Source organism: Strix aluco, chromosome 8 (genome assembly GCF_031877795.1).
Source record: "Strix aluco isolate bStrAlu1 chromosome 8, bStrAlu1.hap1, whole genome shotgun sequence".
Taxonomy (NCBI): Eukaryota; Metazoa; Chordata; class Aves; order Strigiformes; family Strigidae; genus Strix; species Strix aluco.
In genome coordinates this window covers 18,123,678-18,267,856 of record NC_133938.1, presented here as the reverse complement: position 1 = coordinate 18,267,856, position 144,179 = coordinate 18,123,678, and the positions used below count along the sequence as shown (strand labels likewise).

The window sequence follows — 144,179 nt, the reverse complement described above, 5'->3', positions numbered from 1 at the left end:
AGAGTAGTGAATCCTGAAACAGCATAGCTGACTTTATAAGATCAGTGTGCTTCCACATATCCAGTTATTCCCTAATGCCATCTTTCCTGTGTTATCTTTTAATTAAGGCTGCATAATGCCAGTTTATAAACAAATCTCTAAGTAAGATCAAAAACTGACATATTTTAAATGTTTTTCATTCTCTAGTTTGTGGTCTCCTGGGGGTGTTATTCTAAAATGTACATCTCTGTATGAAATGACTTTTTTATTGCATTGTGTATAATGAAAAGAAATGTTTGAATATTGTTCTGTAACCTGACAATGAACAAACAAATGAAAGAACAAATGCTGGGTAGCGCAAAAGATAAGCATAGTATACAATAGGTAGATCACTGCAGAAAACATTACTATACTTGTGATTTTATTTCTCTTGTTAAAAAAAAAAAAAGACTAGAAGACAAAATCCCCAAAGCCTCGCTAGGCTAAATTTCCTCCTTCTTCTTTGAACAGACTACACAGATTTTGTTGACTAATTGAGATCAATCCCAGTTGTAAATCGCCTTGCTATCCTACAGCTTTAATTAAGCTACCAGAGGGAGTTGTTTATCAATTAACACTTGTTACAAATTATTAGTAATTATATGGACTTTGCATATATACTTCAGCCAGTAAAGACTAAACCATACTTCCCTGTGACAGAAATGAATTCAGATATAGTGTATATATTTTTCTTACAAAAAACCCAATCAGCACAAAAAATTATGGAAATCAGATTGGCACAGGAAGACCTAAAGTAATCCATGGTATTACTTTTAACTAAATGTAACAAATTTTAACATACCTTGTCCATAAATGTAGGCAGTTACACTAAGTGAATTAAGTTAGTCAAACTCTTTTTAAACAATGGTAGTGTTCTTTAATGGGTTGCATGCGTTTCCTTTTTGAGTAACAAACATCCTAAATAAGGAACATTAGGTAAAAGTTGATAATGTATTCAAACATTAAAGCTACCTATTGCTCTGTGCACTACATTCTGTGATAATTTTAATTGGCTTAATTGAGATGCACAAGTCTGATTAATGTTTAATTCCTTTATATTAAAAAAGAGAGAGTCAAGTAGTTAGACATTTCTTCAATTATGTTAGATCTTTCTAGACTTCAAAGGAATGTTACAGTAGACAGCCAGATACTGGATGAACTGATTAAAGAATAAAGACTGCTCATTATAATCTAAGAGTACAAAATTGGTTTGTGTAGCCTTTGAAAGTTGAAATTAAGAGCTGTTGAGCTAAAACTCAAGCTACAGTAATTAACCCAATTTATAGCCATCTTCACTTACCTGCTTGACTAAGATTAGGCATTTGAAATGATCCACTAGATTCACTAGCTCATTTATAATTCATTCTATGACCAATGAGATGCAATTTCACCCTACTGAAACTTTCATTTATGAGACAAAGATTTAGTGCCTCTACTTAATTTGGTTTTAATTACTTAGGATAGAACCCTCCTCATGCACATGAAGGAATAGAGACCCGTTCAAAATCTGCCATTTTTTTTCCCTTAATTTTTTGACTAAGTAGTACAAAGTAAAAGATTACAAAATCTTCTGGAATAACACAAGTGTTGCATTATAAAAAATAAATATGTAACAGTAAATTTTATATCAGTACCACAGTTGCTCTTTGCTAATACTATTTACTGTCAAGCAGAAAGGGACAGTCTGTTCCCATAGGGTGTGCGTGGATAAAGCAAAACTACTGGGCATGAAAGGGTTAACCAAACTGTAATATTAGAGAAGGGAGCAGTGAAGTTTCTTTCTTTAAAACTAGCCTGTATTGGCAGGAGTTTTAAAGTTTGTGTCTATTGGCAATAAACACTCAATCAATTAAAAGATCTTTGTCTTTTGAACATAATAACAACCCGAAAAGCAAAGGCACTGTGCTTGAACAAAGACAGAATCACCTAGGTCTCAATTATTTACTATCTGCAGTGCCTCATAAAGAGAAAGAGAAGAAAATAATCTAACAAATTTTATAATAATGAACAAACTCATGAACAGAACTACACTGCTAAATTATTCACAGAAAGTAGAATAAGAGCACTAAAAAAAAGGAGTCAAAAAAGCAAGTCAGTAGCATCTTTTGCCAAATGAAATCAACCTGTGTTACAGAGTGTATCTGATAATCATGGTAATGACTTGATCAAGACTGTTCTACAGTTGGGCTTACATGGGAGCCCTACACCCAGCAACAGTAATATGAGCTAAATGAAAGCACTCCCCTAATGAACCAACTTAAAAGTCTGCAAAACCAAAAACGGTAATAGAGGAAAAGAAGCTTTTCAAATGGAAGCAGCATGGTGGCTAAGGGCATGCCGGAATGCAGTCAAACCTTTGAATACAGTATTTTTGACAATACCTATTAAATGTAACTGAACATGAAAAGATATCAACACCTGATAGTTTCTACCTGATGAAAACTCTCAGGAGTTCTATTGACATTAGTTGGAGCAAAGTTAATTTTCATATTCCTAGAAGGTACACCCAGCTGTTTGCAGCATCTTACTAGTACTTTGTTACATTAGAGGTTTAATTGTAGAGAAATGCTGCCTTGTAATTACCTATTCATCACAGGCAAGAGGGATTTTGTTTCTTCCCCTTTTCCATATTAAAACAAAAGCTATTGCTCAGATACTGAGGTGGCCTCTTCCTGTAAAGACCCCTTTCTCTGGACTATCAGATTTACAGTTGATTAAGAAAAACTAAATGCAAGCAATTACAGCATCAAACCTGCAACCATCTATCCTGCCATTACAGATACTTACTTGAATTTGTACAGGAATGCAAGTGCCAGCTAATGTAACTCTTAAATAAAAGGCAGCTACCTTCATTTCTGGAGGAAAGTGAATCAGTACTGAGGCAGACTGACAGCCCCAAATCTCAACTACTGCCACAAAAATGCTACAGGACATGATTACTTAAAACAAGATGATCTCTACATCAGAGCTAGAAGAAAATATTTTTGACAAATTACTTCAGGTAAGTTTTCTCTAACCTCTGGAAAAAAATCAGAGGGAAAACTACTAGAACCTCATCTTGTCTGCATCAATCTATGGCAGCGTTGAACAAGGAAAACAGCACATTCAGGAACTTGCTGTTCTTGCTGGAACACTGTCCACCATACCACTGCACACTGCTTGAATCTTTGCCTGGAAAGTCTGACAGCTACCTGTTCAAGTTCCCACTGCCTGTCACAGCAATAGTGGATACCACCCAAGATACAATTCCACAGCCCAGTGTAATGATAGTATCCATCTTCTCTGGTATCAGATAAAAGGTGCTCATTTTCCCCATATGTAGAGCTCTTCTCACAAGTTAGGATAACCTGAAATTTCCTGCCCTCTACAATAACACTATCGCACCCCCTCACTAGGGAAACTATCCCTAAGCTCCCCATATCAACTGATGCTTTACAGATATAAAAGTAGTGGTCAGGTGGTAGCCTGGAACACAAAGACCTCTTTCAGGCAGTTATGCTTTAACCCTGTGTAGTTCTGCAAATGGAAGCCAGGAAGGCTCTGAAAACCTTTTCCCAGAACGCTCTTCCTACATATGCAAGGAAAATACATTTTAATGACACATTCCTATGGCATTAATAGTATCTTACTAAATTACATGACAATGGCAGGGTTTATATTTTTGCATAATACTCTTACTTCTTTGGATGGACTGCGAGAGTTAAAGTACAGTAATCCACATTCTTGCTCTGTCATCGTCCTCCACTGGCCCAATCCCTCCTTCCCTTTATGGGCCATGATCAGGCCTTCACCCTGACACCTTGCTTCAGATCTTATAAACTAAGCAGATCAAAGGTAGCAACGTTCACACAAGAGACCCGTGTCCCAGGGGACAGTGAAAGAAGTAATAGTTAATCCAGAGAAGGCAGTCATCTTTCTGCAACAATGCTGCAACTTGCCTTTTAAAAAATTTCTCATGATGTCTTTTGGACATAAAGCAGAATATAAAGATAGAAAAGATATTTACCAATTGCAATTAAGTAAAATGTTTTTATATTCCTATTCCTAAACCCTGACTGTCAGTATACCCTCTTAGAGAGATACCATCTTTCATCCTAGAGGCAGCTACATTTTATTGATGAGTGATACCCAATACAATAATTTTTAAAGAACTGGGTATCCCTTGGAAGGTAAGATACTGTTTAATATGCTCAACAGCATCTACCCTTGTTTTATCACTGCCTTATCTGCCAAATTACATTTTACAAGAACAAAAGCAGACAAACAATCCTAAACAGACACCTATCCTGTATGTTCAGCAGGTAACTGGATGTGTTTGCAGCCACAGGAACGCTCACCTGGATATATGGTAAGACAACAGCCTAGGTTACAAGTTCTGCACTCATTCACCTGCAGCAGGGAACTCTACCAGATTTCACATCTAACTGTGAAGTTTCCTTATCTGCTCAAAAATGTTCTTGAACTACACACTACCTTTGAATTTTCATCGTTGGCTGAATCTGACAAAACTCTTGGTATCATATCTCTCTCTCACTCATCTTGAGCAGATCTTGTTAGTGCAGATTAGAACTTGTTAAAGATTAATTCTTAAAGCATCCTCAAGCTTTCTTTTCCAACAAAGGAAACATCAATTACAGGCTCACACATAAACTTTGCCCCTATCTTGAATACTTGCTGCCCTTTATAAATCTTAGATTTCTTCCCCTTGTGTGTGTTCAAAGGAGAGATTTTATTGCCTCCAGGGGTTGTTAAACTGATTGCAATACCACGTATTTAGAGCAGTTCAGTGGGAATTAAGCTGGTTCAATGCTGTCAGACCTAGAATATAGCTGTCAAACAGCATTACAAGTAAAACACCCTTGATAAGAAATAATGACCAGATGTCAATCTGTTTTTTACCAGCAGCACTACAGACTTAGCTTGCCAATAAAAAATGCAATATTTTGCACATTACAGCAGCTATGCTTTTGTGATACTACATAGTAAAGGGTATTTCAGTCTTTCAATTTAGCTTATTTTCAGATGATACAATTTGATCATAAAAATGTGTCTCAAACTTACCTTGGATTCAAAGCAGCAATGAAGTCCTCTGCTTTAACCTCCTCTCTTCTGTAAAAAAAAAAAATTAAAAGAAGGCCAAACGAATGCATGCATTAAAAATTCATTAATCATATTTCCTAAATGTTAGCCACACAGAAATTAAAACATCCAATTTGGCTGCTTTATGCTGTTACAACACAAAGGTTCAAGTTTCAGATATCCATAACTTCCCACTACAATGCCACCAGTTAGGTACTGTTATTTTTCTCATTTATGGATTGTTTTTTAATGACTGCATCATGCTCAAAATTGCCTCATTTCTCATGACTTCTTTTACAGATCCAAATATTTGTCACTTATATGAAGAATTAACATGAAATAAATATTTTAATACTTAAATACTCACTATTCCTACTCCAACACTTAAACAGTACTCTAACACTTAAATAATCACGTGACAATACCACAATTACAAATGTGTATTAATTTTCAATAATGCTAAGAACTTATTGTTCCCATAAATAAGACTTTAAAACCTAAAATCAAAATGTTACCTAGACACAACTTAAGATTCATTTATCCAGATGTGATAGGGTTCAAAGTAACATGCCTGAAAACTTGGTTTAGATAAAGGAGATATTGCAAAATGTCTGCAATAATCTGGGGTCAGTTTCAGCCAGAATAAACATTTCAAGGTTTTGTCTGGGAGAGATGCAAGAGGAATGATATATGAAGGAAGAACAACGAAAATCTAATTTAATGTCCTTCAAAAAGGCATTTTAAAAGTAAGTACAGTATACAGTTCCCCAGGAGCCACTGATGAATGAACAAATAACAGTGGGAACACAAAACACAATCCAAACTCTAAAGCATGGCAAGACTAAGACTGTGGAAGCCAAATTGTGCTTTCCAGGGGATTCAAAGCAGGCACCTGTTGACAGCAGTGAAAATCCCAGCACATATGAGATAAAAATCAATGCAATATGTTTAAAACAATAGCAGTACTTTGACAGAAACTTACAAAAATAACAACAAAAAAATTTAAAAGGAATCTTAATATTGTCTCCCAATTTAAACCTGCAAAATACTTTCCATCCCTGAAATAAGCAAAGGACAGACAGCATCTTTGCGTTTACTACCTTCAAACTTACACCTGCTTTTTCCACTTTGTAAACTTTTCCCCTGCATTTTATTAATCCGGTATGAACAAAGAAGACATATTAATAGCTACCTAAGATGTAACTAAAAGAAACTTGCACACAGCTGAAAGCATGGGTTTCAAGTATGCATACAGAGGGCAAAAAGGACAAGACTGAGGAACTACCCTTAATCTGACAGCTTCAATTAGGTTGTACAAAACCTGAACATTTCAGAGCCGGTGAGCCACTGCAAGTCCTTACATACCTATGCAATTCCCTATCTTCAGTGAATCTACATGATATGAAAGTTAACTCTGAATATGGGCCAGAACATTTGAATAGAGGTTTATGGGTTTGGGACTTTTTTTGGTAGATATGTTTCAGATCATAAAGTCACAGTAAAGCATGACTCTTGCCAGTTTCAGACCCCGATCTTCCTTATCAATCGAGGGCTTTGAGCTCAAACTGTCTCTTAAACTCACTGCGTGCTCATTGTACAGTAAAAGGCAATACTAATACCAGAAAACAGTACAACATTACAATCACTCTAAAAGATAAAAATACATGTTCCAATGCATTTAATGAAGTAAATTCTACTTTCTGCATTAATGATCAACATTCATTATTAATGGCTAAAGTACTGCATGGGGTATTCCCTTCTGGATGAATTCGTAAGAATTAACTTCCACTTTTGCTTTAACACTTCTGTTCCTCTTGTGAAATGTTTACAGCTCACGCACTGATGCTGGAGGAGTAACTGATTTCAAACTCAATGCCATCATTTCATAACTCCACTTAAGGAATCACAGGAGAATAGTGTGTCACCCCTGAGTAATATGAATAATTTCACATTGTGAGATAAATAAAGCAAAGATGGGGCATTTATCCAAAAATCAATCCAGACACACATGCAAGACTCCTTTTCATTTTTTCATCCTTTATTGAAGTGGGAGGTATCTGTGTGTGACTTCATTTTGCTTCCATTTATACAATTCAGCACATAGTCTGTAATTATAGATTGTGGCTAACTAGCACAAGTTTTTCACTACTGATGTTGAAAAGCTGTCCTTCAATTGGTTTTGCAAATTATTTTCTGTATTGCAGCTACTTCACAACCAGATAAATTGTACTGCAGGCAAGGTTCTTTTAAATTTACTTGTATTTTAGTAAATATTTTTCCTTAATTGAAAATTTTATATCAGTTTTGATTCATTCAGAAAGAGCATCAACCAAAGCATCAAACTGACATAATCATTATCTAGCGTGATAAAAAACACTGCAATAAAAAATGGTTTGAACTTTACATAAAAAAATAGAACTTTGCTGCCCTCTACTTGTCAGTTTCCAGACTGTGGAAGAAGACAGAAAAATGAGAACTATGTCCAAAGTCCCAGACTTTTCACAGAATACCAAAGAGCTCAGAACTCAGGTACAATTACACAATCTGTCTTGATCAAGCAGGAAATCAAAGTCACCAATATTGTCCCCACTTACTGAGTTTAAATGAGGGAAACCTATAAAACTATTTGGAAGATACAAGAAACCCAGCCAACCAGTTCTTTTGCTTATGATTAAACATAGAATGCACAATCATTGTGGGAAGAATGATTGCTAAAGGCTTTTAATTATATTCAGCTGGAAGTCACTGTCCCCAAAATCACTCATTTAATCATCCATTACTAGGGCTACCAGCATAGCTTCCCCCAGGCCAAAGCCACTCTTTCTTTTCTGCCAAGTATTGTGTTCAGCACATGCAGGACAACAGCCACATTTCTACCTCTGCGTTCTCTCACAGTGGTACACAGACCGTTTCCTCTTACAGCCTATATTCTCACATTCATAACAGCCTATATCAAACATTCTGGGTTTTGCTCTGTTATGAAAGGCAAAAAAAACCCAGAAGGAATCAGTCTGAGCCCCTGGTTCAGTAGATTTTCTTTCTGTTGCACTAAAAAGTGATGAACATCTATGACCAAAATCACTGAAACAAAAGAAAACCTCCCTTTCCTTCTTCCATCAGATATCCAAACTGCGTTTGTGCTAAACACTTGTGACCAGAGAATCAGCACAATCATTACAGCATTCAAGTCAAACACTGTTAATTTAGATGGCAACAGTTTTAGCCCTCCTTTTTAAACCTTTTAAACCTTCATGCCCACTTAATTAAACCTTAATCCTCAGTAGCCTATCCACCTTCCCCTCTCATTGAAGTGCACTAAGACCTTCCAATGAATACCTCCCATGTCCCCAGTTCTATCAAACAGGGAGACTGACACACTGTCCTTAATACCATGATGGTTAAAAACAAACAGGATAAGCCAACATTTGCTTATATGAAATTAAAAGCTAAGCACACTTTCCACCCCCTGCCCAACTCACCTTTTGGTAACTGAAGCCATTAGTCAAAACGAGACATACATGGAATACAATGAAGGTCTACTGCACTTTAATGAAGTCCTAAAATAAGGCAATTACTCAGGCTACTTGTACCACACACTACAGCACACCAGGTCAAACATCTAGAGTACGGCATTAACTTTAAAACATAATGAAGTGTTTGAATCTAGGGAATATAAACACACAAGCAAGATCCACTTTGTTATTTCTACTATTTGAAAGCCAGTATGAAGTAAAACAAGATGTTATACCTTTTTAGACATACCCTTGATTTACTTTTCTGACAAAAGCCCTCCTTCACACAGAAGGAGAACCCATTGATGGTTGTTCCAAAATGTTTTACTCCAGTAACATTAACAATCTTTCAGATCTGACTGTTATTAAAATCAAGGAATCTGCATGGAGATAAAAAGTTATCTTTTGTTAGGGTTAACAGCAAAACTTCTGAGAAGCTTGGCAGGAAGACAGACAGCTCATGCTCTGGGCAGCTTATAAAGACATAAGAAGAGCATACGCTATTCGGAAAGCAAGAGGGAGCGAGAAGGCCTTTTCTCAGTCATGGTCTAAGTTCTACTCCCTGGCAAAGCTAACGAATCAACACTGATCATCTCAGGATTACACCAGGCTCTGCTGCCTACCACCGTAGAGGATAAAAAGCCTTCCAAGAAATTCACTTGGGATCTCATTTTATTGACCACGCTGCTGCACAAAAACTATACCAGTGGGCTCCATTATAAAGCCTTAAGACAGAGTGCCAGACAGACCTGGCAACTGAGACTTTGTTGGGGTTTTTTTTAATCTTGAGTTTGTTTTAAAGAACAACAAAACAACTCATTTTTTTGTGAAATTCCTAGAAAAAAAAAGAAAAAAGGCAAGCAAGGCTTTCAAAAGGAACTGAAAAATCAGATTAATTCCACATGCCACAAAATAACTTTTGAATGGAAACTGTGGAGATATACAAGGACTGAAACACTGAACAAGCACGTCTTTTGCTCATGGAAAATGAATTAAATTAAAGCATCTTCAACAGAAGAACACAGGTACAGAGTACGCACTTTATTTAAACAGAAGTCCTGGGGTTATTAAAGTCATGGTAGCAACAGAATATGTGATTCTGTGGTAGGCTCTCTCTTGGAATCTCAAAATACTTTCAGCTGCTTTATGAACTTTTATAACTTCCTGATCCAAGTGAGAAGTTTAACTACTACTAAATGAATTTCTACAAGACATCAGAAGTCTTTGAAGATCTAAATACAAGCAGAGAACCCTTGACCCCTATTAAGTTACTTCTAGAGCAATACTTTCCTCTCATACTACCATTTATTCAAGGTTTTTGGGTTTTGGTGTTTTCTTGTTTGTTTTGGGGTTTTGTTAAGTACCAGTACTCCCAAATAGCAGTCAAACAAAGAAACTAGAAGTACCAGAACAAAAACTCTTTGAAGTATTCCTTCCCCAACCCACTGAAGCTCTCCAAATTTAGAGGTCAATGCAAAGGACCTAACCGCTATGATTTTAAGGAAGTATTTTACCTCCACTGATAGAATCGGAGCAACCTGAAGTCTGTTCTCCTGTGAGGGGAGTATGATTTTTTTCTGACCCACTCAGAAAGGAACAAACACAGTAAGTTTTATGAACACAGTTAAGGATTTTATAGTAGTATCATCGCAACTGTAATCCATCATGCAACTTCAACAAAACTAAAAGTGTAATATTGCTAGGGAATATCACTAGAGAAACATCTTACAAACATTCTGCATTTGTATACTTCTACTGTAATGTTAAAAAAGGCTAATTAGCTTGGTTCTATGACAGTCTGCCGATAAAGTCCAAAATAATTTTACAAAATATGGACATTGACTTAAACTTAGGATAAAATAAAAATCAAGCCCCTTATAATTAGGGTTATGAAAAACAACTCCACAATAATCTTGGAAGAAAGTAGTTATGGCCAAGCTCCATTTTGAAAGACAATATGGGTCCCAGGAACTAAACAGTTGAAAATATCTTACAGGAAGTGAGCAGAGGTCTGAAATAAAAATGAAACTGCTCATTCATGCAACTTTGCATTCTTGTTTTGCATTTTGAGTGTCTTTTAGTCACTTAAAATCTCAGGCACTTTAGTTTCTGTAATATGAAAGGTACGCTGAAGTTGGATCTGTTTGGGCTTATGTGTTCAGTAATGTAATTGCATCTGGATTTAAATGCAGTCTCTACATTAAAAATACTGGGAAAAAAGTTTAAGAAAAGTTTGAGGAGCTGAAGAATGGATAACTCCTTTTGTATGCTGTTTCAAAGATTAATACTTGCCTCTCTGTTCACACTTCCACTTCCAGCAACATTTATCATTGATTCAAAGGTTGAAAAAAATAGTGAATGAACAACTGGGGGGAGGGGGAGAAGAAGTCACTGCTGTATAAAATACCCATACCACTTTGATGAGAAATTGGAGACCATAAGCAGTAAAAGAAATGTGACAGGGGAAGGAATCAGAGAGGCAGAAGAGAAAATAAGTTGATCTTGATTTACAGTACTGACATCAACCTAAGAATTAACATTTGCTTAAACACAGCTAGTATGTAGAAAGAATGATTACCACAATAGGGGTACCACTATAGTACCCTCCACAGGCTCGAGACAAAAAAGATTCTGAATAGAGTAAAAGAGGAAGTGAAAAGATAATATCCTATCAAAGATGCAGAATTTAGCTGCCTCTGATTTTGCCATGTTCCTTAAGCATACTTCCAGGGAAATTTGGTAAATATTTATGACATGGATGAGAAGTAGTAGTAAGGGCTACAGCATGCAGAAAAACATCAAGCAAAATTCACATTCTGACAGCCACAATTTCCATAAAGCAGGAAGCTGTTGGTTTCTGCTTGAAAGAATGCCTCTTCACAAGAGCAAAGCTTTCACAAAAAATCCTACTACATTTGAAACTTCCTGTGTTACCTGATATTTTACATTTGAAACATCTCATTTTGAAATGCTTGTTGACTTTTTTAAAAATCAATCTGAACCATAAAAATGTTTAGAATGTTATTAAATTAGTTTCATAAAGTCTTTGTGAACATTTTTGCAAGAAACACAAAATCAAAATCAGATTGTTTGAAAAATCTGTGAAATGGAAGCAACCTAGTTCTGTCTGCTGAAGGTTTTTCCTTATTTTGGCTATAGTTAATGTCCCAAAAATCATATTGTCATGAATATCCAGCTAAAAGGAGCCTCTTGAGAGCAGCACGGATAAAACAAATTAATGTTGACATAAAATTCATTTTAGCTAACCAACAACACATTAATTACATCATACACTTACATAAATATCGTAAACCTACTAGTGTCCATCTTCTCAACAAGCAGAGTGATTAGCTTTCATGCAAAAGTAATTAGCAAACCACCGTGCGCTGGCACAGAACCTTGCGTGCTCTGAACTGTTTTATATACATGTTCTTACATTCACTAGGACTTCGTGCTTGCCAAGTTTTGCTGCAATTAAGGAAGACTAAAAAGACAATGATTATTTTACGTTTACTTTCAGAGCTTGAAACTAATTTAGATCATCTGATAACAAAACCCACCTTAATTCAAACAGCCTACTGAAGTTTAATAATCTTTAACTCAGTACAAATTAAAGTTTATTAGGGATGAATTTATACACTTCCATATTCAATTTGGGCAACTGAATCTTTGTTTAAAATAAAAAATAGAGTCTCTGTGGACAGAGACACTTAAACTTTATCAGGATTTTCTCTCTGCCTTCCTGAATTCCCATCTGAGAAAGGATAGGCTAAAGGCCATAGATGTAGAGCCATCTTTACAAATAAGACTGAAACACAAGTCAACATGACTCTGAATTTCCCTTGGTTTGTCCTCTAAGCTAGATATTCTTGTTTCTTCTGACAGACCAGTGTCCTGTTACCTTTCTGGAGGAGCTGGAGAGAAGACTATCAGTTCTTAAAAATATGCACAAGAAACTAATGTGAAAATACACATGAAAAGTAGAATGGTTTTGTTCCATTAAGGTTCCATCTTTTCTTTATGGATTAACTTTCACAGAGCATGTATGGAATTGTATTTTTATAATATCAGAAGAACTACCAGTTTTATAAGAGTAGTGTTGATGAAGTGTCCAACACTTGATCTTATTAAAACAGGCTGGGTGCTGCTGTCAATGGAAACTTTGCCATTGGCCTCGATGCACTGGGGACTTAGCACAGAGCATACTACTTTTACCAAACATGCAACTGTTGTTTTCCGTATACTGAATATGTTTTTCCAGCAAATAGCAAATCACTAAACTTAAGCAGTTTAATCTCCTTTAAAGCTGATGCAGAAAATAAAGTTAGTCTGACAACTGTGCCAGCACTAAAACTGCTTGGATAAGCCAAGTGTAACCGAAGGCTGATAACATATGCGTAACACCTTGCATTTAAAAATAGCCCATTACACTTCATTAATCTCAAGGTTTAAAACAGATGATGGAGGTTTATGAGAAAATGAGTATCAGCTTTCAAGCAGATCCTTTCTAAATAATTTATAGTTAAAATACACGTCAATGCTGCTATACAGACATGAAAGTTGCAAAAATAATACAGTTGAAGTGAATATAGCTAGAGATTATAAGAAGATTGCAAAGGCTGTAGGATAGGGATCATCTTCTGTCTGTACTCTGAAATGCCTGCCAGGCTTTTGGGTGGTGTGCAAACACCAAGTAACATCTTCATGAAGCATGTGTAGCATAAAGGTCAATCAATCAATCACATTTGTCAAACTATGTCCTTTCCTGTTACAATGTGAATGCTGCTATTTCACAAGAGTATTTAGAAAACAGCTGTTATTTTAAAAAGTCAGTGTTGTATTCTCATAGAGTTCAATAAAAAGTCAGTAAATCCCTGGAATTAGAAAACCTATACAGCTGTCCTCCTTACCTCTTATCCATGTGACACAGAAATGCAGATTGTGACTACATTGTGCAGATCTGAGCAGTGAATGTAGCCTTACGAGATGCTTAGATTGAGTCTATTTCTTCTCACTTAAGGTTACATTATGCTAGACTTAAGGCATGCTTTATTTACATGCATTCAATCTCTAGTGGGAGTTTATATACTGTGCACTGGGTAATTCTCTAAGTGAACAACAGTCCAGCATCAAGAAGAGTTTCATGCAGAATACAAATAGAAAGCATTAGACGACTACCTCCCAGGGACAGTGAGTTCCCTGGGCTTACGTTGGGGATGAGGATTGGTCGATCTGTTCACCCTCAGGGGCTGTCTGGAATTATAGATCAGGGACCTTATTGTCATACCCCAGCTGCTGCACAAAGCCACTAGAAGAAAGGAGATTTACGAGTATTTCAGCAGCACTGAACAAGGGATACAGAAGCTATACAACTGGGAGTACAGTGGCTCTAAATCTGTAGGCATTATGCAAAAAGAAAATGCAGAGTTCGGCGTCAAGGGAGCTCTCCCAGAGCAATAGGACATCTTTGTAAATTCTCTAAAGAATAAATTTAACAGTTATTAAAGAACAACACCCTGTTATTGCAGTCACTGAACTTTACATCACAAGGAAAGATGCAAGGGATTTTCAGAAAGACATCTGTCATTTAACAGTGACAGTGACCTCAGCACTGACGAGCAATTCAAATCCCCAGTGATGGAAACAAATTAACCCCTTGGTACACGGTGGGTTGAGAACTCCAGCATTAGGACTGCTGCGCACTGTAACAGTACAGCCTACAGAATGTTTTACCTTCAGACAAGCAGTAGATGAAATGAGGTATATTTTTTAAATTATAATTGCCGCTGTACATAAAAAACACTTAGGACATTATTTAACATCATGCTATTGACAGTCTTCAAAACGGTGCAAAGTAATTTCAGTGGCAGAATTAAATCCTTCACTGAAAAATTTATAACTTAGTATTTAAGGACTGGACACACAAGTAGGAAGGCTTGTGTGCCCAGTCCTTTATATATACACCCATTTCACACAACAGTCGTGTTTTACCAAGAGGTTGTTCAGTCAGATTCAGAACTGGGACACTCCAGAGATCCTGCGTAGTCTTTTCACTAGGAACTGCTACAACATTGGCCTGCAACCTGATCTGACCTTAACTCCTATACATAGTCCTAAAGAAACCTAGGGAGAAATACAACATCTGCCTATCTGTTCTAGACACTCAGCAGATGTCTGCAGGGCAAGAAGAGGGATAGGCCATAGACATTACTCCATCCCAATGACTTTAGTAGCCCCCATGATACCTATGGAGAGTAGGACTGGACAATAAGCTCTAAGGAGTAATACTGTAAGACCTTCAGCCCTGCTTGACCCCACCTCACATTCTGTGCATTTCCACATACAGAACTAGCACAACACAAGACAAAGCATCTCTCCTTCTTGGAAGGGCACCATACTTTTTACTAGACAAGCCTTCACAACTAAGGAAGTCAACTACATCTGTCCAGTGCTGAACTCCACAAATCAATACTACCAATAATTAAACTGGAAAACTCCTTCCCTCCACAGACAACTGCACTTCTTGAACATTGACTTAGCTTCACAACACCTGAACTGACTATTCACTTTTCCCAAAGGAAAACACATAAGAGACACGTGGTGAGAAACCTATGTTTTATAAAGTTATGAGAGCTGAGGTCTCTGCCAGACTAGTTTCACCCATGGGAGGAGATGTTCCTGTAGCATCACAGATTGCTTAGTAGTCAATAAGACTGTTCCTTTCCCTGCCCCCCCCCCCCCCCTTTTTTGTTTACTATGGCATTTAACAAGTGTGTTATTTATCACTAACAAACAAAAAGTTACAGAAATAGACACAAAGGCTGAAAATAAGGGCAATGCCATATGGAGCCCCATACTATACTGTTGAAATCAGTTTCAGGCTTCTAAAATAAAATGTGGAAGAGATTGTGTAAGATTCGCCCTTGTCTGAATAATAAGTTAAAATAAATTAGCTTTCTAAAATACATATTCTAGCCCAACAAAAAGATGTTTGATCAGCAAGCAAAACACAGCTGACATTAGCTAGGTGACTACACAATCATGGTCCTCTCCAGCCCTATAAATCTTAACAGAGTATGTCACTGTACTCCAAGTAAACTGACTGCATCCTAAACAAACTGCTGATCTGATATCAGTGTCCTATCCCTCAGTAATTAGCTTCCAGATGGATGCCTTTAACACAGAGTAAAATATTCAGACAATATAAAGCACATTTAGATCTTAAGGCAACTGTAAATTGTCCCACTGCCACATGTGCAGTAACTACACACTTATCTTCACTATGTTCTGGGAAATTCAAACAGGCTCCAACATGTTTCAGTCATCTCTGTGTGAAAAGAGGAAGAGTGATTTACAGGTACTCTTGAAGGAACATTACCGATCGATGGTTTAATGATACAGCAACTTTATAGACTAATAAGAAAATAAAACGATCTGAACCACAATGTTACTAGCTGGTGATGAAGGACATCTTATCCTATGACCTTTCTGAAGTGAGAAGATTGAAGAGTATTGTACATTGACCAAGATGTTCTTTCTTAAATGGAGCACATAGACATGTGTGGCTCTCTTCCTAAGTCCATACAGCTGTTCTGCTCTTAACCTTTGACAAATGCTCACTTTAAAGTGCTTATTCACAATATATGCATTCCTTCTGCCACCATATTATCCATTCTTAGCTTTTTTGGGATCCCACAAAAGCTCCTACCGTTCTTGACTTACCTTCACAGCTTTGGGCATATAGAGAACCCTACCAACACAGACACAGTTTGGAATACACATGTTCTACAGTCCACAAGGAAGATGTATGGGGTAAAGAGGAGTGAGGATGGCAAGTCTCCATAAAAAAAACAGGCACATTTGGTGCAAAGACTCAAATGTTTGACCTGAAGGGGACCACAAAAGCAAGCAGGGTATTTATTCCTTGTTCTCCCATAGCACCTAGTATTCTTCAATCCTGAAAAAAAAACACCATACGTCTGCATACAGGCAGAACTTTGTTTTAAATCAGAATCACAGTATAGTAGGGGGTCTTGGGGTCTTGTTAAGAAGCCTTCTCTTTCATGTTTTTGCCTCAGCAGATTTTGATGCTCCAGTTCACCCTCTAGGTATTTATTCCTTTTCCTGTGGGCATCAGCTTTGAAGTACCAAAGGATGGGATGAGGAAAGCTTAGATTTGTAGAATAAGATCAGAAGCTCTTTTGTTTTAGATGTTGGACTTTAGTTTATACACATTTTTATTTATACAGAAAGGCTTATTCATTGGCTGGCTGTATTTAAAACCAGTCAAATCTGTTTAAAGACAGTTGAATTGAGCTGCAGGACTTAGTACAGTTATAGTTATTTTAAAAGCAACTACAGTATTGTAAGCCTAAAAATGTAGGAAAATTTTAGAAATTACCTTAAAAACAAATTAAACAGATACATTATTCATTTTTATACTTAACTCAGAACAAGCCTTCATTGCTAACAAACCTGATGTAAAATTTCAGCCCTCTCACGTGATTTGAGGGACTTCACTGCAGGCCAAAGACCCAAGAGGATGTGGGACTTTCCAAGCCTTTCCTTTTTTTAAGCTGGGAGGAAGCATCTAGGAGAGACCCAACTCTCTGATGGTTATGGGCACTCCTTACAATAAATTTCTCCCTAAAATCCTAAAAGTTGAGTGGGCGAGAACTTCGTTTAGTGGACGGATAACCAACTGAAGAAAAAGTCTGGATACTCTATTTTAGTGGTGCTTAAAAAGAGCAGGAGGCATTCCAACATCTCAAAAATACTGGAAGATTAGATTGGCATTTAAAGAAGAGCTTGATTTTTTTGGTAGAAGTCTGTTAGCAGAAGACAGCAAGAAAATTTATAGTTAATATTTCAGCAAGCTGAAAACTAATTTATTCTTAGCTGTAAGCAATACAGGAAAAGCCAAAACAAGAGAATCTACAGGCTCATTTCAAGATTTCAATCCTCCGCATCACATGAGAACAAGCCAGATATTACAATATTTCAGCAAGCTGAAAACTGATTTAATTTATTTTTAACTGTAAGCAATACAGGAAGCACCAAAGCAAGAGAATCTACAGGCTTATTTCAAGATTTCAATCCTTTGCGTAGCATGAAAACAAGCCAAATACTACATGCATGTGATGCTAATCATTCTACAGTTATACTGTGTAGCAAAAAATAACTGTGTATTAAAAGCCTAGTGCATTTGGGCTGCAGTACACATAACACACACATATGGTAGTTAGCAGCATGTGTACATTGCAAGGATTAGTACCCCTATGTCTTTGTACTGTACTATATATACTCCCTACCTTGCAAGTTCAACCCTAAACAAAAAACATACAAACAAAAAACCACAGAATATTTTTTCAACATTTCTCATAGCAAAAAGATTTAATTTCTAGCTCCAGAAAGAGGTAGTTAGAGCATTAAATGATTTGCATGTATTTCTTCAGCACAACTATGAACCAACACACCACTAAGCAGTGTCCTGTAAAAGATAAAAAAGGTGTTTCCAACAGAAATGAAATAACATTATTATCACTGTGAAAGTCAAATCCTTGCAATTCTTGTGCAAAATAAATCCTCACCTGAAACATTCCATGCAATCTTGGCTACTTAGATCAGGGTACCACACATTCTCTGTTGATTCCACTCAAGACACTAAAGAGTTCTACAGCTCATGCACTGGAACAGGATTAGAGCAGTATCTAGGACAGCCTTTTTTATTCCCCAACAGATGTTTTTAAACATCCTGAAATACTTAACATCACCTGATGCCACTTTTTAACAACTGTAAAATTCCTTGTCAAACATTTCAATACTGGTTCCAGGGTAGGACCTATACCCACCAGCTGTCTAAACTCCATCTAATTGCTTTTCCCTAATCAATTGACTCTCCAAGAAACACCATTAGTTACCAGTCATCATCTGGAGCGTGAACCATCAACAAATACATTTCAAGTCCAGTTTTACACCGATCTTTTGTTTAGTTAACCTGGTCTTTAGGCATGCAGGATACAACTATGCTCCCAAATTGTCTGTGGTTTTATAAACTGTATCACTCGGTATAGTCAAAATTCCAAGAAGGTTCTTGGTATTTAGCAAGAGGCATATGTTACTGCAACCAACATTTATAAACAGTCAGGAAGTTGACAGCACATAGCTAGTCTTTGGTGAATGCAAAGGAAACTGGAAAGGCCACTTAGCAGGGATGTGTAAATAAATACACCTGTATATTCCAGCAGGTACCATCATCCAGAACTGCTAGAACTGTGGTCTTTATTTCTGAGATTCTGAAACAAACAAATGCAATCCCCACTCAGTTTGGGGATGGTGGGGCAGGCCACAGTTTACCAGGAATCTGTGTCATCTGGAACCAGCAGCCATCATTCCTTCTGAAATTATACTTTGTTACTGATGTTTCATCAAATTAAATTAATTTCCTACGTTAGCTACAAAAGGGACCCAGGGACTCAATTAAAAGCTCCTTCTAAGCCTACAGAAAAGGGTAACCAGCATTTGCCCTCCCCCCCAACCTGTCATTTAAGTTTAAACTATCAACAGACTTTACAGGTGAGAACTGTCAGTATACAGAAGTAGTACGTATTTTAGATTACCAGTGAAGTTAAGAATGCTTAGAGTTCAAAGATCCTAAGGATAAAATGACTACACCAATGGAAATAAAGTACCAAGATCTTAGGTAGAACACCTTATTTTAGCTACTCAGAAGCAACTTAATTCTCTCCAACTAGTAAAGGAGCCATAGACAAAGACAAAAAACCCACCACGTGCAGAAATTTGGGCAGCATCTCAGTTCTCTTAACTACTGCAAACAAGTTCTCAGGCTAAAGCTCTCGCCAGTTTCTAGAACACTGACACAGTTCCTGTTGTCTGGGAAGAGATCAGCATCTTCCTCTTGTAGGGCAAGAGATCTACAAACAGAACACATAAATAGTTGAGTGACTAGCTTGTAAGGCAGAAGGGGAGATTACACCTTAAAAGTAATGCAAATATGAATCTTAATCTTAGCCTTGAGATGGAGAACAGAAGAATGAGTGCTTAGAGATCTAGAAAGTACTTGTTTTAAGCTTACACATCCAAAAGAGATACTGTACGAACAGCTGGAGTCTCAACAAATTTTTCAATCAACCTATGCTAAGTTTTAGTTCCAAGCTAACCCACTTAAAGGTATAACAATGCTGATTTTTTAAAATCATGCTGATTTTTTTAAATGGAAAAATATAAGCCACATAGAAAACAAAAGGTCAAGGCACCAAACTCAGTTTCCTCTTTCCTCACAATGTTGTATTTTCTACTCTCCAAGCCACACTAAAAGGCAACACATAAATGACTACAATACACAGTATTCTTCAGAGTTGACTGCTACTAGACTTTCTGGTGGACTAATATCTAAATCAAGTATTCCTCTGTAATATTTGTACACTTTCCCCAGTTCTACAACAGATCACTAAAAAACCAAATTGGTTGGCATTTGAGATTAGAAGTATTTTAATTCTATCTAACCTCTGTCCACTCTCTGCTTATACCACCTGTATACAGTGATGGCTACAAATTAACACAAAGGTCCTCCAACAGAAGTGTGCACAATTACATATATGATGAGATTTTGAAAAAATTTCCCCATAATGACCACAAGACATTGTAAAGTTACTTCTGTTAAGTTACCACATTTAGGGAAAAATTGTGCAAATTACTTAGCTGTACTTAGACATAGTTAAATCAGATATTTCCAGTTCTCATTAGTCAAAAGCTTAGTTAGAAGGAACTGTGGAAAAACACAAGTGTACTTACATACAATTTCTAAGATAGACAACAGTACACAGCATGTAAATAAACTGAAAGCATGCTTCCCCTAGGCACACTATAAAGGCTAAAGTGCTTATCTGTCCCGGTAGGTGGAGTCTGAATACATCAAAAATCAACAATAAATAACATGAGTCACCAAGATGCAACTACAAACTTTAAATAATTTCAATCATAATATCAATGAAGATTTGATTTGAAACCAATCTGGTAGTCAGCATGGGCAAATACTTTAAATACTTAACTACAGACACTTTAAACAATAACATTTCTTAAGTGTTTTATTGCTACAAACTGGTACATCTTATCACAAAAAGCTACAAGGCATATTATAACACATACTCTATTATACAGAGTGCAATGCAGTCCCCAAAACAGCCACACTCAACAGCACAGTTTTTGAAGTTAATTATTCTGTACTAAGAGGTAAATATGATAAGCTTATGCCATACAGCATTTAATATATTTACCCCACAGACCCGCCTTTCTTTTCAATTGATTAGACCAAAAATTATTATATCCAACTTTCAATACACACACCAAAAAAATAGGATGCTTAAAAAAATATACAACACAATGTTTTAATCAGCTTTAACAGTCAGTTTTCTATAAAAAGCTCAACTAAAATAGTCTTAATTTCATTTTAAACAAAATCAGAAACACAGAGGAATTATATAAACAAGTTTTCCATGGAATGGAATGCATGCATATGGTGGGGAATCTTCAACAACTTCATCGGAGACTATTAAAAAGTCTTAGCCACTTTAGAGCAGAAATAAAAAGCTGTTTTGCCCCCCTAATATATTTTCATTTTCTTGCACTTAGTTATCTTCAGTGTGGTCTAAAGTGAAGTCAGTTTGTTCTTCAGTTTCTTCTTCCTCTTCTTCTTCCTCTTCTTCCTCACCCTCAACTGGCTCATCAGCTTTGTCTTCTTCTTCCGTCTGCTGCTCCTGAGCCTGATCATTAATTTCAAAAGGATTTTCACCCTGAAGCAGATGGAAAACAAACACTTTGATATTTATTTCAAACATAAAATAATACTCATCATTTCAGTGAAAAGGGCAGCCACTAAGAAATGCTATGGCATTTCATACAGCTTTTTAATAGGGTTTGGGTTTTTTTAAAGAAAATCAAAACATATTTGATTTAAAATTAGCAACACCTCATTTTTATGCACACTGGAAACTGGGATCCCAATAAACTGTTTCAATGAAAGTAGAAATGGCATTGAGAAAAAGCCGAAGTACACTACACACAAACTTCAGTTTAACTTCAACATTCACTAAATCAAAGTTACACGGTTAAGTTTCACCATGTTTTTATTAAGAACTACAGCTGCTTCCTTTTTTCTCCCCAATCAAATCTGAATGGAGTAGTTTTGTTCTGCTTTTCCATATTTACAGTCTTTATTCACTCTGAATAATTCTATCAAAAAGGCAAACTCTTCAGTAAATAAAAAAGAAATCTAGCATTAATTACATTGACTAGCCTGAAATTCATCCATTGAATCTAGAAAAATTATCAAGCAGACTTCTCAGAAAGTATTTTAAATATGTTGGCATTCTAGTTTCATACTTTCTCTATTTCATACCATAATTCAGTACAAGACATACCTCAGCTTTCACTTGTTTAATAAACTGTAACAATATGGAGCATTAAGAGTTTCTTCACTAAAACTCCTTTCACATTCAAACATCTGACAGAGTAAATCTGATCTGAACATATGACACCAAGCACTAACTACACTAGGATAAGGATTTCAAGAATATTATTTAAAAGATGATCCAAAAGAAAAATTGAGTACTAGGCCCCTTGTCCTTTTTTTGCTTAAATATTTTTACTTGTTACATTTTTCAGGTAGGGTCTTCCAGGTGGCTTACAAATCACTGAAAAATTAGAAAGCTATAAAAACATTTAGCAAATGCCACTAAGCAAAAACTTGGCTTCACTGTTATTCTAAAATCATAAATTCAGATTTAAAGAGTAACCCAAAGAAAGCAGAATTCTTTGAGACCATGTCCAAGTCCCAGGATAATTCTATGCATGCACTTTGTAATGGCCAGCCTACAGCACTTGGATGGCAGTGTCTGTTGAGCCCAGTCAACTCATAGCCTAATCAAAGGCATAACTGCCACGTATAAACCCCATGAGTAAAAGTAGTATCTTAAAGAAGTTTAAATACTAAGTTTGGCTTTTTTAGAAGTAGATTCTCATAGGTAAAATGGTCAAGTACATAGAGAAAGCTGGTGTCATAACTTATTTGAGCCCTATGAAAATAAGAAAACTCCACATCTCAGGTAAAACTCATGCCACTTTTAGATGATCCACTATCACTTTCGAGCATCATGGGGCTACAGAATACCAAGCAGTATTTCACTGAACAGGTAAGTGTCCAACATTGAAATACCAAAAAATATTTATTAGCTCAGTAAACAGTTTCATAAAACAACATAAGGAAAAGCGAGCGCCCAAACCAATTCAATTCCAACATCAATGGAAAGCATTGTGAAATAAAAAAGACTGAGCATCCAAACCCTATTTCAATAAGGATTAGTTCAACTGCCCAAAACTATACTTATCTACTTTCCTTTTTGGACAGGAGTGCAACAGACCTCTGACAGCAAAGCTTCTAGTGCCACTTTCCTTTGGTTCAGCCAAATATTTTCAATCACATTTGGGTACAGGAACAAGAATTTCCAAAGACAGACAGAAACAAGCTAATTGCTGAGTTAAGAATATGCCACCCGGTTAGCTTCAAATACATGCTCAGACATTAAACAGAAGACAGATATATTAAAGAGTTTCACATGGCCTCACAGAGAGCATCATTTCTTAGCACAAGAAAACAAAAGGTGGCCTTTCTCTGTAAATAATTCACAAGGATATCAGAAGCCCTTTTATAAGTCTGATAAAAAAAGAAAGATTAAAATTCCTCTCATGGCTAGGCTAGGCATAATGATGAACTAGAGCTAAAGAATGCACTTCTAAACAGACTACTTTCGCACTCCTGACTGTCCCTGACTCTTGGGGACAAGCTACAGAAAATTGTTACGCTTCATTCCTGTGGAGGCAAGTATGTCGCTTCTGGCTAACCTAGCAGAACTGGATTCAGCACACTACTTCTGGCTGAACAGATCTCTATACAATAATAACACCAAAAAAAAAAATTAAGTTGCTTTCCCCAACTGTTTTTTCAGAGAAAAATGCACTTTTCAAGTTCTCAAACTAAGGAAAAAGTTACTGCCCTCAAGGGGAAGATTCTAACGACTGCGCTCTTTTCCAGTGATGTAGCATCAGAGGCATCCAGCACAGCATGCAGAGCCAATTTTGATGCTAGTTGATTTTGACAGCCACACTGGTCTCATCTTCCCAGATGGCTTTAAAAAACAAAACAAAAAAATCCAGAAAACAAGAACACAGGCATACCACTGAACTGCTGCAGAAAGACTTTATGATGCCTACAGAGCATAAAAACACAAGCAGATAAGTAGTTTATTCCCAAGAGATGCATTCTTCAGGTTCCTTGTCTCTAGAATATTTAAATCGCAGAGAAAGCTTAAGACTGTGAACTGGTATTTACAACCAAAGCTTCCTGATTCCAGAAACCACTCTCTATGTCTATTTATAACAGGTCTCTCAAACCTGACCCAAAAGGATACCAAAGTCTGCCTACCTAACTAGTAAACTTTAGAATCCCTTCACTAATACACATGATCAATCAGTCCTGGAATACAGTGATAGAAAATGTCAACCTCTATGATGCTTTTCTTGAGCAACATCCAAGCAGCTTTCCAGTACAGACATCATTCTATCTAGGAAGTTCTAACAGTCCAAAATTAGACATAGTTATGACTTCATCAAGTGACAACTTTTTGCCTGAGAAATAATATGGTCTTTTTTTCCTCCTTATAAAGAGACTTGCTACAGGTTCATAAGACTTCTAAGATGATTGTTTCAGAGTGGCCAGCAGGTGGGTTGTGGTAGATTTCCCCCTCTTTTTACAATATGGATGTAGGAGAATAAGGAGAAATTAAGAACTTTAAAAAAAACATACAAAGAGTACATTGGAAGCATAAAAGAGTAGCACACAAGGCCAACACTAGGGAAACAGAGAGCTCTTTAAAACAACGGCCAAGGTAAGAAACAATCCTTTCAAGGTTCTTTGATTAAAATATCTATGACGAAGGTATCAAACAAGAGATTAAGACAAAAAGTTCCTTGCATGCAAAGGACAGGATGCAAACAATATGCTGTTAATTTAAGCACTGAATTGGATTTTCAAATACAGGAAATTAAAAGAAATCATGGAATAACATAGTGTAAAAGATGGTCACCAGCACTATATTAGGATGATAAAGATCACATGCAAGTTTTTACAACTGGAAACCTTCAGTTTTGGTACAGTAGTTTTCTGGAAACTGAATGGAGAAGTTTCCAACAATGCTCCAAAGCAGCAGTACAGGGAACAGAAGAAGCATTTCATGACAGAAGACATGATACAGAAAATGACTGTCCTAGCAGTAGGGTCCAGTAGAAGACTGGAAGAATGATACACATGACAGAGTTATTCCAATACTAATAGGTCCAAGGAAGCTGCATTAGTAAATTAAGAAGGGCACCTTTAAGGAAGGCTATTTTCCACCATTATGATTCTTGGTACTTTCATCATCAGCTGTGGCACTAACAACTGTTGTCAAACCCTATGTGGAACTTTGTTTTTCCTTTCCATTTGTAACTCTAGTCACTGACCAGAAGCATAACAAAGATCAGAGCCTTTATAAAACACCAGGAGCACTTCTAAAGCCACATCATCTAATTTACTGAAGCTGTCTTCTGTGAAAATTGGACACTAGTTGCAAATGGCTTGAAATAAACAAAAAACCCCCAAATGACACAAGAGATTATCTTAGGCTAACTTCATATAGATCCTTCTATTTTCAGTGGACACCACAGGCACCTTTACCATGTAAAAAAAGAAAAATAAAAAAATAAGTTAACTCGGTGAAAGTTACCAGAGGTGATTTAACCTCTACACCTTTGCTACAGCTGACACATCCAAGCTTACAGAACTAGCTGAAAGATTCAAGTTCAAGTGTGCGCACTTATTTAGCATGTACAGGTAAATACTACCAAGTTTGCATTTATTTCTTAAAAAGATTTTTGCAGTGAAATTTGAAAATCTAAAACTGACTTCATAATTAAGTGGTTAAATATGAAAATATTTGAAAATGTTTACAGCCAAAAAAAATTTTCTTTCAGCTTTCACAGTGCAAACTAGAAACATGTAGTTAAAGAAAAATGGAAGTCTAGTGTTTGCAGAACAACACATTTGAGACTGTAAGTTTGTTTAAAATGAATGCATCTCTTTGCTTTCTTTCCTTTTGCACATATAGCAACCAACCTGTGGAGCCATCTCTAACTAGAGAGAAGATTAAATCAAAGGGCAAAAGAGATTTTTCCTTAAGTGTTGGGTAGAGGAATAAATCACAGATAGAATGGCATTTTACTCAAAAGAAGTGGCCAAGGTGACAAGCAATAACAACTGCTGATCTTACTCCAGATCAGAAGTTGTGATCCACTCCCTCATTTTCAGTCAAACATCAGCCAGAGCCTTCAACCTTGAGAAGTCTTATACAATGCAACACGAAGCAAATATCCTCAAAATTGATCACCTGCTGCCAGGTGTCAGGCAGCCAATCAACCCAAATTACATTAAATTGTCACCCTCCAAGCAGTTATTCAGTAGGTCCATGAGACAATCAAAATAACTCAAGCAGAATTTTTCCATACAAAATCACAATGGGGGAAGGAGGGTCCCAAATACCGGTTGTGGTAAAGAGTGGATGACTACTACTCTCAGTAGATTGTGGTTCTAGAAGGCAGCACTGACCTCATCAGAAAAAAGCCTTCCCTAATTCAACTTTATTTGGGATACACACCTCTTCTACACCACACATTAAAAGAACAAGCTTCCCAAAATGCACAGAGAAATCCAGCAGTGTAATAGAAAAGAAAAAAAATCTTTTTTGCTCATGTCAAACTGTATCCATAGGGATGCATAAATATCAGGAGTTGCTGAGCTGCAATTTTGTTCTCCTTCTGTCAAAGGCATCTGTGATGTTGATGACCTACCTTTGTGACTTGGTACAAATCTATGCAAGCCTCACAGGTCTTCCCTGCTCTGAATTTCCTCCATTCATGCTGCATATGCAGGGTAGACAACACTTTCCAAAACAATGTTGGGTTCAGGGTGGTTTTGTTTGGGGTTTTTTTGTTGTTCTATTGTTTTGGGGTTTTTTGGTTGGGGGTGGGGACAGGTATTTCCCCAAGCCAGTCTGCCCTTCATCTCAAAGCAGTCTATTTTTGGCCATAACAAGGATTTCCTCCTCTCTTGAAAGACTACAGGCACCAAATGTCTGCATCACATGCTCTGATTCATCACATGCTGTGTAATAAAACTGGACTCCTTCAGTCTACAATTGATTATACAGTTGGAAAAGGATGAGAAGGATTTGCATAACCTTCTGCATACATCTCACTGAGCAGGTGCTGCTGAAAGTGTACTAAATTCAATCCATCCCAGGAAATACCAGCGCTAAACATTCTGAAATTGTCAGTGGTCTCCTCGTGAAGACAGTCTTGTAAATTTTATCCTTCTCAGTTTTCCAACTGATCAACGGCAGATTTCCATTGCCCCTGTTACCAGTCGTCCCCCCTGAGGGGGCTGCAGGGGACAATGCACAGGCATACCAGGCCAGAAGGAACACCAGAAGAGATGGCTGCAAACACACACAGATGTGCCAGGCTGTGGTATCTGGTCATTTGCTACCTTTTCTTAACAAAGAACAGTCGTTTGAAACTGACTCACACAGCCAACCATACCTAATTTTGCAGGACATGACTAATTTGACATTTTAAATCACAATTAACTTCTGCATTGCCTTATATCTTGTCATGTTTCTGCACCACAGTATGGCTTCGTCTGAGAGTCTATTGTTTGGGCACAGACAAAATTATAAACCAGTTAAAAGCAACTGCCAGAAATAGCTAACAATTGTACTACAGAAGTTGTCACTTCACCAGCCCAGAAGAAAAAAAACTATACATTTTGCTAAAATGAATTCACATATGTTTTTCAGGCCATGTATCTGCAACACAGGCTGTCACGCCTTTTAAATTCTCCCATCATGACAGTTACTGTTGTAAGTTTTCATTTTTTGTGCTGCCATGAATCCTAGAAATTCTATGGAATAAAAGTTGCTGAATAGTGTGTGCACTGTACTTCAGTACAAAGCCACACACCGGAGCTTTTGCTTCTAAACATAAAGACTGAGTCATTTGTAATGTGTTTTGAGCTCTATGGTCAGCATTACATAAGAAGTTTAGGACACTGCTGATGCTTTCCTGAAGCTTGATTTTTTTTTTTTTTTTTTTTAATAAGAGCATCTAATTAAAAATTGACTAGATACACATCTAAATGGTAAATCAAAACCTGGTAAATCTGAAGGTGGTCATTTTTTCTGCAAATGACATTGTCTGAGACTGGCAAAACACATTAAAAGTATATTCAATCTGTGAGCTACCTAGAAGGCAGAAACAGAAGACAGAGCACTGAGGTTGAACTCCATCAGCATGGAGGAAGTTTACAGATGACTTTTTTCATTTACATCTTACCTTCACATACAGCTCATATCGTGCCTTGACTATAGGATTATTCAAGATACTGGTGGCAGTAAGAACACTCTCCCTTTTTATTTGTTCTCTGTAGGCCTAGGAAACAAATTTTACAGTGAATAATTATCACACACCTATTTGTGTGACAATTGTCACACAAATTTGAATTCATGGTCAGTTTTTGTAAGGAAAACAGTGAATGTACTGCAGCATGAAATGCTCATTCTTAGCATCTAAGTCCAAACCACATAGTAAGTTCAATTAAATTTAGTTTGTTGCTTTAGCTTGATCAAAGGATATATTCACATCTTGCTTCTATAATGAACTACAACCATGCACCTGTCTACAACCAGTTACCTGTTCTCATCTACAGATAACACGTATGCTTTTCCATCACAACCTAAGAAATTGTTGAAGATGTTCCTGCTCATTGCAGGGGCAGTGGACTAGATGACCTTTAAAGGTGCCTTCCAATCCAAACCATTCTATGATACTTCATAATCACAGAAGCTCATATATAAACAAAACATTACTTCAGCAATCTTGCTTACCATGACAACTGTGATTTTTTTCCACTCATACTACTCTTTCAACCCTTCTACCAACCTTAAAAGCATATCATTATAAATTTTAAGAGGGACCAATACCATACTCTACTGCTAATTCTAAACTGCTCTCTTCAAATTAAAAAGATAATAGCCAAGCAAAAAAGACACCAGGTTTGTTATCTTTCTGGAAGCATATGTATTATGTTTTGCAATTTGAATAACAAAATCTTTCCAACACTTAATGGCAGTAAAAAAATTCCTGTAGAATAAAAAGCCATTCTCAGGACTTAACGACTGTCAGCTATTAAGCACACCAACATTTCATTAACTGGGGGTGCTCAAGTGCTGGCTACTTCATGAGACATGATGTTTACAAAGCGTAACAAGGACATTCTAGCTTTCTAGCGAACAAGTAATACTAACAAGAACTTAGAAATTACTTGCATCAAGTACCATAATGCTTCTTACCTACTATTAGATCACGCTTGCTTTTTTTTTTTTTAAATAATATGACATATCTTACCTGTTTTCCTTTTGTGTGATCAGGAGATTTTAAGTGCTGCTGAACAGAACTGTGTAATGCAGGAACATACACACTGCAAGCACTGCAGTGAACAGTCTCAACTTTCATCATATGGTCATCAGCAGTAACCCCTGCCAAAGACGCAACAAATCATTAACACAAAATGTGTTATTCAGTGAAGTGGAAGAGGGAATTGGTTGTGTTATATGAGAAAATTAGAGCTCTCAGTTGTTAAATATGTCAAACTGAACCATAGGGGAATATTCACCCAAATTCAGGCATCAAAATTAGGCTCTCTGAACTCCAACAACTCCTGCTCTCCACAGACTATATATGAAACCTAGGCCATTATGTCTGCTCTCTGAGCTTATGATATATGAACACCTACTTGCCTAAACAGAGGGAAATAAAAGCAATACAACAATCAAACTGAACTATTTAATGTTCAAAAATGCTATTTAAAATCAACAATAACTAAATATCCTTAATACACATTTTGATACAAGAAACAAAGCTTCACCAAAACAGTTAGATTTAATTTACCCCTCATAAGAGAGACTAATTTATTTCCTTGCCTCCCCTCACCACCAGGAAGAAGCACATGAACCCAGTTCCTGTTGCAATTTTAAATATTAGCTTGTCAACAGACATTCTGATCATAAAGGCAAATAGGCCCTCCAGTACTCAAGGAAAGTACACAAAAAGAATTTGGGAGATTGTTAAGACGTTGGCTATATCCATTTTTAAGTAGCTCTTAACATTTAAATTCGAATTAAGGTAATATTTGAATACAGTTACTGCCTAATATAAAGGTACTCAAAAGATGTCCCCCCTGGCTCTAGCACATCTTTTGAAATCCCTGAAGCACAGGATAAAGTAGAAAGATATGGCACAGCAAGGCAGGGACACACAAAATGCTCTCGAAAATTGTCTGTAGGGCAGCAAGGGGAAAAAAAATTCAGGCCAAGATGCATCTTGGGTAGCCAAGAAAGTGCTCAAACTCCTTTTGTCAGCATCCCTCAACCACAGCAACTATCCCACTCTAGATTACCCAGATCCTTGTCATCTTATTTGACCATTATCACCTTGCTGCTTTATTACACACTCTCTTTCAATCTATCTGCATCCACCTGTTGCTAGTCCTCATGCATTATACAGAACAAGACTGTGGCAAAGCCCACATAATTCTGTTTGTCAGGTACCTAGCACAGTGTTATCTTACTTTCTGAGAAGGCTACCTGCGTAGCCAACATAAATAAGGTTTGTTATTTCCCACTGCTTACATTCCATACTATATCAGAAATGAAGCAAGGAATCCCAACCAGGTACAGAAAAGGTGTGAAAATTAATCATTTTAATCCAAACATTTTATCAAGTTTGAAGAAGAATGAAAGGAGAAAAGGACAAGTAGAGGTCCACAGTATCTACTTTCACATAAAAAACATTACTCACCTTCCATTATATCTTTTTCAGCAGCTTGAGCATTTTCCGTTTGGTTACTTGTCTGTTGCTTACGCATAGCTGTCTTCTTGAATTTATTCACCATGCACTCCTACAGAGAATCAGAAAAAAAAAATGTAACATTTGATGTACCATTGTTTATATTCCAATACTCAAAGTATTACTCAGAATAGCTCTGTAATAAATAGCAAGTAATTGCTCTTTCTTAAGACACTACTTTTAATTGTAAAAGTAACACCATTTTACAGACTCCGAATTTGCATCAACTTTCAGTAATACATGCTGTGCCAAAAGTCATCTGCAAAAGGAATAATGATGATAAACTAAGCATATTTTAAAGATAAATGGTAAATTATAATTACATTCTAATGTAAAAGTATTATATAGATCAAAAAACAGTTGTCTTACATGAAGAAATTCCATCACTACTTTGTCAAATTTGGTTTGCTTCTGGATATGATCCAATGTTTCCTGGTGAGCTGCACTCTCTAGATGTGACTCAATTTCTTTTTCTTCAAATGTTCGAAATTTGCAAAATGAGCACGTAAATGCCATTCTATCAAGATAAATACATTAAATAATATTACTATTAATGAAACATTCTTTCTTCTCTCCTCAAAACTATGAGGACTTGACAAACCTAATCAGAAAAGGAATGGGAAAAGCATTGTTTAAAGAAGCCTAAGTGAAAAAGAAAAAACAAAATTTCAGTATTTTACCATTACAGGTAACTGCTACAAGAACCAAATATAAATCAGGCCAGTCTGAGTAAGGAATTATCTGTGCAGAAGGTGAAAATGGTGGAAATCAGAAGCTAGCCATTTAAAAGCCACATTGTTCCGTGAGTATATCTATCAACAGCCTTCTAGTTTGTGTCACCTTTTCTAGTACTTCTCATAGTCAGGCTAGTCCACAACTTCCTAACTACAGCTAGTCAAAAGAATTAATGTAAAGCTCATCAAAATGATATAATCTTTATAAGGCAATATGGCTTCCTCTGTACAATGAGGAACAGGCACTAATGCTATGATCATGTACCATGCTGACACAGAATCGTTTTGTACAGTGCTGGCCATTAGCCCGCTTGGCTAACTGTTGTTAGTGTAGTTGTGTAACTAAGAAAAGTTACCGAACTATCTACTTATTTTTGCTATAATTTCTGCTCACCATACATATAAAACCAGAATAAAGTAAATTTCTAACAGCTTATTAAGTCAGCATAAATATATATTTAACTGAAACATACACTTCAAAGGCAGTACCATTCTAAGCTGTCTCTGCATTGGTTCATCTGTCAGGGAGAAAGGGTTAGGAAATTGTGTATTTTCTGATACAGCAGACGTCCAGTGAAACATCCACTCTTCTAAGTCACAGTATTTGGGTGCTGGGCTTTGGTTTGAGTTTGTCTGTGTTAGTTTTTTGGCTTTGTTTTGGGGACAGGGGGTTTGGGGGGTGGCAAAGCATAGGGTTTTTTTGCTCATTTCTTCATTGCATTTTATTTTCTTGAAATCAGTCCAAAGGGGCTTTCAGGAACAAAAACATATTCTTACAGAAGGATAAAGGGGAAGAAAAACACTGCACACAAGACAGCAGTTACAGCACAAACCTGTATCCATCACCGTATTTTTCACTGTTTTTTTCCCTTCTACGCCGTTGCTTCTCTCTTCTGGCCTCAATTCGCCGCTTCTCTTCTTCCTCACTTTTAACTTCTCCTTTGCCATCTTAACAGGATTTTAAAATGTTACATTCAAAAAAAGAAAACCCAACAAATAAGAAAAAGCCAAGTAAAAGTATCTGTCTTCCCTGTCTCCTCCAGAAACACCTCAAAATGCAGAGAAAGATCCTATACCAAAGTGGTTCAATGGCTTATTTAAATGCCATAGAAGTTTTGTTTTCCTCCTCTAAAGACAACAAATTTAAATATTTGCTTTCCAACAATGCAAACTTAGTAGTTAAGGGGTTACACTCTCGATTACATTTATAAAAGTGAGGAAAGTCAGAGTTAGGCCCTAGTTATTAAAGGCTTCAAGTCAGTAAACATGAAAGGGTACTGGGGGTGCATGGGGAGAAACAGATTATTTAAAACTCTCCACGGTTTTAGAGCATCATTGCTACAATCCCCTTACATAAAAAGAAACTATCTAAAGCCATTCTCTTCTGCTGAGATGGCAGTTTCCAAAGTCAAAGGTTCTCATAAAAGAGTCAAGGCAGTGTTTCATTAAGGTATGGTACCCAACCTGAACTTCAACAACTTTATTACTTTTCCCCACTAGACTCTGCCTGATTTCAAAGAAAAATGTTCCAAAGATTTTCAGCTGAAGAAATAAACCAGTGAAGGAAGAGCCAGCTGGGGGATGGGGGGGGAACAACAACAAAAAAATCCCACCACACAACAAAAACCCAACCAAGCTTTTAAAGAACAACTTCATTAAATATCACCTGAAATATAAGAGTGCAAACAAATAAATGACTAGAAATTAGCTTTGCATATTAAAGACTAAGGACATTGACTTTTTGCATAAGTGTACTTATGTTCACCTTTCCTATGTCGGCTTTAGAAGCCTATGGACAAAGGGAAACATTAGAGTATTATTCAGCGGGTAGTTTTAGAGCAGGAAAAAGAGGATCTCTTAGTTTTCTTTTGCAGTTCAACCTTAGGAGAGAGGTCAGCCTCCATGAAAACTGCATCCATCCAAACAGCAACAGAAAGGAATGTACAGCAGCATAATTTAAAAAAAAAAAAAAAAACAAACACAAAAAACCTTGCAAAAAGGTCTGTGGTTCTGAAGTGTCACTGAGTACTGAAAACATTTCCACTGACTAACAGCTTACACTTCATTACCAATTACCCCAAGGTTTTTTATTTTGTAGGAAAGTTTCAAAAATTACTCTGATGCAGAGAGGAGAAAAACTCCTATCCAAAAGTTATGTATTTTTTTAAATTCAGTATGAAAACAAAAAACAACCACCCACCCACAGAAGCAATTCCCATCATTGATCTCAGGATTTAAATTTTACTTAGTGCCTTATCCCCAACCCTGGAAACATGCAAAGGATCACTTGTTTTATTGCTGTAAAAATCATCTGGTATGACATTCTGTGGAGTGAAATGGCCTGTATCTTACCCCTCAAGCTCACAAATTCCAGTGCTCATCCTGTTACAAGCTGGGGAATAGAAACCTGAATCTACATATAAACTGGGACTCCCCAGAATGGCTCCCACTTTCCTTCAGTGCACTTATGCAAACTCTTAAAAATTAGAGAACCCACACAGTTAAAAAAAATTCCTTTTAAAATTTACTATTTCAAGAAAAGAAACTAATCAGTTGGCTGCCAATTTCCAGCACTCCTTACCACCAGATTATAATACATACGCAATAGGGCAGCACACCAGGGAAAGTAGACTAAAAATAGTTTCAGCCTTAACACTGGATTTCTTTGTGTATGTGTTTGAAATCACTACAGTTAATATACACTTTAACTGATTTTATGTAAACTAATAATTAACCTGTTTCATTAAGACTGCACATGAAATGGACCCTGTGTGCTTGAGAGCAGCTCTCCAAATTAACTAAATAAACTTTTATAGAAGTGACTCACCTAGGATTTAAGGGTGAGGTTGGTCAGATAGTAGGATATGTGTGATGAACCAGTGGGATGAGCCACACAGGATATGTTGATGAACCAGTGGGATAAACAACATTTAAGCAATGGAATGGCAGTAAGCATAGAAGTCCATTTAATTTCACAAAAATTAAAACAAGTCAAACAACAACGTACAGAGATGATCAGAAAGCAGAGAGACAATAAACACGTGAAGAACAAACAAGTGATGGGTGGACGTTACAATCTTCTCCATGGCCTGAATTTATAAACTCTTTAGAAAAAAACTCATGCTACTCAGTAACTACCAGAGGTCATACATACACGCTTACTTAATCTATTCAAAATCACACAAATACAATACCTACAATACCTTACCTGACAAAGCAAACTGACTTACCTCCAAAAGTCTGATATCCAAGATCATAAGCGTCTCTCGTAAAATCTTCATATATTACTACCGCACCACTGGTGTCCACTTCAATTTCCTAATAAAGTCAAATCCATAAATTTCATAAGAAAAAAAACCAAAGCAATGCCATTCTAAATCCAGAAAAAGACAGTGCAATTTATTTCCAATAATCTGTTACTTGCTATTTTTATCAGTGTACAAACACTTCAAGTATGCATTTCTCCTTAAGGCCTTGAAGTGTTTGTGAATTAGTTCCACAATCAAAATTGTCTTCTACACATTCTGGCTTCCGATTCAGACTTTTAAATACTTAGTTGAGAATATGTTAATACCTCCACTCAGAAAGAAGGAAAATATCATTTCAGTCCTTCAGCTTGGAACCAATATATACACACACACATATATATGCACAGTTAGCTTACTAATCACGTTCTTACATATTGTTGCAACTGATCTTTCTGTAGGTGAGAATTAACTTGTACCCCATCAGAGAACATCTGTTAACACTGGTTCTTTTTTAATCTACCCTCTCTCCTTGATGTGCATCTTATCCATTCTTCCTCACTACTGTTTAGTAATCTCCATGTCATCTTCTACTTCATTTCCCAACCCACCCAAGCAAGTCATATGTGTACAAACTCAGGCTGACTACCTATGACAACATGAGAAGTATTCATATGACAACTCTTTATGCATTACAATAGGCAGGGTCTACAAATACACTTTAAAATTCATTTTCCAGGCTATCTGCACAAGCTGTTTCTCTCACTCAAAATCAGTAAGGATTTCAGGCTGCCACTAAAATAAAGACAGTTTTACATAAAGTGAAGAAAAAAAAAATCAATATAAGTTTTTCTAAACTTAAGAGCTTAATTTTTATAACTCTAGCTTAATAATTATACACCTTAAGGTATACTGTGCAAACGTCTGAAAGAATCACAAGTATTTTCCAGTTCTGGGAATCTTTACCTCTATAGTAGAATCCTGGAAAGATGTCTTCATGTCTATAAACATAAAATGAGGAAGAAATAAATAATGCAAAAGTGCTGTCACTGTCAATTCATTTTAAGGCAATAACACATTTAGGAAAAAAATCATCTTATTATGCAGCTAGGACAGTCTACATCTACAATTTATCATATTTTAGTATTAATACTAAGTGTATAAACAGTTTTCCTTAGCAATATAAACTAAATAGCCTTCTAGAAGCAATCACCTATATCTAACTCCACAAAATAAGAAAGGCAAGACTGAAAGGACAATATAATTTTGAGATATATTTTCATACATATATTGTATTCCAATTGCATCCAATTTTCTATTAGTTGTCGCCCACTTTTAGTTTTCAACTACATGATATGGCTTAGAGCATTCTGAAACTTAAAGGTTTCAGAAAATTGTTAAGCCAACCAACAGTTTCTTCCCCCCAGTCTCAGAGACACAAGACGGGTTGATTAAAAGTACATTCTAATAGGCATTATCTACTCCACTTCTAAAGTAACTTCAATATTATGTAGTACATTGGTCCTTGGATTGTGGAAATCAGTGTGGGGGAACAGATAATAAATTAGAAGTGCTCTGTCTGAAGGTAGTTCAGAAAAGGAGAACCTACAAAAGTAGTGAAAGGAGAAGAGCTAAGAGGGAGAACTTTGAAATGCAAGTCTGGTACACCTGGATGTGTATTTTACAGATGCCATTTCATCACAACAAAGCTGGCAAGTCCAGCAACAATGTTCCCTATACAAAAGGCAGAGGAACATATTCTATACGCCCAACGCCTGAAATTTTTACAGTACTCTAAAGTTAAAGGAACAGTTCTGTAACACAGTAAACTAGAATTACAAAATCAAAAATAAAATTTTAATGTGGAAGTTTCTGCCAAGTCTGTGCATATACTTTGCAAGCTTTGAGCTAAAGTAATTTTAAATGTTTTTCAGGTGTGATTTGAAACCAAACTATATAAAAAACTGCAGATCCAAATTACTGAGAAAATTAGAAGCACAAAAAACTAAAATTTGACTGATGTACATACTGTTCGTAATATTTAATACTCAAGTTTACATTCCCTCAAAGCAAGTAATTTATTCAAACCTCATTAGTGATTTTTTTCCTACAGCTTTGCCTACAGTATCTAAATTACTAGAGTTGTAGGACATCTTTATGGAAGCTAAACAAATCAAGCACCACTAGTACTTTGCAATTTGTATTTCCAGTTTATCTATCATATATCTATCACATTTCATTACAGCCTTTCATTTACAAGAAGGAGCAATCTCTCTCTGCCTTTCATAAATTACTCTGTAAAATTTTCACTGTTTTCTCAGTTTGCCCACCATTCCCTCTCCTCTCCACCCACACCTTATCCCTTTATTTTAGCTGCACTGTAGTTGATGTACTATTTTTTATATCTGTCAAAGTATTTGGACAGCAGGGCCAAGGCTCATGCAAGGGCACATTTTAATATTTGTCAGGCATTGTCACTTAAGGCAACCTGAGATATGAAATTATTTATTTTCAGTGGTGAAAATTTCCCTCTAGGAAGTTATCATTATAAAGTCTGAATGAAACAGTCTTCAGCAGCACATATTTAAACACATCAAAATAATCAATTTCATTCAGCAAATTATCTTTGCAGTAGAAGAGCTAGAGGAGTAAATTCATAAAATCTATTGTGGAGTACTTCAAAGGTAGAAAACAAAGAACTACAAAACCGCACATACAGCCTTCTTTCTGAATATTAAACCAAAATAATTCCCAATTAATTAAAAAAATAGTGATTTTAAGTTAATTTTGGCACTCGTTACTTACTAGGTGATTTTTTCTGGCTCAGCTTCAAAATAGGTTTTGTCATTTTGGGCTTCTTGATAAATGTCCCACCAGGTTTGTTATATGGCTGTGGTATCATTTTTCTTTTTATTCCTCTTGCAGCAACTGCTGCAGGACTGGGTTTGTTATGATAGTCAACAACAATTCCAGGTCTGTGCATTCCTCCAAAGTCTCCCATATGCTGAAAATTTGTGAAATTAAGAGAAAAGTATTAGTATATGAAATCAATGAAAATAAAACAATTACTTGGTACAATAAAACTGTGAACTAAGTAAACTCTGCATTCTAGAGCAAAATGCAGGGGAAATTTAAGCTCCTGGTTTGATGTTGTGTTATGCAATGGCTTTGTGGGTGTTGTCCAGTAGAATGAATACATATGTATAAACTGTGTTTCTGCTTATTCAGAACCATTGTCCAGACAATGAACACGTCTAGCTGAGTTCTTATCTCAGCCTAACATCTTGGCTCCTCTCTTCAGATTCTCTAGATGATGAACGACTTCTCCCTCTGGGAGAAAACAGAGCTAACCAACCCAGGTTTTGACACTTCAGTGAGTAGTCAAAAATTTTTTTTTAAAAAAAAAAGCAAACTTCTTTATGCCAAATGATTAGCAGTGATTTGAAAAATAAGTAAAGGCTGCTGTCCAATGTGAAACAGCAATTAATTGAAGGAAGCTCATTCTTTCTTTATCTTTACACTGAGTTCAATACATTCAGAATTTAAAAATTGGGCCTGGAGGGAGTGATATAAAAACATGGCAGCAATAGGAATGAAAATTCAGTTGAAAGACTAAACCTTTCTATTATTTCTAAAATGCTGTACAGTCATTTGTGGACACTTGTTTATGAAAGTTACCCCTCTGACAGCATGGAATAAATGAGTGATCTGAAGAGAGATATTTTAAGTAGCTGCAATATTTTCAGAAGTTCTAACATACTTCTTAATATTAACTCACTTATTTGATTAATAAAGGGCAGAAGAGAGCCCACTGACTGGATGGGTGACTCGGATAAGCAGAAATATTTGTTTTGCCATGAGAAGAGAATTAGTATTACACTATCAAAGTTAAAAGAATGTAAAAATAACTTCAATGTTTTTGTTACGTTAAAAGAACATAAAAATAACTTCAAATACTTTGTGAAAAATATGACTTTTTTTTAACACATTTTGAATGACAGGCAGAATGTACCAAAACAGGCACTTTTCTTAATCAAAGTCCATGCACAAGATCTCCATGTTAATTTATTTAGTTGAAATAGTTATAGAACTATCTAGCATGTACATTTACACTGTACACATATAAATCTGACATGAAGTATGCACTTGGATAATTTCAGGTACTTTTTTTTTTAAACAGACAGTCTATCTATTAAAGGTGCAATGCATTTTACATATGGTAAGTAGTTTAGCCTTTACATTCTCCTTTATTACATAAAAGACTAAAAAGATAAATTTCAAGAGCAAAACAAAAAAGAAATAAGGCTACTTGGTTGTAACTGCACAAAACTTTCAGATCTAAATGAGTTCTGAAAGGATGGCATCCAAGCTTAAGAACCTAACACTTTCAGCTTCACAAGCAGAGAAACATAAAGATTAGAATCTATTTCTCATACCACGCTACACGCTAGCTAGCAGCCATGTGCAAATCTAAGCTAAAATTTGAATATGGCAACTATAGTACTCAAGAATGCTGCAAAGTAAACTTTCTGGAACAAAACCACCACACAGTTAGGCATTTAAAAGACCCAGTAAAAAAATAATCTTCCTCTACACTTCAAGCTACAAACAAGTTGTATGGTTTAATGCTAAAGAATTGCTTCCCAAAGAAATATGGCACACTTAAGAATTTTAAAAGATAAGTTACACCTAGAGGCACAGGCAGAAAAGTGTTCACTGAACTCTTCGTGCTTATAAAAAAACTTGATCAGAATTGGGATTATAAAACCAAGATAAAGAGACACCATCAACTTAAAAGTTAGTACTTCTGTCAGGATTTTTTTTAAATCCTCTTCTGGTTTTCTGTTTGTTCGGGTTTTTTTCCCCCCCCTTAACTCATTTATCATCAAGCGTTGCTTCTCCAAACTGTGATCCACTATTTTGTGTACAGTTAATCTTGCTGATTCTTGGACATACAGTTTTTACATCCTACACTGGAAAGGAATCCACTGAAAAGGAGTTAGAACATAAGTCTTCAAAACAAAATAACTACAAGTAGCAGGACTAGGCACACTATCTGGAAATTACTCTCAATTCTGTGAAAGGACTTGATTTCAAGTTGATGATGCCCCTTTAACCATGCTTTAATTTTGAAAAAGAATCACTGTAACTGCTAGCCACCCACCTTTGCCATTTCCTCCCCGTCACCCTTCCAATACACAAGTCAGAGTAAGAATTAAGCTTAAAAGAAGACTTGATGTTTGATAAAGCATGTGTTCAACATATTAAAGAATTAGCTAAAACTTTTACCATTACAGGAAACAAAAACTACTCTAGCATTCACAACCTGGGTTTTATTTTTTGCTTATACATTGCACCTTTAACCTACTCAAAACTTCAAAAGACTTTGAATTAAACTTTTACAATATTCAAGAATTTCCCCACCAGCAGCAAAGATGCTAGTGTTTACAAGGAAAAATGCAAGTCCTTTTAATCCCTTTTAGACCAAACCTATTACTTTTATCTTCACCTTTCAAACAAAAGGAGAGATTTAACAAACCTTATCAACTAGTCTTCTATTACTCATTACTTTCAACAGAAAGAGGGACTGGGTTCTACTTGAAGAAGCTTCAAGGGGGTAAACAACATTGTCAACCATGATAGTTTGCTTGGACAAAAAACCCACACTGTACTGAACAGTGCATTCATTTTAAAGCAGTGGTCTTGAAAGGGTTTAAAAGAGTGTCTAGTGAAAAGAATCTGAAAAGATTCTGTACTTACTCCTCGGCCTCGGCCTCTGCCTGTTGATGGTCCTCCAAAAGCATCATAGTTTCTGCTTCCAAATCCACTTTCAGGATAAGCAGGCGTTCCTCTCCCCCGAGAGCCTACAGGTGCAGGCTTCATATGGGGTGAAGAAAAACTGCTGTAGGAAGAGTAACTCTCTCTTCCTCTGTCCTCCATAAACCCAGGCCTCAATTTTGAACGGGAGTAAGGTGCTTCCCAGCTAGACCCGCCCTGGTTTCTACCTCCGAAAGAGTCAAGGCTATTCCGGTAGGAGTTGTCAAATCGACCACCATAACTACCTCCGAAGCGGCTTTGTTCGGGTTCATTATAACCATAGCCAGATCTGTACAGATCTCGCCCACCCAGAGAAGACCCGGAGTCGTAAGACTCATAAGGTCCAAACCTGGAAAAGTTGCACAGTGAGGAGAAAAAAAAGTAAGCTTACTAATGTTATACATTTCAAAAGACAAGTTATCAGGTGACATTTATCAACTAAAATCAATTTATTACTAAACTGGTCTGTACAGTTGTGTTATTGTTTAATCTTGATTAGGGCTGGGCAAGTCACACTATGACCAGATAGAAAGCTATCTGAGCCATTTTTGCTACAAACAATTCTAAAGTTCAGTATGCCTGAACTTTGTTTACTTAAAATTTTCGGCAACATTTATTTATTAAAACATTATTAGAGCCCAGCCCTAGTCTCACGAACATCATCACCTGCAGACATTCATAAGCTTGTCAAACTACCCTTTCTTCAAAATCATGCCCTCATAGTCTAACAGTTAAACAGCAGTTAAAAGGTGGCTTAGTTCTGAACTGAGGAAAAAAATAGTAAAAAAAATTTTAGTGGTACAGATGTGAGTCTTAAACACTCAACAGTTCTAATTTTAAACGTAAAATACACATGCTCTTCCATTCATATTTGTATTTTTTGGAAATTTTCTTCCCTGTAAAATTCAGTCTCCCAATCAAAGAGTTCATGACCTTCAGTGTATCCATCTTTCACCTGCAGACCATTAAGTCTAGCAACTCAGGATTTTGAAACTCTACTCAATGCATGCACAGTGGACACAAACAGTCCTTGGAATTTCAGAGTAGAGTAACCAGAAGCTGAAATCTTTAGTTATATACCAAGAGTTTGCTTTGCCTGGGGGTGGGGGGGGATGTGTGTTAGGATAGAAATCAACAATATTTGTAACCACTTGGAAGGGAAACACATTAGTGTCCCTGTAGGGTTATAATAGGGTGATTCAGCAGGAGTTGGGAAAGACAACCCCTTGATTGATAAAATATAAACTAGAACAGACTCAAACTACTAACTGTATCTACAGTAAGTAAATGCCTTCATTTTAAAATAGTCTCAGAAGACCTAAAGCTACACAGAAAATGACACTCTCTACAGAAAGAGCCCATGCACAATATTAACGTTACATGGCAAGAGACATTTCGGTGTTCAAGTAGTCATTCAACCTCAATCATATGCAGATTACTATATGGTAGGTACAGCTCATTCCTGAATCTCTGCTCAGACTTTTAAGTGAATCTTAACATTTATCATTAAACAAATTATACTTAAATAAAATGTTTAACAGAACCATGCAGCAAAACACAACACTTTTCCAGCCTTCCTACTTAGTACTGTCCCTGCCCAGTGGCACCACAGCGACTACAGCAAGAATCATACAGTAGTCTGGCTACAGCCAGACAAGAATTCAAGGGCGCACACAAGAAAACCATCAGATATCTAAGTTTTCTTCACATTTTATTTCCTCCAAGATAGAATCACTGCTCTGAAAAGCATGCTTCTTTGAATACGATATTAAGACCTTAATCAAATCAGCTGCTCCCTACTGTTTTTATCTGAAAGAGCAAGAGTAACAGTATCCTAGCATTAAATACACAACTTAAGACCACTGCATCAGAATTTTTATTTTTAGACCAATCCATCTTACAAAGCAGCCCAGAACATGCACACAGTTTTGAGTGTAATCAGTACCTGCCAATGAAATAATCTGGACATGACTTTCAAATTCAATACCAAGATCATTTGAGCACTGCACATTCAAACCAAAGAACACACACCCTAAATGTTCCTTGAAAACGGAATGTTGATAGATTCAGTCTAAGGCACTAAACCAGTTAGGTCTAGTCTGCTATGGCAGAAATGGTATGTCAGGCCAATCAGCTACAAATTGCTAGCCATTACTGAAAAATAAAACTTTTTCCATTTTCATTCAAAGACGCATTGTTTCACTGTCAAACTTTTCCACAAAAAAGCTGATTATTACAAGAATCTAGCTCTTACAGTTTAGTATTTGCCAGTATTTATCAAACATGAAGACTCAGAACGGAAGTGTTCATACAAAATCATAACAACATGCCTCAGGAACACTTAAGTTAGAAGACAGAATGATTTAAACTTAAATTGGATTTGATCAAATCTTGGGACAACTGAAGGATTATTTTACCTGTTACCACCACCACCACCTCCTCCGCCTCCACCTCCATGACTCTCCATCCCATAAGATTGGTTAAGGTAAGAGTCCATGGATCGTGGGCCACCATAGCCTCCATGCCCATAATCACGGTCCATGTCTAAAAAAAGAGCAGAAAAATGTTTATAAAGAAAGCAAGCAAGAAGTCTTATTAATTAATCTAGTTTAAATTCTTAAGTAAAAGGTTTACTCTTTCCCACAGAGCTCACAAACAAAATACAAAACTGCCAGTTGCAAACCAATTTTGACACTGTGCTTAGGGAAGCCATGTGTCTTTGTCATCATTTGAGCACCTCTTAACTGAAATCAAGTTCATATTTTTTCCCAGTAGTGGGTAACTCAGCATTATTGTTTCATCAGCTGGAATTCAGACGCAAGTTAAATTAAGAGAATTAAATGGAGAAGCCCTACATAGAACATGTCAGAAGTTAGCGGAGAATTAAGACTACTTCCCACCCTTTAACAATACACACAGCTCACGGGCATTCGCCTTCTCTATCCAACACCCTAAGAAACCTTCACTCACACTGACAGAGACTCTGGGCCAAGGTTACAAACTGTCACACTGCAGTGCAGACTCTGTATATAAGCTACAAACAAAAGAATTTTCTCCCATCTAGCACAAACAAAAATCCACCCAAATCACCACCAAGTTGCAGTTCACTAGCTGCACTAAGATACTGGTATTTCATAGCTGAACTGATGCCACTTCATGACATCTTTATATATTGTAACGAAGTCTGGCAAAAGAACCAACATCCTCCTCAACACTGGAAGTCCTATGTAAACGTTCTGGTTAAATAACCACTCCAATTCAAAGCACTAAAACAGTGTCGTAGATCTGCATAACGAGTATGATCCACTGCCTTCCTGTAACGTTCTCAATTTGCACTTCACTGGCATTCTAGTGACCAAAACTGCTTCCCTGTACCAACCAACACTAACTTCTGGATAATACAGAGAAAGTCAGGGAAGTCAAGCCTCACAGAAAAGGTAAAGCAGAGAAGAAAAACAGTGAACACAGGAAGGATAAAAACAAAAACCAAGACTTGCCCACTCTGACAAGAGTATTTTATACATTTCAAAATCTCCAAGTGTAAACCATTGACTTTTCCAGAAGGTAACAGGACCATAGGCTTACTTGAAGTCTTAAGTTTTCCTGTTCAAAGAAACATAGTAATTCTCTATGCATATCATTCCAGGAAAATAACTGTAGCGATGAAAAAATATATATCATTTCCTGTTTGTACCTGCTTCTTGTTAGCACCAGGCAGCCACTGTCATTTACTTTCTCACATCTGTAAACAAGAATTCTGCAAATGGTATTGAGCTGACTGTATCACTTTTACACAGATGTTCTTAGCCTGCCTGAATAGACTCGAACAAATTAAGATCTCCTCCTGATTTTTTTTTCTTCTAATGATCATAGGTACTTTCTAAAAAATTAAAAGTGATACTTCTGAATCAAAAAAACTTTGAACATGGAAGTCACACTGCACCTTTCCGTATTTCAAGCATGCAATAAAGATTCTGTAGCAAAGCACAAAAAAACCTTCTCAAAATACTAATCATGTAGCACCACACAGCATCAACTTAAACTGCAAAAAGTTACTCTTTAAAGCAATGGCAGAGCCTTCCAATTGCAGCATCTAATATTCCTCTCTGGTGTGACTGAATGATCTATCACCTAATCCAATGGAGTACCCTCAAGACTGCCTACATAAAGATGCAAAAAGAGTAAGGTAGTCAATAAAATAAATTCAGTTTCACAGAAATTAAGGTTACATGATCCCAGATACAAAAAGGAGGTTTTTTTGATACAGTATATTATTCAAAAGACACTGACATTCTGAAAACTGAAATATCTGACCAGAAAGCACCCAATAATTTACCTTAGTTTCACCTGCTCCCTATTATTTACAAACTCTGAGATGGCACAAAAATAATTCGGTTAAGACTTGAAGAGGTGAATCAAATCATTCAACAAGGAAGAACACAACATACTGCAAGATCTCTGCCACTGCAATCTAATTCTATTACAGTGTAGTAATTAGTGACCAGTGTTGTCCATATACCAGAAGTTCGCTAGTGAAAAAAACACAAAAACATTCACACTCAGAAGAACTCTTCCAGAAAATGTTTGAAGCATACTTTAGAAATAAATTTTTAGTCTAAAATTTTTAGCATGAAAGGAAATACTAAAATGTTTTACAAGCACAGGATAACTTCTGACAACCACTTTTGCTCAACGCTGTCCTTACTCATCCACAGTTCATGTCATCTCACATCAGCAGTCTTGCTGTAGAACTATGCCAGTCCCTAAATCCTCAAATCACTGCCTTTAAGACATGACCATCTCCTCCCTAACAGTGAACAACTTACTCATCCTTTCCAGACTCACTGCACTGCATTTACCTGTATTATAATACACTCACGTTTGAAAAGGTTTAACAGGAGATACAAAAGGTACAAGAAAGTGAAGAGGGATGATCACTTGCATGATTTTCTTCTACCAAGAAACTGGAGGTAGCAAATGAAACTGAAAAATAACAAGCTAAAAAAATTAATTTGATCCTTTCTCACAAAGCAGATACTTAAGTCCTAGAACTGCTCTGTGACAAGAAGTTACTAGAAATTTGCATGGATTTAAGAAAAAAAGTGGATAAATCCACTGACAAGAAATTAAAAGGATGTTAAACACAAAGACTACGTCTCTGGTTCAGAAAGGTCCCAAGCTGCAAACCAGTGAAGGCATATAAATATACCAAAGCAGTACTTGTACTATTCCTTCCACATCCCCAAATGGACAGTGACATACAGGATACTGGTGAGGTGAGGTGGGAGAGACATATCTTTGACCTGATCTAATGAAGGTGATTTTATGATCTCCTTCCAACCATTTCATTAACTGTTCCAGACTGCTGAGCTATCATTCCAACCACTGGCCTCCTGGTTCAGTCATTCTGTCAGCTGCAAACTTTATTGAAGATTTATAGATTTTACACTTCATGCCCAGAGCTTGACAAAGATACTGCATTCAAATTAAGAAGTGCAGTACTTCTTCAGGCATTAAGCTTTTCTTTACTCTGAAAGTCTGTTCTCCAGATAGGCTTTATCCTAAAAAGGGGGAAAATGTACAAGAAGACAGTCAATACTCACTTAGGTGAACAAAAATAAAACTATTTCAATTTTTGAATGTAGTAGCTCAATAATAATCACTCGCACAGCTTTAATTATTACAATCTCAAGGCAAATAGCTTACTAGTTGACAAACCTCACAAGCACAGATATCAAAATCCATTCGCACTGGCCTCTTTCACACTTTTGATTCTTCTACTAACTAAAGCAAGACAGATGGACATGAAGCATTAAAAAAGCTGTATCTGCACAGATCAATTTTCTCTGCCTGTAACTTGCTCCCCATTCACTGTTACATTAGCTTTTGCTGTCACTACCAGTGGAGATAGGCAGAAGTTGCCTGTTTGCGCAAACTATTCTGACTGATTGCAAAACTGGTTTCACATAGTAAGAGAACACATGCTTAAGCACTAGAGAAAAAACACCAGGAATTGCAGTGTCTCAAACTGAGAATTTGGAAGTGTAGTACTTCATTTAAGTTTAAATAGTAACTTTATCAAAGAAACCTTTGAAGAAATATTGTATCTGTGTATCTATGAATACTAGAGAGTGAAAGAGAGGAGGGAAAAAAAAAAAAGTGGTTCATATTTGCTCCTAAAGTTTAAAAACGAAGGAGTAAGTATCTGCACTGATAAAGGCACTGACAAAGTATCTGAAACAGAGTTTGTTGAACAAATAGATCAGGTCTTGGTATTTGCAGCCCCTTGTATAAATACAGTGTGGATGAATGAGCTGTTGAACTGAAGTACAGAAATAGAATTGCAAAGAACAATCTCACTTTTCATTTCTAGATCATATTTAAAAGTCTACTGGTGCAGGGGAGAGGGAAGAGGAGTTACGTCAAAGGGAAAAAAAAGATATATTACCTCTAAAATAAAAAAGAATGGGACACTGAAAGACAAGTTCCATTTACAAATTAAAATGTTAATGTATATGTATTCCTTCGGATTTTAAAAAAAGGCCATTATCTGGTGGAAAGATCGTTTAAAATAGCTGCAAAATAAATCTTAATAGTGAAGAAAAATCAAATTTTCCTTAGGAAAATAACTAGGAAGTTAAACACGTAGTAGATAAGACTCGGAATCCCTTGGTACAAAGGACTCTGATTTTAAGCTTTTTCTTTTGAATAGAGAACACCGAAATTGTATTCACAGCACAAAGAAACAATTTTCATTAGTGTTCTCCCTATGGAGCACATTAAAAGGCTAGGAAGATGAGAAAGAAGAAAGATCTTGCAGTAATAAATAATAAATTTAAAAAAACTTCAGTAAAATAAAAATAACTTTTAAGCAATAAAAAACCAGAAGTACTGGTTTGAAACAAGTTAAATTTCCCTATATTTTAAATTCATAATCCATAATGACTACAACAAGTTTAAGGATCCATTGTGCAATACTAAACAACATTCTCTCCAGGCACATTACATTTTTCATAACACTATGCCTCCTTTAAGATCACAACCTTGAAGTTTTAACACATCATTAAGTCCCATGCAAAACAAGGAACCAATCCAACAATGTAGATGAATTTTAGGAATAGCAGCAAAAGCCATTTCTCCTTGCAGATTAAAAGCACAAGTTACAGTAATCAAAATATTAACATGAATAGTCAGTAATATTTCTATTAACATTAACAGAATTTATTCCACAAGCCATGTCGTCTCTGTCTCAAACCGAGTAGCAGCAAGGGACAATGGTGGAATTACAGCGGTCATCAGCCATCCAACGAAAAGTGCTTCACACTGGCTAAAAGTTTCCAACAGGAAGAACCTTGCCAAGAACTCAAATGAAAACCGGGCAAAGATGAAAACTCTCTACATCCATCCTCTATCGCCATCTACTGGACCCCTAAAAAAATAGCCTTTAGCCCACTGTACAGAATCGGGGTAAGACAAAGATTTATGCGTGCCTTATTAATGTATTTACTTACTGTACTTACTGTATATATAATGTACTTACTGTACATACAATGCATAAACATTAATGTTAAATGTTTCAAGCTGCATACATCATAATTAAACTTAATTATGAATAATAAAAAGCTGAATTATCACAATGAAAACTATTATTACAGAGGTACATGAAAGGAACAATCTAATTGTACAACATACATTTGATTGGTTACTTCCCACAGGATAAGCCTGGATTCACTTTAATACCACTGTCATCAAATCTCAGAAAAGCAGGTTCTAGTTAATGGCTACAGAGAAATTTCCAACAAAATACTTAAACTGCCACTTAAGAAAAACCTTTTCTACTAAAAATCTAGAGGACATTTAATTAGAAATCAATACAGAAGATTAAAAAAACAGGGCCATAACTTTAACTATTTTACTATGGAGAAAGATAAATGCAAAACAGTATCATTGGCAAAAAAGCTAAGACTCAAGGAATGTATCATAAAAATGATCATACTGCAATCAAAGGTGTGTCTGGATTATTGTTATTTGCATGTAACAGCCAGGAAGAGTATCAAGAGATCCAACAACAAACACTTATTTGATGACATCTGTAAATGAAGCCTGGGTACAGTTTATGGTAAAGTTTTTATACTAACATTCTTTTAGTACTTGCTTATGTGCTGGCAAGAGATGTCAAATAATTTCTTGAGTCTTACTAAACTCATAATCTTAATAATCTTACAAAAATACATGCATTCTTTTTTGTTGTATCTATGAGGTATTTTTGGTAGCGTAAAAATAAGAGCTAGCTTTTGCTGTATCACATTTACTTTATATGCTTTCTATATTCCTTCCCAAACTGTTAAATTAAACTTTAAAGTAAACTTAAAAAAAAAAGAAAAAAATCAAGTATGTCCAGGTTCTGTTTTTTCCGTGTCTGTACAAGAGGGGGAAACATCCTCTTTCTGTTCAATCGAGGTAGTAAGAATCAAAGACAGTAGTCCATAAGAAAACAAAATACTGATTTATGCAAAAAAGCATCATCATAAGAAAAGTCTGTATTCCCCCCCCATCCCCACTCCTTGATCTCACAATTTTGATTTGGAACGTGCAGGAGTTCATGTTGACATGCCCAAGATGAAAATCAAGTCTCGCTCCCAGCCAGTTATAACTCCTCCAGAAAAACAACATGTGCAGTCAAACCATGTTACGTACTTTTAATAACCCGTTTGATTTTTTGCTTTTGTCAACACTGACTGTTCAGCCCCAACGCTTTTTACAGGTTAGACGTATTTATAGCTCATACCTGAGACTGACCCACTGGGCATGTTCACACCACAATGCATGGGGGTATCTGGGAATCTCCAATCTCTGTCTTCAGCTGGAGAGGATGGGTCAGTGAGAATGACTTAGTGCTTAGCAAAAGCTGGAGGGGAGAGACAGGGAGCCGCAACAAGAGGCGGCTCTCTCTCCTGTCGGATCTCCAGTCTCCTGACACGACCCCCTCACGGAGCTCGCCCCGAGCTCCCCCCGTCTCTGCCCGCGCCGCCCCCGCCCACCGCCTCCCCCTCGCCCCCCGCTCGCCCCGCGCCCCAGGGCGCCTCGCCCCGCGGAGGGCCGCCCCCGCCCGCGCCGCCCGCCCGCCCGCACCGCCCCCCGGGAGGGCCCTCCTCCCGCGCAGCCCTCCCGCCGCCGGCCGCCGCCGCAGCTCCCCCAACCCGGGAGGGGCGGCGAGGAGGAGGACGAGGAGGTGGATGAGGGGGGACTCCGTCCTGCGCGGAACAAAGCGGCCGCTGCCATTTTGAGACACGGCCGGGCCGCGCGGCGGCAGCGGTGGCGGCGGCCGGGCCCTACCCTTGCTCTGGGGGTGCGCCCTCACCTTCCCCGTAGTCCATGGCGGCGGCGGGCCCTGCTCTCCCAGACGGCTGATGGCCGCGGCAACCCGGCGACGACTCCGGCTTCTCTCAATGGCGCCTTCCACCACGGCGAGGAGGGACCTGCGCGCGGCAGCGCGGCCACGGCGCACGGCGATTGGCCCGGGCGCCGCGTCACGTGAGCAGGCCGACCTGCAAAGAGAAGCGGCCCGGGACCGGCGGCGACGCCGCATGAGGCGCTGGCGCGGAGCCCCCGGATCGGCTGGGTCATGAGGGAGGCTGCGCGGCGGCCATGTTGGGCCCTGGCAGCCGCCATTTTGCGTTCTGGCGTTACGCTCTCTCAGGCTTGAAGCAGCTCCAGGATTAGTAGTGGCGAAACATCCGCATCTCTGCCCTCCCATACCCCCCCCTCCATGGGCCCCGGTGAAGTGGCCGCTGCAGAAAACACACCCCTCGGTGCACCAAAATCTATTCTTATGCAGAGCTAGAAGCCAGGCAGGGCCTGGTGGGAGGGAGCCATAGGTGGCTTCCCTGCAGCTCCACAGCCCCGGGCGTGAGGAGGCCCTGCCAGCTTCCAACGGGGGCTGCTGCATTGTGCAAGCCAAATGGTTTTGCAAAATAAAACGCTTATTTAAGCAATGCCACCCCTGTAATGCCGCCTTCAATGAACCTAATGTACTAATGCTGATTTATATCTCAATCCCAAAACAACGTATTTCAGCACCTATAACAGGCTGCATTGAAACACAGGTAAACACAGACTTTCATTTTAAGTTAGTTGTAAGATAACAGTGTGCTCCTCTATGCAGCCAAAGATTTGAGGAAGAAACAGACTTTGCCCCAGACACATCATTGTGCAAAAAAAACCCCCAAAGTCCTGTGTGAAGAGAGTATTTCGTTCCTTACAGTTTCTTAATGTTTTATATAACCCTGAAAGAAACAAAAAGGGGGGGGGGGAAGCATGTGAGGGAGATGGCGATAAGCACATCTGGTACAGAAAACCTGGGAAAACGTCTCTGAGGACAAGCTGTGCGTGAAGTTTCAGGTTGTAAGGGTGGGCACAGCCACTATCTCCTGGGGTTTGATTTTGTCGAGGAAAAAGGGCTCCTTTCGGTCTCGAGTGGCTGACAGGATGTCATCAAAAACTTCCAATTTCTTCCCATCTGAAAATTAATAAAAACCCCATTGAAGGAAAAGAAGATTTGACTCACCCAGGTCCAGAGTCCAAGTTTTGTATTAAACTAAAACCTAAGTCCGGCAGAGCAGTCAGGCAGTTTCCCTCCCCGAGCTCTGGATGGCAGCAGATGCGAATGTACTTGCACCTCAGACGGGCTCCAGCGAGTGCTGCACGGCAGCCGGCAGTTTTCCCTGATGAGCTGTCCTGCGGTAGCTCTCAGCTCCCTCCTCTCCCCAGCATCGCAGGAGAAATACATGCAGAGAAAATGGTTATTCCCCGCCAAAGGGAATCTTTCCTTCGGCTTCACCCTGACTTCTCAGCTAGAGATACATTATGCTTGGGCAGAGCAGTGATTTCAAGGTCCAAATAGCCCTCGTACGAACTTGTTTGTGCACCCATCCCTTCACATGTGCACCCTGGTGCAGACCAGACGTTTCTTGCATAGAACATAAGATTTATATAATAAGCATTCTCCTATACGTTCAGGGCTGTGTGCCTCACGTTTGCAACATAGCGGCCTCTTTTCTGCAGCCTTTTTTGCACTGCTCAATCTGGTCGTAGTCTTGTGCTGGTGACAAGAACAAGGAGCAGCATCACGCTGCCCTGCAGATGGGAGCAGGCCAGCCTGTGGGCTGTTACAGTCTGAGGGGCTCCTGCTGGAAGGCACCCACTGCCAGTGCCACTGGGCCTGCCCGCCACTTCACCACAACCTGGCACAGATGTTGACTCTTCTCAAGAAAAAAACATATTTGAAATTTTTTCCCGTGCAAGGAAATGCATGGGCACAGCTCTATGCATTTTGCTGCATGCAAAATAAAAAATGAGAGGAATTAAAAAATAGCACATATGTGCACAGAATCCAAAAGCTATCCTAGGTAACAATGCAATGCAAATGTGGTGGGAATAAACTGATTTTCCCAGGTGGCCTGAAACATGCAGCAGTCAAAACTATAAAGTATCATCTCTGCTTGAGGACTCAATGCCTGCTGCAGGATGAGTTGCTGAGGAATGCACTAAGTGGATTCTCACCCCTTTCCAATGCATCTGGCTGGGCCAGATGAGATGGGTAATGAAAATGTTATTGAGTAAGCAGCTCTGAAGGGAGGAAATCATGCAGAATAGATAGATTTGTGATCACTGCAGGAATAGCTGGCTAATGGTTATTCAAAATAAATACAAAGATCCAGAAAACCTGATTCATCTGAATCAGCTGCCCCTAAGACTATCAAAGGTGAATGTTTTAGCTGTTGCCCTGGTGCAAAACTTCTGAATCAGCTACTCCTAAGACTATCAAAGGTAAATGATTTAGCTGTTTCTCTGGTGCAAAACCTACCGAGGGATTCAATAAATTAAATTCTCTTGTAGGCTATGCAACCTAAGGGGACTATTGCATAAAGGAGAACAAGATTTATGATGAGCTGTCTGAGAGGGAAACACTGAGATTGAACAGGACACTGTTAAAATTATATAGGATTATTATGAGATGTTTGGGAAAAAGGCCAAAGACATGGAAGGGAGGAACAAAGGTAGGTCAGGGAAGAACAAAAAAGATAGAGGTGGATTTGAGAAACGGAATAAAAAGAACTGTGTGCATGTAAGCAGGCTGCTGGTCAATGTTTGTGTGGCTGAGCCCTGTGACTGATTGCTACTGTCTGTCCTACTTCTTTCTAAATTCTGTTTTTAACTCTTTTCCATGTGATTGTGTTCTCTGTTCTGTGTCTGTGCATGTGATCTGCTCATGAACTCCAAGCCAGACTAGTTGGTTAGTCGAACGAGCAGTCTGGGAGACCCTTGAAGGGGGTTTTCCCTGAGCACGCATCCTTAGAACCAGGATTGGGCTATGCACGCTGCCTGCATGTGTGGTGTGGGTCTCCGTAAAGATGCAGACTGAGAATGGGCAGAAGTAGGACTAAGGCACCTAACACTCCCCATTTGTAGGATAAAGGACTTGATGCGAAAAGGTCATCTTTTTTGTGAATCTCTCCACTATTCTCTTAAAGCATATTTGTTCTGTGACTAATCCATCAGCATATTTACTCATTAGAGCATACTAGACTACCAAGAGTCACAGGGTTAAGCCTCTATATTTTGTCATATTAAAAATCTGACTTCAAAAGGTTAGAAGCAGCCCCTGAAGAAACCAATGATAGTTGAAATCAGTAGAGATTCATACAGACTTCAGGAAGTTCTGAATTGGGCCCATGCACATCATGGCATTTGTACACAACCCCCAGTGTTATTATGAGAATTACCGCTATCCTGTGTGTTGTTTCACAATCTGAGGAAGTTATTGACAACAGAGGTGGTTGTTATGGGGACAGCAGTCTGTCAAAGAAAAGAAAATACGTGACAAAGAGAACATCCGGTTATGAAAAATTTGTTCTTATCCCAGCAAGCACTTCAGGCGCCAGACAGAAGAGAAGGTGCTTTCACATGCAGCCTTGCAAACAAACAGGTATATTTGGGCTTTTAAAGTTACTGTCCCAGAACCAGAACCTCAGGGAGAAGAAACTGGATCTGGGGGCAGACCAAGGCTACAGCAGGTATAACACACAATTTTTTGGATTCAATACAAACAGGTCAGCAAAAGCGTATTATTTTAGACTTAATTATGATCAATGGGCCACTGTTGGGTTCAGGATTTTTAAAACAAAGGCTCCTTCTTTCCTCCCTGCAGGACTCCAAAAAGGAAAAAATCTAAGCTAAGCAAAGCAAAACAAAATGGAGACATAAGAAGAGAAAGGGAACAGACCAGTATTGTACTTCATTCATTCTCGATGGTCCAAAACATGAATGTTTCAGTTCAGCGTAGAATCTCCCTGTGCAATCCCGTTCTGCTCTTGAATTCATGTTCTGCTGCTTCCTTAGTTTTCTTCGTTCTTTTTAAAACTCTTCAGGGCAGTACAGGGATAAAAGAACAATCAGTGATTTCTCTGAGCACACACAGCAGCACGTTTATTGTGAAATACAGCTCTTCTGTAGTTCAGTACTGTAACTACCCACACCCTCTCCTCCTCTTTCCAAGTGCTGTATTTTCTTCTACCCTTTTATTTAAAGCATCGTCTCAAACCTGAAGAAATTCTGTAAAATTACTATCAATTGCTGACAACTGTGGTTAGCAACCAGGTACTAGCAATTGTGGAGGCCTAATGCTAACAAATCCTCTGTATTTCATTGCAGTGGAGTTGATCTAAATCTCATTGACAATAAGGGTGGGGGTGTCTTCTGGCCTTTGATGGAAGCTCTGTCTCTTAACTGTTTAGAGCAGGTGTGATTGACATGTTTAAATCTACAGGAGCACATCTCTCCAACAGTGCATCTCTCCAGTGCCGTTAAAACAGCATTCACAGCAGTGGAATATATTTTTAAAAATTTTTAACATACCCCTCCACTGACACTTGCCATTTTCAAGAGGTGGCTTTCTTTGCATTTTAGGACAATGGGGAGTGGGGCAGGAATATGAAAATTGCATTGATTCTTTCTAGAACATGAAATCTAATTCCCTTTGTTTCTTCTTAGATATTAACATAGAAGCAGATCTTTCATCTGAGCCTCACAGAAGAACCATGGTAACCATCCAGAGCCACGCTGATTTCAGTGGGCTCTTATGTCTGTCATCACAGCATAAATCAGAGCCATAATATGGTATTTCCAAAGCTGAAATATTATGGCCTCTGTATGTATATATTGTACAACAGAAGCATAAAAAATGCTCTAAAATTCAGCAGGAAGGAGTGGAAACATCCTATTGCAGAAACATACTAATCTTGTTACCCTGTCCTACTAGAAAAAAAAACACTTAATTATGATGACCACTTAAAAATTATTAAATGTCAACCGAACTTAAACTTCTTCATGTAGCTCCTTTACAGGAAAGACCAGAAGCTTTCAAATGTGCCATAGCACAGACCTGCTGGAGCTCACATGCTTCTATAGCCCTGCTGGAGCCCCATTGCTATCCCACAAGCAGCAGTGGACGCTTGCCAGAAAAAGTTATTGCTATAACTTTTGGGTCACAGTGAAACACAGAAGTGAGGGTAGCAGAACCCATTTCAGGATTTGGTTTGATTTTTGGCATGATTTCCAACTGCTGGTTGGTTGGGAATAGAGAAAGAATATCAGCTTCACTATCACACAGCCCTAGAGGAAAAAGGATCTGTGCAGAGGAAGTTATTAGTAACTGGCAAATATCAGTGAAGTGCCTTACTTTTCTTGCATGCAAATACTTATGAGCAATTATGCTTATTGCTTTTTAGATTTACAATTTACTTTTACTTTACACTTCTTGGAGGCCAGCTCTAGTTATTATCTAATCATGCAGGAAAGTGCTGCTGGAGATGTGTAGGACTCTGGCTGAGCTCTTTGCCCTGTAGCCTCCACACTGGGCGAGTCAGACATGTGTTAGGTGCCCTAAGCAAAGACAGAACTGGACTTGTCATTGCTCATTGCCCTTTTACTGTCAGTCAGACCACCAATGTCCTGCAGCACTTCTTTCAGTTGCTTATTACTTGCCTGTTTGGTCCCATGTTAGAGATGTCTGTGCCATACCCCCTGCCTAACCTTCCCTGTCCTTCCAAAAAAAAAAAAAAAAGGCAAGCCAAACAACACATAACTAACACAAACATATTCATTACCAATATGTTTCAACCCTTCTGTATGGATACTTATGTATCAGAAAGGGCACAAACCCAGTTCCCTCACAAGAAACTTTGCATTTAAGTAGATGTTACGCACATGCCCTCTTACAGAGTAGCTGAAATAGCAATGTGCCATTCACAGCAAGGGCTTATTCACACTGTTTTCCTAGAAAGCTTGGCCAGTGCATATGCATTTGAAACACTTTTTAGGTAGAAGCAGCATGTATGAGAAACTGTGAGATTCCAAGATAAAAAACTTGAAGATAAATAACACTTGCAGCACACAGCAGCAGTCAGACAACTTATCTCAGAGTATAAAGCCACATTTATATACATGCCCCTTTAAAATAAAAGTCACCATTAACTAGGATACCGTTACTGTGACTGAAGACAAGAATGCCTGTGTGGCGGATGAAAGTATTGACACAGTAATGATTTAGTAAGAAATCTAGGTTTATTAATGACTAACAGCAATTTATTATTACAAAATAATTTAGGAATGCTGAAAGAAAGAAAAGCGACTTATTCACAGATTCTAAAATGACAAGATTCACACTAACTTACCTGATGGTACCTTAATTTATACATATATACATGCGCATACACAAAATGGACATACACATACACAGAAACAAAGGTGTTTGGATTCAGCAGAATGAACACAAAACAGACAAACACACACAGAAACAAGGGTACGTACCCACACACACACACAGAGAAAGAACGGGTGAAAGAGAAGCTAGCTCAAAGAAAATTTCCTTCTCGAGTTTAGAGCAAATACTCACAATGCCTCGGCATTCCTCAACGGGTGATAATTGAGACTCGAGCGGGTGGACTTCGCTCTCGCCTTCCGTCTGGAGCAGATGACACCTTAAGGGTTTGGTACCCGAGAGGTGTCCCAGCTCAGGGACAGGCCCACTGCGATCCAGAAGAGCTCAAAGGGTCTCCCTGGTGGTCGCAGTTTATACGGTCCAAGATAATTGACTTTTGTCAAATACCTTCTGGTGCCTTCCAGCAGTTACACAAGAATTTGATGAATGTGCAACTCTGTTATTGTTCCCATTTGACCACATCCAGGGCACAGGTATGCCAGGCCATTAGGAGATGATGGACCGTTATAACCGTTTCTGAGCAATTGGGAGGGGCAGGAGCCAGGCTCTCGTTAATGTTATCAGTCCTTATCTCCACAGATTGGTGTATAGCTTGGGGGATGTGGGTGGAATCGCAGGTAGCACCAAGCAGCCCAACAAAGAGGGGCGAGGAGGGGTAAGAATTGCACCACCACAGCCTGACAAGAGAGATGTGAAAAAGCATGTCATCTTCTAGGGAAAAAATAACTAACTGGGTGATTTTTTTCATACAGCTCAAGTGGCTGAGGACTTCTAAGGCCAAAGATCTCAGTCTTTAGTCCTCCCTGTGACTATGGTTTGTATAGACAAATCCATGGTCTTGCTACAGAAAGAAAAAGAGAAGCGTGAAGAGGAGAGCCCCAGATGGGAAAGGGCCTACACCAGGCAATCCACCATGAAGGGGGCTCTTCAGAAACAGGAAACTCATCCCTGCCACAGGAGCAAAAGAAAACACACAGCAGGCTGTGTCTACTCTGACGTCTGGCCTTCTCTCTCTGTACAGTTAGTGCGATATGGCAGCATATTTGTTACTGCTTTTGTAGGGAAATGGGTGGAACAGGGCATGTCTCCTTCCATGCTGCAGTTAACTTAGAAGAGTTCAGAACGTGGGCTGCCTATAGGAACTGTTCACAGAGGTGAACATCTGCCCATGCTCCTGTGCCTCCATCCTCAAATCTGCTGTGAACTCACAGAGAGTTTAAAAATAAGTAAAAAAGAGGAAAAAAGAAAGGTTGAGAGTATATCTATTTGCACTTGCAGGCCACTTTCTGAGTCTTTGCTCTTGGGCTTTATGCTTGAACTTTTCAGTGTGACTCTGAGCAATATTTTTTCTCATTTTTAATTTATCTTTTTTTATTGTTATTTAAAGCTCAGGTTTCCATGTTCTCTCTTGAGTCAGATTGCAGAGGTGTACAGCAAACTAACTGTTACAAGATTTGTGATAGAATGTCAACATACGGCTTGACATAACATTTCAGATATTTTTTCCTGCATTTCCAAAGTAGTTCATTCCAGCAACAATTTCCATGTGGCCCAAGACATCCTGCCATGAGAGCGCTCAGCATTTCTTTCCTTAAATTGTGTTATGTTGGTGAATATTGCTGAAGGAGCTGGTCTGCAGACGGTATTTTCCCATAGCACAGAAAGGGAAAATCGCCATCTGATTTTGCTGTGATACAGTGTGTATACCATGGCACACAGTCAAACTTTCACGTAACACCTTACTTCCAGGTTACTGACATTTTATAGGGGAATTGCTGCATAGTTTTGTGAAAACAAGGAACATATGCCAAATCCTTTAAAATGTGTAAGAGAAAAAAATAGCTACAGCCTCTTTCTCACACTGCATGCATGCTACTTCCCATGCACTTCAAGGATGACAGAAATTTCAGCAAACACTTTACCATTCAAGGCTCATAAAACCTGCATATGCTGCACGTTTCTGGATCAGGTTTGTGCATGTAGTGGGTGTTTAGTACAATCTGAAAATTTAATGCTGAAAATAATGCTTCTCTGTGCTTCCCATTTGTTGTACTTTGAATTAATCTGCACTGGGGAGCCTCACATCCAAACATTCTGCTTTCTGTGAAACGTCTCATGATTACACACTATTAGCTCAATAACTGTGCTGTTAAACCCGCTTTGGAGCCTTGGTCTGGAGGCGAGGGGTAGGTTTATTCACTGCAAATGGTGGGTGCTGTGCCACCCCCCCACACCCTCCCACATCTGTCAGCAGCCACAGCAGCAGGTCCCAGGGTGTCAGGGGGATGAGCGGCTCGACGTTGTTGGAGGTCTTGTATGCCCCCAGCTCTGCCCTGGGAAGCTTCGCTCCAGACTCTGAGAGGTGACTTCTGCCCTGGTAACTCTGCCTGCTCCACTCTGCAGCGTGGCTCTGCCTCGCCAGGAGACAGCTGCTTCTGCTGAGCCCAAAGCCGCTCATCCAGAAAATGATAGAAAGCATCTGCTCAGTATCAGCTTTTGTTTCCTCCTCCTCCTTCTCTTCCATTGCACTTGTTACTCTAGGTCTCAAGTCCTGGCATGAATGTAGAGATGCTCTCCACAGCCTGAGTGCATTCATCAGTATGAGGATCGCAGTGTCTGTCAATATTCCCTCCACAATACTTGAGAGCACTTTGAAACCAGCACTGGCTGCCTCTCAAAAATCCCAGTGAAACGTGGATTTCACTCAACTCCATGCTCCAAGGTCATATACCTCTGGACATGCCGTTCCAGCAAGCCTCATTGTGGTCCCAATTGAGGAGCACTTTTAAGTGCAGATAACCTCATCTAACTGTGAATATAGATCTTAATACAGATGCACAACATGGGTTTTCTGCACAGGTGCCTTTTTGAGGGCTTTTAAAAATCCTGTCCTTTCATCCAGTTTATGAGTCTCACCACTGTGACTCCCCCACATAAAGCCCAGAAGTATCTTAGGTAGCTATGGGAGGGAGCCATGAAGGTTTGTATTCTTCCCTTTTAAGTGATGTATGTTAAACATTCTGGGACAGAAACGTCAAATCAGGATTCAAACAAAAAAGAAACTCATACAATCCCCCTTCCTGTTGACATTTACCACCCAGCCCAGTCACCTCCAGCCATGGACACTGGTGAACTGGCTCTGTTACGGGCTCTGGCCCAGGTCTTCCCTGTGGCTGAGATACATCTCTCATCCTTCTTCTCTCTTCTTTCCCAGGTATGGCTCCAGCAACTATAGGTGAGCTAGCAGAGAGCTACAGTGCGAGGGATACGTGCTTAGGTTCCATGAGAGGCAGAAATCAAATGCAAACATATACATCTAGCATACTGTTAGGGCCTGGCGCTTCAGAGTGCCAGGATTAGCACTACATGAAGCAGTCAGTCTACCTTGACTCCTGACGCATTCCTGCACGCAAAATACCAGGGTTTAGAAATGGATACACCGTGGGTAAAGCCTGAAACTGGCCCCAAGCGCTCTGGTAGCCCAGCTCACACCCACATACAAAGGCCAGCTCCAGCTCCGTGTGGTTCAGAGACCACATGTGAAATGGTTGCCCCAGGAACTTACGCGGGCTAGACTGGCTCTAGCTTTTTCCTCTTATTATGTATAAGGAATTTTTCCTGCGTTGTGCTTGTTCAGTGGAGTTCAGATGCAGAGCCAAACATTGCTGCCCAACCGCCTCAGAAGAGTGTGATTCATCAGATGGCATTTGTAAGGGGCCATCCCAGTGCCTGTCTCCTGGAATACCCCCCAGCTATGCCAGCAAAACTCTCTGGTGGCAGTGGGGGTCCCACTCAGGTGGGCATTCCTAGCAGATACTCATACACTTATATTGTCTTTTCAGGGTATGACTGCAAACAATTTTAATTTGCTCAACTAGAACAGGCTTTCAGTATTACAGGGAAAAAAAAGATGGTTTCCATGTTATTTCTGGAAGCTTATATCATTTTTTCCCACTTTCTCCTTTCCTCTGGGCAACGCCTCCCCTTTGCATAATTTCATTAAGATGTATAAACTCTCCAAGATATATACCAGGGGAAGGAGAGAGAAAGCAGCAATCACAGAAAAAAAATCCAAAAATACCACTTTCCATCCAAGTTACACAAAAAAATTGCAAAATTCCTTGGCACTAGAAGCATGGGGAATCAGAGCCACCTACTAGCAAGTGAAGGTGGGGTTCCTGTGTGCACAGTCAAGGCCATGCCAGCAACATTAGGAAAGCTATTTTTACAGACACTTGAAGTAGAGAGTCTCAACACCCGTTGCTGACATCCATGCCACTGCTAGTCAGACCAGCCAAATTAAAGGCAGCACTGGAACATCACCCTGCACTGTGATCATACCCTCCCTTGGCATATAAGTTTGACTCAAGTGAAAAGGTCAGAGATCCCCATGTATTTGTTTAAAACACAGAAACCAGACTGCTGTTAAATGTGGGACAGAGTTGCCTAGGATGTCAGCTATAGGATGTGGGGTTTTGAATCAGAGCTTCGTGCCTTCTCAAATTATGTTTATCCGAAGATCTGAGTAAGGACAGGGAAAAAGAAAGTTAAAGTTCTTTATGAAGTCCTATAGCCCTGTCAGGCCTGATTCCTTCAGCAAATTAAAGAAATTTGTAAACTGATTGCGACAACCAAGGTAATATCCCACCTGCCCAGGACCAATACAGCCTAGCAAGGGCTGTGCCAGAGCAACTCTCTCTCCATGGACCTTCACAGTTTTGCTCCTCGAAGAAGACACACAAGCTGTCCCTTTAAAGCCACTTCCCAGGTGCTCTAAGTCACAAGAAAAGCAAAGCTATATAACAGCAACCATGGATGTGGCTTTGTCAATTCTAGCTCTTGGATTTAATCGATACTCTCACCATCTAACTGATGCATAGGAAATGAAAATGAATTGATGGCCTTGGATCTTTTACCAGCAGGCTAGTGTCCACTTCTCAACGCCAAATGAACGAGGATAATTGGCTGGCTCTCCTCTTAAGGCTTCAGCAAAACACACAGAGCAGATACAAGGAGCAACCTGCCTTCTCAGCCTTACTCCTGCTCCCTGCCTAGTTCTGGATCCAGGCACCAGGGCAGGGCTGACCAGCCAGGTGCTCGCTGCTATTTCCCTGGCTGAACCAGATCGCCAAAGACAGGGACAACATAAAGCTTGGAAATTTTTCAGCCACGAGCACATTTCTTTGCCTGTTACTCATGTCCTCATAAACAACATTTATCCCCAAATGGCATTGGAAGATCCACATTCTATACTGTATTTATATTTGCTCTTGGCATGCCTTGGACAGTGAAAATCAATAAAGGCAGTTTCACTTGCAGGAGTTTGAAGCCATGATATTTGCCCAGTAAACATCCCAATCCTTCATTGCTAAAGAGAACTGCACCAAAGTAAAAATATCACAGGTAATTCTCCTGATCTTAGAGCTTGTAAAAGGATATTCTTACAGAAGCTGAAGGGCTGGATTGTGCAACCCTTACAGCACTGAGCACTTACCTGCACAACCAGCCCATTGAGAAGGTCTGGCACAGAAATGTTCCCCGTAAGTCTGTGGTTTCAATAAACCAACAAATTAGTTAATGAAGGACAGCAGCATCTCCAAAACAGCTGAAGTCTCAGATGTGAATCTTAGAGGGTACCTTTTTCTGATAAAGTTAGCATAAATGTGCAGTAAAATCCTTTCAGGAAGAAAATGGTTCCCACACACTGTTAGGGTGCTGCAGTAGAATGATCCTCCAAACGAGCAGAAATTTTGCACCAGATTTTATTGGGGAGGAAGGATTTAGCCAGACTTTTTACTATTTCAAATTGGCAGCAAAAAAGAAGAAAAAGTGTTCACCCAAGTGATTCATTTCAGCAGCTCCAGGACAGCCTGTAGTTTCTTACAAGGAAATAATTGGGATTCAGAAACATATAAAAGACCACTCCAAATGCCATATGTCTTTTAATCCAACAATGAAGTTATAGGCCACTGTCAGTCTGACTTGACAAAGACATTTCTGCCAGAGAAAAAAAACCTCAAAACCCAAACAAAACCCAAGCCCCAGGGAAGAGAAAATAAAGACTGCAGAGATTGTTGTCAAACTTTTAGCAGGTTGAAATTGGAGCTGCCGTGCACAATGGCTTGAGTGTGCAGTTTTCAAAAGTGGCATCTGGAAAAAACAAGCTTTGAATCATTTTGGATGTGAAGCCAAAGGAATTGAGAATAAACTTTTTGAAACCAGAAAAAAGTCCATTAAGAGGGGTCAGGGCAGAAACAGTTCACCTCTACCCCAGCTAGTGGTCAACCTCTGAGAAGCATCCCAGGTTTTTTGGAGGATGGTTTCACTGGAGCTCATTTAAGCCTATCCTTTATATGACAGAGCTTCAGATGCTGAGTGGTAGAGAGGCAGAACAGTCCTGCGAACAGTCAGCACATTGAACTGCAGGATTTCTTTGCTTTTTGTGATGTGTTAGGACCAGTTCCAAACTTCTCGTAATCATCACGTTAATCTCACAAGCTGTGCCTGACTTCAACTCTGCAACGTTAGAGACAGATTTCCACTAGCCTGGCCTTTGACAGCCATTTAGCCACTGCAGTTGTGTGGGAACTCGAAGAAGGAAACAAGAGCTGCATCTCCAAACACGGTGACTGCCCTAGGAGAGCGTGAGAGCCGCCCTGCTCTGCTTAGGCTGGAAATACCCCTGCATTTAAAACTCAGCTCCAGAGAGCTCCAAAATTCTTGGCTTGCTCTGCCCTGAAATGCAGCACACCCCCCAGCAACCCCCAGCATGCAGGTGAGGTGGAGAAGCCCCATCTGGGTCCTTTTGTGCACAATGCTCTGGAGAGACACAAAATCAGCAACAGCCAAGCACCAGCTGTTCGTCCCTTCCTCTCCTCCAGGTGCCAGAGCAGAGGCATATGCCCGTCTTTGGCACAAATTGGGGGTATCTGGCAGTCCCTCATCCCCCTTGTGAGCAGGTGTGGGACTCAAGTATCTTCTGCCAGCAGTACCTGAAGCTCCTTCCCTGTCTCCTGTACAGGAGCCCATGCTGTGGCCAGCCTCTGAAGGCTGTACAAGCTCAGACCACTGAGGAACTAGCAAATGATGGAGCATCTTGCACAGGGCAGGAAGGAGAGGGGCCGCTGCCAGCAAGGAGCCTCCTGAACAGGGCAAAGGTGAGCAGCTAGGGCACATGCTGCAGTCTGGGCCTGTTTGCGTGACACAACCAAAGAAGTATCTATCAAAGGCTGGAGCTTACACCAAGGAGTAATGCCTCTTCCCTTCAGGCAGAAGGTGCCTCTGGGCCTGGACAACACCACAGGCTGGTCTGGGAAAAGCAAAAGGGGTATGTGCTGTGGCAGATGGACAAAAGCAAGGCAGAGAAGGATAGAGAAATTACTTTTTCTATCACAGAAAGTCATCCCAAGCAGCCTGTAATAAAGCTGCCACGATGGAGGAATCGAAGCTATGCCCACGGCTAGCAGCCATGCTACTGCATTCCCACATGTGAGCAGATGTTGTAGTTGCGGTGCATCCCAAGGGGAGGAAGGAGGCTTGCACAGCACGCAGCAGCGGTTTGCTCTCCACCAGGGCATTGTGTTGGAGAGCCTCCTCTTCTGACAGCAGCCAAAGGAGGTGCTGCAGATAATAGAAAAACCAGGGCAAAAGCCAGAGCCGTGCCACAGCAGAGGTGGTTTCCATGTATTCACTAATCCTCCCTAGAGTTCTCTCCCATGAACTTCCTCTGCATCCTCTTGAGACTACAAAAACACATAGCGTTCCCAATATTCTGTAGCGAGGAGTTTCACAGCTGCAAACCTCCAAAACAGCACCACACCAAAATACTTTTGTACTAAACCGAGTGTAGAAGGTTGTTCTTTCCCAAGATGTGTAATTGACAGCTACTGACAGGAACAGAGCCAGCCCTGCAGGCAGTGGGGCTGCTGAGGGCCAATGGCCTTGGGGCTCAGGGCATTTTTATCACAAGTCCTCCTAAACCTGCACAGCCCTGCTATACATGGCAGCACGGGGAATCCCTCCCGGCCACCTCGGCCTGCTCCACTCATACACCAGGGAGCAGTAGCTCACGCCGAGGCCCGTTAGGGGCTAAGCACTGCAAGTGGTGCGGCCATCAGGATAACAAGTGGAGAACCAGTGTCTACACACCTTTTTCCACATCACATAGGACTGCCATAGTTTTATAATATGCAGTGCCTAAGTCCAGTCTGTGTCTGTCTATCCTTTAAGCTTCTTTGAACTTAAGTCTTGCACAGAGCTAATCACACTGCCAACATTTTGCTAATAACAGCAGCGGCCCTTCAGGAGCACTGATTGCAGCCTAACAAAACTGCAGCAATGCTGGATCTCTGAGGTCGCCTCCAAGTCAGCCCTTTCTCAGTCTGGTGAGGAGAGCACAGCAGATTGTAAAGCTAAAATGCTCATTTTGGGATCCTCTGAGTCCCACTCAGGCTGTTCACCGGTGTTTCACACCCCACTCCGTCTGCTGTCAAGCTTCTCTGGGGGAGTCAGCAATTAGCAGCCCTGTAATGAATGTTAAAAGCATTTAATTAAATGAATATATTCAGAGTTAAACATGTTGCTAAGGCTTATCAATGCAAGCACAACAATAAACAAAGCCCCACAGGCACAAGGACCTTGTCTATGTGGAACTGTAACCTGGAATGCCTTCCTCTGAAGATGCACTTACTGTTCACTGTGGATGTAATTCTTCTGTGGGGTAACTCCTGCAGAGACACCCCATCTGGGAGCGTACCTGCTCTGCTGGGGAAGAGGTGACCAAGCTTAGCTTGACTGCCTGGTGGGGAAGAGAAAGGCAAGTTTCAAACCGTGGTGCAGCACTGCTGTCTACATGATCATTTTGCAGTCTTTTAATTACTTCAGAAAAATGATTTAATTAAGGCCTCTTCTGTACAGTTCTAGTTCAAAACTGCAGCCTGTCAGCTGTACTGGTCCGAAACTGAAGGAGGAATGATCCCTGAGAGAGGATGTGCTAAGGCTCCTTACGCCATGCCTGTGTGGATTTGGAGCTGACCTCTATCTAGCAGAGATGGCTGGCAGACAGCCAGCACCTGGGGAAAAAACCTATGCTCTGTGAAGGCTGAAATTTGCAGTGAGAGGGACACACACTCAGCCATAAAATAGCTTTAAAGGTTTGAGGAACTTTCCCAAGTACTAAGTGTGTGAATATTCACCCACACTAGTGCTGGCTTGCAGGGACAGTGCCGCCTCACACCCATTTAATACACTCAATTTTAAAGCCAATTTACTTAACTAGATTTTAGTACAAAGACAGCTAGAATGTATCTCATTCTCCTGCGTCAGATCATGGTGGCATTTTCTTAAGTCTCAAATACACATAAGCATCAATACTGACAGCGATCAATTTACAACCCAGCTGGCCTTTGCCTTTTGTTAAGCACGTTTCCCGATTTTAATAGCTTAAAACTTGATGTCCTGAGAGCTCTGTTTCCAGCTCTGTTGCACGTTACAGCCCTGCAGACCTGGGTATATACCCGGAGTCTCCACTTGCCCAGCACTTTACATCCATAGGACATCCTTGCAGCTACAGTGCAGCTACAGTGTGAGAGGGCTTGGAGACCAACCGCCACCTTCAGATATATCCCCTGGACCCTGGAGAAGCCAAACGGCAAACAACAGTGGCAGAGTCACCTGCCCCTGAGCAGAGGCACTCTGAGGCCGTGTGACACCCTGCCACTCTCCCCTGCTCAGCCATCATACCAAAGTCACCTTGCAAAACTGTCTCCGAATTCCTTTTCTCTGGAGGACACCAGGAAGTTGGTGCGGTCAGGCTTTCTGCAGAGCCGTCTGCTCAGGAGGTTACGGTAAGCAGGAGGGTTGGGCAACCCAGATGCACAGCGTAACACTGTTGCTCCTGGGGAATCTTGTTCCAGCTCTGTGTCCTCAGGGTCAGTGACTCTACACTGGGAGGCCTCAGCCCAGGTGCCACAGCCCATTACAGACACCACTACTTTTACCAAACTCGATAAACTGAGAGGATTGAGGAAGGAGCAACAGGAGTTACAAAACAAAACACACCCAAACAACATATGAAGAAAGGCTGAAGGAAAGGGTTTAACTTAGGGCAGAGAAAAAAATCAAAGGGGTGATGGAAAAGCACTCACTGCAGAGGGGGCTGTGACAATCATTAGGTGCTCTCTGCATCCTTTATGAACAGGGTAGGAAACACACAACTCCATTTCCAACAAAGATAGGGGAGGCTGTTAGGACACACAACAGCAGGAGCCCTGGTGATGCCTATGGAAATTGCAACTTAAGGATGTTATGGAAACCCTTTCCTCGGAGGTCTGCAGGAAGAGCACAGTTCCCCCAGGGCTGTGTGAGAGCTGGAGGTGGACAGGACCCCACCAGCCCCAGCACCACCTGCTCTGCAGCACTTCCATGCAGTGGCCCTGAAGCAGGAGACTGGGAGCCAGGAGGGAGCTTCAGCCTCCCTGTGCTGGCAGGGCTCTGCCCCACTCAGCTTATCACCTGTTAGCTGAAGGAGGGAGAATTCCTTCACAAGGAGAAGCTGCAGCTCCAAGATTAGACTCTGGCCCTCGATAGCGCCTGGGGTTTCCCTGCAGAGCAGTGCCGAGCGTGCAGCCAGGGCAGGGGAGCAGCCCCGGGTATGGCCACACTGGGATAAGCATTAACGGTTCTGCAGGGATGAGCTTATCACAATGCTTGCATGGGAGCAGGAGAGCACACAAGCAGCAGGCGTGCAGGTACCCTAAGGCCCTGCCTAAGAAACAGGGGGGACAGAAGAAAAAAAAAAAAAAAAAAAAAGCAAAGGGTGCCCTGTGGGTTTGAGCTTGGCTCTAGGCAGGAGCAGCTGTAACTTGCACTCTAGATTTTACAGTCTTCCTAAAACTGAAATTTTCAACTGGGGGTGGGGGCTCTACCGCCTCTCAGGACTATTTATTCCCACTTTTCTTCCCCCTTATTCTGCCCTTCCTCCTATTATCATGATCCCCATCTTTCAGACGCTTGGCAACAGGTCTCATTCAACAGCATTCCCTTTATTTTGTAGCTAAGGACACAATCTCACATGGCATCTCCTGTAGATGACACCTCAGTAGGAGTGAGATAAATCTGGCTGCCCCAGCAGAGGGCAGCCTCCATGGGGTGCTGGCAGCAGCCATGCACCCAGGTTTTCTCCCACCCCAGCTCTGTGGGGCAGCTCCAGCAAAAAACACTCTCTGGGGTGAGCTAGCCTGCCCCAGGCCAGCAACATTGGCTCCAGAGACACTGCAGGATGGCATTAGGGAAAAGGACTTAAAATCCACTTTTACAAACCACCTGAAGCAGCCAAACTACCCAGAACAGGTTAGCAGAACAGCAACGTGTTCATGCATTTATTCTTAATGGTCTATGCTACCCAGTCTCAACTCAAGATTTTGTTGTTTATGGGCACAACATGTTCATTTTATGGGAACAGACCTGCTCTGTGCTGGAAGACTTCCTGCAAGCAACTGTGGTGTTAATTTAGAAGATGGCATTCTTCCCAAACAGTCATTATTAAACCAATAACCCTACATTACCTCCAGCATCAAGGGGCAACGTGCTGTTGGAGGCAAGACAGAACAAAGGTCCTGGTTGTAGTAATTGCAAAAGGGCTTAGGGGCTGTTCTCTTCAGGGAAGGGAGAGAGATGCAGCCTGGCCAAACTCCAGTGCGTGTGGTTTTAAAGATCCTCACTTGAGTTGTATTGTGTTGATGTGCAGCGTTAAAGAGCTGCCACTTCTGCACCCATGCCTGGCTGAGTTACAGGAACTATTTTCAGCATCTCTCTGCAGAAACAACATCTCTCATGACTTTTATCATGGAATGGGCGCATGTTTGTAATCAGCTTGGAAAATCTGTTTCTGTGCTTAATTCTAAAGCCTCATCTTTGCTACAGAAACAACTGTTGTCAGTAACACAGCTTTCCCTCCCCTTAGCAGCACGGGGAATGATTTGCTGTCCTGGGAAATTGGTCACAGCATAAGCCCACAGGGTTTTGCAACATCAGTGTTTGATGCCTTCGATTTAAGTGCTGAACACACTGTACAAGCACGAGTGGGCAGCCTGAACTGTAACTCTTCTGTAGTGCTAAAATTGCCTATCATTTGGGGACCCCTGTAAGCTAATCAGTAGTTCATGCAGCAAATTTTATTAATTCACAGTGGGAGGCAAGGGGTTAATGCCAAGATTAAAAACACTACAGAATTTATCTCAATTCAATGCTGGTAATCTTAAGGATCACCTTGCATATTCCTACAGCAAGCTTGCTTGAGAAACATTTTATTTAAATGCCTTCACAAAATGCCTATCTGAACAAACAGACCACCCATGCTTTACCCGGCTTTGTAAGGGCAAGGATGTCAACCACCAGTCTAAGATGAGGCAGACCAGCCAAAAATGCATTGCACCAGTGGAACTGGACTGTATGTAACCAGAAATACGGGCCAACAACAAATGTTTAACCCAGCATGGTCTCTCAAACGAGTTGAATTGCTGATGCAAAACAATGTTTTTGAAATACGGCCAGCTTGCTCACCTTTCCTAAAGACCTCTTATGAGCGATGGACAACCTGGCTGCAAAGACAAACTCTTCACATGAGACAAACACAGAGAAATCTAACTGGTGTTCTGGGGACAGGATTGGGAGTTTTAAATAGTATCGATTTGGAGGTAATAATGAACAAATTGGCTACCTCAATTAGCGATTTGGCTAACTTACAACGGCCTTTGCAATCTTCTTTACTGGCTTTGGGGACTAACCAGTGGCTGTTGTCAAATATATTACCAAAATGGGAAAAGGTAAATGTAAAGGACCACAAATTGATTGCAGACACATTTGGTGTGATCCAAAATAACCTCTCTTTGGCTCTCAGTTGTATGCAGGATCAAATATGGATGCTGTTGGTAGCTGCCTCAATTATAAGAGGTGAAAATGGTTGCGGATGGCCTTGCCATCATTGGAGAATGCAACTTTTTGCACTATATCTATAACCAAACTGATGCTAGCTGTGTCTCAAAGCTCTTTTCAAAAGAATCCCAAACTTCAGTCCTCCCAGGGTGCTTGGGACACAACGTGTCCACACAGAAACCTGTTTCCGTCTGTACTTCTGCAAGCAAGTGGATTAATACATTTCTAATCATTTGGTTTGGCCTAAACGGAGCATCAGCAATTGCTGTCTGGCTAAGGTTGTAGCTGTGTTTCTTCAAACGGGGAAGATTATTAAGGAAACAGTTTGCTTTGAGAGGTTGGAATCTCCATCACTGACTAACCCATGCCTACATCTTGCGAAGCATCTGGCAGGAACGAGTTACTCCTGCAAGAGGCAGGGTGGCAGGCGTAAAGACATCTTGAGATATCTTCTACTCCTGCCTATGATAGTTTGCTGTCTAAATCAAATTGTTCTGGGATCACGCATTAGAAACGCATTGATAGGGCTCTGCCATGCAGCTAATGACGAGACTGCCTGTGCCTTTTGAATCTTTCTACATGATCTCATTTCTACAGGATTTGTGTTTTTCACAATCATTCATGCATTTTACCTCTATTAAAGAATCCTGAGTTTATAGACAGGAAATTTAAATCTTTTTAATGTCCTTCTCCCCAGGTAAAGAGAAGGTTGTACCAAAACCAAAAGTAGGTCTCAAGTCATGGGTTTAACCTCCATCCTTGCTTTGGACTGAAGAACAGTGCCGTGCTCCATGTTATCTTCAAGGCCAGTTGTTGCACAGGCAATAATTCCATCACACTGGGTGAGAGCAGCCCACATAAGCAACCCTCAGCCCACTGCCACTGTGCCCTATGGCTCTGCCATCAACACTGGGACACTTCTGCAAATTCAAGGCTTTTGCTCTCATCTTTATCACCCTCATGGGTTCATATCCCACAGACCCAAAAGAAGCCTCATTTTTCATGTTCACAACGAGCTGCAGAAGAGTTACACTCAGGACTGTCAGGTCCCTGTGCAGCTCCCTGTCTTGAGAACCAAGAAGTCTGAAAGCCAAAATCTGCTCCTGCAAGAAATCAGAATGATGGTCAACACCACAGCTGTAGAGGCACCTCATTCGTTTAACTTGACTTTAAGTAAAGGTATCACAGTCTAGCCCATTGCCTTCATATAGCCACTAATTTCTGTGCGCATCCACAGAAACACAATATACAGAACAGCTACTTCAGTAAGACTTTTATTAAAAATACAGTCTACAAAGCAGATCTCCAATAACCAGACATGGCTTACAGTGTCCGGGCTTCCCCCTTTGCTACAGAGAGGGCAGCTCAGGACTGCAAAGCCATTTATTTAGCAGCAGAGAGCCTTTCACGAGTGTCAGCATCCTCCCTTACATCAAGAGGCATAATGCCTACCCAGGACAGCCATAGCTCTGTTTGCATCATGGGAAGCATCTTCCAAAAGGACAATTTATTGGAAAACTAAAGGATCTTCACAGAACTGTATTCACAGTGGCAGGAACAAACAGAATGGGCAATTTCCTATTTCCTCTCATCTGAATGAACACAGTAATTTTTCTTCCGGGGCCATAGATATATTCTGCAAAGCTCCATTAGCCAAATAAAAACAGTGGTAGGTCATTTAGATTATGTACATGAAAAAAGAAAAAACCTATCCTCAAGTACTGTATTCTAGTTAGAAACCATACCTACAGGATTTACTAGGAGCAGCAACTCACACCTCTTCCTTCTTAGATTATAGGCACCGCAAAACAAGTTCAACATAAGATACCTGAAATCAGAAATTTTACTATGAAAACACACTTTTCCCCCATTAAAAAAAATAGATTAGAGGAAGATATAAACATCTTATTTATTAAATCAAGTAGAAATGCAAAATATATTTCACATGCCTTACATGGAAAAGAGATGAACTTCCAAGACTTTAAAGCAAGACTGTGTCAGTTGATACGCAGGAAATAGGAACATTATAAACAGTCACAAAGTGGAGGAAGGACTGGGGGGAGGCGACATGGGGACAGCGGGCAGTTCTTCCCCACTCTGAGAAAGCTCTCCTAAAAACAAGAATGGAGTTTATGCTGAGCAAGCATCACAAGCCTGAAATTAACTTTAACATATACTTATTTTGTAGGAAGTTGTCTAAAGAAGTACAGTTAGCTAATAACTAGTCAAAACAGTGGTCTAAATTATGTATACCATACTCATATGAAGTGGACATGGGTTTATTTTTTGAACATCAGTAGGGACAGTAGGAGAATTGGAAACACCAAAAGAAGCTTTTAAAAGCTGGATCAATCCATGGCCGCATTCTGTGCAACTCCGCTATTAAAATAAAAGAAGATGAAAAATAGAACTATTTTTCTAAATATTTTAATTACTTTGTCATCCTCCAACTCTTCCTCCCTCCTACACACAGTTTCTTGGAAGCTGAAACGACACTCAACAGCAAATACAAAGCATACACCAAGAGTATATTCCACAGTTTTTCTAAAGAGTCAATAGTCCAGCAATTTTAAAGTGATCTATGTGCAAAAAATAAACACATGAAAGAGTTTCTTAAAAAAAAAAATCCACTGCAGCCTTAACTTCTACTTTAAAAAAAATTCTGAGGATTAGCACTAAATTTCCCAGTGGAGGACAGATCAGTAACTGCAAGTATTCTGCCAAACCTGTGACTTGGTGTTGCAGAACTGTCAACATCCCAAGTTTACTACCTGCTGGCAAGTGGAAAACAGACTGTATCCCCAGAAGAAGTGGGAAAACCACTATTCATAAACTGGTCTTCTGATATACATAAACATATGGTGTAGGTATGTATTCAGAGACTGCTACCTACAGCTGAGAACAGTCCTCCCAGCATGACTAACAGTAAATGATTAACAATAAAATGTGCAAGATTTGTAAGAGCAGTATTTGAAATGTTCCTGACTGCTCAATGCCCCTAGGCCTAAACTATCCCCTCGTTAATAGTGGTGTAAGTCAGGGCAGCTCTGGTGAAGTTACAGTAGAAATCGCTGTGCATGAGGATTTCTGTGTGAGAAGAACAGTCCCTTGAACTACAGACTAGTTCAGTCCTGACCGCACTACAATAGGGAATTGTGTTTAAACCATGAGTAATCATGTAATCATCTCCCAGCATAGTACTTCTTTTCTGCACACATGGAATGTAAATGGCCAAGATTTACAACTGATGATTTTGCAGATTTAATGGATTATATTTCTTTAATGGTTCTGGCAATGCAAACTCAGTTAAAAAAACACCACCAAAAAAACAACAAAAAAAAAAATCCCACGCTCACTGCTGTCTGCTTTTTTATTTGTTGACTTATCTGGCACACAGTTAAGGTTTTCTAACAGTGTGTAAGTGTTCAAAAACATCAAATTACTTAGACTGGGGTGGGGGAGAAGGGTGGTCCTATGGTTAAAGTCCAGGTGTGGAAGACACACCACAATAGGCGATAAAGTTAAATCGAGTTTGGGTAAATTATAACTCTTATGCCTCTGTCATTAGTCTAGTGAATGGAGCACACACCCCAGTTTCTAAGCAAGGGCTGTGAAACAAAACCATCACCAATTCATAAAATGCTTTGAGTTTCCCAAAACTCAGAAGAGGAGCAAAACATGAGCAGTATAGTCACTTGGTGTTTAATGGCTTTCAAAGTCACCTTGAAAAACAGTTCAAATACCAAAACTATCCCCAACTTGAAAGCCAAGTGGCAGTATTCTCCCTTTTACCACCCACAGCTGCGTGGGACAGAGAAGCATTATGGAAGCTGAGGGGGAGACCAGCTGCAGGAACGTGACCAGTCTTTGCCCGTGTGAAGGAGTAGTACACTGGACTACAGAAGAAAGCTCTCCCAACAACACGAGGCCTTGAGGATGAAGAATGAAAGTAAACACACTTGGCCTGATGCAAACCACATACCTTAATGCAGGAAAATGGTGGTTCTGGTGCAGTTCAAAGCACAGCCAAACTGGTTTCATTTGCTGAGGATGGCTAAACGCTAACAACACACATCAACATGTGTTTCAAGTGCTGTTAGAACCATACTGTAGACAACATTTATCCTTGTTTTTCCCCCCATAATGCACTAAAGTAAATCCAGACCTTAAGGAATAACTTGCATAGTAAGAAAAGGTCATCAATTTAATCATTTACTTTAAGCAGGCAAGCAAATTTGTAAACATTCAAAAGCAGTAGCATCCAAGTTACAAACAATTTAAGGAAAAAAGAATTGAGATTATTAAGGTTCTTTATCCTCTCAAAAATTTTGGAAATAATCTTTTAAAACACTTCAAACATTGAACACTCGGTTACACCTCTTTCCAATCCTGCTAGTAGTCCTGCCTTCCAAGGAATTCTGCTTTCTAAAATGCATGGTCTCACAATTGCCATACTTTTTAGCATTTGCCGTTTGGAAGTCAGCTACCAGAGCATTTCACCTCAGCCTAAATCCCATTAGCAAAGGGAATGCTTGTGTCTTGATTCAACACCTCTTTAACCTCCGAGGGCAAAGCATCAAAGAGGTGATCTTCCACCACGAGCCCGCTTTTCCTGAGAAGCTGACACTGCCCCAGCGTGGCTGGCAGACGGTCCAAGCAGTTTCCCTTCAGTTCCAGATGAGTCAGCTGCAACAGTTGACTAACTTTATCTGGGATTGAGGTAATACAGTTTTGTCCCAGACTCAAAGTCCTCAATTTAACACATTTAAACAACTGTTTTGGCAAAATGTCGACTTTGTTTCCTGTGATGTGAAAATGCTGCAGATTTTGAAGCAAACCTATTTCCACTGGAATCAATGCAATTGAGTTGTAGCTTACATCTAAACACCTAAGTTTCTGTAAACTGAACACTGCGGCTGGTAAGGATTCGAGTTTGTTATTGGAGAGATAAAGAGACTCCAAATTCTTTATGTGGGTAATGGAGGAAGGAATGTTGACTATTTTATTGTGCCACAGCTTTAAACAAGTCAATCTTTTTAAGTGCTGGAAACTGATTATTTCTTCAATTGTGCGTATGCTATTTGACTTTAAATCCAGTTCCTGTAAGTTAGAGAGGCTGAAGATGGCATGGGGAATTCTCTCCAGTTCACAGTTCTGCAGTTCCAACTCCGCAACATTAGTCATTTTCTTAAGGCTATTGAGTACCACAAGCTTAGTGCCGTCATTATGAATGACCAGTTTTGTCAGATGTGGTGCCACATCTGTGATATTGGGGGGAATTTTGGTCAAATTGCTCTTCACGTGGAGAATTTTAAGGTGTCTCAACTCTCTGAGAGATTCAAGCCCTATCATTTTATTGTTTTCAGAGTTCAAGTTGCCTATCAAGTACAATTCACGGAGGTTTTTGAGCAAATACACCCACGCAGGAATTTCTGCAACATCTGTGAATTTCACATAAAGGCATCTCAAGTGGTCCCGAAGGAAGCTGAAGGCAGTCTGCTCGACCTTCGCAGGGCAGTGGCACAGATGAAGCTCCTGAAGATTTGTCATCTGGGAAATTTTCGCTGGGATTTTCGCTTCAGGAATCAGCTCCAGTTTCAATACATCCAGATCTGTCAGATCAAACACTGCATCGGGGACCCCTGACAGCATGAAGAGATGCAACTCTTGCTTGTCCTGGGCATTGCGGGAAACATGCTGTCGCAGCTTTTCAAAAGTCCATTCATGGTTTAAACTAATTTCCCGTAGTTTGTTCTCACTTACCTCTGACAAAAAGACACCAAATCGCTTAGAATACAGCTGGTCGTACTGATCTACCATATGCAAGAGAAATGCAAAATCATTTTTGACATCAGGGATATCACTGAAGCTACTCTCTTCTCTGACCTTTTCAAAGGAATATTCTTTTAAAGGTATTCGGAACAGCCAGAAAAGTGTGTAGAGGCAGATAAAACCATAGACACAAATGAGGGAAATATAGCTGATAAGCAGCTTCTTCAACATGTAAGCCATGTTGTGTGTACATTCAAACTGTGTGTAGCCAATCAGGTGTTCCACTTTCGGGTTGCAGATGTGTTCAAAACTGATGGTGTTGACAAAGTTTGCAGTATAGCAGAGAATAAATATGAACTTGACAGTCTTAATAACAGTCTGACCAACATAGAGCTTGTAAATCAGATCACTGTCCTCCACATGAGCCCGGAACTTACGGACTTTCTCAAACAGCGCTTTGGCTTGTTCTCCATCTTTCTTATCTAAAATAGTGACACTGGGGACCTCAATCATCGGCTTGTCGGCTGAAAATTTGAAGCCAGACTTCGTTATCATGGGAGTGCTGGCACTTGGGCTTCCTTCATCACTGCTAGTGGAAACATACTTGGGCAGGGACTGGGCACCAGTTAACCTCTGTTTGTTCTCCTCGGAGTCCTCACATGCCGTTTCAGACAATGCTTTTGTAGTCCAAGGGGACTCAAAGCACTTCCCTAATATAGACACAAAATGCTCAATTTTTGAGCAAGTCTTGGGATACTTAAACCAAAAATTGCTACTGACTATTAAAATGATAGTATGAATGAGAACAAGATAAGGAAAATACTTTGAATACCAAGGAAGAGCCAAATGATAGCACATCTGGTTAATAAATACGTATTGCTGAAAATCCAAATTTGTTTTACGGCCTGAAGAATCCTTCTGCTCCTTCTTCAGCTCCTGGCCTGATTCAGTGGGTTGATACTGAGAAGAGGTAGCTCCGCTCAGAGGTATGTCAGGTGTTACAGTAGGAGCACTTCCAAAGGAAACCGTTCTCATTGATGATGCTTCTCCTTGACCAGTGGTTGTTTCAACAGTGGTAAAGTCAGCCTTCCCTGATGTGCCGGGTTGTGCTTTTGAATTTACAGTAGACTGCAAAACTGGCAAGCAGACCACCTGGTCTTTGGTCAGCTGCATGGTTCCAGCAAAAATGGCAACCATTAACATAACAACAGCTAGGTAATCCATAAATACATCCCACCATGGTTTCAAGATACGGTAAGTTGGCTGGATGTCATTGAGCGATGCAACTTCTGCAAGGGTAAACATTCCTACAAGAGAACAAAACCAAAGTCAGTATTGTTGACTGGTGAGCAGGTTATTCCACCATTTAATGACAATCACACCACGACACACAGATCCTCAAAAGGTTCCAGTTTTCATTATGCTTTGTTGCCTGTCACACATTGTTCCACTCAACACTTTTCTCAAAGGATGTGTACTGAAATGATACTTTAGCATCAAAACATAAGTCTTCTCACTTCAAGACAGATGATATTTATGTATCTTTGCCACTTCACAGCACAAGTACCAAGGCCTGCTCTGCACAGCTGAAACACCCGAAAGGTAAAGTGCTGTAGCTGATATGTATTAATATCATGAATAGCAACAGTTGCTTACACTGCACAAAATCTGATTCTGTAAAAATGATTGCTTCAGCCTAAACAAGTGAAATCCAGCACTAACATTATTTTGTAGTACCTTGCATTTAAACAACACAGCATTTGTTAAATGCTTTGCACCTTGCTCATGACTTGCACAGCACATTTTAAGTCTCTTGTTGCATTATGAGCAAGGTGTCTTATTTCTTTTCATCTAACACAATAACAGTCAATGTCTCCCACTCCTTTCTATCGAGCATCCACGTTGCTTACCAGATTGATTGGCTCCTTTCCCTTAAGAATCACTGCACAAGTGAAAGTGTTGCAGTTACTACGTGAATATTTGGCACAATTTTTTTAACGTGATTGGATGTTTTACAGTGAGAAATAGTTATCGCCTATTCCTTGGACCAAATGGTACTGCATAAATTTTTTTCCCCAATTAATGAAGAAATAATCCTTCCTGAGAAAAATCCAACCCAGCTAAACAAGAAAAAAAACCCACACAACTTTTTCTTAACATAATGGAAAAAATAATTTTTTCAGATTATCATCACAGCCTGGTGATTATAGGGAGCTGGTTAGTCCAGGTAGCACAGGAGCAGGCTGCAAGGCTTTCACTTTAAATTAAAACTACGCACTGTGAGACAAAGTGGTAAACTGATCATGTGAGAATGCAAAACTCTCTGCAGCTTTAAATAGCTTGCTTTGCTTTTTGTTTTGACAAAATCTAGAGGACTCAACTTATCAGCTTTTTAAAAAATAAGCTTCCTGTGCAAGCAGGATGTGGTACAATCATCATCTTAACTGCTGAACTTGCGACCCAAATTTGCCGTTTCTAAAGTAAAATATGCAGCTTGTGTGCACACATGGAGTGGGGAAGGAGACAGGATGTACATCACCACACAGAGTCTGGCTCTCTTTGGTTGGGAGAAGAACAGCTTAGCAGAGCACCGGGAGATCAAATCAGGCAGCTTAAAGATGCATCAGATTTATTATTTTTAACTTGTAGCATACCAATTCGTACAGCCATGCACCTCACAAACTGTAAAGGACAGCATCACAGGCCATAAATATACAACATGAATGTTTGATTATTTCTAGCCTCTGAAGAAGATAACAGACATTTCTATACAGAGAATTCAAATATCAGCTACTTACTGCCTATATGGTCAAACGCATGCATTAGCCCCTCTCCTTGCCTGCACCAGTGCAAGCAGCTCCCATGATCTCAGTCAGCAGGAAAGGCCAGTGGTTGCTGCTACAGAACCTGGCATGGAGCTCATGATGAAAGTGTCTTCTCCACCACAGGCCTCCCACACTCAACTCCCAGGAGCTTTTACCAATTTTGCATACCTAGCCTGGGATTTGGTAAAGGCAGCCAGAGAGGAGAGGGTCTTCTCTCACTAGAGCGCTCATCTTGGTGCTCTTGGCACAGCTGCCAAAATGTAAACGTTAAGGCTCAGTTCCTCAGGGAATGGGTAGAAGGAACTTCCAGCTCTCGCTATTTTCCAGTGGACAAATGAATGTCAAATACTCCTCCCTCATCAGCAACACAAGTTGTCAGGGGTCTTGCAGTTCTCCCAGCTCCACAAGAGCCTCGTCCCGGCAGCACTTGTCCCTGAGCCTTTCCCCACACACCTCCGCAGGGCTGTAGTGACTGCAGGAAGTGCTGAAGGACAAGTAACACACCCCACAGCCAAAGCCTCACAGCGCTTTACTTGCAGTTAGCTACAAACTCCCATTTTCTTTAATGTCTCCCGGGGCTTACCTAGACAGTCACAGCACTACTGTTTGCCCTACCTTTGACATTTAAATAACAATCGTGTGCAAAAGAATAGCATTAGTCATTTGTAATAATGTGAACAGATAAATATAAAAGGACCCTCCTTATTCCTAAAACAGAACTGCCACCTGCCCAGGACAGCACCACAAGACAGAAGCAGAAGGGTTTTTTTGTCCTGGCATGGATTTTTTTGCTTCTTGGAAGCTGTTTGGAAGGGATGCTCTCACGGATCTCAGGCTGTTTTCACTGTGGTCTCACCCACCTTGGCACCCATAAGAACTTCTCCTCCACTAGGTTACTAGTACAATAGTTCAACAGGTGAGCACGGAGCCAAACGCTTAGCAAGAACTCATGCATGCTTTCTGCAGTCCTGCCTCTGCACACAGAGGTATGCAATGTGCAGGTAGAAGGAGGCAAGCAGGATGGGAAGGAGGAATGAGATGACTGCTGTAACAGACATGGGTAGCTGCTACTGCTTGTTCCTCTGGGGCTAGCCTTTCCCTCAACTTTGCACTAGCTAATTACATGGGAAGTTACTCCATTGCGGTTTGGGGCTCAACCTGCAGAATTCCTGTCAGAGAATGAAGGTGATTTTCTTGCTTCTGCCATAAGAACACATGGATAATGGACTGAAACCCAAGAGCTGCAGAAGTGGCTGCTCTAAGCAACTGAAATAATGGAAATGAGAGAGCACAAAGTGGTTCCAGCTAAACTTCAAAAGAACAATAAAAAAAAGCTAAAGCTAAAAATCACCTTTACCAGACCTCTGTCTTGCACACACACAAAATGATTTCACAAAGGGTTAGTAGACACAACACAGCCCATGTAATCCTCTTTGTGAGGCTGTAGGCAGCATGGTGTAACAGGAGCTTTACACTGAGAAGTACCACATTCAGTGCTCTGAACATGTCTTTTCTTTCAAGTTACTGATACTCACAGAAGAACTGCTGTTTTGGCAGAGATTAGCAGTTATAAAACACAAAACACCCCTCTGTGGCATTACCGTCTAACACTGTGTCTCATAAAAGAGAGGTAGACCTTTCTCTAGCTAGCAAAAAATCAATTCCAGGAGCTGAAAACAGGTTTCTGTCCTCACATGTCTAAAATATTTAAATGCTTCAAGTCTTGAAAACCAAAATGAAAAGCTATAAACCTACACATAGTGCAAGACACATTCTGACTGACAGGCTGCGAATAAATTTCGTATTTTTTCTCTTAAATCCATCATTAAATGTATTGGTGTTTGATTTTACTAAACTAATAACCATAGAAGTTAACTTTTATTTTTGCGGATGCTTAGAAATCAAACTATTAAAAGGTACTCAGAACAACAGGTCTCTACAGTACTGTAATGTTTTGGGGTTTTCTTTATTCCACGATTATATTTAAACTATTTAAAGCTTTTAAAACCTGCTTCTAAAGCCCAGTGTTCAGAATATTCCTTGGAGTAGGTAGACAGCATTTTCATTGCTAATTTTCCCCTCCTTTTAAGGGTGACAGATTGAGGTTGGGGTTTCATGACAAGCTGCAGTGATGACACAGTAGTAAGGAAAAGGCAAAAAAGGAAAAAAAACCCCAAACCATAAATGCCAGTCTGTGTCTGGCAGGCAGTCTACAAATCCCTGCGATAGGTGGTCTTTCCACAAGACCAGTGCATGTTCTATTCACAACCCTGATGCAAGAAAGTCTGTAAAAGCAGGTAGCTCAAACTGAAGAACAAAGTACTATACAGCTGAAAAGCCAAAATGTCTTTCTCATGGTAAAAACATGCATTTCTTTCAGCCCTTTTCAGGGCTTATAAGGCACCGAATTGACCTTAAGGCTCAGCAGAACATGAGGTTTTGACACACTGAGATCTAGACCCAAAACTAGAAAACTGTGGTTCTTGAAGAGAAGTATTTATTAATTCCCAATACAGAATGTCAGGACAGTCTCCTTTTTAAAACAGCGTATTTTAGTTTAGTTTTAATAAGAACAGATTTTAATTCAAGCCTATTGCAGTATGATCTTCAGGGCTGCACAGCTACACAAAATAAGGAAGACCTTTAATTTTAGCAAATAATCCTTTTTTCCTCCCAAACACTTTGTCTCCAGTTTTATAACTTGGATGACACTCTAAGATAACATTAACCTCTCCCAGTTCCATCCATTAGTTTCAGCTGTCTACTGGGTGCATTCTCTCTCTTGGAAAAAAAATAAAATTATTTAGCCCAAAGAAATGCAACTGTTCTAAGCACAGCTGTTTCTTGCTACCTTCTAAGATCTTAGGTGGAAAAATTCAAAAGTTCTGAAAGCAGCATAGTACTACCTCCCTTTTCACTGCTAATGTGATATGGATCTCAAACTACTTTGTTTATTTTGCAGTTATATAAGTTACAGTGAAAACAGAATATTAAAAAAGAAAATCAACAATGATAATACAATTGTTCTAAGTTGCAGGCCAACATTATATCAGCAAGGGGAACAACTACTTTCATAAACCATACTTCTTACCCAATTATAATCCTTTCATTAGTCTTAAAAAAAGTTATAATAGAGCTCAGAATTCACCTTGTGAATTTTTCTGACATATGTCAGACTATAAATGCTGAAACACAAAGTAGACGTATTGGGTGTTTTTTCTAAAGAAACTCTTCCAGTTTAAATACAGAAGTTAGAGGGAAGGGAAGCAGAAAATTGGTATGTCACTAATGTTTATTTACATCCTACTTCTTCCTGTACTTACTGATAAAAACTTCATCTGTCTGCCCCTGTAATTCACTGGCCCTCCTGTTTTAAAAGCATTTTTAAAGTTAAAGCAAATTCAAAGTTAGAACAAACAAATAAAAACAGAATTGTAGCATATGAACCTCTCATTTTACTTTCAGGTTCCCAAGACTCGGAACAAGCCCACTTTGTTTCAGGAAACAAAGATTCTTGAATTAGCCTTGTCACCACAACTGGTCAAGAATTTACTAAAAAAAAAAAAAGCCCCAACAATTCTAGTTGAAAAGAAAAAGTGCTGCCATGAACAAAATTGTTTTCTCCCTTCCCACAGGAAATTAAGGAGAAGAAAAGTTTTCCCATAACTAAAAGGCTTTGCTAGCTTGCTTTTGATCAAGTGACCATAGGTTTAAATTTATTTCCGCTGTATATTTTATTCTCTTTCCACCAACCATTTCTACTTCCTTTGTTTTTCTACTTCTGCAATATCCTATTAAGGCAGGCAATTAGACCTTAATGTGATAAGAATGGATTATGAGATTCCTCTTAGCCAGGATGCTGCAAATATCAATTGTTCCACAGACAATCTGCAAAGATCAAAAAGATGGTACCACCCTCTTTTACTTCCCCACAGAACTGAGCGTAAGGACCCCCAGAGTCCTTGTAAAATAGTAGATAAAGACATTCAGAAAAGACTCTGAATGAATTTATGCATTCTGAGCATACAGACACATTCATCACCTGCACTGGTTATTCAATTTCTGAGATTAAGAGAAGTTTAAAACAAACTAAAGGAGGTTTAACCAAAACACAGGTAGGCTTTGGGATCTAGTAATAGAGGGAAATTGTCCCTGCTCCTTTAGCTGGGAACTATTCCTAGCCCAATTTGCAGCTCCTAGTATGTTGACTGAGGCACTGCCCCTGGATAGCTGTAGAGAAGCAGCAGCCCATTTGAAAAAAGAGTTAACTCTCAGCTGCTTGATTCCATGGAGGTTTATTGTGCTTTGCTCTACCTGACCTGACTCAAGTTACAAAACCACTTTTAGGTACAACTGTGACTACAGCTTCTCAAGTATCCTGCAAATCAAACCTCCAAATTCAGCTAAGCGTGGATTTGTGCATTAAGTGCCCCTATTGCCTGAAAAGCCCAAGAAACATTCCATAATAAAATACAACATAAGTATTTTTATAGTGTTTCTTCACTATATGAAATGTTTTGCTACTTCAGCGATGGAAGGTATTGCAGAACATTAACACCAGAACACAAGGACTACAGTGCAGCTTACAGTATCGGATACTTCTCGATTAGTGCTTTTGACTCAGGAAGATCAGAAACAGATTTAACGTAAGAACTGCATGGAAAGAGATTTCCGTTATTTTTTTTCCACCAAATCAGAATGACAAGAATTCCCGCTCACTATTTCTTCCCTAAACATCTGACAGTGACCAAATCTACCAGTTTTAGATCAATCTGCAAGATCTGGGTTGGTTTATTTTTGTTTGGCTACCCCTTGACTAAGCAAATTGTTACTTGTTTGGCCTATTTGATATTCCAGGCTAAGCAAATTTCTATGGGATGGGATATTTATCTGTATGATTTGACTTTCTTAAAATTAATTGCATGTCATCCCAAAGGTAGTATTTTAGACATGGTGTACCACAAAATGCTCTGTGGGCATAATGGGTAACAACTGAATAAGGAGAAAGCAAGGAACACAAAGCTGAAAGGAGATTTCCTATGGAGAAAAAGATTCCAACTAAGGAATAAGAGTTCTACAATACATTTTAATTATATCTAAATCTCATTATATAAATATATATGGAAAAATATGATGTTCTTATTTAATAACATACTACATGATTGAGGAAGATAATTAGCACCACTCATACACTCATTATTTGAGGAAAAAAAAAAAAAAAATCAAAGAAAACCCCCCACAACTAACCCATCTCTCCAATTCCCCCATCCCACTGCCCAAATTGCACAGCTATAATTTTGGAATTTCCCTTAAAGGGAATATATTATCTCTGATATAGACTGGAAATAAATTCCCCAACTAAGGAATCATAATCTTTATGAACAATATTAACCTGACTGACAGTAATTTGGTAAATGAAAAATTATCAAAAGCTATTTTCTCTCAGACTGCATACAGAAATACTAGGCTTCAGTAAGTTGGAGACAAAAACCAAAATTCTTGCTTTATATCAATGTCAAATTAGTACCCATTTACAAAAATTAAATCTATAAAAAACATTTTTCTTTTTTCAAATCTTCAAAAATTCTGCCCTTCAAAGCCGGTCTTTTTCAGGTTGTATAACACTCTAACCTACTTTTGAATGTTGCTATTTAAGTGTTTACACTGAATCTTCCTTGTTTATCAGCTCTTTGAAGGTCTAGTGCTATATACCACTCCTACACAGACGGTTTTGTAATCAACATGATATTTAAAGAGCAGTATTAGTGGCCATCATTTCCCTAACAATAAACTCTCAAATCATACCTCACTCTTGCCTTGCTGTAAATGACTGGAGAGGTCTGTTTAAGGATGACGGTCAAAACAGGAGCCCAGTGTTGTACTTCTGAGTAGCCCCCCAAAGCACCCAAAGATTATTAACACACTCAACTCTGCACTTGCCACACGTAAGTGCTGTGTCCATAAGACAGAGAAAATGAGCAACTTCCCACTTTGCCTACCGCAGTGCTCCTGAGCCATGCTCTTACAAGAGGGCTGCTTTGACCAAAAGTACAAGCTTCAGATTTTATTCACATTTATCCACAGGCTTCAGAGTGCAGTGCAGGTGCTCAATATCTTTCAGAATACAACTTGTTGGTTTTCGACCTTGAAAAGCTCAGAGAGATCCTAAACTGAATGTTCAGCAGCACTGCTCCATCCTCACTTTGCGTAGGTTAGTAGCATTGGAGACCATAAAGGGTGTGAGAGAAGAGATGGAAGAAGGAAACAAGAGTGAAGAATGGTCCTTCAGCATCCCTCTGCATGGGTGTGTGTAGCTGCTAAAGAGCTCAGTATTATAACTATATGTGTTACAGTTCAAGTCAGTTAACCACATGTGATTTTACAGTTATAAAACAAACCACCTAGCAAGGCAACATGCAAGAAACCAAGAGAGATGACTAATGAGGCTAGACCACAGCAGGGGTAAATACTGAACTTATGCTTTTCATATCTGTAAGTAACAGTCCATGAATGCACAGGCATTTGCCAGGCAATTTCTCTTGGGAAGAACATGAATCTTGCATAGCACAACTGCCTGAACAGAAACCCTGCAGAGTAACAAAGACCTTGCAGATGAAGGCAAAGAACATGCCTCAGTGTACCCTGGCACACGCACTCCAAACCTTACATTGCTGTTACAACCGCTGTTATTTACACAATACTGATTCACCTGTCTTTTATCCAAGGCAGCACATCACCAGTGATCGAAGTAGCATCACTACGGCCGAGCGATCAGATTTCCAACAGCATTTTCTGTTTTACCTAGCCAGACTAGAGCAAAACCAGCGAGTGGACACTTTGTATCTCATTCCACAGAATTTCTAAAACATACGCAAACCAGTAATCTTGAAAAGGCAGCCTAACTTGTGCGTGCAAGACCCGGAGTTTAACACTAAGCACTTTTACTCAAGTACAGACACAACTGAAAGTTACAGCATTTGATTTTAACCTGTGCTGACATGGACATACATTGCAATTAGAAGTTACACCATCCAATAAACTCCAACAGCTGCTTGCACTCAAGTGTTAAACATATAATCCCTTTGCCATTTCAAAATCTGCTGTTCCCCTATCTTTTAGGCAGTGATGTTTCTGCAGTGTTTTCATGGCCACTATCAGAAGTACAGGAACACACAGTAAACATCTGGCACTTCTACTGACCAGAGCACTTTGGGAATTTATCAAGATGCAAAAGCAAGCTGCGCCAAAATAAAAGCACATCTGGTAACTAGTCCCTGGAGGTTGCTTTTTATCACTAAAAAAAACCCAACAGCAATACAGATTTTTTTTTAAAAGTAATTAAAATGACTGGAAGAAAAAAGGAAAACATAATAAAATTTTATTTCCTTTTTAGCTTAGAAATCTGAAAAACAGGACCACTAAAAATGGTTTAGACCCTGAGATGTTATTTAAATTTGCTTATACATAAATAGGTCCACACAGCTACAAAGGTTGTTATATGAAATAGATCGATCTCAGGTAGAGATGGCACTCAGCAACTCACGCAATTCCTCTGAAAAATACTCCTTTCTGATCCAGTGGAGCCACACACGCTGCCAGTCTTTGTCTCATCTTGTTCTGGATTCACTTGGAACTGGGGCAACTTCAAAAGCGGTAAGAAATTGAACTTGGCATAGAGCTGCTAGCTTGGTGATTTTAAGCCACAGAATGTAAAGATACAAATCTCATTACAGGATATATTAGTACCTTTAACCACACACCCTAAACATACCTAAAGAATAGGAAGGAGTGCCTACCAAAGAAAAAGAAATCTGTCACTGAAGTTTGTGTTGCTGCAGGTTTTAATAGCCCCTCTTAAGGGGCAAAATGACCTCTCCACCCTAACTCATGGTACTAAAAATCTAGGTTTACTTAATTTCTAAACTGTATTCCCATCAGAATGGAAGCAGGTTTACTGAGTAAAGTAAGTTATTTTCAACGAATACTTTCCTCCTTTTTATTTTTAATGGACATCCCAGCGACCTTGCACTGGAACATTTATAGCATCCTCATGGAGATCTTAACTAAAGAACAGGCTCCATTGTTCCCTACCTGAGCTGGTTCATCTCTTCTGACAGAACAGCAAACAGTGATTCTCACTGGGTTACACATTAAACAGAAGTTTCATATGTAAGATTTGCACATGTATGAGTTACTGTATTTTCAAGTACCTGCAGTGACACTTCCATTATGTCCATTAGCTAAAAGTGATCTAGGAAAGGTCACACAATTAAAAAATTAAGGTAACAAAAGCAAATTAAAACACACACACACAAAACCCACAACACCAAAAAGCACCCAGTGACACAAGAAGCTACATGTAAACACCAGCCTCCTACTCGCACATCAGAGTTCCTCTATTTCTGCCAAGATCTTTTCCATGGCAAGAGCAGTAGAAAGGTGCATCAAGTGCAGCTGATAATCAGGATATGGAAAAGCACACTTGAATTCCACTTTTCCTTTTACCCACTATGCCAATGTAGACCTGCCTTGATTAAAAAAAAAAAAAAAAGGCAGGTTTACAGCTCAGTAAATAGGCTGCACCCTCAGTTTTCAAATACACAGTCTCTCCAACTCTTTATGGGACAACAGTCAAACTATGTTCTACTTAAATGTCACACAGCTTCTTTTCTCCCCAGGGAGAAGGGGAGACTTCCTAAATCAAGCCAAGGGCTAGCTGTAAAGCCATGTCACAGGAACTACTCAAGATAACTGCTAAGCAGCCTCCAACACCCCTCCCACCATCCTGTCTCCCACCACCCTGCATAGACACTGCACAACAGATAGCCTGCTCCCAACCCTACCTGCTCTTTATCAAGCAAAGAGATCTTCTACGCTTCTGACATCCTGCTGGATGGATAACAACAATGGCATCTCATAAAACTCTGATCAACAGATGAAGGATGACTTATTAATGTTACCACATTCCTGCCAAGCTTCCAATAGCTGAATCTCCAGTGGTTTCATGCCAGGAAAAATGCCTGCAGCTGAAGCACTTATCCTCAAAGGGATTTATTTAAGTTTACTATATTTCTTTTTCCTCTTAAACTTAAGCTGCTTTCTGTAAGAGGTAAGCTATTTACTTAGTCCATCTAGTCCCATAATTGTTTGGTTCAGGGTGTGTACTTCAATCGCAGTACTTTACAGAAAAAAATTATGCTACAATACATTTTGGATGCTGTTTTGAAATTTTGCTGGTGAGTTCAGATCACCTCCTTCCTTTTTATGCTTTATTTTCTCAAAACCACATTCAAAATGTTGCCTTAAGAATAGAAAGAATATTCCAAAAGACTTGTTGCCTTCCCTGAGACTGCAGCATTTCTGCTCTAACAAGAAAGCTTCCAACACTGCAAAAAGGTTCAGTAAGGCTCAGTTGTGTTGCTCGCTGCCATTGACCAGCACCACCAGATCCATACAGCCTTCAAGTTAATATTTACTATTGCTAAATTTATATTATGATTTACCCAAATGCTCCAGCTGGAATTGTAACCTCTGCACTTTGGGCAGACAACCCTTGCCCCTGAAGGCTCACAATCTAAAACTGATTATTTGTTAGGCAATGACAAGCATGTTTGTGGCCGTAAAATTCAAAGCAAAAAACCAAAACTCATCAGGCTTCCAGAAAAAATAGAAAAAGTGGGATAGCAGTGTGATTAAAAGTATAATCAAACTTAACATTTTAATGCAATGTTGCTTTTGAAAAGGCTTAACATTACGTCCAGATAAATCCATTTACAGTTAGAGCATTCCAATATACTTAGCTGTACTCCTTCCCACTGGTTTGAGGATGATGCTGTCTCAAAAATAAGGCACTAAACATAACAGCTCTCTAAATCTACCTTTCCAGTAAAACAGACAATGAAGCTTTCCAAGCATGTACTTCACTTCAACTCAAATAAACAAAATAAAAATATAGAAAGGAGACAATTTATTCAATCCCATCTACAGACAGTTGCCACTCCTGCCTTAGCTCTTATCACCTTGACATGATTACTACAGCCTTCCCCACGCACTGTCAATAACGTTTTTGGCAGCCACCTTCACAGACATGCAGTCATGTACCGTGTTACCTCTGTCTGCCTTACAGCCAACGTGCTATCTGCTTACATGGCCAAATGGGGAAATCAGTCCAGAGGCAGCTTTTCTCATTCTGCAGGCAGCTTCCCCTCACCGCAGATGCTTGCCATTTTAACTTGTTTTGGCAAGTTCACTTGAAGCAGCACAATAGCCACTCCCCAGCTGCTACAGAAATAAAAGGAGAGTTGCCCTCTAACTAGAGGAAAACAAAACAGTCAGGTTTTGTTGTTGCCATTGTTTCAATAGATAGCCAGACCAGGTAATTTTCACATCCTCCAGCAGGCCCCAGTCAGGTCCCCAGGATGTTCTGTGCAAGCACAGGTAACCAGCAAGGCAAGTTCTGGATGTAGCACTAGCACCATACTGACCTGGGAGAAGGCGGCTCCTTCCCTTCTAAATCATCTTCTAGCCCTTCCACCAGCATGCCAAGATTTCAAAAAACTGAGGAAACAGAAAGTCGGAGCTTGTGCAAGTACATGACCACTGATTCCAGTCCTGGCTCTCATTGTGCCTTCCACTGAGCATATGCAAGGCTTTCAGAAAGAAGTGTAATCCAGCCCCCTTTGCTGCCCTAGTGTCCTGTGCAGAACAAGGTGGAGACTCAGGACTTGTCCTAAGGCAAATTGTTCTTTAACATCAATTTCAGCAGTATGTCTATAGGCACGTGTGATGGACAGGGCATCACTTACTCACATACATGAAGCAGGAACAATGGAACAAATGTTGCTTTTATATTGTAACAGTGCCAGAAAACACCAGTTCCAGTACAGTGGTGGTGGAAGACAGGATAACCACAGTGTTCCTCTCCCACAGGCGTGCAGAGACCTCCTCACGTTCCCAAGTGATAAGGTGGCACCACCCTACGGACCTGCCAACACCCCTCTCTTGGAACAGGGTAGCCTAGAGGCAACCTGCAACTATCAGGGGACAGCAGGGATTACTTGAGCTTTGAGTTTGCATTTCAAATTGTTGACTCAACACAAAATGGCCACAAATTGCCCACACAGTGACCTATATCACATAGCAGCTGAATGCAAGTAATGTTCAATACACAAGATCTATTCATAAGTTTGACTGGCACTATTTTAACAAGGATCTACTCAAGAACATTAGGACAACTAGCCAACTGCTTTATTTATACGCTCCTGTTATCTCATCTGCACACTTGGACTACTGCCTGTGCATGTGGGTGTACAGCAATAATATACATATGACTATATTCCCATAAACTGTCAGTTAAGAGTTTAGGATTTGTCATGGCCAGACCAAAACATGAACAAAACCACTCCTTTAATTCATTACAAAGTTTTGTAACAGCCTGTCTTGACCAAGAATTTTGCCTGCCAAATTATGCCTCAAGTATATTTTTTTTAAAATAAGAAAAATGTTATCAAGGCCCAGGACTCTATGATAGTTTTTGTTCACTTTTAGGCTGAACAGCAAATCTTTGTTTCAAGTTCCTCAAAGGCTAACAATAAAAAAATCCCAACACCTTTCTCAGATATAAAACCACCAAGTGACTTTGGATTAATAAAACTTAATTAAATTATTCCTTTAAGCCTTCACTGGTTTCAGTTTCCCAAGAACAGAATTGCTTTAGGAAGCCAAAGTGAAGGACCATTCTCTATCCCCATCACAAAGCTTGGGACATCCACACACAGCACCGATTGACCTTGCAGGTCAGACCCAAAATGGTGACTTTAAGAAGGCAGGTGATGTGCTACCGCTGCAAGCTGTGGGTTTTGCACATGGACACAGCCATGCCCATGTTCACAGTGAAGTAGCCCTGGATCACAAGGCCTTTGCAGAAATAGCGAAGTTGGATCCTTGCTCACCACATGTAAGCAGGCATGAGATGGCTGTTATTTGGGTTGGAAGCCAAGAGAGGGAAAAGTCAATACAACAGCTGGCTGGCAGTCAAACAGACATCATTCTTTAGGCTTGATGGAAAGTTGTAGTCTTCTCCCAAGACTGGGCTAATGGCTTATTGTGCTGCTTGCTCTGTTATGAGTGGCAGAGCTACTGTTGGATTAAAACGTTCTTTATATGACAGACCATTATGGCAATCCTGTTCCTGACTCATTAGGGGTGTCCTCTCTCTGTCTCATCATGCAATGCATCGGATGCCACTACCTTTCACAATACTTGCGTTGTATGCTCTGTGCTCCTTATGCAGTGCTCAGCTCCTGGGTCTTGGTCAGAGTTCCTCCTTATTCAAATTTAAAAAAAAAAAAAGTAGTGATTGTTGGACAATGAGCTAGACTCTGCTAGCACTTGATATTTATATTGCATGAAAGGTTCAATTTCTACTCTATATCAAAACCTTACTAAATTATGCATTGTGTAATCCTGTCTCTAAAAGATTACAGCTCAAAAAAAAAAATCAGTTGAATTGCATCAGATTTCATACTGTATAAAATGGTAGTGTTTGAGGAAGGCACAGTTTCGAGCTTGACCAGTTATAAGAGGAAGAACCTTTAAGTCTATGCCATGGGCTAGAAATGGGAATAAATCTTTTATCTTTTACATTAGCAACACTTTGACTACAGGAAAAGTCACAAAGTAAAGACATCCTAAAAAAGTCTTCAAATATTAGCAGTGTGCTGGAATTATTCCTTAATATGTGACTCTATTCTGAAAAGTCATTTAACAAAGATATCATTGAAGGACATAAATTAGCAGGAAATTTTGCTATTTTCATGTGGGTGCACAATTCACAAATAAAACTATTTTTCTGCAGTTATTGGAACTCTTCCTCATGGAGTGTAGCTGAGGTTTCCACATACAGTTAATCTGGGGATAACGCTTCTTAGTGCTGTGCAGATTTACTTGCTGAAGCTGGCCATATTCACTGATACTTGCTTTGGCAAATTAGGAGAAGCAAATTGTAATAGAGCTTTACTTCCAACCTTAAAGGGAGAAGATACAACTGGCTGTATATGTACAAGAAACAAAATGAGTAATTGTGAAGCGGCTTTAAAACAAAAACAAAACCCTCATCAAAAATTAAAACACTCACAGAGGTAAAGGCCAACAGGCTTAGACTACAAGATCTCAAGTTATATAAATAGGAGCAATAATGCTATTGTGACTCATTTATTAGGGAATCTTTACTGCCTTCAGTTAAAAAAAAAATCATGTGATTATGGCATGCTTGAAATTATCCAGTTTCATAAAATGATTTCTTGCTTCTGAGTTGCTGTTTGTGAATCGCTGCAATTTGAACAGAGATCTGAATAAAGATCCTTCTACCCCTCACTGTAGCACAGACTCGAAAGTTTATTAGCAATGAGCAAAAGCATAAGCAGATTAACATGAAATATTCAATTTTCCAGGTTAGACTTGCATTTAAGCTTTTTAATTAGGAGCTCTACACCTCTATAGTCCAAGACAAAGGTCAGCAAGGAACCATCAACCAGGTTATGTCACCACAGCCACCTACTATAGTCTCCAGTCCTCCTCCAAGACAGCTGTCACTGGCGAAGTCACAACAGACTACAGATCTGATCCTCCAACTCCCAGATAAGGTCCCCCCGCCAGCTGTAACGCCATCTCACCAACTACTGCAGGACAAACTTTTTCTTCTTAGTAATTTAAGTCACTGAAAACCCACAAGATATAAAACTATAAATTACCACAACCCCGCCAAAACCAGTATGGCCAAAACACAGCAGCAAAGTGCAGTTATTTCTCTATAGATGAAAATCAAGGGACTTCTAGTGTTTTCTTTCCTCTAATGCACAAAACCAAAACGCCAGCAGCATGTTCCTTGGTATAAGCCCAAAGACCACTTAAAAGTCTCCATTTTCAAGTTGTCTTAGACTACATTACTTATTTCATTACTTTCCCCCCCCTCAAAGTACAATAGCAACTTCAGTTTCCTCTATGATTCCCTCTGACTCTCAGAACTCCCGTGGGCAGACCAGAACACCAAGAACTATGAATGCAGCTCGTATTTGGCATTAACTGAACATCTCTAATTTATGATTTACAATTACATTACAAAACGCACATATACACAAATGTGTCTTACGGATCAAGCCATCTTTCCACAGTTAGCAAATGATGCAATTTATTCAGTCATCACAGTCTAGATCAAACCAGTGACACTGTAAGACATCACGCAAGCAATACAATAGCATGTACTGAAGAACTACTGAAAACTCATTTAACAAATAAAATCCATCTCGTAAAAAAATCCCATGAGACTCTTTTACTGCAGTATATCATCTGTGTTTCAGACTCAGCATTCCAAAAAAATTAGCTTTTTCTACAACAAAGAATTTAACTTGTGTTGGAAGGACTGCATGCAGGGAAAAAATATGGCATTCATACAAGAGCCACAAAATATCACACTTATCAACTGTGCTTCCTGATGCAGCTCTTGAGAGCCAATTCATAGCATCTATGACTTGTAACATTGTATTTTCCTCTGTTCCAAGGTCCAGTATCCCTACTTGATGCTTTGCCAGATTAGTGCTATATTAAACTAGACAAGCAGCCCAGGGAGGTAGGACTGAGCTGTTACTTTTATCCTTGAACAGAGCTTCAAAGGAGTCCACTCACTGGTCCCATCTTTGATCCACAAATGGCATAACCACAAAATAACCATTCCCACCTACAAGGACAGAGATGCTAAAATGCTTGATCTTTTACATTTGCCCCAGTTTTGCAACTTTTATTGCATTACCATTCTTCTGATGTTCTTGTTTTAAGAGTTCCCTCCCTCTCTTTGCAATTCTGCAGATTCCTTTCCACCAAGACTCTTGGACAATGCAAAGACGTGGGTCACAAGACATCCAGGAGATGACTGGTTTTGAGTATGTACATGTGTTTGTGTGGACACAGTGGCAAACACAGAAGAGCTCTCTGCTCTTCAGATGACATCTCAGGAGCATACTGAGGCAGACACAGCCAACAAGGCTGAGCAGCTACTTCCAGTGCTTGGAGACCATGAAGAAGCATGAAACCACCCCCACAGTCACCATGCCTGTACCTATACCTCCCCATCGACAATTTCTGCCCATTAGTATTACCAGATGCAATTGTCATACACAAAGTTGTGGGTGTGCCCGTATGCGCCTGCAGGTAACCTTGGGAGGAAAAAAAGGAAAAGTAATGAAGATTGAAACATTTGTAACTCCCAGGTTAAGAACTTCTCCAAAATAAGTGTCAAGAGGTAGTTAATAAATTGGAGACTTTTGCTGGACAAAAAGCACAGCTAGGCCGTCTTCCTTCCACATCTTAGATCTCCTTGCTTCATCCCATTCTTCTCTCCACTTCTGAAGACATCCATTCTCAAATAAAGACCATACATTTTCTCTGCAGATCAATTACTTCAAATACAATGGAGGGACACTGTACAAGTATAATCTCTGAAAAGCTGAATGCTCAAAACCAGTTTATTACTCTGATCCATGTACATTCTGCTAGCAGATCAGCATGTATGCCCTGCAGTCACAGGGCATGCCACAATGACACATTTTAGCATGCAGGGTGCGTTCTCCCTTTATCACCACCTCCCCTTCGTACACACACCCTCAGTGTTCCTTCAGCCAGCACTACGTTCCTTCTCAAATTTAGAAACAGACCTCTGAATCACCAGTTCCTGTTGTTGAAAGTAGCTAGAAACAGATGTTACAGCAAATGAAGTTTCCTAGTAAACAATTATGATCTGCCCACTGTATTAGACCCCATTGTTTACAAAATGTTTTTAAACCCTAGAACAAGGTTTTATAGATTTATATGAAACTAAATAATTTAATTCCCTGAGGTACCTAACCCTTCCTTAGAATCATATTAATTCTTATCCATAACAGTATCATGCAGCAGCGAGTTCCAGAGGTTAATTGTCCACTATAAAAAGAAAAAAACAAACACCAAGAAAAAAAAACCCCTCAATAATGTTGCTTATAAACTCATTGCTTGTGAGCCTCTCACTGCACTTACTCCATTCCATTCTACTTTTTCTTGTCACTTCTTCAGATGCACCTTCAAGAAGGGGAACAGAAAGATATGAGCTACTACTTTGCAAGAGAAGAGCAGCACAGATTCCAGAACTGGTTATATGCAACATAGATCAGTTCCAGAGACCCTGAAAAGAGGCATTGTTTTCACAGAATCACAGAATCGTCTAGGTTGGAAAAGACCTTGAAGATCATCCAGTCCAACCATTAGCCTAACATTGACAGTTCTCAACTACACCATATCCCTAAGCGCTATGTCAACCTGGTTTTCTAGCATAAGCAGAGTGGAAATGCACCCGTTTCCCGGTTTGAGTTTGTGAGGAACCATACGCATGATTAGGAAACTCTTGGCAACCACTTGTGGACTCCAATTTCTTCTATTGCTCTTGAAATATATGACAGAGGAACTCAGGCCAAGAGGCACAATCCATGTATATGCCTCACATGTATGTATGTATATACATATACATACACACACACACAATACGTACTTCCTATCAGAGAGGCCAGCTGGTACTCAAACATTCAGCACATGAGGAGCTTTTTGTTTTGCAGCTTTGTATAGTCCCACCTATGAATTACTGAAGCCAGAGGGACACCACAGAACACTATACTCAATTAGTCCTGTATTTACCCCAGAGGACTACATGTAACTGTAAGCCAAACCTTTGTTTGCCTAACATAACACTTCCAGAAAAGCTTTCAGTCCTAGGAACATTTTGGGTGTCATCCACCACTTTCCTTTGTCATTTATTTGTTCCAGTGCTTACGTTCTCTCACCGTTACAAATGCATGTATTATTTCCAATTGCCTGATTTCAGCTCCCAGCCATCAGTTCTGGGTTACACCCGTTCCTGTTAGCCTTTTAACCTCCAGCGTGCTCTCCCTCAGAAGGTGCTTCCCGCCAGTTATCAAGTCACCCCATTTATCTATCAAGAAACAACAGATCCAGCAACAGAATGAGTTTTTCAGTCTCTCCTTGTGGTACCTGAACACCACCCAGCCTTCAGATATCCCCTCTGACTCTTTTCTGAACTCACTCCCATTTTCAACAGGCTGCTCATGACCCCAGAATCATACACAATTCACCTTCTTTTGCCCATCGCCCCTTCTACTTATACACCCAAACTTATACACCTTTGCCGACCTACAAGAGGTCAGTCATGTCCAGTTGTTTACTCACTGTACCCCCAAGTAGCCTTCTCCCCAAGCTCCTATCCTGTCACTATGTTGAAGTACACCTGCAGATGCCATGATCTTGCATTAGACTATATTAAAATGCAATTCTCATTGATACAGCTCACCAGGATACCCAGATTACTCTGTACAAGCTGCCTTGTCCTTGCTTACCACCCTGCCTAGTGTGATATGGCCTGCCAGTTGTATCAGTACAGATCCTGTCCTTGTCTCCAGGTACTTGATGAAAAGGTTCAATGCAATCTGGCCTCACCTCAATCCTTAAAACAGATTTCTAGAAGCATTCCCATTTGATAATGATTCACCACCAATGACTAACTTTTAAACATCAGTTAGTCAGTTCTTAATTCATTTACTTTCGCAATACCACATAGCACTAACGTGTCAGGACAGGAGTCCCAATGGGGTATGTCAAAGTCCTAACTGACTATCTCTGCTGTTGCTGAGAAAGGGAACTATAGACAGCACTTGGAAGGAGCCAGAGAGTAGTAGGGGACTGCAAAGGTTGGACTGTCTCCCTGCCCCTGCATGAGATGCCTTTTGAAGGCACAGCTTTACTACACCTCATGCAGGTCCATCTCTCAAGTACAACTTAAGTTTCCAGCATGTTACCACCTTTGCTAAGACATTTCCCTTGAAGTGATAGTTAGATATTAGTCTGTCTAATATTTTATCAATCAAATATTACATTAACTTTTCCAATATTTTGATGAGGATTAATGTCAAGCTAACTGGAATATGGTTAAATCTGTCACCCACCCTTCCCTTGTCTATTCTAGCACAGTTAATTTTAAGACCCTCAATACCAACAGTTATTAAAAATTGTCTGCAGGCCTGCAGACTTTTCGGCAAGCTCTTTAAAACAATCATAGTGCTGATGATTTACATATGTCTATCTCTAGAAGGTAATAAATCTTTATTCATTAAGATGGATTTAATTCTCTGTTGGAATGGCATTCATTCTGCACCTTCCCAAATATGGAACAGTATTAACAAATATTTCTACTTTTCTCGCATAAGCTACTTTATTATCTCCATCTAGTAACTGGAATTATTTATTTCCTAACACATTTCAGCTGTAGAAAATATGCAGAGTTAGTTCTCTAACTTACTTCCTAACTTCTAACGTGCACTAATCCTCATGTATCCATTGTCCCCTTAATTACCGTATTTCGCTTTGAAGTTTCTAGATGTGTCCTGAAGCCAGAGGGCTGTTAGTGTAGTTGCTGTCATTTTTCTTTAAACCAGATTTTCAGCTTTTGGACTACCTAGTATCTACTTACAGATATCTCTGGTTTCTATTCACATTTTCCTCTCTACAATAACATCAAATTCTCCATGATGGCAAATATGCTCTTTTGAAGCATTAAGTATACTTTCTTTGGGGCTGCCCTGTAAGTAACTGGGTCACGCTCGATGGTCCCAACTTCCAGTTGTGTGATACCAAAGTCCGTAGTAGCTGTCTCAGCTGGAGAGCCGAAACAAGAGCTGACCTGCAATGGGCTGAATTTCCCAGGCACTGAACACCTCCCCATGATGCCAACAGGATGTTCAGCACCTCTGAAGCAACAAAACAAAACAGTGCATAAAGGGAAACAAACCTGTATCTTTGTTGATTAGCCATTTCGGACACCTCAAAAAGCATTTAAAAAAATCTATATTAATTTCTCATATTCCTTGACTGTAAGGGCAAGGCATTTACCAAGTCACCAATTTGGTGAGTCAACCAGACTAGACAATGAACACATTCAGGCTTCTTCTCATCAGTCCGACCCTCACCCATGTTAACAGCTTCTGCACACTACCAGCCACCTGCTGCTTGTTTGATGAACAAGGCAAAATGAACTGACCTCAGTCCTATCCCAATGTGGCACATCCACAGAAACTGCAGTGCTCGTCAGCAGCCTCAGCTGAGAAGGAAAGCAGTGCAAAGCACACGCACTCTGAGCGTAGCTACAACATTCCTTATCTGCCTAAGGTGGATGCATCTACACTCTACCTGGAGCCAACTGAACTTTAGTACAGAATCAGTCCTTAGCTTCTAGGACGAAGTCTTTCACATGGCAATAAAACTTAATGTATTCAGCAAGAAACCCACAACATTTGGTTTTGTAATTGCTACAGCAGTAGGAAAAACTTTCAAAACCTTCCAGTTTCACAACTTTATTTAAATATATATGCTAATATTCATACACACTGATCCTGGAAGTGTGGTGGTAGCAGTCTACAGATGTAATTCTGCCGTTCAGCATACACGATGGACTCTTCCACACATACTTGCATGTATTTAGAGTAGAAATTCCTTATGATGTTTAGCAAAAGTCTAAATTCAGTAGCTGAAACAGAAATAACCTGGGTTCTTGCTGTACATCAGCCACTGCAACTTATTTTGCACAACCGAAAATGACTAAGGAGAAACACATACAGTAGTTCAGTCATTCCTCCTCTTAACAAAATAGCAAAATGGAAAGTGAAGAAGGGCGAAAAAGACTGTAGCAGTACATTAAAAAACAAAATGAAGGAAGAGCCCTACCCATATCTTCTGTCACAAATTCCCCCTAAATTAGTCTGCAGAGACAGTTCAGTCTTAAGCGTACACTCCCTGTGCTGGACTCCTCTGTCCCCTCCTCTCAGGCTTGAGGTAAACATAACTATGCAGGTTGCCAAAAGCCTCAGATACTAAAACATTCAGACTTTTTCTACTATCCAGATTTTGCCAAAGTTCTCTGCTTCATACACGTATCTAAAAAAGCTTTGTATGGGATGGGAAGAATCTCAAATTTGGGCTGGGAGTCCAAGATTTGCTGAGAGGGTTCGTACTCCTCTAACTTCCTTCATCCTCCTCCCCATCAGCTTAGAAAGTCTCACAAGAAATCAGCAGCTCTACCCACCTAAGTACATTCCATTCACTACAAAAGATCAAATATGTGACCTAGAAGTTTCTACTGAAAGTCTCAGTCATCACACAGTTAATGACAGCTTTAAGATGCCGTAACAGTGTTTTAAAGGTCTATCAAAAAGACTAAAGTCAATTCACATTCCTCTCATAATTTCTGTTTAAGGTTAGCAGAGTCTGAAGGAGTTGCTTGCACATTAAATTCAAATGAAAGTACAGTGACTTTAAAATACAAGTGCTACTCCTGACTAGTAATACATCTGCATCCACATAAACCCTCCCAAATCCTTAAGAACTGCCTTCCTATATAAGATAATCCACTTTGAGGCTTTGTCTGCATAAGGCACTTTGGATTACTACTTAAGAGACAAAACCCATACAAATTTAAAAATTGATTGATTAAACTGCTGGAGACCCTCTTCAGATGCTCTTTTCCAGAATCAGAGAGGGTAGGGCAGTTGAAGCAATTAACTTTAAATTCACACCTTCAGCTGACTCAAACAATTTCTCAATTGCATGTGAAGACAAGCCCTTAACTCCAGAACCACACACAGGATTTACTTAGGAGTAACTGTCCAAAATATCTCCCTTGGGAGACAGGCCCAGACAACACAACACATTGGGATGCTGGTTCAACACCAAACCATTCTAAGAAGAATGCAAGAAACCACACAATCAGAAAACCTTGAAATCTGGTAAATAAATTCATGACTGTGTATTTGCCAGGTTTGTTTTAGAGAAGCATTTCCAACAGGCACCTAAGCCTTGGTTTGAAAAGTCTCTTATTCTGACACAATTTCCCAAGACTGCTCTCCATTCCCTCCCTCCCCATTCCATCCCTACCCTTTCTCCGCAAGCTGCATCCCCCAGCTGCTCTTTCCCAAACCCCAGCCTGCGGCCCCAACAGCTGATACACGGGGCACAATCTAATACAAAACGTGACAGCCCCTTGTAAGATTTCAAGCATCACCTGAATACAACACAAAGCAGCCTGGAATAGGAATTGCAGGTTCAGATCCAGCAGAGAAGTGCCTTGATTTCGGATGTTCCCTCCCCCGCAGCTAGGCTCTCATTGTTTTTTCCTGGGGATACATTTTCAGATCAGAGCCACGGCCTACTGCAGATACAGATCAGCTTTGCTCATCCCACAGTTCTCTGTCACTGACAAAAAATAGCTGTGGAGAGAGAGGAGGAGATTTTCAGCTGTTTTCTTCTCCAGTCCTCTCTAGCCACTTCCTCTGTCTTTGTCCTCTCCCTCCAGCTTTTATACCTTGCAATAAGGGAGAAGCCATTTTCTCATGTTCATGGCTTGATGTCAGTTAACTGTTTTCTTTCTCTATGGAGCCAGTAAATTGCCAGATCTGCCTTTGAAACAAATTTAATAGTAGCCACAATGTTCCAGCAGCACCCTCAACAACATGTTCACCAGGCTTTTCATGGAAGAGCTGAAAGAAGCTGGCATCTTACTTGTTTCCTTACCGAAGGCAGCCCAGAGAAGCAGCCAGAGCCAAACAGGAGTGGTTCGGATAGATGCTTCTACTAGGCACCACTGATACTCTACAGGACTGAAAAGAACCACAGGAGAGGGACATTTTCCTAGACAGGATAAAAAGTAGATGGCTTTAAGATAGCTGGAAAGCATGTAATAAACTATTCTTCAATTTTCTCATAAACAGTAACTTTATTCTTCCTGAAACATTGATTGACATTTGATCCTGTTATGAACAATTCTGAGGCCTCCCCCACAAAGCATCTAAGCTGCATCACATTAAAGCTGTTCCTTTCTCCTTGCCTCTAGCATATTCTGAACATGTAAACAACTCTGCTGTGCACACAAGCAAAGGCACAGCTAGCTAGTGAAAGCTGCATCACTAAGAGCACCATAGGAACCCATCCAAACCTAATAACCCATTATTTTCACAGGGCACTGTATTTATTAACGAGAAGCCAACTGCTATTAATGCAAATGTACATGTGAAAAATGATCCTATTAGAAAAGCTGAAAGAATATTAGAGTATTACTTTTCATGGATAGTCATGTTTCACAGGCTTTGCTACCCCCATAACCCAAACATAAAAGAGAAGTCAAGCTGAATGATGGAGAAATTGTGACAAGACTAGGAGAAAGGCAAGTGTCAGAAAATCCAAGCAGGCTTACTGTCTGAGGATATCTCAGTTGATGTGACACTGCATGACAAGTAACGTTCTTGTGGCCAAGCCTGAAAACCTATAGGGACTATTTCCAGTTCAGCTTAAAAAAAAAAAAAGAAGAAAAAAAAAATCTGACTTCTCACCTATTCAGCAGTGACATAATTAGCAGGAGATACACTGTTACAAAAGTTACCAAAGTTTAATGCAAAACCATTGCCTAGCCACTATTTTGTGTATGTTAACTCTTGCTTTACAGGCTCTGGATGAATCGAAGCATACAAGGCAAGCTGCCCTGGTGAGCCCTGCTCGCTGGGGTAAGTTTCAACAGACAGATTCACCCATTCTGCCACAGAATCCCCTTACAGCACCATTGCTCAACCCACAAAACTCTCTCTGCAGGCTAGTCTATGAGTAGGAAAAACTAAGGTCTGGAGGAAACACAGGTCATCTCTGACCCCTATCTCATCCATCCAGGGGTTCTGCAGTGATCCCACAGGAAAGGCAAATGTAACCCCAACTACTTCTGTTTAGGCCTTCTCTGCATTAGGTGGTTTCCAACAGCAGGAATCCAGAGTGAAGCAGCTCTGGAGTTGTGCCCTGGATACAGCTGCACTGCCAGGCTCAAACACCAGGACCTAGAGCACACCAGGGTGCCTTGGGACATTTCATTCTGACCAGTGCAGTTGCACAGTTTTTTGCCTCTTAGGTTAAAACAGAGCCCAGTGATTTCTCGCTGTCCTTCTGTCCACACCTACTCTACAAACTGGAGCAAATCAGTCATGTCCCAACACCCACTAGCTTCCTTTGGCTTACTTCACACATTCAAAAATGTCAGACTATGAATTCCAGACCCTGCTTCTTCCTTCCATGATGCTAGTCACACATATCCTTCTCCCCTCCCACTTCTTGTCAAATTCCACTGCCCATACTGCCACCAGAGCAAGTTGTATCTACTGGAAGCCATGAAATCATCAATTTCTTCCCAGCACCCCTTAAGAGCAAATTGCTTTCCTGTCCTCCTCTCTCTACAATCCAGCAGGTGAACACCCAACTCTGACCTGTTCATGACATTTACCCAAGGAGGTTTCACTGGAGTAAAACAAGCATTCAAGGTCTAGTTTTATAAGTAAAATCGCCTATCTTTCCCTGCAGCTAAAGTTTCTTCATCATCCCCACATTTCCCACTTTCAATCCTTTTAACACAAATTAAAGAAAAAAAAGCCTTCCCCTTCCATATCTTCTGCCAAGGCAAATGGTTGTTTTATTACAAAAGTCAAACAACCTGTTTTTACAAAACTAACTGGATTCTAACTCCAATGCTATCCTTGCAAAGCAGTCCTGCACACTCTTTTTTTCCAGTCTAAAAACCTTACTCATAGTAACTCTGCACCACACGATAACTGTTATAAAGAATTTATACAGCAGTGCAACTAAATCTTAACTTCTGACTAAGGTAAATTAAAGTTCACGGTTAAAGTAGGCCAAAGTGTATCGCTATCTGCAAGCCAGAAAATTCAGACAACTCTTCACAGATTCAGGCCTTGAAAAGTGCAAGGTTCAGCTGCTGCACCCTATGTATCTGACAAAATGCAATGTCACAAACACCAACACCAGAAGGTTGTAGCTACATCTCAGTGACAAATATCTGACAGCCATCTCCTTTTTGGAGAAGTCATAATTTAATGACCAAGGGGACCATTGAACTGAAAATGTGAAGCACTTCAGGTTTAAATTACTAATGATAACGACAGCTCAAGTTAAAATTATTACACGTTTTCATTCACCTTTCATGCTTATAAATAAATAAAAATGAAAGAAAGGTCAGAGAGTGGCTTTTTGTACACTGTTAGCAAACAAATGCCCTGACTTACATTCACCATGCATTAAACATTCAAGATTTAGGACCAAAAATGCCTAGGACTGCACATGGTTTTAATTAATAAAAAGACAAAACCCAGTTTATTACCTCTTCTAGGATCAGAGCCACAAGACCTACCTTGTATCAAAGATCTGCTCCAGACAGGAGGACTCACAGGGTATCAGTTTACATCTTAAAGGATTCCAAAAGGTTGCTAAAGCTTCCATGCCTTTCATGATTGACCCCCTGTCTTTGGCCTACTGCAGTTGAAAAACTCCTCAAATAGAGATTACTTATGGTAGTTTAACTGAATTCAAAGGGCCAGTTTTGAGTTATCCCTTTAGGGTCACACTGTAGTCCACAGCGTTCTCCACTTTTACCACTATCCCAGCATATAAAGGCAAAAAGGTACCATGGACCTAGGGTTTCCTGTTAGACACTCAGCTCAAACACAAACCTGTAGAAATATAAGGCCTTGACTGACAAATGCCTACTGAGGAAAAGCAAATGAACCTGTATGCAAGAGCATACAAACACTGAAAAACTGGAATACCTTTACCCATGAAGCACCTAGCATACCAGTGCAACTCAAAAAAGTTATGAAGCAAATATAATTAACCCTAACACAGAGCAAAATAATGGGAACATTTGGCTCGTTCAAAGTGCTGTAACCTCATCAAAACGCTCGAACCAAATTTGACATTTATATCTCTATAAATAACATGTAAGTGAAAGCAAAGAAAAAGCAACATTTGCACTTCAGGGAAAGACATCAAAACAAACACGTCCATAGTACTTAAATGCTAAACTACACGTGGGAATCTGATGATCTTTTGAATGGCTGAAAGCTGGGACACAGAGGAAAAGGCTTCTTGTTATAAAATTAATTATTAATCAGTCTTTTCAACCATCAAACCCCTGCAATGACTCATCCACTTTCTTTACCAAAGTCTAAATTGTTATGAGAAGACTGCAATTCCACTGGAACATTACCCTCCTGAGTGCAATACTTAACCCTGCATATGAGAAAGGATTTTAGTAAGTTCATTCCTCTCTCCCACAAAAAGATCATGTTCTCATTGAACCTGGAAAGAACAAAAATCACAAAAAACCCCATAATGCAAAACAGTATTTAGAATTTTTACATTGAGAGAAACAAGAGAAGATAAAGTCCACGTCAGTTTTTCATAGCAAAGCCAGTATTCTTCTGGTGACAGTATGCACTGCAAGCAATGAGAGAATTCACATCAGAAATGCTCAATAATCATGCCATTGAACGATCCAATTCTTTTACACTCACAGACAGTTCCTACTGTCTGTAAAGGAATTTAGTTTTATGGAAGTATGTCTTGATAGGAGTTGCTTTTTTAAACTTACAAATTAAGAACTTGATCCCATACCCCACGACCATGTAAACCTCTTTTCAGAGTTAACAGCTCTACTAAATAAACTAAGCTGCAAGACTGGAGCTCAGTTGGCGATACCTATGTACAGAGCTTGCTCTTTTCCTGCGCTAAAATTATATCAGAACATTACAACACATTTGCATATCTCCCACACATGCAACTTTTTGCCAGCAGTAACAAGACGACATCAAGGCTTGGAAAACGTACCAGAGATAGAACAAGAGGGTGGAGTTTCCTGCAGGAACACCCAGACTGAAGTCCAGCAGCTCCCAGGGAAGGTGCTGCCTTTCTACCAGCCCGATGCCTTCCTATCAGGCTCCCACTTATCAGTGTCAAATGTGAAACTCCACCCAGGAAACGAAAAGCTTCCTATTGTTTCTCCCCTCTTCACAGCCTCCTGGCTACTATCAGGAAGAGTGGTATTCCTCCACCCTTTTTCCATGAGAATGGTTTCCATTTTTCCCTTTTACTATGTTCAGCCTTGGAGCTACAGTGGAATAGGAGGAACAGGAAAAAAGTCTGCTGGGTTCTCTCTCCCCTAGTCTCATATGGTTTTACTGGGAATATTTCTAGTGGCAGCCCACACTGATGCCATTGATTTTAATCATGCAGAAGTAACATGAAATTCACATGACTCTTGTCAGCTTTCCAGCCACACAAATTTTGCCAAAACATCAATTAAAACAATCAGACCTTCCACCTTTAACCTAGCAAAGCTATAAAAAAATTACAGGTAGCAGACCCCTTGAAAGAGTTTGATTTACATATCGGTACACAGATATTTTCAGAAGAGCTTTTAGTTAAAAAATAAAAATGACGACAGTGCTGAAGACTTCTGGCACCTTACCTCCTAAGCTGCCATTATAAAAAACCTGAAAAAAAACCCAACCAACTGACCCAAGTAAAAAGAAGTAATAAAAAAGTTACTATTAATCACAGGAAAATAACACTTTATTCATGACAGGTCAGGTATTACTAAGGTGTGAGAATAAGCTTAAGTGATTTTGAAAGTCAGTAGTGGAATCCAGTGTCATAATTCAAGGTGTGCTACGTACTAGAAATTTTAACTTGAATGCTCAAGTTATATGGAGCCTCACATGGCCTTCTCTGATTCTTTCCAGCGGCCTATTTTTCCCAGTCCCACCCTAGCATGGCATCCCAATAGCAAAGCTGAGTTAAAATGCAAGTAGAACAAGTCAATCTGAAACACAGGGAAGTCTCAAACATTGTGCAGGAAAAAACTGAAAACAAGCCCATAGAAGTGAGACAGTATAACAATAACAGGCTAAATACAATACTCCCCAAAATGATTAATAATCGCTTATTAATGACCATGTTAGACAGCTGCAGGGAAAGTGCTTTTGTACCATGGTTTGATAAAGACCCAACTAGGAAAAAATGAAATAATCAAAAGTTATGTTTGCTAATATCAAATCAGACCGAGTACACACCACGCACATGGGGATAAGATACTACTGTAGTAAGCAGGCTTTCTGACACCAGCACACTTATGATCTAAATTACCATGGACTAGGGAACGGAAAAATGCAAAACCGCATGAAAGGCAGGCAAACCCTGCTTACAAAATAGCAGTGAGTCAGCTCCTGAGGACTGGTCTATGACTGCTCTGAAAACAAGATGCACATTCTTTATGCGCCCTCCAGTTGTACAGAATGAAAACAAGTCCATCCCCTAAATACTCTTCTAATATCGTAGGTGATATTTCAAAAAAGGTGTCAAGAAACATCAGTAACACTGTTTAACCCATTCAAACTTCAGAAAACATTTTCAATCAGTGCTGATCCACACAGCCTTTTAACCCTGTACACATCTATCCATGTTTGGTGCATTTAATAAGCAAGGAACACTCATATCCCTGGCCTCAGATCAATCAGGAACAGCTTATCTTGGGGATACCTCCAACTCTAAAAGGTCATTGAGTTATTTTTAAGAGAATCTCTTGCTAAAATGCCATGACCCTTTAGCCTGCCTAGTTCCATCATCTGTGATCAGACTGTCTGGAAAGCCAAGAATAAGCTCCAAGGCCTTTTGTGACAAGTTGTGAAACTCAGCCATTTAATACCGTAAGGAACACTAAGTAACATGGCTACTTCAAGCATTTATTTGGAGAACACAATTACATTTGTCCTCATTCAAAAATCAAAGATAGCTGACGAGTTCTCATAACACATCTTCCCCTTAGCAAGTGCCCTTGGCTGCAAGCAAGACCTTGACCACAGTATAGTTCATTTTGTTGTTGTTTATGGACTATCTGGAGGCTTTCTGGTCTTCCACTCTTCTTTGTTGTTTTCACTGACCAGGGCTTTTCCTGGTATATTGACTATTTCTGGAAAAAAAAAAAAAAAAAATATATATACACACTCAAAGAATTACTGCAGCACACATGCAAGAAAAAAAATAGGTCAAATAAGACAGCTCTATCAATATTATTTTGCTGACCAGTATCAAAACAAGCGCTGGCCACTGCATATCATGCCATACACTGAATGGAAGCACCCTGTCGAACCCCTCTCTAAACAACAGAAACCTTGAAACTGGCTCATTTCAGGGAAAGGATTATAGGTTGTTTTTTCAGGTGTTGTTCTTGCACACTGAATCCCTCTGCCAGACACTGCAGTTTATCATTGCTAAACACCTACATTGCAGAAGTACCTAGAGGCCTCAAGTAGGTCAGAGCCTCAGCATGCAAGGTACAGAATACATGCATACTTGACAGCCCTTGCCTCATCATATTTTTCTATTTCAAGTGTTTGTCTTCCCACTAACACAGCTATGTGAGCAACCCACGCAAGTAAAAGAAACTCAATGACACTGCAAAAAAACACCCAAGTTCTACCAACGATGTACATAAGTGCTATCCAACATACAAGGAAAACAGAAGTAACCCTGCCCCTCATTAGGATACTGCATACAAGGATCTACGCAAATGTCAAAGCAAGGCAGATTTGGGGCTTTTTAGGTTGGTATACCTCCGGCTATTATAACAAAGACAAGTGGCTGTTGAAATAAGCTTTGGTAAATGCTTATGGATGAGAGCTCCAATTCTCATCTTCCCATCCCCTACAACCTTTTAGTGAAAGAAAAAAAGTTTCTCAGTTGTTGCATTCAGACTGAACCCTGGTTGAGACAGAGCAGGGGTGCAAAACCAAAACAAAAAAAAATTTACATGAACTGTAGGGAGAGAAACTACAGACAGAGTGCTAAAATTACATTTGCATATCTTAAATTAGCAGCATTAAAGATGGACAAATATGCCATAAATCTGAAATTATGCTAAACAAGATGATGGAGTTCTTGGCAACCTGATTATTTTACTAAGCTGACAGCCAGTTATCCCAGATTGTCTCAGTCTAAATACACATACCAGGACACCATAATCCAGAGGAGGAGGGGACCAATACATTCCCGTAACATTACTCATGCTTTTTGCTCCACGCTGCTGTCCCTTCTGATACCTCTCTGCTCCATCACCACCCACCGCTGCCGTTTCCCAAACATTTATCCATACCCTGCAGAGCTTCCCCGCAGCTCTCCATTCCATTCCCTCAACTGAAAAGGAAATACTGGCACTGCTGTGAATCCTGACTGCATGTTACCACCAATCAGCTGCTGCCCAGACACTAGGGAGTACACAGACTTAGGAAAAAACAGCCATTACTCATCAACCGAAAGGTAACTTGACATGGGACTGTCTAGCTCTATCACAGCCCGTTGCTTCTTGCATGCACAGAAAATTCCATGCAACAGCCCCATTTCCACAGCCCTCCCCATCTCCCCCACGCCACAGCAATGCCTGCTGCTCCCAACCTCCGGCAGCACTACCGACATCCCAGCCCAGTGTCATGGGAGGCAGCAAGCCACCACGCGGCACGACCTGCCAAAAAGGCAAGGCACGTGGGACTGCCAGATCCAGTTGCAAACTACCGCCAGACCCCCGTCTGTAGCTCTGGTGCAAGCAACAATCTGGGGGTTTTTAGGGTGGGGGCTGAGCTTTGCCTCTAAAGCCCCAAATCACCATGCTGCTTCTGTAGAAAAGACTGAAAAAAACCCTAGGCAGTGTTCTCCTTAACTACAGCAGGACTTCAAAACAACACATGGTGGGGGGGTGAGGAGCAGGGGCTATCTGGAATTTTCTTTTCACAAAATTTCTTTTCATGGAATTTTTTTCCCCCCCTAACATTTCAAACACCAGTAATGTTAACAATCATTAAGTTCCTTACGTAATTACTTGAACTGCCCATAAAAATTGTTTTGCAGCCTGTCTGGAAAAACATTTTACTTCAAAAGGTAGCAGATTCAGTTTATGAGCAGAAAAATCACATTTTTTTGCCCAGCTCCTGCAGAACATAAGAGCTAAGGGAATGGGAAGAAGACTGATGCCTTATTGACCAAATCAATTCTAATTACGCATAGAAAACTCTTCCACAGCTTCCAATAATATACCGAGCAAGAGCTACTTCATGAAATGCAAAGTCAGAGAAGTGGAAAGTTTGGGAGTTTACTGCTCAGCAACAAAGGCCAGGATTTTATATATCCAATCACCGGAGGCAGTGGAATGTTATAATTTCAAGCAAACTCTAGCACTTGAAATAATAAACTAGAGAAATGTATTATTTATTTAAATGTAAAATTTTTCTAAAAGAGACCCATAAAAAGCTGTGGACAGAGTAACACAATATTACAGCTAAACCAGAGCAGCACTAAAATAATTGGGCAACAAAGAGCTGTTTGTTCATTTTTTCCCTTGCAAATCTCTCTCTCCCCCCATCTTTACTGTTTGAGGCAGCAGGCAATAATGTCACCAACTTCTTATGCTATGTCCTTTTCATCAAGAGGTGCAAATACAGCATTACTAGACAACATGTTAGGTGCATCTCCACAAGGAAAACCAGGTCTTGGAAAGGCCAACTTTTCCCCATCCCAGCCCAATCCCTTCTGTGGTTTCTCAGCTGTTGAAAGTGTTTTACCTCCCTGTGAAACCAAGTCAGGTATGGAAAAGGATTGACATACTTTACCCTTTGATGCTGAACCTCACTATGCAGATTTGGAGCTCTAGTGTTTGCAGCCAGCCTCTAAGAGAACAAGAACACTGTGATGGTGCTCCCTTTTTCAAGAGCGCATCACCTACCAAAGAGAAGGGACAAAGCTTGAGGGAGCAACCACGTGTTGAGAATCGCTTCCCATCTATCGGAAATGCACCTTCAGAGATTCCAGTTGAGAACTGAGAGCACATAAATATTTCAAAATAATATCAGGTTGTGTCAAAACACACAGCTAAGATTACTGCAGCCTACTGAATTTGGTACACATCCAGTAGGAAACAGGTCCATACACATGAAAACATGCAACATGACATTACTCTGATGAAGGTTTAAAGAGAGCACTGCTGTGTTTTGACCCCGTTCAGATTTTTCTCTGCTATAGCAAGTTTGCCTGCAAACACACATGAGCGCAATCTCCTTCCCCTCCATGCTGCCGTCGGCACCACCACTTGCGGCCAGGCCAGGTTCAGGCTTGCAGGACAAGCTGGCTAGAAGCAGCTCAGCTCACAGATGTGTGGCTGTGGGGACTGGCTTTTGCTATCAGTAATGGGCACATCTCCTGCCTTGGCAAAGAAATATGGGAGCAAAACCAGTGGAAAAACCATTGAATTAGGGCTATTTTTCAGCTTCTGTATCTAACGTTAACATTGAAAATTCTGCTGGGAGGACAGGAAGAAAGAAAATATAACCTGACATGAAAACTGTAACATCAGAGCGAGGTATGCAGAAGTCCTTTTCATTCCAAAGAAGCGGTCAAAGTGACATCTATATCTACACCAAAGGAAAAATTTACTTCTGCCTTGAGGCAGCCTTGGCAATAACATTGTTGCATGCACAAACCAGTTTATCAGTTGGGGAGAAATTTAAATCCATTTAATTTATTTGTCAATTAACAACCTTTTAATTACTACTTCTGGTATCGAAACACACATGCACACCATGAGGGAAACTGCCCTTGCTCTCCAATCCCTTCGCTGTACCTGGTCATGGCAGGGAGGCAACAGGGCCGGCACGTTGCGCTTCCTCCGCTGGTCACGGTCCCTGCGGAGTCTCCTGGCTCCCCTTGGGCATGCAGCATATCCGTGGTGTCAGCTGGGGAGCTGGCTGGAATCGGCCGCCACCGGCGCAGGGCAGCCCTGCCCTGCCCTCCTCCCTCGCTGACAACACCATGCCAACCGCGGCCGATACCAACATTGATATTACTCGGTATGGGAGCAGGCAGACCCGCAGGGAGCGCCTACAACATGGCAGGAGCATTCCTCGGCATTACATTAGAAGTTGAACTGCAGGCAAGCGTCCAGGAAAGTCTGCCATTTGCATCACATCTGGAACCAGCACTCCCTACCCCACTGGGAGGGGACACTGAAACACACAGCTCTTCAGGACATCCACCTTTTGTCTGCCCTTTGATAGCCATTGTCAAAAACTGATCTTGATTTTGTCAAAAATTGGTTTTATTTTCCCAAGAGAGCTACTCCTAGTCTCACCCTCCGCCTCTGCCACAAGCTCATACAGCTCAAACACATGAAATACAAAGGACCATCGGCACAAGCTACAGCTGGCACTCCACAAACAGATCAGAGCAAGCTGACAGGTTACCTCCTAACATTAAGCTTGGTATCAGTACATTTCTGTAATTAACTCACAGAGGGAGCTGATGCACTTCAAGTAAATACGTCAGATTTGCTTACCTCTGGAGAACAAACAGTCCCACACCGCACAGAGGAGCTACATGCCAAAACGCCAGTAAAGCAGGACACAAGAAATGAAAGTAACTAAGCAAATCCATACTTCCTTGGGTCCCTTCATTCCTACTTCAAGAAGAAAGTCTCCATTGCCGCTTATTATGTGTGTATAGTAAACAAATAGCCTATACAGACAAGTTGTTCTTAAAACAAATCAAAAGCACATCAATGAAACGTGATCTAAAATAAACCAGCTATGTTTTAGGATATCACTATTTCCCCTGGCGCTTCAGGATTCTGCAGCTGCAGAAATTCCTCTAAAAAAATTCAAAAGACTTTAAAGCTTATGCTCCCACGAAAGAGGTTTCCAGAGACAAATATATTATATATATACATATGCACTCCATCACAGTAACCAGACCAGAACACTTGCACAGGAAAGCCCCTAACCACACTTCAACGTTCTTCTGATTTAGTTGTATCAGCCAAGATACTTCTTTTTTCTTGCTTCCCAACTATGCAAGCAAAAACCCTTCTAGTGGCTGTGAATTTTTTCTACCTGCATAAACTATTCCTTTCATAGGACCTGTTTCAAGCAGCACCATCAGAAAAATTCCTCTCATAGCCATAGGGGCACCTCAGGAGGAGGTGGCAAGACTGGGTAATGAAAGCATGCACACAGGAATGGTGAAGGCAAAGGAGAGCATTGCATCAGTCTAGCTTACGTCCACAGAAAAAGGGAGGAACTAGCAACTGCCATCACACCAGCTTTGTGCCAGCAAAAACTAAACTGCAAAGTCACAATCCTGCTACAAGAAGTAACAGCAGTAAAATTCTGCACACGGGTCAAACCGACCAACTTTACTTTGAGACACAGCATTGTTTTCTATTTTGATTTTTGTGCCCTGCTTAGCATATAATGTATAATCTTGAGAAACAAACAGACTGCCTGAAAACATAGGTGCAAGTCATTCCATTTATGTCAAGTAGATACTAATCCTATTACCCCCCAAGGACATGACTAAGTGTCAGTTGGGTTAACTGTTTCACTACTGATAAGATACATATCACTATTTCTTTGCTAAAACCTATCTCAAAACTCCAAACCATCTGTAAAAGCCTCTTATGAGTAAAACCATCCATGTACCCCATCCAGGAGTAAACAACCTCTCCACTCTTCCTAATGAGCATCTTTATAACACAGACTCATCCTGACTACCTCAAAAGTACTCAATATTAAGAATAGAGAAGTGTGGGTTAGAAAACAACAAAAAAGTTTAAGATAGATTCAGTACAGTTATAAAGACTGCCCTATCTGTGTTCCTACTCAAATAAAGATCTTCTCTGTCTCCTTTTTTTTTAAAAAAAAAAACAGAACTGCTACAGGTTATCCAGCCTGCCACATCACATCAGCACAGCAACCAGTAAGGCCTGGCTGCAGAATTTAGGTCAGCTTGTCTGTGGAGCACATAAGGTCTTGCACATAGCCATGAATTTCCTAGTAATGCTTCAATAATCCCTCTTCATCCTGCTATGCAGCTATTTTACTAGTAGCTGCTAGCTTTCCTCTAACTCCCCAACAAAGACTCTCCACAGGAGGGATGTTTGCAGGCAAATGAGCCGCTATCTCTTCCTTGGGAAGCAGGAAGCTGGTTGTTGAATCAAATAAATGCTGATTTTTATTTCTCAAGCTAAAAAAGTGAAGGATTCCCAACGCATGCCAGAAAAGGACTTCCCTTTTTTAACCACACAAGGAAAGATATAATCAGAGCTGAAAATTACCCCTAGAATATTAGGAATAATTTTCTTAACAGATCATCTAAACAAAACCCCACTGTTTCCACCTGGGTCAAATAAAAAATAACATAAATATGTGACTAATAAATTCAGACAGTCTAAGGGACAGATGCTGGTATTTCTAGAGAGAAAGCATCACTTGAGGTGAAAAACACTGTGCCTCTTCAAAGAATGCTTCCCTCTAGAAGTGAACTGCAGGCCACTGCCATCCCAAGCATTGTACAAGCACACGTAAGTAGTAGCCCTGTTCTTAAGGAATCTCTAAAGGTGCATAAAAATATGCAAAGTCTTTTCAGAACATGGTCCTCAGAGCAGGAGTTCCACATAAATTGGTAAGTACAGTTACGTAAGAAGCAAATAATAAATCAAATATAATAAACCAAAACCTCAAACTTCTCTGACTGTCTTCCTAGAAGATGAACTTAAGACTTCTTAAGTATGACAATCTGAAAGATGTGAATGTAAGAATAAATACCAGTTTCCAGGAACAGTTATGGGAAACCCAGCAAATAAAAACAGTTAGCAAGCTGACAGTTGGTTTTGTCTTAAAACCCATCAGTCTGCTACCCTTCTGTGCTCTGGTGGCTGCATTACATTGTGCTCCTCAAAAGCTGGCCCTTTTATCTCCCTATTAGAACAGAGAATAAAACCGATGAAAAACTCTTTCCTCAAGACATCAAATTGCTCTTCAACACTCAAACATTTCTTAAGAGTATTCCTAGTCCACTCTTTCCAACTCACACAGCGCATGGATATAGGTATTGGCAAACACATACTGAGCCATACTGCACATTAGATGTGTAAATCAAATACCCCAGAAAACACAAAGTTGCATTTGTTTATGTTTACCTCAGATCTGTTACAGAACTCAAGCACCCATGCTAGGCCCACAGATGATGTGGTTGCTGTTACTGGGACACCATCCTATCACATATATTAGCAAGACTTTTTAAGGAAGAGAACTCTATTTCTATAACTAATGATCAGCCACAATTTCACTTGAACTCAGCATCAGACAATTTTTCCCATTCCTAGCTCAGTACCTGATCAGGCTGTGCTTCTCCTTCCTCCTCCGGCTTCAGCTGGGCTGAGTGCTGGCTCCAGGAGGCTCTGGTGATGGGAATACCAAGCCAGGTGCTGATGGTCACTTTCTCATTTTGACAAGCACCACAGACTCTTCCTGTATAAAAACAAACTGCTGTGAATCAAAGGGGCCAAATAAAGTGTTGACACTAGTGGGGTGACAAAGAAACACCACTCTGCACATGGAAGCAGAACGTTAGTGATCCTTTTGCCATCAGTGCCTGATCTCTGGGAAGGCTGAGCACACCCTTACTTTAATAATTTCAGAAATACTCTAAATGAGTTGTCCTTTTCTTGAAGAGTGGAGATCCTCAAACTAGCAATTTGCCATTTCCCACATATTTTCTTAAACACATTGGCTCATCCAAACTTAACCAAGAGCACTGCTATTTCTACGCCACTGCTTCCCTACAGCACCATAAAAGCCAGACCAGCCCCCAATACATGGTAGCAGCACACTGCACATGCTCCACACAACCGCTTTGATCACACTTGAACTGCTGCATTACAGCACTGTGCCAGGTAAGCAGGCTGTCTTGAGTCAATGAGTTGCCTGGAAAACCTCTGGAAAACACCTCTATCCCCCCCGACGAACAAAACAGAGCAGAAACAGGGTTCTCCCCTCTCCTCCTTTAGCCCAACACTTCACCAGTCAAGACCCCAGCACAGCTGCCTTCACCACCAGCCACTCAAAGGCTCCAGGGCACAGCAGAGCCCACAGATGGAAAGCAACAACTCAGCAAAGCAAACAGCCAGACTCCAGCAGGTAATTCATGAGTATTTATTTTACTTTGCTGCTTATTAAGTATGCCTCATTATAAATCAAGTATTTTACAGTAATTGCCTCCAATCAACAAACACTGAGAAAGCCACTACGTAGACCGATGCTGCTTCACAACTGAAATGAGTCCCCTAGCAACACGCACGACTCTACATGACTCTCCATGTGCAGCACGTTGGCCGCCACTGCCTCGCTGTCCTTCTTGCGCCTCTCCTGCCCTGGCTGTACCCCAAGCAGCGCTGCTGCGTGCCCAAACCCTTCCTAGCACTGCTGACTCTTGCACATTGCTGCCAGGGTCAAAACCAGGGTCAAACACCAGCACAGCAGGGCGCTCGCTGCAAGACTGGCAAGCCCCAGCCTGGCTGGCAGCAGCACCTTGACAGGAATGGAGGCAGCCCCCAGTACGGGGAACGCCCCACAGCCAGGGGCAACTGGCTGCATCCCCTGCTTCAGCCACCAGCCCATTGCTTCCACGCCAGCGGCAGCTGCAGCAGAGAGATGCTGTGTCGTTAGGGTCTGTGCCCAGTGCCAAGCACAGTGCACTCACCCACCTGAGCTGCTCCCAAGCCACTGCAGAAAAAAACAAACCTCAACCAACACACACTTCACTCTTAATTTATTTTCCAAGGCCTTTTCAGGGTTGGCACCCGCTGGCACTCAGAAGCCCACAGGAAAAAGCCCTGTGTCATGCTTTCCACTGAGAGCATTTTAAAGGTCAGCAGGAACCTGCTGTTCCAGATTTCTTCTCAGCAGTAGAGACCCAGGATAAGGAGGTGTGGAAGACACCACCAAATAATGCAAATAAAATACACATCTTGAAGAATTCTCTCCTTCAAAGGGGTCAGGGTGGTCAAGTAGTCTCGGAAGAATTAAATCCCCTTTCGCAGCATACATCATCGGAACTAGAGTTTTCGGAGACTGTTGTTTTTTAAATACACGGCGGGGGTGGGGGGGGAATTCTGAGTAGATACTTTACAAAGGTCTATTGCAAGCAGGTTTCAGAACAGACCTTTGGATCATACTGGCACTCTAACAGAAAGTGTTCTCATAGCCACAGGGCCGTTCACCTTGGCTGTTTCTGTAATCTTTTTTCCACGAGGTCAGAGACCTACACAAGAAGGCTTAAGCAGAGCTCTGCCCTCCAACCCCTCCTCGGCAGCCACCCCAAAGGCAACAAACAATTTTTGAAGACAGAAGGCAAAGGCAGTTCCCACCTCCAAAGTAGGAGGGCTGCGTTTTTTGAAAACGCATCAGTGTTTAAGGAAAGGTGTCAGGAGAGGCTGAAGAGAACCACCACCACACTTGGTAAGGCATAGAAGAACAGGACAGCTTGTCCTCAAGAACTGTATCACAGCCTGAAAGACTGCTGAAGTCCATCACCACCACCACCCCCTTCCTAGAACAGACCGAGCACGAGTTGGATTATACCTGGAGGAGAGGTGGAAGAAAACAAATGACAAACACACACTCATAAGATTTTGGTTTAAAACAAAAACAGCAAAAAAAACACCCAACCTAAAGCAGAAATTCTCCTACAAATCCTATCAGTGTGTAAGCAGATGCTTGGGCAGAGCCAAGACCAGTGAAGGAATCTTCCCCACAGTTCTTGCCACAGAAATCCTCCTAGATTTTGTTCCAAATCCCATCTGAGGAATTCTCTATGCTTCTTCCTTCAGCTCCCCTTCCCATTTTTGAAGCGACAACTTGAATTTATTAAAATCAAGCAACATCTTACTTATAGAGACATCTGCTCTGATACAAGAATACACACCCACTGCTATAGTCGGTATGTGGGACAGTGGATATGAAGGAAATTAAATAAGGAGCTTGTGTACCACTTCTCTTATAACCTAGTCCCCTCTGGCACTCATTCCCTTTAATCCTTCTCTTTTCTTTCAGGCCCCTTCAGCATAAGGAAAGATTTACACCCCATTTACACTGGGGTGTTGGCATCACATTTATCTGAATCACAGTCAGGCACTTGGCACTTCAGGCATAACATGTTCAACCTCCAAATGCCACGTCCTATATACTGTAGCCTACATGTGGCTGCCTTCATTTGTACAGTCACTTGATCAAACATTTTTTCCACTAAGGAAAACACCACTTCTGTTGTGCTTAACGGGGGTTACATTTAACAGGGAAACAATCATTGCTAACAGAGTGGAAAAAAAATCAGATGATGCACTTACAGAGCAAATTATTAGAATTCTATAAAGAAAGGAGAAGGAGGGAAATCACAGTATTTGGGGGAAGAAGTAAAGATCTTGAAAAAAAAATCAACTAATAAAATAGGTGAAGCAGTTCTAGTCATTAGAGGTTTAATTTCAGCACAGCTGAATGATTTTCAGTTCTACACATATCTCCAAGTACCCAGCCAACAGCAGACATTTGACAATCACTTTGGTTAAAACGCCATCTTCCTCCTTTGCTACTGCATAAGAAAAACAACAAACCACCACACAGGAAAAATGCCATGCCATCAGGAGAGTAGAAAAACCCCAAACCCGCACAGAATCCTACTGCAGAAGTATCATCAATAGCAGCATGTAACCTAACCAGATAAATACCAGATTTTGTTGCTATCTCTGAGTGAGGTTTTGCAATCAGCTTAAGATGATTTGTGGCCACCCTGCTGCTTAACACGCCCACTCTCTTCCTTGGTGTGTGCCTGGGAGAAGCATCCTGCCCCACCAAGGCAGAGGTGGGTGGGCAGGAAGGCAGGACTTCCCCTTTCAGCAGTAGCATGAGCTCAAATTTGCTCCGGCTGGTCTTGAAACCACAGTCCCTTTGGAAAGCACCTTAGGCATTGCTCCTACTCCATGGGAGCCTACAGGATCCCACTGCCGCTCCCTGACAAGTTAATTGTCCATATTAGGGCCTCGCTGCAGCTTTATTTCAGGAGGTCCCTCTAATTCTTTCCTTCTCTTTGTGCCACCTCCTCTTCCCCCCTCCATGAGCCAGGGGCTATGTGCAAACTTCTCCCTGCTTCCTCTCTTCTGTTGCAGAAGGCAGGAATATAACCAAGACATTAACAAATCAAACCTTGCCAGGCAAGCTGGCAAAATTTCCCAGTGCTATAGGTAACCCACTGTCTGATCTACAGGCAATAAGAGAGGGGACTGCTAATGGTAGCTCTGCTATTATATTCTTCAGCAGATAGCAAGCCAGATCTAAGCTCTCACAAGTTCAGACAGCAAGCAGGTAAATAATCAGACACTGAAGAAGCCTTAACATGGATGAGGTGACAGAAATCAGCACCTATCAGAGTGCAGAGAGCCACCATCCTCTCTTTATTCACAAAAGAAACTGCAGAGGAGGAGCACTAGGTGCTCCTTGCACTGACCAGCTGCATACTGGTTGTGACCAGGCTGTTCTGGGCTGCTGTGCACGTGGACCGACTGTGATTTTACAACACAAATGAGGCAGATGCGAAACTATTCAGCCAAAACCAGGCTTGTACCAATTCAGCCTGTAAATTTATAGGTGCCCATTAAATTTGCTGTAAAAAATACGTATGTCCACACAGGGGTCTATTACTTTGCAACATGCTTTCAAGCTGATTGCGAACTGGGAGAACTTGGCGGTTCAGCTGCGAGCATGAAAGATGAAAGCCCTGCTTCTGGAGATGAGACTCCCTCAGTCAAACAAACAGAATTCATACACTTTTGAAGCGCAGAACAGTACAACTTTATGCTTTAAGATTTTCTTTTATATTTACTCACACTTACCTCAACAATTTTGTTATCTCCTTTCCTTTGCCACACTTAGTATTTTCTTTTGTATTTTTGCATGCTGCTCATTTTTATTTTCTGGCTTTACTACTCTTGTTCTGCTATAACTCTGGCCCCATCAGTTTTTTGTTTAAAATCTGTTTCAGTTAAACTGATTGATGCTAATAAGGACACTCTTGAATTCACCTTTCAATTTAGGTACATCCTAAATCAAATTACACTAAAAATAAACAAAGCGTAACCACAAATTTTAACCACTGGAAATAGAGTCTTGTCCAAACCACTGCATTTTTCATTTTCCTGATTAGTAGCACACTTCTGTCTCATTCTCAGTCCACTCTGTTTTTCCAAGAACAACTCTTCTCCCTTTATCTTCTTTATCTATCCTATCCACTTCCCACTGGGACACTAGCACTGACCAAACTCACAATTTCTGCAGCACCAACGAGCATTTGTGTATCTGCATTCCTCTGCTTCCTTGTTTCAAGAGCCAACAGATTTGTTGTCAGATGGACAGGAAAGGAGAGGAGCAAAACTATCAAGCCAGTCTTCCCTTTCTGTCTGCTAACAATGCCAAGGAGGTAAGACACTGAAAAAATTTAAGTATGGATTATAAAACAGCAAACGTTACTTTAAAAACTCAAGCGCATGAAAAGTTTCATTTCCCTTTTGTCAGTTCCTCTTCTAAGCTAGGTAGTTTAAGCTTTATTTCTTAATTTAATTAGACAGAAAGCAAGTACATGAAAGTTTCTGGATGGCAGCCATTGAAAGGAACCCTGTATGTAGACTTCTCAGTTTGTATTTTTAAACACCAGTCAGATTAAGCGTGAAGTCTGGTTCCTCCAGATGCATCTTTGATGAAGGCAACTGCTAATGCATGTGGAAAGTGTTCGTAACCGTAGTGGTCCTTGAAAACAAAGCAAGCTAGTGCACTACCTTTCACACTTCTCACTCAAGTTTTAATGCAAAGATTGTCAGACCAAAATAATTCCCCCTTCCATGATCTGTACACAAAACACTATGTACAAATATGCAGGATTTTTTAATCACTCACTGACATTTGCATTGGTTTAGTGGACAAATTTATACTGAACAATCCAAATGACATCAGCTTAACAATGTGTTCCTCTGTGCAGGACCGCAAAGGCAACAAAATGTCTATTACATAATACTTCTGTATAAAATATTAATATTCACAGAGGAAGCTTTTGAACTGAAAGGTTATTTTCAATGATTAGCAAATCAGTGTTGTATAAGCCTGGGTTTTTAATCAGTGTATTTGAGACAGACAAACTATACTTTTTGTCAGCAAAATATGACAGTCAACTTTGTATGCGCACACATCAAGGTATATGAAAGATCTCCCTGAGGTTACCAGCTTCTCTTTTGACCTTATGGTACTGCAAGATTATAGAACTGCCTCCATCTCTAGCACACACAGCTTCAGCAAGCTTGCACTAGGGTTATTCCAGGCATGGGTGTTCTTTATACAAGTTCTCACACCAGCTGAAAGTGTGTAAGTTTCCTTTCCTTCCTATCCTGCCATGGCTGAAGAACAGATAGATATTCAGATGTCATACTCATATACAGAATCATCTAGGTTGGAAAGGACCTTGAAGATCATCTAGTCCAACCATTAACCTAGCACTGACAGTTCCCAACTACACCATATCCCTCAGCGCTGGGTCAACCCGCCTCTTGAACACCTCCAGGGACGGGGACTCCACCATCTCCCTGGGCAGCCCATTCCAACGCCTAACAACCTGTTCTGTAAAGAAATACTTCCTAATATCCAGTCTAAACCTTCCCTGGTGCAACTTGAGGCCATTACCTCCTGTCCTATCGCTTGTTACTTGGTTAAAGAGACTCATCCCCAGCTCTCTGCAACCTCCTTTCAGGTAGCTGTAGAGGGCGATGAGGTCTCCCCTCAGCCTCCTCTTCTCCAGACTAAACCCCAGTTCCCTCAGCCGATCCTCGTACGACCTGTGCTCCAGACCCTTCACCAGCTTCATTGCCCTTCTCTGGACACGCTCGAGTAATTCAATGTCCTTTTTGTAGTGAGGGGCCCAAAACCGAACACAGTAATCGAGGTGTGGCCTCACCAGTGCCGAGTACAGGGGTAAGATCCCTTCCCTGTCCCTGCTGGCCACGCTGTTTCTGATGCAAGCCAGGATGCCATTGGCCTTCTTGGCCACCTGGGCACACTGCTGGCTCATGTTCATCCAGCTGTCAATCAACACCCCCAGGTCCCTCTCTGACTGGCAGCTCTCCAGCCACCCCTCCCCAAGCCTGTAGTGCTGCTGGGGGTTGTTGTGGACAAAGTGCAGCACCCGGCATTTGGCCTTATATATACACATCCCATGGGCTTGTTTTCTCCTTAGAGCTATAATCCCAAATTGGAAAAATCACTGCAGTGAGAATAATGTGCTTCAAACAAAGTCCACCCAAAAAACCAAGGCTGCTTTTAGCAGGCATGTTGGTATCTGTGGCATTGGCCAGACTTGAAAACACTAGAGGACTAGAGGTGCGGCAGCCCTGACTTCTGTAGAACCCAAGGGCAATCAGGAACACCTTTTATAGAGAAACTTATCTCAGTGCTGACTTGTAAAGAATGAAGTCCAAGGGAGAAAAAAACCCTAACACAGCACCTTGGCTGTGGCTTTGTAGCCATTCAGTTGCATGGGGGCAGGTAGGAGCCTGCCTCGCTTCTTCATTGCAAGGCCTATAAAGAGCCTTCATTTTTGGTGTTTTTCATTTCCACGTGTATTTTTACATAATAAATCTAAGGAAGAGGTCCACCTAGAGCATCAGTGGTCTCCAGCAGATGCTCTAGAACACTGCTGTAGGTCTCATCGTATTTAGCAGCCCCATGTGAGTGTCACAGATAAAATATCTAAAACAGCAACAGACACTTGTATTTAGGCAGCCCCAACCATGGTCTTGACATACAGGGATCATGTATATCAGGAGATGCAACTCAGACCAAAAAATCCTAAGCAAGTGAATCTCTAGTCTTTAAAACTTTAAAGACTTTAAAACTCCTGTTTGGGAACTGTGCAATTTTTAAAAAATTTGAACGTACAGCAAACAGTCTGAAGAGATGTTTGAAAGGAAAAGGTAGCAACAGCATTTAATTATCTGTTATGCCCACGCCTCGAGTCTGAGAAATCTTCCATTGCATTTTCCTGATCTTCAAATGAGACCTTCGTAAGACAGAACACCCGAGACGCCTAACTTTTAACAAAAAGACTATATACAGAGAGGGTTCTTTTTTCAACACTAACAAGGAGCAACGCAGGTCACAAGAACTGGACCATTTCTTTTTCCTGTTGATCACACAATACAAAATGCAGGACCATGGTGAATAAAGGTAATTGCTATCCTCACACACTGCTGACTGCCACATGCTTTCAGCCTGGTCATTTTTTCTGCTTCTTCATCAGAGTCACCAAGAAAAGGGTCTCTGAAAACAAAAAAAAAATCTGAGCAACGAATAACTTTCCTCTTCCCCTAAGGGTGGCTGTATGATTGTTTCAGAAGTCTTGAATATCACAACTATTTTAGTCTCAGAACAAATCACTTCTGGGGAACGAGCTCAAGTGGAAAGAAGGAAAATTATAGCTAGAAACAGTTTTGAGACTACCTGAACAACATGTTTTCGTATCCTGATTTATACTTGAAGAGGAAGAAGAAGAAAAGGGAAGGTATTTCTTTTGAAACAGTGCCAACAAACAGGTCCTTGGTGCAGCCATACTCTCTTCCCATACTACTGTTTGACGCCTAGCACTGGGCAAAAGTGGCATTTTGCTGGCCTGATTCCAAGAAAACAAGCTTCCTCCTTCCAAGGATATCTCCCTGAACACTCTAGCAGCTGCAACATGAAGGTCTTTGAGCTTTTCTTCCTATCCATTTCCTGAAGGGGGACAGGAACCTGCTCTTGCAAGACTGGAAGAATATAGATGAAAACAATATAGAAATAAGTGGAAAGAGCTCCAATTCTTTTAATTAAAGAAATTTGTGGTGAGAGAAAGACTGAAGCAGTGTCAGTTAAAATTAATGATGCGGAAATGAGTATTACCGATGGTATTAGAAAGTGCCAACTTGACTTGTGACGCACTTTCCTTTTTAACATGCCAAAACCCAAGATGATTCTCAAAAAGTTAAACACTAGAAATACTGGCTTTGCTCTTTCCTAAATTTGTTTGGAATCTCTGAGGGGAAAAATTTTTGGCAAGCAAACAGTACCTATTCTTTGTTACATGGTTAAAAGAAAATTGCACTCAATTTGCTTAGACCAAAAGATCTTGAGCCAGACCCATCCTCAATGAAAGCAAGTCAAGCTTTGAAAAAACACGGCTCAAAGTGTTCTCAAGATAAGAGGTACAGAATAGCTTTGAAACAGTAATTATAATCATTTTTACAAATACAATGCTGGTAGCTGCTAGAAAACTGTATTTCACAAACATCCTTCTCTGTATTTCAGCCCTTGTCTGGCAAATACAAGCATAGGCCCACAGCAGCTCAACATCACAGCCAAGAATAAACAGTGTCAAGATCAAGCACCCTTACCATGATCCCAGAGAACCTTACTCATGCGTGCGTGCTCATGAGACTACACACCTGTGGACAATTAGTCATGTGCACAAGTTTTTGCATGGTGAACTCCACAGACTTTTCACTGCTTGTTATAAAAAAAATGTTTAAAATGTCAGTGACACAAAAGCACTGACAAATCTTTATCTAAATGTAAGGTTTCTGAAGAAAATTATTTCCATTTTTCTTAATAAATCAATAGCGCTTTTTTCCTAGGATATAACCTTCCCACCACCAAGAGACAACAAATAAACAAAATAGAAAGAAAGGGGGAAAAAAAAAAGGAGAACTGTATAGTCTAGTTTCAGTGCTAGCAGGAAATGGAGAAATTTAAACAGCGGAAAATGAAATAACATGTTTTTGTTCTTTACACTTTATATAGTAATATTTGAGTATAATGTAAATACTGCTAATTGTGTTTTACGAATATTTAGGGATCTACACCAATTTTATGAATTAATTAGAAGATAATACAGATTGCGTTTTTGACAAGAAATTAAAAACCTTCAGTGTTCATTATTTGGTAAAACACTAACTCTGAAACTCCCTTTTGTCTGCACCCAGTTGAGAAACTAGCTTACTGGGTTCCCCCATGGCATCGTTTGTGACTCAAGCTACTTGTTAGTAAAACAGCCATCATCAGCCCCACACTGATTAAATGCTTTAAGCCTCAGGACACTAATTCATCCTCAGTGATCACAGTGCCCATGTACCTGTATCAAAACTCCCCTCTGGCTCTTAGTGGTGCAGGAGACAGCAAAGGGAAACTGTGGGCTAAGGTGCTGAGTCAGCACTCTGCCTGCAAGACATTGGAAGCCAGACCACCAGTACACACGAAAAGGAGGAACTGACACAGCAGCGGTGCCATCAGAGAACATGAGGGGGGAAAAGAAGCTCAGCCACTGGCACAGAACCCTGATGCAAAATCCACTTTCTCCCACTGGCTTCAGCAGACTTTGAACGGGACCTCAATACACAGAAGGAACAGGAAGACCTGGAGAAATTGAAGAAACTAACTTCAAGGTGGGAAATTTCAGTACAGTCACTTCTTATAAAACTGCACTAAGACACAACACACATGGTCTTGAGTGCTTTTGACCACAGGGATGTATGTACCCTTTTCTCCACTGGCATTTATTTTCTTATCCTCCTGTCACTGGTGGGACCTATTGCAAGTATATCGCCAACAACATTAGGTTGGTTTTTTTTTTAGTCTCTCAGCACACAGTTAAGAAAGCTGCCCATACACAGGATGTACAGTTGGGGTATCTCCATACCACCACCTACCTACTGTCACAGAAGAGAAAGAGGCTTGTCTGAGACGATGGGAACACAGGGCTAAGAAAGAACTGGAATACAAGGACTATATTTCATGTGTGCAGCTACGTGTTAATGCAATGTACACAAGTTAATCTTTCCACAGCAAGCACCGAAGTGCTTTCACTCTCTTTGCATTGTTATTATTATACAGGTTTGTTCCTATTAATAATTACCTTCCCATGAGGGCAGCACACAGACTTTCTCCATTGCTGGTGCTGCTGCTTTAGAATTCCTCCTCCAGGTCTGAGCACAGTGGACAGATTACCGTCCCCCCAAGGATGTCAGAACTGGTACAGATATATATTGCGCATATCTGGGTCTTACAAAATAAATTACTGCTTAATGCTGCTCCCTTCCCCATGTTACCTTATGTAGCCTTTGTAAACTTTGGATCTTTATCAAAGTAATCTCGATTCCAAGTAACATTATTTAAATATTCCTTGCTTATTATGTGCAAGAAAACAAATAGAGCAGACATAACAGACAACTGTTTTTCACACTAAGCAAGACACAGGCTGAGCACCAAATGAGTTTACTATAAAGGCAATGCTTGCTCAGAAACATAGGAGAAAATGGTGTTCAGTACAGAAAATATAGCCACAGTAGCATATTCCTAGGTCAGGAACTCATAAATCAGTTTCAACTAACAATAAAAGGTTTATAGGGGATTTGTAAATCACAAAGAATGAATAGGATCCTGGCCTGTGAGCAAGGATTGATGAATTAATTTAAGATGGCAATCAAGAGCAAATAACATAACACTAACCTTCTATAATAACCAATCCTTACCCCTAAGTTTGAAGAAAGGAGGTTTCCTCTGCCACCAGCAAGGCGGTAAGGAAAAAAAACCCAAACCAACAAACCACAGAGAAAAGGACTTGGCTACCTCATCTGGGATGAGAGTGCTTTTTTGATAGCTCAGAGCTGTGGGATCAAAATCTCAGTGCTGTTCCTGCAAATTTCTCACATCCTAAAGCCCTGTCTTTCAAACAAGGGGGCATAGCCATTCCCCACCTTCAGTTTTAGAGGCAGAAAAGATGATCCTTTCCTATCATGGCTAACAGACAAAATGCTGAAAAAACCCCAAAATACTTCTCTACACTATTTAAAAAGAAAAAAAAAAAAAGCTGTAACTGACAACGCTAATGAGTAGCAGGTACCCCAAAGCTGGTACTGGAGATGTTTCGCTCTGCACCAGCAGCTAAGCCAAGTGAAACATCACTTTCAGCACCACCATTACAGGAAGTACTGCTGAGACTTACTCCACCAAACAACAGGCTGGTTACCACTGCCGTCCTCCATTTTCAAGTCTGAGTAACCTACCTCATGGCTCTTACACACTGGGAGCGTCCAGAGGAGAAACTGCCACGGGCTGCTGGCGTGCTGTAAATGCACAGCCTGCATCCCCCCACCGACTGCAGACTAGCTTCCCTAAAGGATGCTGGGCAAGCCACAAGCTTTCTGTGCCTGAATTTGTTTGTTCAACAGCAGTGGCAGCACTTGTAACGGGGACGGGGCGGGGGGGAAATGGAGGTTGCAAGACAGAGGAGCTGCTGTGCCAGGCTCAGGGATCCTCAAGGAGCAGGAGTCGGTGTTGCCACATACCGGGGAGCAGGGGGAAGGGAGGAGACGTGCCTCGAAGAGACACAGATGACTCTCTGACAAGGGCTGTATTTTTGTCCTGAAGATGTGTTTTATGGACCGGTTTCGGCCCCTTTAATCTGCGTGTGGTGCAACGCCAAGGAACAGTTGCCCCCATACAAAAGACACGCAACCGGCGGTCCCCACGCGGGCCGAACGCCGCCGGTCTCGGGAGGGGGCTCGCTTCCCTCAGCCGCATTTCCCCGTGGCACGCTGTACTCCCCGGCCCGCCGCCGGGGCTGGCCCCGCCGCCGCCGCCGCTCGCCCCCCCGCACACGCCGGCACGTCCCGCGTGGATGGGCACCCCCGGGCGAAAACACCGCGGCGAGCCACCGCCGCTCCTCGGGGTCCCGCCAGCGGCCGCGCCGAGGGCCGGCGGTGCCCCCGCGGCGCACCGGCAGCCACACAAGCAAACCGATCCAGGCCGGTTTGGAGGCGGAATAAAGAAAAAACAGGGAAGGCAGCAGGGCGGGAGAGCCGGGGGGTGCCGGTGCCGCCCCCTCCCCCGCGGTCCCTCCGCCGCCTGCCCGACCGCCCCCCGCCGGCCCCGCGCTCGCCTCACCTCAGGGACGGCCCCGCGGGCTGGGGAGGGGGGGCCCGAGAGCCGCCCGGCCGCGCCGGGCCGGGCCGGGCCGGGCCGGGCCGTGCGTGCCGCGGGGACACGGTCCTTCTCCGGGGCCGTTACTCCCGCGGCGCTGCCATGCGGGCGGCGGCGGGCGGAGAGGGGAGGGCCGGGCCGGGCGGGCTCGGCTCCTAGCAGCGCCCTGCAGCGCGCTCTCCGCATGCGGCGCGCACCCGCATGGCTCGGCGCACGGACAGCACCGGCTGCCGGCGGCCGGCTCCGCAGCCCAGAGCACCGCCCGCGGCCCGGCGGCGGCCAATGGCTCCCGCGGCGCCGCGCATGTGAGGGCCGGGCCGGGCCGGCGCCGCCCCGCCCGCTCGCCCCCCGCGCAGCCGCCGCGCTCAGGTGCCTGCGGGCCGCCGCGCCCCGGCCCGGCCCCGCGGTGCGGGGGGCAGCCGTGCCCGTGAAGCGTCACCTGAGCAGGTCCCGGTGCGGGGGCGCCGAGCGATGCCAGTGAGCGCTGCGCCAGGGCGCTCGTTTGCGCGGCGGCGAGAAGGGCGAAACGTCGGGTAGCGAAGGCAACGGTTTGTTCTCATTGTGCAGGTAAATGAAATGTGTGTAGTGCGTGAGGCCAATAAAACAGCGAAAAGTTCAAATGATGTGTTTTAATTGTTACAATATTATCGGGGGGGGGGGGGGGGGGGGGGGGGAAAGTTGGTTTTCTTGCGTCTGTCTTGAGCCCTTGAGGGAACCGGAAAGTCAAAGGCTTGCGGGGGGATGGCAGCCGTTTGGGTCGCAAGGGCTGATGCCTCCACTGCAGCTCCAGAGACTGAACACAGCACGTTAAGGAAGGAGCCGAACTGAACCTGATCCTCACCCCAAAGTCCATTAGAAGCTTCTTTTCCTCCTTTAACTGAAAGGGCACCAATATCCTGAAGTCTCTGTTGAACACTGACCTGACAAGCGACCAGACCTGTGGGGGTTTTTTTAGCTAGAACTAGATGTAACCTATTACTTTTGAAACTATGTTGAACTTGATTAAGAACAGAATTTTAAAAATATACTGGCACACCTTCCTCCAAATTTTGCTTCATCCCCATGGTTTCTAGGAATTGGAGGAAATGAGAAATGATCCCTTGGTGCTTATTCAGAATACCTTTATGGCCCTTTCAAGATTGAGAATCTCCCCTTTACATTTTTAATCAGACCTTCTGGTCTAAATTACTGTAAAATGTATCTAAGGTTACAAATGAAAGCACTTCTTAGCAGCAATTCAGCTTCTAAGACCAGAGAAAATCAGGCCAGCTTGTGCTGCTCTCAGCTGTTCAGCACTATTTTCATACCACAGTTTTCATCTGGTGGAGAATTTTAGCAGAGTTCAGATTTAGTCCAATGAGCTGTCAATTACTTTAAGCTTTGATTTTTAATACCTTCACTTGGCCTTTTAGTTATTTTCTTCCCTGAGATCACCAATACTTGTGTTATTTTTGGCCAGCATTTTAGACCTCTCTGTTTCCTCAATAAGGTGAATTTATTATCTATTTATTTATTTCTGTGCTGGCCCACTGGCCAAGCCACATAGGGTGTGTAATACTGGAGCTCCACAGTGATGTAGGGTTAACAGAGATAAAAGCAGTCCAATCTGGTAAACATCAAGGCAAGTGAAAACAGATAAAAACAAGAGCTGCTGGCTGGGAAATCCTGATTCGCGGGCAGCTGGCAGAGAAATTCAAGCGGAAGAAAAAGGATTTTTTCAAATGCCAGAGCTGGTCAGAGCTAGCTGAATCCACATTTACTTGGCAATCAAGACACTTTGCCAAGCTGAGACACACCAGCAAAACAAACAAATAGCTCTGGGGACCCGAGGCAGAAGACACCTGGAACTGGGTAGATCCAGATCCAATTAGAGTCCCTTTCTGACAGGGCAAACGCAAGTGTGAAAGACTTACCTCCTACAGAACGTATGCTGGGTTGCTTGGTTTGTTTTTTTCCCACTTGTTGTGATATGTATTTAAAGGTAACTCAAATTTTCTTTAATTTAAAACTCTTTATGTTCCTTCTTTTCAAGCTTCTCTAGCAGAGACCTTTCCCACTGTCTCAGGTTTAGTCTTCTTTGGGGTCCAGTCTCAGTGCTTTTGGGCAGCTCTTTCTAGATCGCTGTTTCTGGCTCTGGCTGCCTGGGACATGCTGAGGCGGGATAGAAGAGAGAGGAGGGGAGTTAAAAACCTGGAAGAGCTTGGTTCGAGGCAAATACATGTCCCAGCTGTTCTGTTATCCTGCTACAGTCTATAGGGTTGTTTCAGCAGAAGTGCAATTCAGCCAGCTCCAAGTTACTCCATGTGATAAAAGAGATGCCAGAAAACCAGATACAGTGGAGGAAAAATGGCTTCTTTCCATTTGCGCAGTTTTGACGTTGGCTCTTTACAATTAAAATAAAATAATATTGTTATTTTGATCCGTGGCTCAGAAGAGTGAATTAGTGATTACATTAACAAGCAATAGTGATGCAGCCATATGCCTCACAGGATAAATTGATCCAGTTTGTTTTTACAACTGCATTTTAGTTTAAATTTTTCAAATTCCCTAACCTTGACTAGGGAAAAGATGTCAGATTTTTTGACCTTAGCATTATCCCCATTCTCATATCATTATAAATTTTTAGAAAATATTGGTCCTCCAATAGAGTTATGGTTTTGTCCACAGTGAAAAGCTGACAATTTATTCTGAGATTTTTTCCAGTTCTTTCCTTCTTTCACTCAACTGGCCATCCTGTGCATGTCAGATAGCCTGCTTGACATTGTCCAGTGGGTGTCTGAGCTCAGTCCAAGGGAGCCAGGTGCAGGAGGGACACCACCAGAAGGTGAACATAAGGAAGAGATGGTGCCAAAAATAGCGAGTGCCAGTGGTTCCTTGGAACACAGTGAGGAAAATCCATACTGGGAAATATTTCAGTCCTGGCTTTGAGTGGGCTAATAATTTTTTCTCCCAATCAAATTTAAGATGAAGGAAAATATTGAGGCAGATGAGGTAGTTACTTGGGAAGAAGTGAAGATGGCAACATAGAGGACAGATACGGGCAGGGGACTGGCTCTCCCCTCTCCAGAAACACAGCAATTTGGCTTCATGGAACAAGCAAAGCTTGAAGGGGAAGACTTCAGTTTAAATAAGGAGGAGGATGCACATGAGTCACTTCACTTGGATACTGGCCACCCGTTCTCAAGTAAAAGGGTTTCTAAGTGCTGAAGAGTTCAGCCTGTGGTGCTGATCCAGGACATGTGGGCAGGAAGATGGGGTTAGGGATGCAGTCACGCTTGTCAGCCCGGATCTGCCACTTGCCACCTACCCAGCCATTAGTGCCACCTCTGTGCGCCATGCCCTCCCGCAGGGCAGTGAGGCTGACTTTCCAGGCAAAATTAGGCAATGTGTTGGCAGCTGTTTTATTGCCCTGCAGTCAGATGATGTTGGCAAGGGCCTGCTTTGCTTGTGCCCGCAGCTGGCTGTGGAGAGGCTGTTGTGTGGAGGCCCAGTCCAGGGCTGAAGGGCTCCAGGGCTCTGCTCTTCCACAGAGGAGAAGGAAACCTGTCACCAGAGGGCTACACTTCTGCACTGCAAGGCTACTGCAGCTCAGTGTGCCCTGTGACCAGGACACAATGTCAAAGATTTCTGAAAGTCTAACTAAATTGCATTAGACAATTCTCTTTTAGCTAGTTTTACTGACAATCCCAAAGATATCTAAGAAAACCAAAGAAGCATTTCCACTGTAAAAAGCATTGCAAAGCTTTGTCCCTGCCATGCTAGGTTCATTTATAATTCCATTGATTTTTTTAATTTTTTTTAATTCCTGCCAACCAACTTTCTTTGCTACTTTATCACTCCATCTTAAATAATTAGCCAGACCTATGTTACCACTTTTTCTGAAGACACTTCACTCTTATGCTTGTCTTCAAACACCTGGCACAGCATCCTCTATGTTGAAAGCATGGTGACCTTTGGAGGCCTTGCAAGCCAGCCTATTCTGCCTCAGAGCCATGACTCTTTCCCAGCTTCTGAACTTCCTGGTCAGAAAAAGTCACTCTCTCCTTACCTTGTCTTTGTGCTGAAAAAGGGAGGAGTCTCTCTATCTTACAACGTCAGAGCGACTGTTTTAGATAAAAAGCAGTTTCTTCCCCCTTCTAATTACATCCAGAACCCCACAATGTGCTCTTTTATTTCATTTGCAATAACACAAAGTCAGTCACTCAATGTGCAATGTGGCCATCTAAAAGCAAAATGGAAATTTGAGGGATGAGGCCTCATTCTTAGTAAGTACCTTTGTATTTTGAAACAAGAGGAGCAGCCATGATGGTGTGCATGGTAAGCAGCGTGTGTTGTCACACTTCACCTCAGCAAAGTTTTTCCAGTGATGGCAGGGACAACATAACAACTTATCCTGGCTGCTTCTGATTACACAGAAGCTCTAGTTTTCATGAGTCTTCACTTTTCATCCAGTGGATATACCAACAGATGGCCAATCTGTTTCATGCTGTAGTTACCAATAAAGGACTATAAATTCACAAAACACACAGCAGCATCTGAGATGGAAGGGAGGCATGGCAGGAAGGCAGGAAGCTCTGCTGCTTGCAAACACCGTTGTCTGCCTTCCCACTGGCTGCTCACCTGAGCAGGGCTTTAATTTGACAGAATCAGGAATAAGGCTGTGCGTTGTATGGTCAACCGGAGATAGAGCCTGTACCAGTCAAATGTAGTGCCTGGTAACATGGCATCTTCATACTCAGATCCCAGCTCAGCAGCACGCCAGGCACCTCCATTGGGGTGTTGAGTACATTCAGACCTTTAGAGCCAGAGGGCTGGGAGGGGGGGTTAGTCTGTGACTGAATTAGTCCATTTCATCTACTTAGCTCTGCCTGTTTTCTTAATTTGGCACTTCTCTACTTCTATGATCTCTACCTCTTCTGTTCACCCTGGTTTTCACAAATACTAAATGCTAAACATGGAGACTGAATAGGAAATTAAAATTAAAAACCTGTCATAACCAGAATTAGCAGGGTAAGACCAAAAGAAGCTTTCAGCTGTCATGGCTTGTCCAGCCCAGCTTGCTGGAACGATTTCCCTGCCTCGCCCTGGGACATTTCAGGCTGTTATTTCTTTCTTCAAATCATGCCTGAAAACCCTTCTTCTCTCTTCAGATCTCGATTGGTTTTCTCAGTGAAACGGCTGTGATTCTGTGTGCAAATGGCGTGACACAAAACCTAAGTGCCCTACCTGGATATAGGAAAATGGCAGTCTTTAAAGAAATAGCAAGCCAGTTATCTTCAGAGTGCTTAGCTCTACCAGTACTAGCACTTAACCTGTACTTCCCCAATCCCACAGTTACAATAGTTAGAACTTGTTGATTTTGTTATTCCTTTAGAAAAAGTTTTCTTAAAATAGCCTAGCCACAAGGGCATAATGAGGTGCACAGCTGGGCAGAACTTTCTGAGCAGCCGGAGGAAAAAGAAAGAACATATGTGGGACCAAAATGCTCAGAGCCTGATCCCTAGTCATTCAAATGGCTGAAGATTAAGGACTCACCCAGCTGGACCACTAAAAAAAAAAAAAAAAAAGTTGAGGAAGACCAGGCAAAAACAGCAGGAAAAAAGGGGAAAGGGAATAATATATAGTTTATTTCTTACATGCTGCATCTTCTCTCTTTCTGTTTTCCCAGAGCAAAGAAACCACCAGTTATTCTGCAGAGGAGAGTAGAGAAAGCTTATTTAAAAATGAGGATCCTTAATCAGGGACCTAGAAGGACTTGGAACTCTTTTCCCACCTCCACAATTGCGACAGGGCTGCTGTGTTTGTGTCCGGGAGCCTACAGAACCCAGGCTTGCCAACACAGCACTAAGAGAAGCTGATTTTGCTTGAAATGCCTAGATTAATCTTTTCACTTTAAGTGCAGCAGCTTCTGCTAGTTACATGTACATATTATAGATCAAACAAAATCAATCACTCCATTCTAGAGACTCTACCCAAGGGAAAACAGCAACAACATGATATAACTCCACCTCTGAAATCCTCTTCCCAATACTTTATCAAACACAATGATAATAAACCAAAGTATCCCAGTCCCTAAAGCTTCTATGATTAGACATTCACTGTCAGTTTAGCATCACACTATCCACTCTACTTTAACATGACACACCTTAAAGATCCCAAGTATTCATGTGATTCCTATTCACAGCCTCCATGGCTGTCGGCACAGTCATTTAAAACCTGCTTCATCTCCTGCTCCAAACACATATACAAGGGAAGAGTATTGCACATATGTGCAGTGGCAGGAAAGCAGGTTACTGTAAGTTCCAAATCATTCTGTCTTCTCTGTGTTTACCTTGAATGTAAATTAATTGGAGAAAGCACTGGCGATACTTTTATGTATTACACAGCAGCGAATTCATTGCCAACACTGTATAGCTACCACAAAACAACTAAACATATACCTCCCCCAGCCCAAACACCTCACATTTATTTTATCACCATACAGAAAAAGGTAGCGGGAGAAGGGAGGTCTGATCACGCCTTAACCCAGAATAACATTTTGCTTTGTCAGGTTAATTATATGTTCTGACATCAGAAACTGAAATTAGCAGGTGGTTTTCCCTTGGGTTGCCCAGAGACTGTAGAATGAATCACGCCTGCTCTTGTGCTGCACCCGGAACCATGGGGAACGAGGGATGGAAAGACTGGGATATTTGTTTTCCTGCTCAGATCTCTGTGGCTAGAGCCATATCCACACTCTGGCTTTGTCGGCGCTGTGATGTGGCTGGTTGGTATTGCTGTCATCCCACGTGTGGCAGAAATGGCCATCATCTTCCAATGGATGCATTTACACAGCCACAAAGGCATATTCACCACTTTGCTTTGATCCTGGTGTGAATTCATGGCACTAGAGTTTCTCAAAATGTTACTGAAACTTTCTGAAATTAATTTGGCTTGAGAACACTGCTCAACACTGAGCATTCTCCTCAGAGAAAAAAAAAAAAAAAATGTAGCCAGACCTTTTTAACATTTAAATACACAGAAAACACCCCCCGACTAACTAAGATACCCTCCTCCCTCTTAGAGCTATTTAGCACCAGACACCCTGATGTTAGCCTAAGTCTTAAATCTTACAAGAGAAAGAGCACCCAGACAGTTCTTTGGCTTGCCTCTTTCGTGTCTTTTTATACCTAAAGTTCTTCTGGCATTTCGTTTCCATGGTGGTTGGCTTTTCAACCACTTCTTCCTCTTTCAGGCCCCTTTTTTCTTCATCCCTTTATGCTGTTTAAAAGCTCCCTACCTGGTGCTGCAGAGCTGCCTGCAGTTACCTCTGCCAACCCCCTGCCCGCCTCACTCCTTCCCCGGGGCTGCTCCTGACAGGCTGCGTCTGCTCCTCTTCGTCTCCCAGAGCTCCCTCTGCTGTTCGATGCAGCTGCACTTAGGACACGGCTGTAAACCAGCCGAAACCCCAAAGCATTGCTTTGGAGGGCTAATGCAACTCATGAAGGAGCAAGGCTGCCCTGGGGTGGTGGGGAGCAGCCAGGACATGGCCTGGCAGGATTGGCCTCCTCCTGCCAGCTGTGTCCTCTGCCAGGGCGCCTCTTGAAGGCAAAAGGAGCAGCATCCTTGCTCAGCATCCCGCAGGGATGGCCTTTCTGTTGGGAGCGTCAGTGCTTTAGGAAACACTGCTTCTAGGGACAGAAAAATTGGCCTTTCTGCTCTGTCTCCAGCTGTTTAGCATAGGACATTAACATAACACTGCAGAGTAGCTTCACACCCATAGCGCTGGCTAATTACAGGAGATAGAACAGGAGAGGAAGGGAAAATTCTGCCAAAAATTACTGAGGAGTGAAGAATAAGGCCTCAGCCTGTGAAAAACATGCTATTTCTGTCTGCTGTAAGCAGACTGGCCCGGCGCTATGACAGCCTCATTGGAAGGGAACTACGCACTGTAGATGCCTGGAGGGATGTGCCAGCTGCAGCAGGCCAGGCTGAGCCAGGGCACTGGAGATTTAAGCCCCCAGCCCTGCGGTGCATGGACATAAGGGAGGGGAGGGAGGGATGCTCGCTCTCCCATCGCCCCCTCCGGAGGCTGTGCACCGTGGAGCTGCCTCCTCATCATGCAGCACACATGCACCTTGCTGCTGACAAGATGCTCAGCAGCTCTTGTTCTGCTGGGCTTTGGGATGCCTAGGATCAAGGAGAAAGACCACAAGAAATCCCTTTCTCAGCAGTGAGAGGGCCCAGCCTCAAAATGTGCCAGTAACTTGTGCCGTTTTCTGCAGGGGCAGTATCCTGCAGCCCTGGTACCCAGGGATGGTGCATGGCTCTGCTCTCACTCTGGGGAGCGTGACATGGAAACATGCCGAGCTGTCCCCTGCTAACGCTGCCATGATTGCACACTTGTTGCATTCGCCTGCGTACGTTGCCATAGGAACTGCAGCCCCAGCATCTGCTGCCTGCTGCTCCCCACCATGCTGCCTCTGCGCCCAGGCTGGCTCGGCCCACCTCTGCTCCTCTGCCTGCCTGCTCTGCTGGCCTGATCATGCCTCCCCCTCACTCATGAACTCCCTGCCTCGTCCTCTTTTTTTCACTGCTGTAGCAGCTAATTATTGCATTAGTTATAATTTGCCTATTCATTTGTCTCTCCCCCTCCCTCCCACCTTGGAACATTTCCATTTCTCCATCCTTTCCGCCTTCACACTAGCTCTGCTCTCTGACTCCCATCCTCTCTTCTCTTGCACTTCTCAGCCACACAAAACCTTGTTTCACTGCTGTACCCTTTCCTTCCTCTTCACCTCCCTACTAGGCACATATTCTGTGCTCTTCCTAGCATCTCTTGCTCTATCCTCTCTCCCAGTCCTTCTCCAGTTTCCTTCCTCTTAGACCCCCTGCCCGCCACCTCAGACTGCTCCTTCACACAGACCTTCTCTTTCTTCTACCCCTGTGCAGGGCACTTACAGCTTCTCCAAGGTCTGCACCAGGCTTGCTCCTCTCCTGCATTCTTCCTGGCTCTATACAGTCAACAGCATTTCTCATTCTCTGCTCTTGTCTATCCAAATACCCCAGAAACTGCATCTCCCTCCACCTCCTAATAGCTTGTACCTCTAGCCTTACTCCATCCTTTACCTCTCTGAATCCTCACTTTCCTCCAGGCTCCTTCATCAAGCCATCCAAGACAAGCACATTATAGTCTCTCACTGTCCCCATATCCCATCCTGACCCATCTTTCTTCTTCCTTGTGCTCTGAATGGGGAATTCCAGCCAGCACCATAGCCAACTACACCATCAGCCTAACCACCCTGATCTATACCTTTATTCCAGTGCATGCACCATCATGTTTCACAGCCTCTCCCTCCTCCATCCCCATCCCCTTGGCTGTCTTGCTGCTTTTGATACCATTGACTGCAAATTCCCTTTGAAGTCATATTCCCTTCTCTCTCTTGGAATCACTTTTCCTCTCAGCCACCTTCTCCCTTTCCATACAGCACACTGGACCAGGACACCAGTGTCCTCCTTCCATCCCCACCCCAGGCACACTACTCATTCTTCCTTGATACCATCTGTGCTTCTCCTTTTCCTTCACCGTCTCCAGCACCTCTGCTCTCTCCTTCCTCCCATGTGAAGGACACAAATGTGTCCCAGGGCACCTTCTAAAGACCATCTCCTCTGCCTAGAGGGTTTCAGCTAGAACCTACAGCTGTGCGAGCCCCCACTCTTGTGGGTGTCTCTCCATCTTGCATCTCAGCCAACCTCTACCCTCAGAGAAACTGAGTGCTGCTACCACCACCTTCACTGATCCCCTTGCTTTTCCTTGCAAGTCCCTTGCATTTCCACACTCTGTTTTTCCTCCTGGGAACATCACTCTGTCTTGCTAGATTTATTCTGCTTCCATTTCTCCAGCCTTGTCTCACCACCTCAAAACCACTGGTGGTCATGAAGTTGTTACATTTGGACTGTTACTGCAGGACATGCAGAAGGTGTGCTATGTGAGAGCATGTAAGGATGCTGTAAAGTTAGACAAGAAATTTTCCACTTGTATTATATTTTCATATATACTTCAGACCATCTGTGGAAAGCTGTCAAATGACTAGTTGGAAACATATTATAAAATCTTGTTATTTTACTTAAAACACTAATTTAGCAGGCTCAGATCTGAGAACTCAGCAAAATGTTAACAGTTTTCTTGTGCTTCTCAATTTTGCTCATCTTTTTACAACAAGAAGGTCTCATAGCTTATTGTGACCTGAAACCTTCCTGCACCCCCTGCAACTTTTGAGCCCACATTTGCCTGCTAGCTTGGCATGTGCTATGCATTGCTGCAGTCCCTGGCTTACATGTGCTTGTTAATAGAGCCCACAGTAACTTGCATGTGTGTTCTTGAGTCAGCAAAAGTATGACAGCACTTCATTATTTCATAGCGACACCACCAGACCCCAAGATCAGCACATTACCACATCTTTTTTAAGTTTGTTTGCAGTGTTCTTTTAGGTGCTTTTTGCACACCGTGTTGTCCAACAGGACAATATACTATATATTTGCACTCCGAATTTCCACCTCTGTATTACCACTGTCCATGTGAACAGCATCCTGGATACATTTGAAATTAGCTTTGTGACCATCTCTTTCCTGGTTCCCAGTATTTGAGAAAGCTTCTGGTATCTGTCTAGATTCCAAATGCCATTTTGTGGTGATGCTGGCCTGGAGGAGACTGACAGCTCTATATCCATGCGCATTCCTATAGCAAATTTATCTCCTTTCGTTTCAAATCTCTGGGAAAAAACCTGTCTCTTTCTGTGATGTTACTCTCAACTCCATTTTTTTCTTAGATTTTCCCTATATAGAACAGCTTGTCTTACCTGTGCTTACTGCAGAATTTCTTCTTCACATCTGAATATCTGTTGTAGAGCCCATCTTAAATTCTTCTTAGGTACCCTTTCTAGTGTGTTTGCGCCTTTGTCCTTGTGTTATCAACAAGTTCTTCTCTCTTTTCTCTTCAAAAACATCCATGCAGACCTTTTCTGTATGTGCTCCTCTGCAAAACAAATTCAAGTTAGTGCGAGAGAGTAAGAGACAAGTACCCACACCGCCAAATTACGTCACCCTGTGCGTGGTGCTTCTGTGACATGAGATCTGCTGGTGCTCACATACATTGTCCTCCTGATCTGCAGTTGCTTCCTTTGTAAACCCATTTGCTTGGATGACTAATCAGTAAATCTGAATATACATAGAACAACAACAAAATGTTACTAAATCTACAGTAAATCCACTGAAGACAGTCTGACTTTTCCAATTTACGCCTGCTCACCATGCAGTGTTCTGGAGGTTTCCTGCGCTGGCAGTGGTCCATCACAGTAGTTCCCAGAGATGCAACCTTCACACACGCTGAGTCGCAACACATTAGTTGTAGTGGGAGGAGCTGGCTCCAGCAGGCAACATTTCCCACTCGGAGCTTGTTTGCAGAACCAGAAATTAATCTCCCAGGGTTTAACACAGTCCCACAGCTTCATCCCCAACCCCAGGGAATCCACATTTTTCTCTTCTTTTATAACTAGGTTTCCTTTCACACATAGACAGGGTCTCCTTTGATATGAAAGGATCTGACACGATAAGAAGCAGTAGCTACACAGAACAATCACAGCTTCTGTCTGAACTAGGGTGTTTCTGGGGCAAGAGGGAAGAGCCAAAACACACCAAAGGAAGAACTCCAGGAAGGATTGGGATTGGGCAGTTGCTGTCTTGGGCTGAAGTTGTACTCCAAGACTAGTCAGATGGGAACGGCTGTCCCTTTTTGGAAATCTGGATGACACGATGGGATTTCGAATAGAAAACAAGGAATGATTTGGGGAGCTGCTGTGACTAGTACCCTGCCCTACCTGAGCCCAAAAGCCTTTCAGCTTTAGGGGCTGGAGTTTGCTGAGGAAGGCTGATTCCAGATAGAATTGGAGCATGCATCAGGAAGCAGATAGGTCCTTATAAGCACAGGTCTTATCCCTGCAATTTTCCCATGAAATTTTCCATCATAAGCCCAATATTTTCATGTGCACTGGCCAGCCCTTTGCGGTAACATCAGACATCAGGCAAATGTTTCCTTCTATTGTCTTTGCGTCTCCCAAAGGACCTTTGGCTTGAGTGTCTTTGCCAACAAATAGGAAGCAGCAAAAGCAGTTGACAGATCAAGATCAGTGATGATGGTAGAAACAAGCTGTCCATGATGCTGGTTGCTGTTTATTCTTCTGAACAAAGTACAACCAGTTTGCCCAGGGCTGCATGAACAGGAAGGAAGACATGATCTCTACTATCCCTGGCTAAGCATGCAAGGATCTGGGATGAAGTCCTTCAGAAACTGGGGCTGGGGGGAAGCTGTAGATCTCTTAAATTCAGCCCTGTTGCACTCTTTTTGTGTTATCTATTCCCATGTGGAGTTCCTAAATCTGGGTGAGCAGAATTGTGTCTCAGAAATACTGGGTGGTTTGCTGGGCTTGAGGAGGGGAAAGAATAAGGTGAGTCCTACAGCACTGGCACCAGAACTATGGGAGACACAAGGAAGAGAGGGTGCTCTCCTCCACTTTCCATTTGCCTTCACACAGGGGGTGGTCTGTGCTCTCAACTCCTCCTTTGGGGCTTGGAGAGAACAGGAGGAGCAGAAGCAGAGGGGAGATGGTCTTTCCACTCAACTCAATAAGCAGAGCCATAAAGTACCAGAAAATCCCCAAATCATGCCAATGCAAGAGCCTTAGGGGCTTTTTTTCCCCAGAGTGGGATCATTTGGAAAAGAGCTGGAAGTCACCATACACATAAACAAGCTCCTTGTGTTCTCAGAAGCAAGTCCATGGCCAGATTATAGTTTGCAGTTTGTTGCTGGAGTGCAGTGAGTGTCCCAGTGGAGTGGTACCTGGAGCTCTGGGATGCCAACCTGCCAGACCTCACCTGGTTTGGACACCACAGCTGTGTCTTTGCTTGATGTGGTGCAAACATTTTTAGAACTACTCCAAGATGGTGTCAGTAGTATGTGGAAAAGGCAGAGTGGATTAGATGCACACATTTGCTGGATCTCCTCTTTGCTCTTTCAAGATTTTTTCCCCAGTCCATTCACTTCAGTTTTACGGATGTATTCTTCCTGTTCTGATCAAGTGTGTAAAGGCTTGAAAAATGGTGGTGCGTGACTTCGAAAACCATGAATGCAGCCAATGGAGAGGACTGAGCTCTCCCATCAGGACAGGCAGGTTTGTGTGTTGACACTCGCAGACCAAAGCCTATGAATTTGTTTTCTGTATTTAGGAATTTTAGGGTAAGATGAAGCATTTTACTGCACCTTTAATAAATCAGTACCTGGCACAACTTTACAAAGGTCATGGGCCAACGGCCAGAAGGACCATGGAAAACCTCTCTTCTGCTGGAATAGCACCTGGAGAAGAAGCAGGATATTAAGTCAACAGCAAGACTTCCAGGATCTCTGTGGAAGTGGAGCAGACCTTGAGTTGCTTTGAAATGTCCCATGACATTTAGTTTATGAACTGCACTTGCAGAAGATCTACCTTTAAGAAACACAGCATTACTTTTGTTACTAACCTGGAAAACCCCATGCTTTGCAAGAATGGCTCCTTTTATGTCAAAAAAGCAGGGAGACTCTTACTTTGCTCAGTGGGCAGCTGTAGGCAGAAAAAACACAGAAAACTGCATGGGTACATGATCAGTGTGCAGGGTTGACCCAGGCTGGATACCAGGTGCCCACCAAAGCTGCTCTATCACTCCCCTCCTCAGCTGGACAGGAGAAAGAAAATATCATAAAAAGGTTCGTGGATCAAGATAAGGACCGGGAGATCACTCAGCAATTACTGTCACAGGCAAAACAGATTCAATTTGGGGAAAAATTTATTGCCAATCAAATCAAAGTAGGGTAATGAGAAAATAAAAACAAATCTTAAAACACCTTCCCCCTCCCTTCTTCCCAAGCTCAGCTTTGCTCCCAATTTCTCTACCTCCTCCCCAGCAGCAGTGCAGGTGGATGGGGAATGGGGGTTGTGGTCAGTTCATCACACATTGTCTCTGCTGCTCCTTCCTTCTCAGGGGGAGGACTCCTCACGCTGTTCCCTTGCTCCATCATGGAGCCCCTCCCATGGGAGACAGTTCTCCACAAAATTCTCCAACGTGAGTCCTTCCTGTGGGCTGCAGTTCTTCAGGAACTGCTCCAGCATGGCTCCCCCACGAGGTCACAAGTCCTGCCAGCAAACCTGCTCCAGCATGGGCTCCTCTCTCCATGGGGCCACAGGTCCTGCCAGGAGCCTGCCCCAGCACGGGCTTCCCACAGGGTCACAACCTCCTTCGGGTGCATCCACCTGCTCCAGCATGGGCTCCTCCCCGGGCTGCAGGTGGAGAACTGCTCCTCCATGAACCTCCATGGGTGCAGGACACAGCTGCCTCACCGTGGGCTGCAGGGGAATCTCTGCTCTGGCACCTGAAGCACCTCTCCTTCTGCACTGACCTTGGGGTCTGTAGAGTTGTTTCTCTCACAAATTCTCACTCGTCTCTCCAGCTAAAAATTGTTGTTGTGCAGCAACTTTTTCCCCTTCTTAAATATATTATCACAAAGTTGCTACCACCATTGCTGATGGGCTCAGCCTTGGCCAGCAGCAGGTCTGTTGGAGCCAGCTGGCATTGGCTCTGTCAGACATAGGGGAAGCTTCTAGCAGCTTCTCACAGAAGCCACCCCTGTAACCACCCTGCTACCAAAACCTTGCTATGCAAACCCAATACATTTCACCCCTCGCCTCTGTGAATTATCATTAAAATGAACATTCATCACAGTATCTTCACAAACTTCACTCACATCAACAAAAAAGAATTCCCCACACCAAAATCAAAATCACATCATCACAGCACCAAAGTGGACAATTTACACACAATCCACCTCTCGTTCCTTCACAATTACAACAACCTAAATTCCCCACCATTATTCCACTCTCTAACATTGTTCAGTCCATGTTTTTCTGTTATCTCTCCCAATTACTATCCTTATCTCAAATTCCTCATGCCCCATGTTGGGGGCCAAAAATGACTGTGGTGGGTTGACTTTGGCTGGATGCCAGGTGCCCACCAAGCTGCTCTATTAGTCCCCTCCTCAGCAGGATGGGGAGGGGCAGAAGAAAATAAGATGGAAAAAACTCATGGGTCAAGATAAAAGCAGTTTAATAAAAGCAAAAGCAAAGGCTGTGCACGGAAGCGAAGGAAAACAAAAGATTTATTTTCTACTTCCAGGTGATGTCCAGTCACTTCCCAGGAAATAGGGATTCAGTATGCATAGAGATTGCTCTGGAAGACCAAATGTCATAATAAGGAATGCCCCTCCCCTCTCTTAGCTCTTATTGGTGAGCAGATGTCATATGGTATGGAAGACCCCTTTGGTCAGTTTGGGTCAGCTGTCCTGGCTATGTCCGATCTTGCCCACCCCCGGCCTACTGGTGAGGGATGAATGTTGGAGAGACAGCCTTGATGCTGTGAGCGCTGCTCAGCGGTAGCCAAAACACTGGTGTGTTACCAACATCTTTCTAGCTACCAATACAAAGCACAGCACTATGAGGGCTCCTATGGGGAAAATTAACTCCATCTCAGCCAGACCCAATACATCCAGATAGATCACATGGGGAGCACTGAAGGGAAATGCAGGCCTCTCTTTCTTCCCATCATTGTGTTTGGAATATGTTTCCAATTGCACTAGTCACAAAGCAATCAAAGAAACTTGTCTACAGTGGCAAATTGAAGATGTCCTATCAGGCCACATTATAATGAGCTACACGCTATTGAATCCTTAGCTACATCAGAAAAACCAACATCCACATGGCTTCAGGACACAGTGCAGTCGATTTCCATATGCCTTGACAGAAAAGAGAGAACAGATCTGGAAAGCAAATGAAATCTGTCTTTGGGAGATGCCCGCTAACATGTTCTTTCCCACCCTTCCATCCCTACCCAGCGTCCCACCCTTCCTTGCAGGAGGTGGGGAAGGAGGGAGGCTCCCCCCCTGCAGCCTTCAGCACTGGGAGGCAGTGAGCTCATCCAGCCAGGGGCCCTCAGCCCTTCCCAGGCTCCCCAGCAAGCTCCAGGCCGTGCACCCCCCCCTCTCCATCCATTGCCTCTGCTAGCGGGCTGTTCCCAGGGTGCAAGACTAAGCAAGTGCTCGTTTTGTTGAGTGTGTCACATTTAGTATTTCCAGTCTTGTTCTACTCACCTGACACCGTCTGCTGGTTTTAACAGCCCTGCAAAGGAAAACAAAAGCAAAATTATCAAACAACCCAGTCATGGCCGCATAGTAATATAACAGCTGGGGTTGGCCACTGTCAGGGGGAGCAGGGACCCTGAACTGGCACAGGACCTGCCGTGCGTGGTGGGGGCCCTGGTTATAACTAACTTACTGTTTCCCTTTGTTCTTCCAGATAACAGCCTTTCTGTTGTGCTCCAAAATGGATCAGAGATGACTGCAGCCTTTGACTGGTATCTTCCAGTAATTGTTATAAAATGACTGCTTTATTCTAGCCCTAAGAAAACATTCTTTTTGCATGAGGCCACTCTTGCAGCACAACTGGAATAAGTAAAATTGCAAAGGAGAAATATTTACTTTATCTATTACTGCAAAGATACTTTAAAGATGATCAGGCTTTGGAAGTAAACACTTCTCAAGCTACAACTGTTCTCTGATCTGGGTCAGGGCTCCACGCAAATCATCCAAATGATGCATAGCCGTCCACTGACCCTGTGTGGGAAGGTATTTCTGCAGTCATCTGACCCTTCAATTAATGAGTCAGATTCTCAGGCCAGCAAAACTCCCACTGAAACGAAGGAATTAGGTTCGCAATCCAGCCTAAATCCTACCAACATTTGCTGGGTCGAGCGAAATAAACCGTCCCCGGTGGCTGGAAAACGGAGGAAAAATAACCCGGGTGCCTGTAGCGCAGCGGGGCGGCACCGCCCGGCCCCGACAGCAGGTGCCGCTGCGGGCCGCGGCTGGGCCCGGCTGGGCGGCCCCGGCCCGCCTCGCCCCGCCGCGGCGGGAGAGGGGTTGTGGGGGGGCTCCTCGGCGGGCCCCAGGCCGGGCCGGGGTGGGCGCTGAGCGGGCTGCCCGGAGCCGGGGTGCCGGGAGGCCACGGCCACCCGCTCCCGCGTGGGGGTGTCCCCCACGGCAGCGGTGGCCGAAGGCGGGGTGCGGAGCGGCCCATCGGTAGGGACACCGCGGCGCTGTGCGAGGTGAACGTCCCGGGGGAAGGGCCAGTGCTGCCCCCACACTCGGCCAAGTCCCCCCCCGCGTATTTGCAAAACTCGCCGCGGCCGGAGCCTGCGCTGCTGCAGAGCCCCCCCGCGGCTGCCCTGGCGCGAGTAACGGCGTCAGAGCACACCAAGGGGCTGTGCTCTAACCTGGTGGCAGGGCAGCACCTAGGAAACCCGAGTTTAGGCTTTGTCTGGGGGCTAGTCCCGGCTGTTGCCGCAGGTACCAGTCAGAGTGCAGCCCCCTTTCATCGCGGGCAGGCAAGGCTTTAGACCTTTGGAGATCACCTTGGCACTGCACTTCCAGGACCATCATTGTCACTCTAAGGATCCGTGATAATGCTCTGGAAAAAGGCAATATTTTCCTGTTTCCATTACCGGTAAGAGAGGCAGCCACAGGAGACAATCTGCTTTGTTGTTAAAATTGGGTCTGGTTTATACCCACACCATGATGCACTTCAGAGTGACATCAGGTTTTTAACTTATGTTTTCTTTCTGATTGACCTTTGTGGTCAGGAAAGCATGACACACCTGGATATTTAAAGAGACTGGCAGGTAGAGGAGGGAGAAGGAAAGGCACAGGAAAAAACCCAAAGCTGCATGGAGTTAATGGCTTATCCTAAAATTAGGGATGAAGGAAGTTGCAAGGACTTAGCTCATGGAATTCCTTCCCTCCACTGGACCTATCCCATTTAGACCCCAGTCCTCACTCACCTGGGGGGCTGGATAACCAGTGGGAGCAAAGAAGAGACACCATGTCCTACTCTTACCTGCCAGTTCGTGCTGGACAGCTGAATCCACAAACAGATGAAATTATTTCTCCTACGAACACACTTTTCTTGTTGATCGTTTTCCTTCCAGCTCTTTCCTTTCAAGGAGAGGGAGGAGATGCTCTCTTAGTGTCACAGCGAGCTATGCAGTGCTCAGACCCAGCATCACCAGCCCTCTGCTCTTGCTTCACTGCTGTGGTAGCTGTGGCTTTAGCATGGACAATGCCAGCAGCCTCAACTAGCAAAACGCTTGAGATTTTGGAGATCATTTGCAACTTCTTGGTATGCCACTGAGGCCTGGATGGAAGGGCCCACGGGAATGCAGGAAGGGCTGGCAGTATGGCTGCAAATAAGCAGGGCACAATTTGCCTACCCACCACTTTAGACACCCAAAGGTTTCTGAGACTGCACAGAGCTGCCAGACACAGGACAGGGCCTCAGGAGACTGGTCCATGCAGGAGCAGCAGCTGGAGAGCAGAGAGGGCACCTAAGGATGTAC

General features: G+C 41.4%; 2 protein-coding genes across 4 annotated transcripts; both read right to left on the bottom strand.

Annotated features, from left to right (window-relative positions):
- Positions 1-20,698: 20,698 nt before the first annotated feature.
- ZNF326 (zinc finger protein 326) lies at positions 20,699-50,995 on the bottom strand. 3 transcript variants are annotated; one of them, XM_074832448.1, is made up of 13 exons: positions 49,838-50,995; positions 49,265-49,339; positions 42,894-43,020; positions 40,420-40,825; positions 37,465-37,663; positions 35,626-35,660; positions 34,645-34,732; positions 32,248-32,362; positions 31,050-31,197; positions 30,633-30,732; positions 29,181-29,311; positions 28,110-28,205; positions 20,699-21,421 (listed from the first exon to the last, which is right to left on the bottom strand). In XM_074832448.1, exons 1-13 carry the CDS (start codon positions 49,851-49,853, stop codon positions 21,257-21,259), a joined length of 1,701 nt encoding a protein of 566 aa, XP_074688549.1. In that variant the 5' UTR covers positions 49,854-50,995; the 3' UTR covers positions 20,699-21,256. The 3 variants fall into 3 exon arrangements, with proteins under 3 accessions (XP_074688549.1, XP_074688550.1, XP_074688551.1); XM_074832449.1 differs by lacking the exon at positions 49,838-50,995 and adding an exon at positions 45,780-46,037; XM_074832450.1 differs by lacking the exon at positions 49,265-49,339 and having other exon boundaries at positions 49,838-50,994.
- Positions 50,996-71,080: 20,085 nt separating this feature from the next.
- LRRC8D (leucine rich repeat containing 8 VRAC subunit D) lies at positions 71,081-125,899 on the bottom strand. Its single transcript, XM_074832446.1, has 3 exons — positions 125,637-125,899; positions 112,966-113,102; positions 71,081-76,269 (listed from the first exon to the last, which is right to left on the bottom strand). The coding sequence occupies exon 3, from the start codon at positions 76,265-76,267 to the stop codon at positions 73,697-73,699; it is 2,571 nt and encodes an 856-aa protein (XP_074688547.1). The 5' UTR covers positions 76,268-76,269; positions 112,966-113,102; positions 125,637-125,899; the 3' UTR covers positions 71,081-73,696.
- Between the last annotated feature and the right edge of the window lie 18,280 nt (positions 125,900-144,179).

Coding starts and splice junctions, on each gene's coding strand:
- ZNF326 (XM_074832448.1), bottom strand. Junction 37,664..40,419: donor GCAGAGGCCGAGGCCGAGGA/GTAAGTACAGAA, acceptor ACAAATTTTCAG/CATATGGGAGACTTTGGAGG. Junction 31,198..32,247: donor AAATACGGTGATGGATACAG/GTTTGTGCTGTA, acceptor TTATCTTGATAG/AATGGCATTTACGTGCTCAT.
- LRRC8D (XM_074832446.1), bottom strand. CDS start 76,267: ATGTTTACCCTTGCAGAAGTTGCATCGCTCAATGACATCCAGCCAACT.